The sequence below is a fragment of the Plodia interpunctella genome, chromosome 16 (assembly GCF_027563975.2).
Source record: "Plodia interpunctella isolate USDA-ARS_2022_Savannah chromosome 16, ilPloInte3.2, whole genome shotgun sequence".
Classification (NCBI taxonomy): domain Eukaryota; kingdom Metazoa; phylum Arthropoda; class Insecta; order Lepidoptera; family Pyralidae; genus Plodia; species Plodia interpunctella.
The window spans coordinates 911707-1055885 of NC_071309.1; the positions used below are offsets into that span (position 1 = coordinate 911707).

Genomic DNA, 144179 nt, shown 5'->3' on the forward strand with positions numbered 1-144179 from the left:
GTCTTCAGTCCAGTGCAACAGGAATGCGGGCCAGATTAATTGTACCTAAAAGCAACAACTTTGTCCAGTGGTCAGGCATAAGGCGATCCCATGCTATGCTCGTAAGAGATAATTGACCGAGCGAGCGGAGTGAGCGAGGTCTTACATATTCTACCTCGGGCAAAAATAAATTTCATGTATACCTGTTTGTAACTCGATAACTTTCGAACCGTTGTTGGTCCGATTTTGATGAAATTTAAAAGGTATGTAGGTTATGCCTATGGAATTTTTAAGTTCGTGGGGCATCAAAATCGTTTCAGTCGTTTTTGAAATATTCACAAATTTGTAAAAAATTATTGTGTTCGCGAGGTCTAGTACTAGCTAACAACTAGTAGGGAACTAGCCAGGCAAAATGTATCGGATGCGTTTGTCATACGAACTTTCACCCCCTATTTCCGGTTTCTGGGGTTGTAAAATCGGTAATTTATTTCTATTTCTAAATAAAAAGGCGCGAAATACGAGTTAAATCAAACATATTGTTTGAACTATCCATCCTAACTAATATTATAAATGCGAAAGTAAGTTTGTTACCTCTTCACGCTTTACCTGCTCAACCAATCTTCATGAAATTTTGTATACATATAGTTTGAAGTACGGAGAAGGACATAAGATACTTTTTGTCCGGAAATGCCCACGGGAGCGAAGCCCAGGGGTGCAGCTAGTATATATATTTACACAAACCACAACATATTCAGCGGTCTAGCTGTGATGGTGGACGAACAGTTTTTCACATTTATAAATTAGCACGTGTAGATTTAATTTATACTCACCTACTAGCTAGGTTGTGGTCCAGTACACTTCTGTGTAAAGAAAAATAAATACATGACTCGTGCTGAACACCCCTGCACTATGGTTCGGTCACAGACCATAACACACTGTTTTATGTCGATTGATTTAATAGGGCTCGTTTTAGGGTTCTCTATCAAGTGTGGGAAAACGATTATTAGTAGCTTAAAGCCTGTGAATTTAATCTATATAAGTACTTATGAATACTACCAGGGACGAGGGCGAAGCTGCGGCCGCAACAGGTTGAAAAGAATATTATTCAATATTTTTTTATCTTTTATTCGGAGTAATTAGAGTTTCTTATTTGGGATTAAACTAGTTAATGATCATTTGCCTTACCTTGTCCCATCATCTGGGGTCGGCGCAAAATGTCTGTTCCCTCCACAATTCTATATCTTTTGCCATATTTGGATCCACCCCCAGCAGCCTCACATCCTCCCTGACACAATCATCCATCTCTTCCTAGGCCTTCCTCGTCCTCTATATCCGTGTACCTTCCTACTTAAAGCTTTCCTCAGTAAATGATTCTCTTCTCTCCTCATCACGTGTCCAAACCAACCGAGTCTATTACCTATAATTTTATCATTTATAGGCGCAACTTTCAAACTTCCTCAAATATAAATATTCCTTACCCTGTCCATTCTTGTAACCCCGCACATCCAGCGTAACATCCGCATTTCAGTAGAGTGAAGTCTCTTTTCGTCCTGCACTTTGGTGGCCCAACATTCCGATCCATACATAATTACGGGTATCACAACAGCTTTATAAATTTATCCCTTCATTTTTAATTTAAGACATATATGCTGGACAATTTAATCAATTTAATTGCAACAATGAATTAGAAATTGCATTTCATTATATTTATTTATTATCCGCGTAGGCAGGCAGGTGACGTATATGTACAGTCTGCCACAGAGAAATCTGACCTCCTAAGAGATGGTGTTCAAATCGCGGGGGGGGGGGGGGGGGTGTCAGATTTCTCTGTGGCAGACTGTACCTACCAAATCACTCAGATTAGGTATTCAAAATTCTATGGTGCCACTCGTAAGACAATAAGATTCACAACTCAGGGGTTCGCGACTTTCGACTCGCATCTCGAGCCTCATATACCTTTACCCTTGTTAGAATCTGTTATGACTGTTAACTTTCTTTTCTCGGTGCACAATGTAATATTGTATTCTACTACGTACTAGCTACTATACTAGGACAATAATAAACAGAACCCTCATATTCTGGCTATATGCGGACTTTCCAGTTAAGAGTTTATATAGCTACGGTAGAAACCGCTATATCGTACCTATTTAGTTACTGAGTTCATGATTATTCTCCTAGATGCTCGCTCGACTAGATTGCATTGTAATTGCCCATAGTATTTTTTTTTACATATACCTGTGCCAATATTACTCGTTGCCATGAGAGAATCTTATTGCATTCATTGCGTGACAAAAAATATGTCCGTGCATGGAGTCCCCTCGTCGGGAGCCGTTCCTGGGCGCACCATCGGGTCATGCTTATCATAATAATGCATTGTCACCGAAACGAAATTCGAATCCTACTCGTGCCAGTTTGTATACCAATCTGACTCATGTATAGTACTTAGTTTTCATCGACTACCACTTGCTTCCGGTGAAGGAAAACATCGTGAGGAAACCTGCACACTGGTTGGTTATTAACTTGTGAAATGGAGAAGGCAAAGGCAAACCACTCCGTTAATGATGCCAAGAACGTTGTTGTGCGTTTCATTCCACGTAATGACCCTCAGCCATGTGGAATACTATGAAGAAGAAGAAAAAAGAAACAACAGTGATTTCTGTTAGAATTTTTATATTGATATCTATAATAAAAAATCAAGTAAGTATATATGATAACGAGATCCTAGCAGACTTATTGCATTTCATTGAACTAAGTACAATTTAAATATGAAATTAAAATAATAGATGTATGAAAAAAAATATTACAATTTTATTTTTTAATATTTCTTTCTAAAAGAAAAAAAAAAACATTTGATTGTGGCCAGTTAAATAAAACAAAAACATTTGCTTTTTCTCAATCGTTTTCACATAAGAACCTTCTTTATAGAAATTAAAAAATCATAGAGCACTGTGGTTGACTTACACTTATTTTAATTTAAAAAAGGATTATTTTTTTAAACTAGCAGCTAGCAGCTTCTGTGTGTAAGGTCGTGCAAATTATGTCACTTTTGGCGCCATAATTAACCATATGATTTAGTTTCAAAGATTTGTCAATGTTAAGTAAATTAAATGGAAATTATTACTTATCATTATAATCATATTTATTAGTATCAGTTCAAATTTATTGAATATGAGGGCGCTACTGGGCTTTGCACGGCCGAATTATACTTTGGAGCTAGCACGAGTTTTTACAAAAACGAACAGCGCAATCGTGAGGGAATCTATTTATTTTTTCCATAATACATTTTTACATTGTCGATATGATTACTTTCTAGCAAATATTCGTGCTAGCCCCACCGATAAACTATTAATATTATGACAAAATATCACTTGACATGCAAATAACTATATAAAAATGTTTTACAAAGTAGTATAACCATGTCAAAACTATTCTATGATACAATAAATTTGATCCGTTATTGCTTATATTACCGTGAACGACCAAAGATTTCCTTCGTTCTCATTCAATTATGTATAATCATTTCATATTTGTAAAAACTTGAAATGACGCAAAAAAATCGGTATTCCAAACATAATACGGCGTCTCTCGGCTCCGTACAGTTTCCAGTTGATTAGGGACGAGAGAACGCTACGTTATATCATACGTTCTCCAATGCACTGCATTGTGTCGCCAACCCTGGCGTTTTATCTCACTCACACAAACATGGCATGGCAAACTAAAGACAATAAGCTATAGCGTAGCCAACAGTCTGTAGCTTTATAAGAAATTACTATAAACAATTTATAATTTGACTTGAAAAAATTCCTGTAAAGGTCTCATTTCTAAAGAAATGATTTGATTAAATCATGCAATTTAGCCATACAACTCAAAGCAAAAGACAGGCGCATTATAAAATCGTATACACGATGAGGGACAGAAGATAAGCGCTCTATCCCGTTTTTTCCCGCGTGTTTCTAATACGCGTTTTTATTGTATGAGCGAAGCGAAACGATAGATATGATATGGCAATGTCTTTAGTTGTATATTTACGTGTATAACAACACGTTTGTTTCATACATGCCGCCAGCAGGTGGCAGTGTGAGGCGCGTCATATAACCATATAGCATAAATTTATATGGCTATTATTAAAACAATAAATAATTCTGGACGTTACTTCTATAATACACTATTTAAATAAAATACTCGTATGTATTTACCGAAAAACTGTACACAGAAAATGCGAATTGTGATCGATAATATGAATACGAATAGAATTATTGCATTATTTTAAGAACTATGAGAATACATAAAATCTTCCTGGCGTGTGGGCCCGCCCCACAATAGGACCAGTCCAAATCCTCCCACGGCAAAAAGCGACTAAGGAACATGTCTTAACAGCTGAGGTAACAATTGCGTCCTCGAAGAGGGTTGACGTCAGGCAGGCAGCCGGTTGTAAAAGCATAGCCAAATCTTCAGAATTTAAAGGTTGATTGATTACGCGAAAGCCAAGGGGTTTTGGTATGTCACAGGTCCGAATGTAACCTGGAACACGCGAGGACGAGGGAGAAAGAATACATAAAATTTTATATCAACACATTACAGTGGTTCATTGTATATATGTTTCGTAAATTAGACGCATTAGTATATGAAACAAAAAACAAATTTAATATAATATCTAAATACATTAAAAACACACCATTATACATTACAAGTTGTAGAACAGTTAAATATTATTAATATGATTTAAAGTCAGTTATACAAAGTGTTAGGTTAAACGCAAGTTATCCATGATATAAGAGATTTAGCATCATGAATCCAAAAAGAAGGGCGCAACAAACTTCACCGCAACCAAGGACATTATAATTAATTATTAAGTATTATAGATGTTTATTACACAATGTAGTCACAATTGACTAAATCAAAAACGGTAGCCGCAAAAACTTGTCAACTGTGACCACATTTTTTTATAGAAAACTATAATACGCTTTCTAAGAAAATTCTTTATCTAATGTGGCATAATCTGTTAAAATATCTTTTTTTTCTGTAAGAAATAATGTCATGGTTGCGCTAGTACGCGGGGACTGAGCGGCTTGAGTGATAACGGTGTTTAAACTAACAACCTATATTTTTAAGTATTTAAATAACAATTTGTTTATTGCTAAAACACACATACAAATACAATTGAATTAAATAGAATGTCATATCGGTTTTAAAGACAAAGTTTTTTTGACTAAGTACATAATGAACTTACGTGACAAAGTAATGGTAAGCCCTTCTGGCATGATAGGGACCAACACTGTTCAAATGAGTTTCTATCGGCATTTCTTCTCAGCAGTGGTCGTTCCGAAATGCCAGTAGTTTGTAGCTTGTGAGAAATAACTATTTAATATTAAAAATGACGTGAAAAAATGCCTGTGAAGGTCTAATTTCTGAATAAATAATTTGAATTTGAATAAAGGCACTCATGAAACTGTTTCTTTCACAAGCTACCCAGTTTCAATATGTGACTGAATCCTGTTATCTGTGACTAAAACAATATGTATAAATGCAATTACATAAAGAAACACAATAATCAAGCGTCACTTTAATTTTATTCATAAGAACATTTGGTATTTTTGTTCTCATTAAAATATAATTAAAACGCTTTTTGACTACAACATTTGTGACGTCACTTGTGCCCAATATCATACAAGCCTTATGTCATTTTGTTTTTGACACATGAAAAAAGTGTTTGATTTGACTTGATGGCAGCTAACCCTGATCGGTTGTGACTCTTCTGCTGCTGTAGTATTGAGAATTCTATTATTAGTGAATATGGAGTTATAGTATTATTATATGGACCACTAGCAGCAATAAAAAAACATTTACCATTCTATATATTACAGTCACTTATTAACGACAAATACATATTAACTAAATTGAACTTTACAAAAGTACAAACTATACATATTTAATTAACTAAAAGGCTAACATTGATCAATTTTCACATTTTTATATGAATAAATTTTTTACACTTCTTAAAGGAAATTAATATAACATTGATTTTCGTTTTGACAATAGTATAAGCTTAGTAAACCAACACACAAACGTACCAATTTAAAATTTTTATAAATAGCATAAATTTGAAGTTTTAATTTGGAAAATAATCTACAATTTATCACTATCACATCCAGTTATAATGTATTGAATACTAAAACATATATATATACAGAATCTATATATGTATGTCAATTATTGCAATTTTTCTCCTACATTTATGATATACAATTTTATAATTTGTACATTTAGTAAAATTTTGAAAAAATGGTCAATATATGCAATGCATGGTTTGGGTATATCCGCAAGTGCTATAATAATGTTGTCTGAATCTAACCCTGTTATACTTAAAAAAAGATAAAGTCCACTTTAAGTTAAAGTATGTTTTGTGACATCACACTTTGACATTGACAGAACGAGACAAAACATACTTAAAGTATTAGTAAATATATTTTTTTAATAACAGGGTGACTCTGAAAGCAATCTCTTTTCCGATAAATTATTTACATATTCGGAGTCGGAAAATAACGGTCTAGATATTTTTGTTAATTTTCTTAGTTTCACTATGGAGGTCGACACAATGTGTCATATTTTTCAGCTTCTCATCCGATGCCGGCAGAAGTGTTTCAACATACGGTCTGTATATAAAGACTAGAAAACGGATTTTTACGAGCGAACTAAATATTTTGCCATTGCAATATCAAATAGAATGGTCAAGATTGGTTGATAAGCTCCCAGTATTTTCTGTTTATAGACAGACTGTACATGTATACATGGGGTTTTCTAAGTGTATATATCCAGATAAACGTCAACGAGTTGACTGCTAGGGTGCAGATATTGTGGAAGGTCAGTTTTAAAAATTAATTTGACGTTCTGGTTATATACCGCGCATATGCGAACAACACAAACGTTACTCCATGCGGTATTGAAGTTTCACAGCAAAGTTGTGATTGGATTAAATATATTTGTATATTATATATCCAATCGCAAATATCCAGTAATTGTATTATGTGCTCGACGATATTTCCACTCACTTATATTAAAGTTCATGAAACTTATATTTTGACTAAGCATTTTGCACACAATTGTCTAAATATCTACTCTATGCGTTTATAATTCCACTCATTAATAAAAAACCGATAATTAAACTAGGTACCTATATACTATCCGGCGTCAACATAGAGCTATAGGTAAGGAGCCAGAACACTCAAAAACTTTATGATCCAAAGTATTGTATTGCTAGCTCATTCATCGGTAGCTGACCCTCTCCTTGCGCGTTGAAAGATATAATTACACGGTTAGTACACCTTAGTATATACCTCGCAATGCATAAGAAAGAGAGGTCAGCCTTACTGATGAACGAGATAGCAATCTATGTACCTTGCAACAAAAAGTTGTAAGGAGTGCTGGCTTCAGGCTTATCTATAGCTTCATGTGCGACAACTGCAAACTAGTAATATTTCCACTCACTTATCAAAGTTCCTGTAACTCAATTTGACTACTTGTACCTGCCATTTTTATTGTATACATTGTGGTTTCACTCACTTAAAAAAGTTCCTGTAACATGAAATTGGACTATTGTGGGAATCTACTCAGGCTGGGGGTATCGGCGACAACGGACGATTGTCGTTACGTTCCCGCGCTTCACCACCAGGCTTGAGTAGGTCGGACCCTTGAAAAGAGACACTTGTTTTTATTTGCAAATGGTTTTCCTTCTATGCAGAAAACGAGAGAGAAAGGTAGGTTATTAATCTGATTTTCTCAAAACTGAGGGAATTAATGAAGTAACAATGTGAGAAGCTAAGATAATTAATGAAGTAACAATATGAGGGGCTGAGAATTAATTAAGTAACAATATGAGGGGCTGAGAGAATTAATGAAGTAACAATATGAAGAGGTGAATGAATGAATGAAGTTACAATGTGTAGAGCTGAGCGAATTACTGAACTAGTTACCCTTTTGAAGAGTCGAATGAACGAATGAAGTAACAATGTGAGGAGCTGAGCGAACTATATAACTAGTTACGAGTTGAATGAATGGATGAAGTAACAATGTGAGGAGCTGAGCAAACTAAAGAACTAGTTAGTCTCTTCTAATAAAATGTATCATTGTAAATTTCTTCACTACAACATAATTTTTAAAGCAATATTGTAATGAATATTGTATTTAAGTATAGCTTTTAGTGCTAAACGCGTCGCTGAGTAATGTATTTCTTCTGTTACTTCAAATTGTGTTTATGATATATGTATGTTTTTATATTGTGTTTATTACTATGTATGATACGATGAACATGTAAAAATCGTAATGTAAATTGAAAATGTTCTGGACGCTGCGACACAAGCATCGCTTAGTGCAGAGTAAAATGATTCTGTCAATTATTGTACTTTTTTTCTTTGGTGAATAAAGTTATTATTATTATATTATTATAGTTAGGAGTCGAATGAATGTAGTAACAATGTGAGAACTGAGCGAACTAAAGAACTAGTTACGAGTTGAATGAATGGATGAAGTAACAATGTGAGGAGCTGCGTGTAGTTACCTAGAGCAACGCGCGCGCTGCGCTGCTGTCGGGCCTGGAGACGCGGGCGAGGCGCGCGCTGGTCGCGCGACGTCAGCGCGGCGGCGGCGCGGCCGGCGCGCCCCAGCGCAGGCACGACGCGTCCACGCATCGCGCGCGTCCGGCGCGCCGCGACACCTCCTCCAACACCTCCTATACGATAGAATAATGGAAATGTGTCCCTTTCTTTCATCCAGAATATATATCCAAAATATAACTTTGCAATAATTTTTGTATTTGTACTTTATGTTGATATTGTATTGGGTAATATTAATATCTAATAATGAATGATAGAAGAGAGAGGTTTTCTAACGCAAACATATTTTTGCTTAAAAAAAATCTAATAAGTATAAATAACGATATAATGTTTTGTGAAATAAATCATTTTAATTTAATTTAATAGGAAGCGGTGGTGCTGTAATGGTTAAGACGCCCGCCTGTGGATCGACAGGTCTCAGGTTCATATCCTATTCACGCCATATGAGTTGGTTTGGTAGACCAATCTGACTTATAAAATAGTAGTTATTGACCACCACTTGCTTCCGGTGAAGGAAAACATCGTGAGGAAACCTGCACACTGATTGACAGTTTAGTTAGTACACTATAGTGTATACCTAAAGTCTACCTGCCACAAGGTAGTACAGTGGTAAAGTGCTTGCGTCTGAACCGAGAGGTCCCGGGTTTGATCCCCGGTCGGGTCATGATGGAAAATGATATTTTTCTGATTGGCCCGGGTCTTGGATGTTTATCTATACATATATGTATGTTATAAAATATAGTATCGTTGAGTTAGTATCCCATAACACAAGTGTCGTCGTAATATATTTATTTATATATATTGTATACCGTGTGGAACAGCTAGCATTAGTATAAAAAAACTCTGAAACAAGATGAACAAACCTGTTTCTTGAGCACAATATGCTTGCCCTTCCAATACTTCATCAAGCCCCGTTCTTGTAGCGTGGACACGATGTCTGAGGACGCGATAGCGAGGTCTTTGCTCAAGTCCCTGATGCAGAGAGTGGAGCCGGGAGCAGAACACAGTCTCCGGAGCAATGCCTCCTTCCAATACGACCTGGACGATCGAATTATTTATTTACATATTTGCATTTTATGGAGAAGGCAATGGCAAACCACTCCATTAATAATGCCAAGTTGTTGTGTGTGTTTCATTCCACGTAATAACCACGACCCTCAGCCATGAGGAATACGACTATGATGAATATATTTGCATGTCAATATAAAAAATGAGAAGAGGGCGTGAATAGACTCATATAGAGCTGACAGGTAATATTTTTACTAAAACTACTAAAAGTCATGTTTTAATCCCCGACGTAAAAAGAGGGGTGTTATAAGTTTAACGTGACTGTCTGTGTATCTGTCTGTGTCATCGTAGCTCCCAAACGGATGAACCGATTTTCGTTTAGTTTTTATTTGAGTCATAGACAATTTTATAAGCCATGTTTCACGAAAATCGGTTCAGCCGTCCAAAAGTTGTACCGAAATGAATAGTGAAAGTCGGGGGTCTTGATTTGCCTAACAAATAAACTTGTATACTTATCATTCGTCTACCCTTATCCCACTTTATGAGGTCGGTACAGCAATTCAGAATCCCTCACTTCTCCCTGTCTGATGTTAACCGATCTGTTATTTCCTTTATTTTGAATATTAAACAAGCCTGTGGCTCGAAAGGTCTCGAATCCCACTCGTGCCACATGAGTTTGTATACCATTCTGTCCCATGTATAGTAGTTTTTATCGACCATCACTTGATTCTGGTGAGGGAAAACATCGTGAGGAAACCTGCACACTGGTTGATTATTAACTTGTGTGTGAAATGGAGAAGGCAATGGCAAACCACTCCATTACTAATGCCAATAAAGCTGTTGTGTGTGTTTAATTTTACGTAATGACCACGACCCTCAGCCATGAGGAATACGACTATGAAGAAGAATTATTAAATGAGACCTGTAGGATATGAGACCCAAGTCCGAGAGCGGAGTTTCCGGGGAGCCGACCTTGCCCTCCACTTTCGTGAGGAGGTAACCTGTGAAAAATACATAAAAATCTTAATTATATGGCGATGTTGGCGGCAAGTAAAGGACGAAGTTATAGTAGACAAATAGTCACAAATGTTAATTTCATAATTATAATAATAGCTTTTGCCCGCTACATCGTCCGCGTAGACCTGGGAATCATCTGGGGGGCTACCATGAAACGTAAAACACTTTTCGTAGTGTCCGCACGTTCTCTCATTTTTTACACGATGCGTACACGATATGGGAAAAGATACAACGTGTGGACGTTAGTATCGTGCTACACGTTCGCATGTTCATTTTTGGCATACCTATTCAATAAGCATAATTATAGTTTAGGCTAATATATTTTACCATAATTTTGATTTGCATAAAGCTATAGTGTAGCAGTAGGTTAGGGTGCGGCGGAGTGGCCCTTGGGCCACCCATAAGCCGCCAATATGCTTTAGAATATTATGCTTAAATATTGTTATGCTTATGGTAGGTACCTATGCGTAAAAAATTGTGCCTACAACATTATGCCGAATTAATATTGTGCGTAATTATATTATGATAAGTAAAAGTATCCCATGTTAAATTATGACATAAAAATAGGGAACCAGCAATCTATGAACTAAATATAAAATAAAACATCAAACAAATATTTACAAGACTAAAATGTTTATGAAATTGTGTGAAGTTCCTTTTCGAGCGTAAACATGTGGACAAATTCAGATGAATGCACAATTTAAATCGGTACACTGGTCGGATACGATCTAGATTTATACAAAGGGATTTTGTCCTGGAATTCTCACGGGAGGGGAGCCCCGGACGCAGCTACGCATTTATACCGAAATAGGTTTATAATCATGTGTCTAGACTGATCAACGAATCAATCGAGACGCCTGTAATGTCTGTGTGTACTATTAGATAACTGAAATCTCAATATAGTTCGAATACCTATCTTAAATAATAAAACAAAGTCTTCTACCGTGACTGTCTGTCTGTACACGATAAACTCAAAAATAACTGCAGTCTAGAGGCTATGTAATGCGCTTTAAGTAAACTCGACGAAGAGACCTGTAAAATGTTCAATTTTGTCGTGTGTCCAATTTAATATTCACAATTTCACAGAGGTATCTCCACAGTTTTAGTATACCTGTTGCGTTTGGAAAAAAGTGTTCCGTAAATTTCACAATAAACGGACACAAAAACTATGTTTAAACTACCGGTTTTACACAAAAAATAAAATAAAACATAATACTTACCTATCCGTATGTGGCGAAAACAAATAACTAATTCGGTTTTATTATATCGGCACGGCACAGTATACATACACACATGAAAACTTTCGTATGTATGATATATTTGTTAATAAACGAACGGTTGTAAAAGTATAAGGTGAAAAACTTAACACGATAAAAAAAAGTTGAGTTATCACGTGACGTGACAAGGAAACAGGCCGCGTATCCGTGCGCGACTTTCATTTAGAACATTCAGAGAAACAGACCGACCGAAACGAGACTTTTTCTATCAGTTTCTGTCCGCATATTCTCGTAGTATCTCATTGGGTACATCTTAACTAATATTATAAATTGCGAAAGTAAGTTTGTTTGTTACCTCTTCACGCTCTATCTACTCAACCAATCTTCTTGAAATTTTGACATGTATTTTGGAGTGTAGAGAAGGACTGTACCCGTGGGAAATTCAAGCGGGCGAAACCGCGGGAAATGGCTAGTAGATAAATAAATGGACAACACTCAATATATTAACAGTATCGTGTCCGATGGACACACAGAACGGGCACAACACACGCAGAACCACTGACAAATAATGAGTACAAATATTTCAGAGGTCATCATGAAAATATGCCTCATAAACTGTAATAAAGAATTAGAGGCTGGTCGTAAAATTCGAATCTACAAAAGGTATTGTCAGGTTTTTTTTTTTTCACGGTTTCACGGAACTCACAGCGTCATAGCTCCGAATGGTACCGGCATTATGGATTATGTAAGGATGAGAGAGACAGGTGAAAATCATAGTCATATCTTCCAAATTTAAAGGCAATTTTTTCTACGCTAGCGGGGCGTCCGTAACTGAGAACACGCGAAGAAGAACGCCGAGAGATAGATGACAATCCGGATGTTTTAAATAAGTCCAGTCTTGGACGGCCCGTTGACTATCACTGGACATTTGACAGACCGGAACTGATGGGTTTTTTACATCGCACACAACAATTCTTGCCTGGCCGTTAATTTGGATTAATTAGTGTTTTGAACGCAATTTATTGCAATTATCAATCAATAATTTGTGTATTCGATTTTTTTATCACAACTAACAACTTTCATTGACAAATTAGAAATTAGTTTATTAATTATATTTTTTAACTAGATGTTGCCCGGGGCTTCGCTTTCGTGGGAATTTTGAGATAAAACTTAGTCTACAGCAATATTGAATTATGCACCTTTCTAATGGTGAAAAGTTATTAAAATCGGTTCGGTAGTTTCGGAGATTACTCGCCTCAAATATACAAACTCATAAACTCATAAGCGCTTACCTCTTTATAATAATAGTATCGATTAAAATAGAGACACATAGCGTTGTCGAGTTGAGCCAATAAACAATTACTTTAAAATAAATACCAAAATACACACAATAGTGACTAACATTCATCATTGTTAGTAGCAATATTGTCATCCAACGAACTATCAAAACAAAGCTTCTCATTTAATCCAACTTGATATTACAAATGCGATAGTTTGTTTATCTGGATTTTTTTCATACATCGTGAGTATTCTTCTTTCCTTCTTTCTGCGTTTTTGAAGCATCTCACTTCCATGTCAATTGTTTATTTTGTGGTAAAAATCTGGCTGGATGGAAAAATGGTTCCCTTCTTCTCTCTTAATACTAGTATTTGTAAGACAAAAACATAATCTCAAGACTTGAGAACTTTTTCGGAATTGTATATCTATTAATAAATATATCAAACAAATCACACAGATTGAGCTAGCCCCAAAGTAAGTTCGAGAATTGTTATGGGATATTAACTAAACGATACTATATTTTATAACAAATACATATATAGATAAACATCCAAGACCCGGGCCAATCAGAAAAAGATCATTTTCCATCATGACCCGACCGGGGCTCGAACCCGGGACCTCTCGGTTCAGTGGCAAGAACTTTACCACTGCGCCACCGATCGTATGGTCGTTAGATATCTATTGTCTCGATACTGCGCGATCGACGGTTATAATTTCTCGCAAAATATTATCTTATGTTTGACGTGCCATGGATAAAGGTACTTATGTAATGGTAGATTTTTAAATATTGCGTGAAAATAATTCAGATCAAAAATAAAAACATACAAAAAAAAAACTGACCATTACTTTACCCGTCACTGACCACAAATAAATAAATTATCTTTGTTATTTTCTTATTCTATTCAATAACTAATTTTTAGTTCTTACGACTATGAACGATGTGCGATCTCAAGTCATATAAAAATGACCATAACGGCTCGCCATGAAAATTCCCTATGGAGCGTTACCAAGGCGCGCAACTAGTCACAATAAACTCTCATTACAATCGACTTGAAACAACAATTAAGCGCGGGCTAATAAAATTCGCGGCGTCTCGATTTGGCCCGCCCCTACCCCCATAGTCTAGACGGTCAGACCGATCCATATTGCATCGATCGAGGTCGACGACCCCGTCGCGACGCGCCCCCACGCCAAAACAAACCCCTTCTCACGTGATGACCACTCACACCTAGGTGCACGAATTGGGGTAGGCATGGTTTCTTTTATAAATCATTTTACAGGTAATTAGGTTATGTTTAGTTTTTCTTTAGTTTTTGCTTGAATGCACAAAGGATAGTGTTATGTTTTTCGCGTTCATTTTTAAACTCCTTAAGAAAATTAGTCCTATGAAGTCAACAACAGAACTCCTTAAGAAAATTATCTCCCTGCTCACTACACTTGAGTTATTTAATCGTGAAAACTTTACTGATGTGTGTTATACATTATTGTTATTATTTGTATGTCAAGCCATTTTGTATGTTACCCAAATAAAATTAATATTTATTTATTCATTTTGAAGCAGATTCTCATCAGCCGATATTACGCCGACGACCGTGCGAAGAGGAGACGAAAAAGTAGGAAAGCGGACCCGACGCTCAAGCTGAGGAGGGAACCGGGAACACGCTCAGATGAGAGAGAGAGAGAGAGAGAGAGTGTGTGTGTTTACTCACTGAAGTCTATGAGCAGTCTCCCGTAGCCCTGTCTCTGGTATGGCGGCAGGGTCAGTATGCAGGACACGTTGTAATTCAGGAACGAGTTCTTTTCCTGTAGACAATACATACGTATGTAAAAAATTAATTGAAAAAATAAAACTGCTGTCACGACTCGAGGGGAAGAAAAAGAAAAGATTTAAACTAACGTGAGAAATATACGTTTTTCATGAAAATAAATATACGCTCTTCATGAAAGCAAGTGTTGCACACGAGTGATTATCGATAGAAAAGTCGACTATAGTTGCAAAATCGAAATCAATCATTTATTCAGAAATTGACATACACAGGCACTTTTTCACGTCATATTATAATTTAAATAATACAAACTACTAGCATTTCGCTACGACCACTGCTGATAAGATATGCCGAAAGAAGTTATTAACAGATCAAATTTTTAGACTGTGTTATTTTAGTGTTTTTTGCACCATACAATTCCAATTCTGTGTTTTTTCCTAATAGTTAGCGATTTCCTTTTCACTTGAAAAGTTAAATAAATCAATATTTATTTATTCAAAGATTACTATAAAACACTGCGAGCTATGTAAAACATTTACAAAAAATTTTTCGCTGGTATATAATTTATCGAAGCGAAACCGTCCAATTGTCAAAAGATAGACGAAACGCACCTCACACGCTTAACTCGTAAAGAATCTAAATAAATTTGACATTGAAAAAAGTTTAAAGAAAATTAAATAATATTCCTTGGGCCCTCATATATATCTGTAAAGGAGCTTAAGTTATTTACTTAAGAGGGGGAGGTTTTTAACGATTCTGGATGTGGGGGGAGGTCATTGACCCGCCATCCGTCTGGGCTGTGCACACCTAAGTTGTAAAGTTCCACCGAAATTTGTATTACTTGTGTCGAGCGTCTGGGAAGGAGACATGCGGTGGCTTCCTTGTTCGGGTACCTATGGGAAAGGAAATTATATTTAAGCAGCTTTAAGATACGGCTTTTCTTCTAAAGGGATGCCATAGGTGTCGACGGGATTTTAAAAAATAACTTTTTAAGGTCCTGTATATAAAGTAATGTAAATGAAAGCTGCTCCACTGACAAGAACAACGTTATTAAATCCTTGATGATGATCCAAAGCGTAAACTCTATCACTAAGACTCCGGTATCTGTCTGATTGTCATCAAGCTGTGTCTCATGAACCGTGATATTTAAGACAGTTTGTTATATATTTTCACAGATGATGTATTTCTGTTGGCGCTAAAACAAAAAATACTAAAAAAAGAGAATAAAATAAATATTTAAGGGCAAAGAATCACGTTTGTTGTGTGGGAGCCCGCTTCGTGTGCGAGCCCAACTCACACTTAGCCGGTTTTATTTTACACAGCCTGCGGACAAAGGTCTCCACTTATATCTTCTAAAAACTTTGACAATTTTAGCTAGAAAATATTTGGATTGACCAGCTTCATCAATGACAAATGAAGTTTATTAGTTTGATAAATGATTTTTCAAAGCAAGCAACATCAAACTACGATCTGTTCGTTCCGGACTGTAGGTTCCACTGCTAATTTCCACTATTGGGTCTAGTTTAAAAAAAAAAATAAAAATATATCACAAAGAATGCGGTTGTCTTTTAATGATTTTTGTCAAAAATACATACAATGTATGTTCCTAGGTATGCCCCTTAGTTGCCTTGTAGGGCACCCACGGGAGGATATGGTGTGGTCCTGTTGTAGGGCGGAACCACACGGCAAAATTGGGGTTTTGCCAGTAGTCTAGGCAAATTTATTATCTACAAACACGGACAGACGGGAAAGCGAAAAGTTTTGCACCGTAACGCATCCAGGACGGATCGGTCGTTGACCCCACTGTCTCGACGAAACCATCCGTCTGGCTCTATGTGTCTGTCTGTCTATATCTACTGTTTGTCTAAAGGGAGTGCACAATGCGAAAATATGCTATTAAGCGCCCCTTGCCTTTGAGAGGATTATATTAGTACGTGAAGGGATATTTGGTGTTGATATGTAAAAGAGTTGGTAAATTTTTTACAGTATTTTCTTGTTTCATACAAAAGATCAAGAATTGATATAAGTTAATATGTTAAGGGTGTTTAAAATTAAGACACTGAAAAAAAATTAGGATGACTTGTTATTTGATAATTTACCGTATATTTATTACAATTAGATACATAATATATTATCGGGATTTAGCACAAACGTATGTTTAAATAGTAATTTGATTAGGTAAACGTTTAAAAAACTTAAAAGCCAATGTTGTTGCGATAGTAAATTTCGCGCGAACGAAGTCTCGGTCAAAGTAAGACAGTAAATACATTTATTGTATGAAAATAATACATTTATTATTCAAATTTAGGATTAATATTTCCATCCGTTAGGACTAGACAATTAATTACATTCACATTCACACCTTTTTTAAAACCGCTCAAAGCACTTTAATCTACTACGGCGTAGCTCCTACATCGTAGTCGCTACGCCGTAGCGCTTCAGGTCGTCTACGTCACGAGTCCAGTGCTACGAGCTACGATACTACGCTCGCTGTTGATACAATCAATAGCGTAATAAAGTTTTAACGAGTTTGTGATGTTTTTTGTCTATATTCATATAGCAATGAAATGAAATTTAAACTTCTATTCTAATTTGTCATTTGTGTCAATAGGATAGGACCTGCCGGACTTATTTGAAAAAGAAAATTTTTGTATCATATTACTATATACAATCTTCGACCTTATTCCACCGATATCCAAAATTCTTTTATACTATTCTTGAGTGACATGGGATATTTTTATATTTTCCTATATAGGTACCACGGGAGCAAAGAGGTGCCGACAATTGTCATAGCAAAGATTCGAAACGTTAACCTCTTTGAGAATGCAGTTGAGAATTATGTCCCTCAACTGAGAGGATTGCGGGAGGACATAATAGAGAAATAACAATTATATAATTCAGTGTCACAGATTTAGATATATGTACTTTACGTGTAAGCGGTAGCGTGGGGTTCCGCCCTAAAATAGGACCATTCGATATCGTCTCGTGGATGTCGTAAACGGACAAATACCTCTAGGAAGCTGATAGGCAATAAAAAACAGCATTCCCAAGGAGTCGGTTGTAAAATCAGTGCTGAGTCTTCGAAATTTTAATTGTATATGTGTAAATAAGAGAGAGAGAGAGAGAAAGAGAAAGAGAGAGAAAGAGAGAGAGAGAGAGAGACTGTATATATAAGCGATTATGTATAAAATAAATTACAATACTTATACATAGTCCTCTGCCGTATTGTTTTTTTTTACACGAGCGAAGCCGGGACGGGTAGCTAGTAAATTATAATATGTAATATTTATAAAATACGAGCCGCTGGAGTATGTACAATTTTCATATATTAAATTGTATTTTCTATTGCGCCTTCAATCCTGGCGGTCACAGGGTTAAACAGAAGAAGTCAAAGGTCGAACACGCGCAGACAATGAACTTTTGACATCCTGAGGGTCTGTCATTTGAAGGATGAAGGTAGGTAAAAGTTCATTGGAATTTTACATTATGATTCTTTAATTTGAAATGCTATTGGGCTTAGATTGAAAAAAAAATATACATAAGAAAAAATATTTAATCTGTTCATTATTCTTTAAAGTCGCATCGAAACCGATGAGGAGGAATATGTACCTATTTGTTGGTTTACACAAGACGTGCCAGGGAAAGGGATATACAGGTATTTTATATGCTATGTTACGCGTCATGATTGTGGCTAACTTCAACAAGATTGCTTAACCAGATAAAGTGTAAAAAGCAGCAGAAACAAACAAACTTAATTTCGCTTTTATTGTTTCTAACATTCCACTTGGGGCGAAAATACATTTTTTGTATGTACTTATGTTTGTAACGAGATAACATTCTAACCGTTGGTCCAATTTTGATGAAATTAAAAGGTACCTATGCCAATAGAATTTTTAAGTTCGTCGGGCATCAAAATAGGTTCAGTCGTTTTTGAAATATTCACAATTTTGTAAAAATTTATTCTGTTTGCGAGATCTAAGTTCGCGGCGAACTACTAGTATAGGACAGGATTATAAATGCGAAAGTTTGTGTGTATGTACGTTTGTCACTCTTTTACGCAAATTCTATTGGACCGATTGTAATAAAATTTGGTACACGAGTAGAATATAACTTGGAATAACATATAGGGTAATTTTTATACCGAAATTCCCATGGGAGCGAAGCGCAGTTAGTCATATATAAATAGTTACTTGTATGCGGCCTGGTCTATAGATAGATCTCTCTCTTTTTAACCTTTTAGGAATGCCATTGTTGCCTATCGGCCCTATATGATGTGCCTAACAGGTTGTGTCCCTTAGTCACTGAAGGGTTATATTGGCTAAAGGCAGACGAACACATAGGCTTGTGTACTAACACTACCTCCCTGATGTATTATATTTTATAATTATCTGAGGATTGTCCAGTCACATCGTAAAACATCCATCCACGGGATAACAAGGAGTGGTCCTATTCTAGGGGTTGACGACCTCGGTCGCAGTGGTAAAGTGCTTGCCTCTGAACCGAGAGGTCCCGGGTTCGATCCCCGGTCGGGTCATGATGGAAAACGATATTTTTTTAATTTGCCCGGGTCTTGGATGTTTATCTAGTATGTGTATATTGAAATATATCGTTGAGTTAGTATCCCATAACACATGTCTCGAACTTACTTCAGGGGCTAGCTCAATCTGTGTGATTTGTCCTAATATATTATTATTAGCTTTAGGGCGGAACCACGCGCATTTAAGATAGATATGTAAATATATTAGCACCCCCTAAAATCTGTAGACACCGGCGACGTATCGAGCGGGGTCGTCGACCCGCCAGCTGACGCCCGCTCAATGGCAGCGTAGTAACGTAGTAGAGGGGTGCAGTTGCAGACAGGGTGGTAGGGGGTGGAACCGGGCGCTGGTTTTCGATATATTTCATGTATTTCATTATGTATCTTACAGTTAAAATTTTGAAAATATATACAGGGTCACTATTGTCTTTATTGCTTACGGGGTGGTCAGAGCCAAAAGTTGAGAGAATCGGAGATCAAGTTTAGATGTATGAAGGCTTATAGGTGGAATGGAAATTATGTAACCTATGCGTTATTCCAGGTTATATTCTACCCGTGACGCAAGTATGGAGAAAGACAAGGTTATTTTTCATCCGGGAAAAATAACTGTTCACGTGGCAAGTTAACGCGCGCGAAGCCGCGGGCAACAGCTATTGGTAAATATGTTTTACGTTGACTGAGGGTAAGAAAGAAAGCGCGATGTATTTTATGCGTACAAAATTTATGCACGTGCTGTCGTGTAAACTTCTAGTGGATATTGATAACACTCGTGTGATATCGCGGTCCAGTTCGCCGAATCTGGCGAATTCGGTATACATTGCTGGTTTTTCTATTATGATAAATAAAATCACTCATACAAACTACGCAATGTTCATGCATTCGCGTTGGCATTAGTCCGATAGTCCGAGTGGCGATGGTGTAAAGCCGGCATCAGATTTTATTCATAGCATATCTAAAATTTCAACCTGGTGGTGGCGTCGTGGGCCGGGTCGTGAGGTTCCCTCAATCAATGAGCTACGCGATGGCTGACCCATGCGTCAACTCGTGAACGCTGCCAGAGGGAACGGGTCATCTCGTTTCTCATACATTTTTGTGTAAGTTAATTGTGTTTCACATCTATATTTATATATATTTTTAATCAGCCTCGGATAACAATCATAACCTGTTTTGATATACTTTTGACTATGTACATTATGTATATAGTTTTATATATTATTAGAAAAAATATTGTAAGAAACAATAATGGTGAACCCTTCTGGCATGATAGGGACCAACACTGTTCAAATGAGTTTCTATCGGCATTTCTTCTCAGCAGTGGTCGTTCCGGAATGCCAGTATTTTGTAGCTTGTGAGAAATAACTATTTAATATAAAACATGACGTGAAAAAGTGCCTGTGAAGGTCTAATTTCGGAATAAATTATTTGAATTTGAATTTTTCCTTCACGACTACTACTGCCATCTATTGGCGAATAGTCGCATCTAGTAAACAAAAGCAGTGTGCAGGTTCTACAATGTTTTCTTTCACCCGGAGCAAGCGGTGGCCTACGAAGAGTACTATAAATAATAATAAATATATACGGACAAATCACACAGATTGAGCTAGCCCCAAAGTAAGTTCTAGACTTGTGTCATGGGATACTAACTCAACGATACTATATTTTATAACATATACATATATAGATAAACATCCAAGACCCAGGCCAATCAGAAAAATATCATTTTCCATCATGACCCGACCGGGGATCGAACGCAGGAACTCTCGGTTCAGTGGCAAGAACTTTACCACTGCGCCACCGAGGTCGTCAATATACATGAGTCAGATTGGTATAATTCATCGGTTTATAACCCGGTTCATGTTTACGAACGACGTGGCCGTACCAGAGCAAACGGCATTACTGGTGTTTGTTTGCTGTCACGTACAGTCAACAGCACATCTAGTTACGGTGCATAAACCTCTATGGCGCGGTAATAGCGGCGAGTTTGCAGTGAATTTGGGTAGGTTGATGTGCTGTTGACAGTACATGAAGACTGACTCGAATTTGCAAGTTTTATGGAACACACGGGAATTGTGGCAGTTTTGGGAACGATTTCGGGCAATGTCAAAAATGACCTAGAAAATAAGTTGCGTGAATGGGAATTATGGTAATTCCCGGGAAATTTGGGAAATAAGACCAATTTCTTCAAAAATGAACAGCTGTCAGTGTCAGTCAGATAGTAGACGCGGGTATTTTGGTAAAAGCGGGAAATATATTGAGATATATCACAAGAGTCCAGGCAACGAAAAATAGACTAATGGGAATTTTAGGAAAGTCGGGAAAATACCAAATACGGACCTTACTGAAGTACCCGACGATGTGGCACCTTTCTTCGTCAGCGTAGATCGTTAGGTAAAATAGCAAAATCAAAATCAATCATTTATTTAGAAATTAGGCCTTCACAGGCACTTTTTACGTCATATTCTAAATTAAATGATGTTTACCAAAGCTACAAACTACTAGTGACGGCTTAATAGGAATTGTACACGGAAATGAAGTTGATAGAGACAGTTTTAGACTTCATGTATGTGCAACGTGAGTATCTCACGGGAATTATGCTAGTTTTGGAAAAGATTCCGGGACATTTCAAAAATGCTTTTTAGCACAATAATGAAGTTAAGTGGGAATTGTGGGGAAATCGGGAAATAAAGGAAAGTTAGTAATGTACTGACCTTACTGAAGTACCCAACGACGTGGCACCCCTCTTCATCAGCGCAGGTCATCACGTAAAAGAGGAATGGCTCTACATCATAGTACAAAGTCTTGTGGTCTAAGAAGAATTTCGCAAGAAGACACAGCTGCTGGCAGTACTGCTTGTGCTTCCGGCCGTCTACTTGCCACACGCTCAGGTTGTCTTTTCTATACACCTACAGAGAGAATAAAATATATAATTATTATTCGTAGCAATAGGTACAAATTGCACGCCAGCTGAATCAAGTCGAAGTATTTTTGTTAGTTTAGAAGTTTTAATAACAATAATAACATCAAGTGTTATTATTACACATTTCCCGATTTTCCCATATCTTGTTTTGACATATCGTATTTCATCCGCGTCTCTTTTTAGTCAAGTGGGAAAATTGGGAAATGTGGTTAAGAATTGGCAATAGCATACGATACATACATAACTATAATTCGATCACATTATCGAGGTCCAGAGGTCTGAGGTCCTTCCTGGACTTTGATTTGATTTTTGAGTGTCGAAAATTCTTAAGAGTCCCTTTAACTTTTCACCTCCTTGCGGAGATCCCTTAGCTTCAGTACAGTCAGCAGTGCCCTAGTTGACACAAGTCGTGATATTTTCATTGTTTGTTTTGTACCAGTGTACCAGTGTGGTTCGAAGCTGGTGGTTTGAGACAGAACTCTCACCTCGTCCCCTGGCGGGTGTTTCCACACACACTTGGCGCGATGCCTGGCGTGCCCAGAAGCTGACTGCTGGTGGTTGAGACAGAACTCGCACACGAACAGTCGTGGCACCCTCGCGGCATTTCCCGGGTACGGGGACTGGTACCACACTTCCATCATGTATTTACCCATCACTACGTATCTGTTGATGTGAAAAGCATATTTTACCAATTTCAATAACTATGATGTTGGTGATCCAGTCTCCTAATGTATAATAGTGTCTTTATTAGTGTTCGCCGCCGTAATAAAAGCTTAAGTTTAAGCTCTCAATGGTCTACGAAGCGGACTTAAATATAATAAACGTTTGCAAAAAAACGGATCGCAAAGTGTTTCTAATTGAGGCTAGATGAAAAAACAAAGAGCTAGTAAATTAAAATATACGAACGTCATCACTATGTATTTTATAAAATAAATTCCGGGAACTTTACTTATCGGGCCACGTCTGTCTGTATGTTCCCGATAAACTCAAAAATCTTCATGCCGTTTTCATCAAAAGCCATAGTGATTAATGACGATGGTTTTGGTGAATAGGGTTAGTGTTTATCAAAGTTTATTTTTTTAAATATATAGTAAAACCGCAGACGAAGCTGCGGAAAATAGCCTGTACTTGAATAAATGAAATAATTACTCCAACCTGGTTCCCTTATCACTTGGCAGATCGCCCAATTCGTCTTCAACTTTTACGGCAGCTAAGGCCTGGGCTTCGCGGAACAATCGTAAGTCGTAATCCGGGGCGAAACCATCCAACAATGGTTCCCTCTCTTCTGTAACTTCTTCTGTGGAAGCCGCGAGCTTGTCGCGGAGTTCCTGGCTGCCTTTCCATTTTGAGCGCATGTCCTGGATAATGATAAAGAAGATACGATAGGTATCATGCTCGTGATATTTGTAGCTACAAACTAACATATAAATACAAAAATAAATAGTGAACAACTTACATAGAAATATGTTTAAGGACACTTTCCCAATATCCCCAAGGAGTACATATGTATTTTTTTTTAATTTGAAGCAAATCTGGCATATTCCTCATAAAATGTTATATGTCAAAAACAAAAATAGTGGTATTTTGTGAAGTCTTCATCTATTTTATTATTATCAGCAAGCGGGGAAATAGTTCCTTAATGACGTATATCAGCACTTGCCTTAACTTTGAGCTGGTAGGCGCGCTGGTCGATGGTGGGCATCGCGCGCGGACGCAGCTGCAGCGCCGCGAGCGCGCGCCGGCGCGTGCCCGCCGCCGCCGCGCGCTCCTCCGCCGCGGCCGCGCACTGCGCGCGCGTCACGTTGTGATACACCGGGCACGCCGCCCACGTGAAGTGCCGGGCCGCTTTGCCGCCTGCACGGGCCGGTACTATATTTCTATACTAATATTACAATCGCAAAGGTCTGTCTGTCTCTCTTTCACAGCTGAAACGCTAAATTTCTTCTCGGCAGTTTGTAACTTTTTGAGAAATTCCATGTAATTTAAAAATTGACTTGAATAATTGAAATCGATGCATTTATTCAAAAATTAAGCTTTCACAGGCGCTGTAAGAACTGAGAGATGCTGACATAGCGAGCCGTTGCCAACGCGCCTTAAGACGAGTTTGGACTTAAATGCAGTACTGTATCTTTTGGAACATTAAATGATACAGATACAGTATCATGTCTTAATATTTTGTGACAACCTTGACTGAATAGTCAAGGTTTCCCGATTCTTATAGAGGTGCTCTATAAATCACGGCACAAGGCAATCTCTGTGCATCTCAATTTTCATGATTCCCAATATTCCCACAATTCCCACTTGCCTAAATGTCCTGATGAATCGCATCCCCGCACAGGACACCGCCTTTCCTGTGGTTCCGTTGGTTCTGGTTCGGGAGGCGAGCGGGGCACACATCGGGCTTTCATTGCTTTTTTATTGTCCTTGCTGCAAATCATTGTAAAAATTGGTAGTAGATCATCAAGATTGTGAATTGAAGTATTTTGAGCGAGACGTTAATATCCTAGATATCTTGGATAGTTACGTCGACGGTGAACTGATTTATGTTAAATTCTATATTTCACTTGGATTGTGAATTCAAGAAATTCTTAGATATGGAGATTTTACTTTATACTCTAAAGTTTAAAATCTAATTTTAAGTGTTTAACGTATTACACAGTTTAAGGTGTTTTGTAGGCAACTAGCTGCAACCCGGGCTTCGCTCCCGTGGGAATTTCGGGATTAAAAGCACCTTTTGCGTTATTCCAGGTTAAATTCTACCTGTGTACCAAATTTGATAACAATCTGTTCAGTAGAGTTGGCGTGAAAGAGTAACAAATATGCATAGACATACATACATCCTCACAAACTTTCGTATTTGTAATATTAGTAGGTTGCAGCATATATGTTTACTATATACCTACTATGCAAAAAATATATTTTAAAAATGTATTAAATACTAGATGTTGCCCGGGGCTTCGCTGGGAATTTTGACATAAAATATAGCCTATAGCAATCTTGGATAATGTACCTTTCTGATGGTGAAAGAATTTCTAAAATCGGTTCGGTAGTTTCGGAGATTACCCGCCTCAAACATACATAGACACAAATTTACTTACCTCTTTGTAATAATAGTATAGATTTGCCGTTAAAATGTTTATCAGATTGGCAAAAATATATTTTTGTAATAGTTTATCCTTACATATTATAAAACAAAGTCCTCTACCGCATCTGTCTGTCTGTTCGCGATAAACTCAAAAACTACTGCACGGATTTTCATGCGGTTTTCACCAATAGATAGTCTTGTTCCTGTGGAAGGTATGTATAATTTATGTTTGAACCCGAGCGAAGCCTGCGGGCTGTTAGCGTATGAATGAATGTGAGAGTGACCTCTTGTCGCGGTGGTCGGAGTCTCCGGCGGCGCCGCGCGCCAGCGACCGCGTGAGCTTGCGGCACGACGCCTCCTCTTGTTTCTACAAACATTCCTTTATGTATTTCCCAACATTATAACTCAACCACTACTGTTCCGCACTCAATAACACAAGTCTCGAACTTCTTTTGGGCTAGCTCAATCTGTGTGATTTGTCCTAATATATTTATTTATTTAATAGGGGTGCATTTTACGTATTTTTATTATTTTAAGAGGAGTCGTGTCCATTGGACGGCTCAATGTGTCCGTTTATGATGATGACTGAAAACCAATGTTTGCTCCTTGAGCAATTCCCAACACTGAGTTGTCGCCAATATGTATCACTGCGGCACACATTTACGTCAAGGAAACAGATGTGTCTCTCTATCTAGCATGTTCCAACTTTTAATTATTTGTTCGTGTCTCAGTTGATGCAAATAAACTTTCTATCATTACAGATTCGCATCATTATTCAGATACATAACATCTGCAATAAAACCTTTGTGAATTCACCCAAAGAACATTGTCCTAAGAACTGTAAAAAGTTACCTTTGAAGAAGCGGGCGGTTTAGTTTTGCCAGTCTTCGCCGGTTCTTTCTTAGGCGTCGGTTCGCTGTTGCTATCAGAGGAGACGGACTCGACTGATGATTGACTCGAAGAACATGACGTTGTGCTTTTCCCCTCGACAGGTTTCTTTGGTGGCGGTCCACTGGATCTATTACCACTTCTCCGTTTGTTCCCATCTTTCGAGACGGATTCTTCAACATCTACAGCGGTAACTGGGGATGTATCTTTCTCATCACTAGATTTCTGAGAGCTTCTCTTTGGTCTTGGAGATCCTTTCGGACTTTTGGAAGATTTGCTTTCAGACTCTGATTCTGAGCTGTTGTCCGGTGAAAATATACTTTTCTTTTTTGAGCTAGAAGCGTCATTTTTTGCTTTTGCTGCAGGTTTGGGTGCTGGCTTCGCAGTTTTTCCTCCAGTTGCCGGTCTTGCTGATGATTTGCCTTTAGCCAATACAGCGACAGCGGATTTAGGTTTTGCAGAGCACCGTCGTCGTGGTGGCTGTTGTTTGGGGCTAGCAGGTTTAGGGGTTTCATCTTCACTTGATGATGATACTTTGACTTTAGACGGTCTCCTTGGTTTAGGTTCCTCCTTTTTCTTCGTTTCCTCAGGTGCAGGTTTAGCTGGAGATTTAGGTGGTTGGGCTGGGGCAGTGGTCGCTGGGGTATCGGAGGTGGATGATTCGGAGTCAGAGCTGGTTGATCCGGATCCAGAACTAGTTGAAGAGCTCACACTACTGCTAGAGTCTGATGAAGATCCTGAGCTACTGTCAGTGCTGCTGTTCAGTACCTGAAAATTTAAGGAAAAGTGATTAATAAACATAAGTGAAATGTCTTTATAATGTAAATAGACTTAGAACTTTGAATGCTACCCGATATAGACACATCAGACACAAACGCTGTGTCTATTGTTCATAAATACCAGTTTTAAATTATTTAGATGTGAGACTCACTTTTCTGCATTGAAAGCAAGCATCGAAAGATAAAGATAATAAAATTGATCTTACACAAACATAAATTTACAGTATATTTACATGTTTAACGGGCTGTGAATTTGCAAATAGCCAAGTCTTAGGATTGAAGTTGACACACCTGTAGAAAATTCACACTGTATGAAAAATACAAAAATTTAGATTATGATTTTTGGCTTTTTTAAATGGGGCTGGTGTAGTGTGTGACGTCACATATCCTCAATAAATGCTATTATATTAGAACAATAATCTAGTTCACTCACACTTTACATCTACTGAAGAAAGAGAGAAGGAGTGATGTTCTCTATGATAAAGGTGTTAAGTAGATTTATAAGGGATTGGGAGAGTAAGAGGGTTAAACAAACTTACTTTTAAGTTGGTCATGGTGAAAGTTAAATGAAATGGTTCCCTTTCGATTACTATTCTTCAGTGGATTACCATTGAATGATATATTAAAGGCAAACTATTGATTTGCGCATTATAATCTGAAAAGTTCAGTTAATAATATGGCACGGTACTGATATCCTCTAAAATACTTCAAGAGTTGCAAATTCTAACTAAACAACACCTTGTTGTCCATTCAAACGATGTTCAACAACAAAACAACAACACCACCTTTTAAGTGGCATTGACAATGACAGGTTGTCATTGACTGACAAAACAAAATAATCCCAATAAACATTTTGGCTGACCGAAATATCGTTCTATTCTATCTCATTTGGCTATTTTAACTCATTATCTTTGTCTTTTTCAAAGTCAAAAGCTTAAAACTGCCCTCTCAAGCATGTAATATTTTTTAATATCAAAACTGTAACGAATAATCGAAATTTTAATAAAATTAAATTTACGTAACTGTTTTTTTTTAATCTAAGAGTTTATAGTTATTTCGAAATCATAATCACCGCCCCACCGCGCCTGTCCGCAAAATTTGACATACAACGTGATTTTGACGTTTCGGCATGAACATATTGTAAGATGAAGAACAAAGGTACAAAAGACTTGGCTGTATGGGCTAGTACCCTTTGCCTCCTCAATAAAACGAGGGAATAAACAAAAAAAAAAAGAAGAACAAAGATGAAGAAGTTCATGTAAATACGTAAATCAGGAGTTAAATATGTCGAAAATAAGACAAATCATTAAAACATCATATTGCCGTTACTACAGTGCTCAACAATCAAAGAAGAAACTGCCAATAATATCATGTAAACGGCCAGAATTCAATCACTACGAGGGCCAAACGTACAGTAAGTTCGAAGGGGTAAAACTTGCTTCCAAGGGTTGGTTACACAACAAATCCAAAGGGGATTACTTTGTTATTTACGGGGATGCCAGTAAAAAAACTGAAAAAGATGTTTACAAGAAAAGTTTCGAAGAAATCGGTGTTGAAAAAGAGTTGATTGAGGTTATGTCTAATAATGGGATTTCCTTACCCACTAAAATACAAGCCAAAGCGATACCAGCTATATTAAAGGGTTATAATACCGTATTGACAGCCGAGACTGGTTGCGGCAAGACGTTGGCGTATTTGCTCCCCATTTTTCAGCACATACGGCTATGGAAGCAAAATGTGCCTGAAGATTTCAATAGCCCATTGGCTGTTGTTATAACTCCAAGCAGAGAACTAGGTATGTTATAATACTATTATCATCATGCCCAGCAATGTGTCATAGAGGGCTCCAGTCTGTGACCTAGTGTGTGCTAGGCATATTGTCATCAAAATGAATTCATATGTATGTGTTAGTGCTTAAATTAGTGCTTGAAATGCATCAAGGATTAACTAACAGAGCCCCAAATGATAATTCAACTGTAACTTCCTTGAAGAAAAAAACATTGAGGTACTTGATAGGTAAGCTTTTCTGATATTACCATACAGCTCATTTTAATCTCAATATTTCAGCCACACAAATTGGAGAAATAGCGCAGAACATAGCCCAAGAACTGAACCTGAATGTGACAACCCTTGTTGGCGGGAAAACCAAGCAGAAGATGTTAAACCCGCCCATAGAATACTGTGACATGCTTGTGACTACCATCGGAGCTTATAGCAAACTGGTTACAACTGGTATTTACAAGATCAACAATGTCCACCATGTAGTTCTGGACGAAGCTGACACGCTCTTGGATGACAGCTTCATAGACAAGCTGGCCAATTTGTTGAAGAAATTTCCTGTAAGTATACAGTATACTTCATCATCATATGTGCAACAGTGAATATCGTGTGGCTGAGAAGGAGATGATGAACACAACAAATAGTTAACCTATAAATGTTAACTATTTGTTATAGTTAACATTTAGCTAGGTATATCTTAGATGTAGCTAGCTTTTACTAGAAAGCAAGTGTGAGTTTATTGATGTACATATATTTGTTTATTATATGATTCATGTTTTGTCAGGACTATTTATTTTGTGCCAAATGTACAGGGCCACAAAAAAATTCTGATTCAACAATTATTACAATTGTTAAGATGACACAATTACAAATCATCGAAATCACAAAATATATGAAAAACTTGTTCATCAAAAGCCACATCTATATACACTTGTCAAGTATTACAAAATGTATTTTGTGTGATAAAATTTCACTACTATAAAGCAAAGTCTCCATATGTGTCTGTCGGTCTCTAAGGTTTCTTCAGTTAAACCACTCAATGGATTTTGATGCAGTTTTCACTTATTTAGACAATTTATTCCCGAATTTTTATAGATCTCTTGTGAGCCGAGCCTGATCGCTAATAAAAAAATGCAAGAGAGAGAGAGAGAGAGCAAGAATGACTTCTTCATATAATCAATTGTAATAATTTTGCCAGCAGAAACTACTTCAGGTAATCAATTCCAATAATTTTGTAGCTTCAGTACAAAGTGGATATCCAGAGAGTGCCTCAAGGCTGTCAGCTGTCGCTGGTGAGCGCGACGATGCCGCACGAGTTGCCGGACGCCGTCAGCTCCTTCGTGGACCCCGGCTCCTTGAAGACCGTCACCACTTCCAACCTTCACAGGATCTTACCGCATGTGCCTCAAAAGTTAGTGTACCATCTATACCTCTTAAATTAAAAAAAATATATATATTAGGACAAATTACACAGATTGTGCTAGCTCCAAAGTAAGTTCGAGACTTGTGTTATGGGATACTAACTAAACGATAATATATTTTTATAACAAATACATATATAGATAAACATCCAAGACCTATCTATACCAACAAACAAACACATCCACACTCATATTATTAACACACTAAGGCAAGTTGAATGAAATGAGGAAGATTGTAGTCTATTAGTCATGTGCACTCAAGGATGTTTAGCTTCCAAAACCTCCTGATCTGTAAAGGAAGGATGTATTCCAGAATCCTAAAGTTTCTGTTAAAACAGGATACTGATATAATAATTGCGAAAATCTGTCTTTCTGTCAAAATATTTACATTTTTGATTAAATTCGGAAAAAAAACATCGTAAGAAACAATAATGGTAAGCCCTTCTGGCATTATAGGGACCAACACTGTGCAAATGAGTTTCCTTTGGCATTTCTTCTCAGCAGTGGTCGTTCCGAAACGCTAGTAGTTTGTAGCTTGTGAGAAATAACTATTTATTATAAAAATTGACGTGAAAAAGTGCCTGTGAAAGTCTAATTTCTGAATAAATGATTTGATTTTAATACATTGAACCAATTGACCCAAGATGAAATATATTAATTTTACCCGCAAGCTGTATCTAAAGCAAAATTTTTACCAATACCTGTTTCAGATTCCTACGTATCGGTAAAGCTCAGAAACCCGTTGAACTGCTGAGACTAGCCCAAGCCAATGTGAACCTTAATCAACCAGTAATGATATTCTCAAACAAGACTGCCACCAGCAACTTTGTGTCAATGTTCCTGAACGAAAATAATATCGAATGCATCAACATTAATGGGCAGATGCCTGTACTGCAGAAACTGGGGAGATTTGAGCAGTTCAAAAGTGGGAGAATCAATGTTGTGTCGTGTACGGATATCGCTTCAAGAGGACTAGATACACTTAGAGTGAGTATTATTGGACTAAGTTTTCCAACATTTGCGCGTTTTACTGGTTCTTCCTCAAACAGCTATGAACGCCTGATGTTGCGTGGTCCCGCGCCCTGGACGCTGCAACACTAGGGGTGTCACAAGCGCGTTGCCCTGAAGAAATCTTTTCACGCCCTTTTTGAAGGATTCATATGGTAGTCTCTATGAATAATTATATGTCTTAAATATAAATAAATATTTAGGGACAAAGACAAACCACACAAAGTACGAAACTTGTGTTATGGGATACTAACCCGTCGAAACCATATTCTATAATATATACATACCTTATAAACATCCACAGTCCAGGTCAATATGAAAAGATCTTTTTCAATCTTGATCTGACATTCCATCGATTTCAGTTTAGCAGTCTGGCATGGTACCACAGAGGTCGTTAAAAATGCTTACCTTTATACTTAACACTAGCTGTTTACTCGCGGCTTCTCCCGCTGAAATGCCCTCGGAAACAGTATTTTTATCGCAATTGGGATAGTTGAAATTAAATATACATAGTGCATTTAAAATACACAGCGCCATCTAGTGTTTTTATTGCAAACTTCATTAGCATTTAGCGCCACCTATAATAGAATACAGGTTTTTCGCAAATCCCACGGTAACAATAGTATTTTTCGAGATGGAAGGTGCCCTATGTCCTTCTCCATACATGCGAAATTTCAATAAGACTGTAAATAACGCGTAAAGAGGTGATAACAAACAAACAAGCTTTAGCATTTGTAATATTAGTTGGGATTTGTTCCAGACACAACATATAATAAATTATGATTTTCCTCTGTACACTGCGGACTACATTCACCGTTGTGGGCGTACGGGCCGGCTGGGCTCCCCCCCGAACTGTTCCGTCACCAACTTCATCGCTTGGCCGCGGGAGGTGGAACTTGTGCAACGGATAGAAACCTCTGTGAGGAAACAATTGGAGCTGCCGAGCGTCAACGCGAACATAAAGAGAATTATCGAAGAAAGGATCGCTAAGTCCGTCGAGAGAGCTTTAGTTGGATAGATAATATATTGTGTAGATTGTTATTTGTGTTTTATTTTGTGTTTTGTTGAAGTGAAAACTTCTTTAGCGGCGTTGTGCACTTATTTTGATGGGTAAAAAATGTTATACTCGCGGCAAGACACGTGGTCAGTGGGCGAAGTGCGGGTTTACATTTCACTTCGAATCGATTCGAAGTGATACGCAGCGAACCAATCACATTGCGCCATTGTGACGTAACGACTATCACAATGCAATATGATTGGTTCGCTGCGTCTTCTTCGAATCAGAAAAAGTGATATGCAAACCCGCATGCACCTACCGAAATTTGTAAGACGTCAAAAATGCACAACGTTAATATTCAAGTTTTCACTTCTGTCGGCACTTTTTGTCTACCTTCGTGGCGTAGTGATAACCACGTCCGTCAGTTATCTGGAGGTCCTGGGTACGATTCCCAGCTTAGGTAATGTAGTGATGATGACACACGATGCAGAATTTATCTGGTGATGGGAAACAATTTTATTCGTTGGAAAGAATAGAGGAAGACAGGATTTTAAATAAAATGACCATGTACTTTTATCGTATATCACACGAATCTATTTACCGTTAGGAATTTGACAGGAGTCCACTTTTATACATAGGTATGTATATAAAATTTGAACACTTTCTAGAAGCACTCATGTGCGAGAGACATGAGTTTGTCTAGGTTGATATGACTTGCGGCACTATGCAGGCTATTACAATCGGGTATATTTATTTAATATAAACGTTATAAACAATGTAGAACTTGATATGAAATCATAGTATTAGTGAAATCACGTAATTAATAAAATTTATCAATTAAAGTGGTATTCTGCTTGTGCTATCTGAAAGGACACATCTCATGTTTTTTTTTTTTCGAAATTGTATAATATTTATACATAGGTACCTATTTTAAATAGACTTTCTATGCTTATTCCGAATTATGTACATACATACGATTAGGTTGATTGATAGGATTGACGACCTCGGTGGCGCAGTGGTAAGGTTCTAGCCACTGAACCGAGAGGTCCCGGGTTCGATCCCCGGTCGGGTCATGATGGAAAATGATCTTTTTCTGATTGGCCCGGGTCTTGGATGTTTATCTATATATGTATTTGTTATAAAATATAGTATCGTTGAGTTTAGTATCCCATAACACAAGTCTCGAACTTTGGGGCTAGCTCAATCTGTGTGATTTGTCCTAATATATTTATTTATTTATTTATTTATTTATTAGGTAACTTTTCTGATAACATATCAGACGCGTCTTCAAATATGGGGTCTTTTCAAACTGTCGTGTCTGTATTTTTTTATTAGCCAATTCAAATATCCGATTTTGTCACAGATTTAAAAACATTTTGTGTACACCCAGCAGTACATCAACCTTCGCAAAATCATAACAAATTCGCGCTATTTCCGTTGCAGAGTTTTATGCGGGTTAAGTTGAGGTGCCGTTGACTGTACATTTATATATTAGGCATACACATTTTTACTGCCTCTCGGTCTCATTGCTCCGTTCCGTCGACCTAACGCGTTGCCGCTACATTGGTTTTCACACTGGTGCTTCGACATACACCGAAACTCCATACAATTTCTACAGAGGACGACAGAGCAATGATGCCGGGCCTTTATAAGAATAAATTAATGTTATAGTGGCGCACGTCATTTCAACTTGTACAGGCTTTAATACAATTATGTCTAAAAATATACTAAATATATAATCTTGTTACCATATAATGTGTTACAGGAAATAGGTATCGAAAATGTGGTCCAAATGTAAGTACAATCAACTGCATGAGAATTATGCATTGGTGGATATCCTGTAGACTGTACCATAGAGGTGTAGAATTTTGTAAGTATATTATATATACTCACAGTTACAAATATAAGTGTGTGTTTACTCGTATTTTTTATAGTATACAAATGTGGGTTGTTTGCGACTTGCGTTATTACAATATATCTCAAAATAATATGAGAAATTTTCATATGATATGTGGTTATGGGAATGACTACATATATTTTGACCTTTATCAGGCGAGTTATTATAAAATTATCCAAATCGACTAGACAATGAAATGTTTTTCATTCTAGTTTTGGCACAAATTGAAGATTATATTGAGATTTTATTTAAATAAAATAGATTTAATAATCAAGTCTTATGTGTATATAAATGCGCTTTCAGTTCGCTAATTCGATATTTACTTGACTAGATTCAGTTTGGCACACATAAATATATTTATAGATATCTAGGTATACGTACCTATATTAAACTAAAATATCACAAAAATACTAAATATGATATGTAAACAACACAAGCATACCGTTTGTGTAGCCACTGCTCTTGTAAACAGATTAAAATTGCGAGAAAATAAGTGTTAGCAAATGTTGATATTACTTAAGCTGCATTTTCGCGCGATGCGAAGTGTCATACTATGAATGAGCTTGCAGCGTAAATAAAAAACAAATAATAATATTTCTTGCGCGATACAAGTTTTTGTAATTCCTTTTGTCATGTACAATTATTATTTTTCAGTTAGCACATTTTTGATCTTTAACAAAAAGATTTTAAATTAATTTAATGTTTTTTTTTTAAGTTAAGTACTTCGAAAGGTAAAACGATCATACGATCATATTTCCAGATTTCTGTGATCATAAGAAAAGGCGGCCATTGGAATTTTTATACAGCTAAAACTTTTAAATAATAGTTTACATTTACATTAATTTTTGAAGTACATACCTCAATTTATAGTAATTTTAAAGACCATACTTAGCCTATACTCTTATAGCTATCTGTACTCGAAATCTGTTTATAAATAGGCCATCAATTACCACAATTTTTGATAAAGAGATTGATTGCATAGACAATATTGATATCAATATAATTATCTATAATTTAATGTAAATTATAGATAATTATATTGATATCAATATTGTGGTTAACTTTATTCTTCAATAAACTGTTGCGTGAATGTGTAATACCCGATGAATGGAGTAACAGTTTCTTGGTACCTATTTTTAAGTGGAAAGGTGACGTTCAAGACTGCAATGGGTATCGAGGAATAAAATTAAGTTGAAGGTATGGGAGTAAATTATAGAAAAGAGGTTAAGGAATAAAACGGACGTTATTCAAAACCAGTTTGGGTTTATGTCGGGCAGGGGACGATAGATGCTATATTTACGGTACGACAACTAGTCGAGAAATACAGAAGTGCACATAAAAACCTGGCCTACCTGGCCTGAAAAGGCCTCCGATAGGGTACCTAAAGAAGTATTGTGGTGGGCTATGAAGCGAAAAGGAGTGCCAGTTCAGTACATCCAGTTGGTTCGCGCAATGTACCAGAAACCTGTCACGAAGGTAAAATCTGTCGCCGGAGTAACCGAGGGGTTTGGTGTCACTGTTGGCCTGCATCAGGGATCTGCTTTAAGCCCATACCTCTTCTTGTTAGTCATGGATGCTTTGACATCGGCACTACAAGGAGAGGTTCCCTGGTGTATGTCATTTGCAGATGATATACTTATAGAGGAAGAAGGTACACTTTTACAGAACAGATTCAATATGTGGCAGCAAGTTTTGGAATCTGTTGGCTTGAAAATCAGCAGAACAAAAACAGAGTGTCTGTTCTGTGATTTTGGGGATGATTCAAATAAAGTAGCTCTCACTATTGCTAGTAGCCTCTTACCCGTTTGCTCTTATTTTAAGTATTTAGGCTCGTTACTCCAGAGTGACGGAGAAGTGGATAAGGAGGTAAAGCGACGAATCAACTCGGGATGGCAGAAGTGGAGAGCAGTGACCGGCACTATATGTGACCCAATCTTGCCGATAAACTTGAAGGGTAAGATTTATAAAGCTGTTGTGAGACCTGTAATTATGTATGGATCGGAATGTTGGGCCACCAAAGTGCAGGACGAAAAGAGACTTCACTCTACCGAAATGCGGATGTTACGCTGGATGTGCGGGGTTACAAGAATGGACAGGGTAAGGAATATTTATATCTGAGGAAGTTTGAAAGTTGCGCCTATAAAAGATAAAATTAGATGTAATAGACTCTGTTGGTTTGGACACGTGATGGAAGGAAAGCTTTAAGTAGGAAGGTACATGGATATAGAGGACGAGGAAGGCCTAGATGAAGAGATGCCCTAGAGAAGAGATGGATGATTGTGTCAGGGAGGATATGAGGTTGCTGGGGGTGGATCCAAATATGGCAAAAGATAGAGAATTGTGGAGGGAACAGACATTTTTCGCCGACTCCAGATGATGGGACAAGGTAAGGCAAATGATGATTGATATCTATATTGTTCGCACAAGAAAGAGAAACCGTGTTAGAAATACACGCGGAGGAATGAGACAGAGCAGTAATATGTTTTTCTCCCTCATCGTGTCTGCTTTATGTGGCTTTTTCACTGTCTTTGAAATCTGTTTTAAAATATAATATTGCTTTTATATTAAATTAGAATAGCACTTAGTGCCTCGTAGAAGGCCCAGGCCGTGCGTCTTCAGTACTTTTCCACCTACTTTCTAGTGCATTTTTACCTTGACTACAAACATTTTGATGACTGTGCCTTCTATACTCGTCTAGACTCTTCCCTGATATACAAAACACGCTATCGGCACTCGTTTTCCTCCTAGTGTCAATAGTTGTCAGGCTTGTTGTAGACGGAGTAAGTCTGTGGGGGAATCTCGGCGATCCTTTGATTTTCTCGCAAGAATTCTGATGCGACCTAGCCCTTTTATGAGGTGTGGGTAACACGAAATTTACCTTCGTTTCTGGTTCAGCTACATATTTGTTGCCACCAGTGCTGACACGCCTATCTGGCTCATAATTTGAGCAAGACGGCTCGTCGTCTATGACACGAATGATTGGCCCGCTTTTCGCGTACGATTCCCTACGTAATCTCAATTCTGGATTAGGAACATTCAGAGTGTTGCATGAGACAACCATTGAGCGTTTCCTTATCCCTGGGACTAGACCGGCAATCATGCCTACGTGTAGTTTCAAAGCGTTGGCGATACTCGAACCAGATGGGTCAGCTATACTCATAGTTGACGCTTTTCTGCTCGAAGGTCGACTGCCGAAGAAGCTCTTGATTCGGTTTAGTAAACCGTGGTTTTCTGGTCGAGTTAAGCAGAGGTTGTAAAGGTCTATGGCTGGTTGTGATTTGCGATAGGACAGTTTCGGTTGCGAGCTGAAGCTGACGGAGTTCCTGAAAATTTAAATTCCTCGTTTGATGTGCCATTCAGTCATCTGTTATTGGCTAATATACAAATTGATACATATCAATTGTGTATGAAAGTTTTTATAGACCACCACTTGCTGTAAAAGTCATGTGAGAGGCCTTTTGGGCGAATAAAATCTGATAGCAGTGTTACTTTAAGTATATCACATTAATATATATAAGTATATAACATTATAAATAGGACCGTATATTCTCCCATGGATATCGAATGAGGCGACGACTCTGCTGGCTATAGGCACTCCGGTCACGAGAACACTTGAAGTTGAGAAAGGGAGAAAGAGCAGGACAAAGACTGAATGAGTTCTTATATCGGAGGACAATTTGGGTCGCTGAGCTGTCGAAGCAAGGAATAGACAGTTTGATACCTGGGGCGGCAGGCCTCGGCTGAGGGCCAGCTGGCGCGCGGTATGACGGGCGGCAACACGGACAGCAGAAGCATGGGCAGGCCCCCGCTCACGCTGGTGGTTCGGTGCGACGAGTCAGATCGGCGACCTTCTTCTTCCACCGTGTTTAGTTCCGTCTGTAATATAGAGATCATACGTTAGTTAACATCTGTGACGTTCCACGAGAAAAGCCTTATGAAAAACTTATATGACACCTTATGCGCATCTTAATCCTAGGATGCGATGGACGGGCATAAGCTAGTCTTTAATAAGAATGAGCGAATGGAACGTCCTAAGGGACTTCTCTCCATAAGGTATCTTTTCTTGTGCCACGTCACGTGTGAAGATTATGAATGCTAGGAGAAATTCTAGGAGTATACTTGACGATGAGATAATGACTTTACAATTACCAATTTTTCTGAAATATTGTTTGTGAAGACGTATTGTTTTGACGACCTCGGTGGCGCAGTGGTAAAGTTCTTGCCACTGAACCGAGAGGTCCCGGGTTCGACCCCCGGTCGGGTCATGATGGAAAACGATCTTTTTCTGATTGGTCCGGGTCTTAGATGTTTATCTATATATGTATTTGTTATAAAATATAGTACCGTTGAGTTAGTATCCCATAACACAAGTTTCGAACTTACTTTGGGGCTAGCTCAATCTGTGTGATTTGTCCTAATATGTTTTTTTGTTTATATGTTTATTGTTTGGGGAGTCGACGATACCGTTTAGTTCAGGAGAAAGCTTTTTCGGTAGTCGGTATTTTGTGAATTGAAATTTAGGAATACAAATTGACACTTTGAAGGATGAATATATACTTACACGTCTGTGCAAGGCTATGGACAGCGATGAACTGCTGTTCGATTCTAACGGTTCTGCTAGCAATTTTTCCAGTCTTCCTATCTCCTTATCCAGGGCTATTACTTCTTTCTTGTACACCTTGTTCTGAATCTCTATCCTGAAGCGCAGTTCTTGTGTTTCGTCGGTCACGAATCTCCTTGTCTTACATTCCATTCGCAGCCCTAAACTTTGTATCACTGGATCGTCTTCAGCTGGAAATAAGGTTATTAGGTAATATAACAAAATTCAATTGATAAGTAATTACGAGGAAATACAGGAACACATTAAGAATGGCGCTTCTTCTCCATTTACGCCTTGGAGGTGGATATTATCATAAGTAAATTTTACTTCACTGATTTGTCATACGTTATACCTACCAGTCCTACATTAAGGGGAAAAAAGGTGAAACTTACTTTTGCTCCTCAAGGCCATAATCTTGGGCAAGAACACCAAGCACAAAGTCGACGTGGTCGTGATGAGAATCAAAGTGGTGATAGAAATATAAGCCAAGGTAGGTCGATCCGCCAACAACGTGCCAATAACCACTACACTGGCGCTGGTGATCACCACAGAATAGACGCTGATACCGATGTATTTGGAGTCGTTTAAGGCAGAAATCTTGACGTGGCGAGTCTCCCAGGCCATGTAGACCCCAACGACAAGAAGAAGGCCATTGTAAGCGTACAGTGCTGATAGCCAGACGGTCGTGTTTTGCGATTTACATACTTCTACCTGTGAAGAAAAACAATGCATCAGTTATATCTCAAGAACGAAGGCCTTTAAATCACCATTACTGATTTGTGGCTCTAAGATGTGGTCCCAAGAGAAGTTACAATGCTTAGCTTAGCCTAGGCTATGCTTGTTTCTCTTTGTGAACGCAATAGAAACGGTGAACTCTGTAGAAGTAGATAGAATATACTAGATAGGGTCATTACTCATTTGTACTATGGTCTATCCAATAATAAATAATTTGGATAACAACCTGTGGCTGATAGACAACACTGCGATCAGTGTCACTAATCTCGGCAGTGAGGTTCCTGAGCTGCCTCTCCATGGGGTCGACCACAGCCCACAGCGTGATGATAAGGCCGTCGATGAACTGCAGCGCGCAGACCAGGGATATGAGGGGCGTGTCTTGGAGGAGCTTCGTCTTGCAGACGCCGCTTCGGTTGCTGAAAATTGTAAAGTATTTGTAACGCAGTGTTGTCAAAAACTGCCGAAAAACATAACTTGACCAGGTAATTTTAAATAGACTTCTTGCGTCTTAATTCACTACGGTCTAGACACGTGTTCTCGTGAATAAAAATAGTAAAATGAAGGCAATTTACCAAGTCGACAAGTTGGTCACGTTACTAAAGCTTTTGGCTGTTTCTTTTGGTCTCCACCCTTCTTCTCCGTTATGGATGGAAAAGATGGTTGATTTTTATTATTATAAATAATCGATCAATAGATCGATTATTTCATGGTTATTTATTATTGAAGACATACAGCAAAGGGCGTAGAAACTTGAAATTTTGTACATAAGGTTTCAAGGGGGATTGGGGCAGCATTAAGAGATTTACTCGAAATTGATAATTTTTTTTGTGCCGACTAAGTCGCGAGCAAGAAGTAGTAGTAGATACCTTATTAAAACTTCTCGTATCAGGGTTCTAATAAGTTGAAAAATAAATGTCTTTGACGTATTTTCATTAGGCGCATGTGCTAATAAAACCAATTATCCGTATACCTGTTTATCTAAAAATTCACCTTATAAATATCCTGTGAACTCTGTAAGTCTTGGCGAACATGGAGCCGAAAGCCAGAGAGAAACCAGCGGACAGAATATACACGCGGCCCTGAAAGAATTCGGTTCGTTAAAACTTTTCAAAAATAACAAATTCGACGTAAAAAGCAAACAATTTATGGAATTTTCCCGTCCTTTTTCCTATATGAAAAATTCGTAAATTGTTTAATAAGTAAACAGGGAAGTACATACTATAGGTATTATGTTGGTAGCTCTTGAAGCAATTTGGTAATGATACCTGTAACCTACCATAGATTTTACCTCTAAAATCTATAGAAAATACTCCATTGATAAGAACTTCAGAATTAAATTGATCTATGGTGATGACCTGAAGCGGATTTCATTTGGTAGGGCCCGACCCATGCAACGGCGGTTACGACATACTATTTAATTGATTTAGAATATAAAACGTTACATACCTTTATATTAGAATAGAAAACTTTTAATTGCAATTAGAATTTGACAAATAAGAAGAAGAATTATTATTATACTCCATGGAATTAGTATTAGACGAATTACTTATTAAATCCATGTTATACTTACAGTGCACATGACAGAAAACGGAACGTGTGACGGAAGAGTTGCGCTGTCAACACCCAATAGAGCAACAGCTGTGTACACCAGCACACAGCCTGTTAGTGTCATGTTGTTCAGCCGAGGGGAGGATAGCTTGATCGACCTAACGTGGAAACAGTAATATATACAATAATATAATATAAGGCCATAACGAAGTATTGCACATAAATATTATAAATGGTCATAAACAATATCGTTCCAATTGTCTTGCGTTCGTGTTCGTTAACTGTATGCGCATTTTGACATAGATTTCTTTAAAAACCAAGTTTCATCATACAGATCTGCTCATGAAATTTGTACGGTGTAAAAAAAAACCAATAAATGTGGTGGCTTCTTGTATTCATAGTTGTCAGCTACCTTCTACCTTCCTCCAGTCATTGGACCAAGACAAAGAATATATTCAGAAATATGAAGTTCACAAAAATCTGTTCACGTCTTTATTTTTATTATTTCTTAATGCTACAAACTAAGAGCAGTGTTTCCTGTAATATTTATATCCTTATCCTTACACATTATAAAACAAAGTCCTTTACCACGTCTGTCTGTCTGTTCGCGAAAAACTCAAAAACTACCTCATAGATTTTCATACGGTTTTCACCAATAGATAGAATGATTCCTGAGGTAAGTTGGAGGTATAATTTATTATGTTTTTACCCGAGCGAAGCCGGGACAGGCGCTGGTGTGTACATAAACCTTACTCCTTTGTCTCAGTGAGCCCAAAGGCTATTGGCTTCCGAAGACATAACCTACAAATAAAAACTTTCATCAGATCTTACCGTCGTTTGCTATAATGCAAGTTGAAGGCTAAGAACGCCAACGATAAAGCAACTCCTGTAGCCGCCATCACGGCCACAGCGAGCCTAGCCGGCGGCCACACAGACACCAGTCTAGAGACTAAGACTCTCCTAGCAGCAGGCACTCCGCCTGCCCACTGCGCGCGTGAACATTCCGGACAGGGCAGTTCGCGACCGTTTGTGTAAAGGGCCACTAGTTTTGGACGACCACCTTCAACAATATTAAATCAATGCTGTAGTCGCTCATGTCTTTTGTGTAGTCTAAAGAGAATATAACGTTGTTCAAAGTTAGAGACAAGAGGAAAGATCTTTGACAACGTCAGCTACTTAAAACTTGTTTTCTTGTAGGCACATCAAGTGCTTGTAATCTGTTTTGGATGCTATTAAATTATAAATAAAAAATATAATATAGGAGAGGGAAAAGAAAGCTTGACACAAGTAGGTATTTCCATAATCAATACATTAGGATTTTACCTTGAATTTGGTAAAATGCAGAGGTTCCAATGCGATCGGCGCCGTTGAATGATATGGGACCCTGTAAAAATACAATTTTTTTTTTTTTCAATTATTGGGCGACTTGCTTGAGACCTATTCTTGACGACCTTACCTATAGCAGATCAACCTTACACGTTTATAGAAAGTGCTACATCTTGTCTGCATGTCTTCAGACAGAACGGAATTTTAGCATTTGAATTCTAATTGTCTAATAAATAATATCATTTGGACAAATCACACAGATCGAGTTAGTATAATAAATTCGAGACTTGTGTTATGGGGTACCTACTAACTCAACGATACAATATTTTATAACATATACATATATAGATAAACATCCAAGACCCAGGTTAATCTGAAATATATCATTTTCAATTTTAAACTGACCGGGGGGCTGGAACCTGAAATTTCCAGTTTAGCAGTCACAAAACACTCACCGAAACGCCCAAGAAGCTCAAATTTCCCAGCTGGTACAGTATAACTTCAGCCATGTCCTTTCTATCGTAGTCGAAATACTGCAATCCCATCTCCCAACCCCCTTTATGTAACGTACTATTATCTTCAGTCACATCCTCACTCCTCCAGATGCTCTCGGCCTTGCTCAAGGCCAGCGCTATGGCCCACACTGCATCGTATGTCTGAGGGGCATATGTTGACACCGCTACTCCTGCCGTCTTCATTTCACGATGGAACATTTCATTCGTCTAAAAGTAAAAGTTGTAAATTGCTATTGTAATTCGTCTAAATTGCTGGCAACAACTGGATAGGGATGGCCCAGTACAGAGATTTGTTGGCAGAGACGGAAGGAGGCCTATACCCAGCAGTGGGTCACCGAGGGCTGCAGATGATGATGAATTAATATAATACTAATGTTTGTTGTCTTGTTAACAATTCACGCTTTATCTACTTAACAAATCTTCTTGAAGTCGTCATTACCGCCATTGTTATGAAGGCATCAAAATGGCATACTTACTGAATAATTAATTCCCTTTCTTTAAATACGCATAGTTAATGCAGTTAGTAGTATTTTAAATTAATGCAGGTTACCAAAAGTTGATTTTGTAATAAGAATGAAAACCAATTTAATATTGTTTTATTTGCATCTATGGTAGATTTTTATTACACTAAACTTAATCCAGTAATATAATCCAATCAGCAATATTACTGAACTTGATCCGTTTTATAATTATATTCCTAGTAACATAGTAATAAATAGCATTCTTATAACTATGTTCTGGCATAAAATTATATCACTAGGGATATAACTAAGTACCTATATATTACCGCTTTTTATCTTGCGACACATACCTACATGAAGTACCTACCGCCCGCGTGAATGTCCCATGGAAGCAGTTAATTTTCTAGGACGTAAGGTAATATGGGTGTTTTCTTCCTGGAAAATTGAACTGGCCTCCGTGAACCGTGAGAAATTTACGCGCTAAAAGTTAGTAATTAATGTTTTTGTTTTTAATATGAATCTAAAATGCTAAATGACTTTTGAGTTCTATTCGTATGAATTGAAATTCATTATATTATGCGTGTGAACTTTTTTATCCCGAGTCAGATAGTGTATCTACTACTTCAAAGATATAAAACTACACTCAGTTGAGTGTGGGCGTCTCATCATTACTCGCTTCCTCATATCGAAGGCTGTCGAACTTCAAAGGTTCGGAGCGTTTGTGCGTGCCCTTACGAGCGAAATTCCCGAGCTCATGCCCTGATTTCTTCTATATATGACTTACGTGTTTCGTCCCAGTCTGAAATTATTATTTAGCGTTTGCATTTCCCATGGGAGCATTTATTTTTTTGGGATAATTGATATTAAATTATCAGATAACCTAGATCCTTATCCTACCTATGTCTTTGTTCGAAGTTCAAAAGTTCAAACACATACGATTGATTGAAATCGACCAAAATGCGCTACAGAATAAGGACACTATCAGTGTGTAGGTATTGTGACTTTGTGACGGTACTTGGCGGAGAATCAATATGGCGGTAGTAGTATGGAAAGATTATATCGGGCAGAAGTCGTAGCTTGCTGAGTCAGTCGCCCAGACACCACGGATGGTTGTAACGAGGTCCGAAACGTCCGGGAAATATGTGCGCGTTTAATACCTGTTATTGAGTATATAATATAGAAACAGATTATTCTAGGGATCAACCTAAATACAAAGTGGAACAAATCAATGCCAGGCATACAGCTTTCAAGTAATGTAGGATGTTCCATTTGTTGACATTCTCCAATGGCGCGATACACATGAGAATTTATTTACTAAGATAAATATCGTGTCGAGAGGTGCTCCATATCTTCAGGTTTGAGGGGTAAATATTAGGAGTGATTTTCAGTGCATTGTAAGGAGAAATAAAATAAAAAGAAATTAAACGACGTACTTGATGTTATTGTTTTAACTAGGGGCCCGTCCCGGGTTCGCCCGGGTTAAACCATAATAAACAAGGGAACGTCTCAGCTTCTATCACTCGTGTTATAAAACGTGAAATAAAACTACTCGAAGACCTTGAATACTCTTTATGAAAGTTTTGACTAACAGACAACGAATAAGTTATCTGAAAAAACCCTAAATCTAGGTACACACTGTATAAAATAAATCTACGAGACGGTAGCAAAACGGCCAAGCCACATTAGTTAGGGCGCATATATCAAGAATTTTGACTCTACATGAGATCTGATCACTTTTTCATACATTTTTACTAAACTTGTTTGTGAAGTTTGTGAAACAAACGAAACTCGTCTTGGCAACATTTTTACATGAAAATGTTTTTGGTGGGATTTCATTTATTTTTGTAAGTTGGTAAAATCTATGCAACCAGGTGTTTTACTGTTGCATTTCTTTGGTCCCACATTTTTTTTGTCTTCTTAACTTTTTTTTTTAATTTTTTTATATAATTTTTTCATTTTTTTATTGACCTTGTAGCGACGGACGTCGTCACTATTACCGTATAAACTTTCACTTCCTTTTAAGGAGTTAGGGGATGATTTTTGAAAAAATATCACACACGTATTTTTTTATTTGTTACAAGAAGTTTTTTTTACTAATTTTAAGATCTAGCACAAGAAATAGTGCTAGTCTCATACAAACTTCCACCAAGGGGTTTCCACTTTACCAAGGGGTTGGGTTAGGTTGTGTTTTTTTATTGTCTCTGTACTAATATCAGCTTACATACCAAATTTCAGCTTTCTAAGACTTCAGGAAGTACCTAACAATTTTGATGATCAGTGAATCAGTCAGTGAGTCAGTGACGAATTATGGGTTTTTGGACGACGTTTTACGATATTCAAACTTTGCATGTTTAATTAATGTATTCATGGTATTTTATATCTTGAAAATTTTGACTATCTGGAGTTATCCAAACCAAAGTTACGACTTCAGAAATACGACGAAACGTTTCGAGAAAAGGTAGGTAGTGCCTTTGCACTTCCCTTGGCTCGTCTTGGCGGGGGCACTCCCGTGCCCCCAGATTAATTAATTTCTTGCTAACTGAATTTGTGATTTTGACCCTTATGACTTTATCAAACCACAACAATTCCATGTTACTTCATTCTCGTTTCCAAAGCAACAAAATCTGGGTGTTCATTCTTTAATGTTAAGTCAAAATCGTGTCACAATGGTTTTTCGATAGTAACTAGTATATAACTGGGAAAACTATAGATTTCGCTATATCTTTTGTTTCGCTCATACAAGAAAAAGAATTACACTAGAAAAAAACGGGACAGAGTGCCAATATCTTGACTCTCACCGTTTGCCAAATTTTACAAGCCACTATGTATGAGAGTATGAGATACTAAACTATTAGCCGGGTAGTTGTATGGAAATTTTCTATCTCATTTGGGTATAATTCTTATCCTTTTTTTTATTATTTTATTATTATTTTTTTAATAGCTTTTTAACTAGTTTTAACATTTTTATTTCTTTTAGTTGTAGAAAAAAGTTATTTGTGTACATAAATAAATATATATTTGGGTACACTAGCTAAAACTAGCTAAAGACTACTTTAGTTTTATTCGACTAAATACATTTTTGATATTCATGCAGGCGAAGACGTGGGCAAATCTAGATATTACTTATACATAAGATCTACTATTGAAAAGCCATTGTGACACGATTACTACTTGACGTTATCGACGCCCCGGGCCTATTCAGTAAGTATCTATACTGAATCTCAGTAAACAGAAGGTAGACTTATATTTTATTCATTCGATCCTAATTCTCTCCTGGAGGTAAAGGTCTGCGGATGTTATAATACGTATTTTATAGCTTGGAATATATTTTTATTACGATTACTAGCACTAGAGGCTTCTCAGGGCATAATATTGGGAAAAGTATAGTAGAGAGATCCATACTATTATTATGTACAGCAGGGTTACTGGTATCTAACGCATAACCTTCCAAAGGCGCATAAGGTACATAGAGACTAACATCTTTTGTTCTACGACTTTTGTCTAAACGTAATAAATACAAAATTTTTCCTTTTTTTAGTTTTAATGTCGTTTCTATAAACATTAACTCTATGTTTGATTCCGCTACATAACGCAACTAGAGTTAAATTGTGTAGAATCGCAAAGTAGACTGTATTTTTTTTATATGAAAAAAAAAAACGAATCACGAATAGTCGTAGAATAAAAGTGGCTTGTTTTGATGTACCCAAGTAGTCTTTAGGAGGTTTTGCGTTTGATACCCGTAACCCTTTGTACTACGAGAGGTATGTCCCGGCGTCGCTCAGAAAAAGCACACATAAAAAAAAAAACTTTTTTTTTATGGCTTTTTCTGAGCGATTTTTCGTTTATCTCTGAGCGAAATTTTATCAAAATAAAATTTTGCTCAACCATTTGGTCCGGTAACTATAAAAGCATAACCTATGTTACAACTGAATGTTGCTTAATTGAGAGATTAAGAATGTGAATACTTTTCATAATCCAATTAGGAATCCACAGCGAGCTACGACTAAATGAATATTAATCAGTGTTTGATAGTTTGATACATGCCGGGACATGGCTGTGGGCTGATTTGATTACTGGCATTACAATTAGGGATTTAACCGTGTCAGGCATGTGGTTTTCACTCTAATAGATCCTCCTGACCATCCTCCCGCGCATGTCGTACAAGGTAACTAAGGGACAAAAAGACTTGACAGCGGATAAGCAATGTAATTATACTCTGTTCTAAATTTTCAGCCATAATATCTTCAAAATTGCATGTAAGATATATTTGATCGAGCCTTCTAAAAACTTCTGTTTTTCTTCTGCTTTTGTTCTGTTTGGTCTTGGTAAATATATGGTCTACTAGCTGCGCCCCACGGCTTCGCTCCCGTGGGAATTTCGGGATAAAAGTACCCTATGTGTTAATCCAGGTTATATTGTATCCGTGTACCAAATTTCACAACAATCGGTGTAGAAATTTTGCGTGAAAGAGTATCAAATTACTCTTTCACGCATTTATAATATTACTAGAATATAGTAGTAGTAGAGAGAACTTCAAAAAGGGTGTGAAAATATTTATTCAGGGCCGGTATGGCGCGTGTGTCACCCCTGGACTTGCAGCGTCCATAAGCTGCGGTAATCACTGTCCATCTGGTGAGCTGCAAGCCTATGTGATTGCTAAGTAGTATTAAAAACCATTCATATGTATGTATATTTTTTGTAATTTTGTGCAATAAAGTTTCAAATAAAACCTACGCTAGCGAAACCTGGTACACAGAAGCTTTGCTATATTTAAGGTTATGCACTAACCAATCCAGAATAAGAAGTGACGTCACCAAGCCCTCTATAGGTGGTCACGGTAACCAAACTCTCAAGAGCCTTCGCCAGTTGAGCCCTGGTGCACGGTGGGTTCCCTCTCACCCTGGGAGGCGCTCCAGCCACAAGCCAAGCGTACTCCGCACCGAACATGCCTAGTCTGAAGGCCTGGAAATATAGATATTATTGAACAAATGAGCGCCAAGGTGGGCTTATCGCAAAAGCAATTTCTTCAAGCCATTGGGTGGTTGGTGAAAGAAACGATATTCTTTATATAATTTTTATCTTACACTTCATTTTGTATACTTTTAATATTTTAGGGTTTGAGTAGACTGTACTCATGTATCCTAAAAGATTAAACGGTACTGTTTTTCTCAAGATATGGATAATTTATTGAAACGTATCGGTAGTTGACTATTGAGCACGAAACTAGTTACAGTGGTAGAAGAATAGAAATAATAAAATAAGTTAAATACATAATGTCTCAAAAATATTGGTTTAAAAATTTTGCAACATGGGTAGGGGCGGCCACATCAACGGCACGGCAGAGGCGATCTGCGCCCATGGCCTCGTGTGGTGCCAGGCGCCACTTCGGCTACGCCTTGTCGCTCGTCTTCGGTGAGACTACGCATTTTATATTTTATATTTTATTATATTTATATATTTAAAGTTATAAGAATTATAAATATACATATATATATATTTAAAATCAATAAAGTGGTGAATATGAATGTTGGCGCTGTCTCCTTGTGCTTGCAACACTAGGTGTTTATCAACCAATCTTGACAATTCCTTTTTGATATTGCAATGGCATACTATAATGTAGTTCGTTAAAAATCGAATCTATCTGATAGACTGTACGTATATGGCTTCTTTATCATGTCAATACGCATATAATTTTAATAAAAATGGTACCTACAATAATTCTACCGAACGCTCATTTATAGACGGACAAGGATACCCGGTGAAAGAGTCGCTGCTGTTTGACATAATTAAATGATTCAGAATGACTTGAAAGTTTTCGATAAAGTTAGGTATAAATTAAAAGATAAAAAAAAACTAATTAAATGAAGTATGTAAATGAAATAATTTTATTTCCTTTGATCACCGGGCCGGCCAGTAATGCGTTCGTGCGGATACGTGTAAATTTACAATTTATCAAACTTGTCGAGAGAACTCTCACTAACACGCACAAATCGCGCTCTCTAGAATGTACGTGAATGCTTGTCAAAGTGGATTTATATTCATTAGGGCGCTATGTACCCGGACACTGGTGTCACCATCACATTTTTTCAATTTCTTTCATATTTTAGCGAAAAATAAAAACATATTTTCTATCATCAAAATCCATTTAGTCAACTGTTACCATATTGTACTATTATCTTTACTATATAAAAAACTATGGTACTTTCCACTACAATTCTTCTTCAATCTGTTAACATATTATTTAATTTTTTGCGAATAAATAAAATAAATTGATAATATGACATATGACAGTGGCGCTAGTTTACGGATTCAAAGCGCACTCGGGCATAAACTCACCTCGCAAAATATCTTTGGAATCATTTCCTGGGAGAAACTGCCTATTATTATTCGAGTGTCCAATTCCTGCGAAATAAGGAGACAGTTTTATAACTCCGTTCCCATGGTTGGTGCTATTAGTATAAGTCCCGTTAAACCGGCAGTGCAGATCGAATGCCTAATGCTCAGGGTTTAAATCCTGTATTTTGTTTGTTTAACTATCAGTATAGATAATATATATAATCGAATTATAACTAAGTACGCGTCTATTCACACCGCATTCGACACAAATCCACACAATAAACAAGCACCGCTAACCGGATCGCATCGTGCATTAGGTTTGCACTTGCCTTAAAGCCAGACAATTTTATTTATTGAATAAGAGGCAGCATTTTGCAGCTGATGTAGCGTTCGTATCAGGCAGCAATCAAAGTTCAAGTCAATTCACTTAATAAAGTCACTTCACTTTAATTTGCACTTAACGTCAGACGCGGATCCAGCGTTGTGGGCACGACGGGCATGCCCACAACCTTAATTGACTTCGTACGCCACAAAACAAAATTGAAAACCGATAATAATTTACACTAACTTTGAAAATCATAATTTGACGCAACTCTTATCTCAATATTGTTATATATTGGAATAGTTTGTTGCGTACATACTCAATGGCACAAAAGAAGATAATCCAGGTTAGCTCTTCTGAATATACACGTGATTCTGGCTATAAATTAAACTTTTTGCGCATAAGAAATCTTTGGTACCCTTTTGGAGACTGGATCCGCGCCTGGATACCGCTGAGTTCAGAAACAGAACAAAATCAATATCTGCCCAATTAAGCGTGATTTATGATTAATATGACTAAACAATTAAAACTTTTGAATTAATTAAGAGATTCAGTGAATCGTATTACGTAGTGATAGTTTCATAGCTTTCTCTAACGCAAAATTACAAATTCGCCTCTATTACTATGGAATAAATGTTCATGTATAGTTTAAGATCCCACTATAAAATGACCTTAACCGAGCTGGTTGATGGATGAAAAGTATTTTATATCCAACTAGCTTTTGTCCACAGCTTCGCCTGCGTTAATTTTCTGGGATGAAAGATACCCTAGATTCAGATTTATTTATTGCAAGTTACAAGTTTGGAGTGGTTATATAAATGGATAAGTACAAGTGGCGCCCCGCAAGGGCACAGCGAACACTAGCGAAGCTAGTTAGTTTTCGTTTACTTACAAATTACATGTTTTATATTCCCTAAGTTCTTCTCCATACTTCAAACTGCACGTGTGCAAAATGTCAAATAAATTTGATACATAAATTTATATTTAAAAAATGGTAAGACCTTCTGGTATGATAGGGACCAACACTGTTTGAATGAGTTTCTTTCGGCATTTCATCTCAGCAGTGGTCGTTACGAAATGCTAGTAGTTTGTAGCTTTGGTAAACATCATTTAATTTACATATGACGTGAAAAAGTGCCTGTGAAGGCCTAATTTCTGAATAAATGATTTGATTTTGATTTCAAATAGATTAGTTGAGTAGACAGAGTGTGGATAGGTAACAAACAAACTTACTTTTGCATTTATAATATTAGTTAGGATTAAATATGTCAATAAATATATTTCAAATGTACGCGTTGACTTTGTCATTTGACGATTATTCTGTATAGCAACACAACAATGCTTATCCACGAATTTCTCAGTTGATTAAAGTAGCTTTGTTTCAAATTTAATTACTTCCTAAACAAGGTAAAACAAGAAATACCGCAGTCTCAATTTACATAAAACGATCGTTTATGTATGTCTTGGCCAAGATCTGAGAATAATTAGATAGGTAGAGAAGACAGGCTTGATTTATTACATCCAGAATTTTAATAATTCATTTTTTCGTAATTGTATTTTTTTATGTATGTCACATTTTTCTTCGAAGAAAATCCACATCCATACTAATATGTCATTTATTTATTTATATTCTACCTTATGTATAAAAAAATGAAAATGAAACATTATAATCATTAAAACAAAAACTAAAACCAAAATATGCTAAATTAAACTTACCTAAATTTATATAAGTATATATATTTTCCTTTCATCAGCACTTGATCACAATCATAATATGTTTCAGTATACCTTTTGACCATGTACTTTATTGTGTATATTACTGATAAAAAATTATATATAAATTTATATTAAAAAAATGGTAAGCCCTTCTGGCATAATAGGGACCAACACTGTTTGAATGAGTTTCTTTCGGCATTTCTTCTCAGCAGTGGTCGTTCCAAAATGCTAGTAGTTTGTAGCTTTGGTAAACATCATTTAATTTAGAATATGACGTGAAAAAGTGCCTGTGAAGGCCTAATTTCTGAATAAATGATTTGATTTTATTTGATTTGACACTAATTTCAAGAAGTAAAGATAAGACGATGTTGAAATGAATGAAATTATTAGAAATACCTACGAAAATTTAGCCCAAATATACTAATACTGCCTATTTGGCTTTTTATCTGTATATCCATCTATCACACTAAACCGCCGCTGGGCCGATTTTGATGAAATTCAGAATGGATATAGTAATGACCCGCTGCGTGCAAACGTTAATGCGGTTTGCCTGCTGGTAAGCAAACACTGCAGCCATGGGCAACGGCAATAAGTATGAATTAGTATGAAATATTTTAGTAAATATTTCGTCGTGAAAAGCTCCATACATATATCGAATAGTATGAGAAAGAAAATTGAACCAGTTTTTTTTTCTATTGTATTTATTAGACGCGAATCTCTGTTCAGACGTTCTGACAGACATCAACAAAATTGAAATACCTACCTACCTATCAAATGTTTATTTTTCGCATGTGTAGCATTGACAGGCTGAATATAAAATATTATCTGTGTTGACGTAAAAAATACCCGCACTACTGAATGCATTTTACACATATTTGTGTGCATTTTGGCGTGGTCCCAGGTTCGAGAGCCACTTGCCACGTGAGCCACATGTGTTACACCAATCTGACTTATGAATTTTTTATCCGACTGCAAAGGAACCGTGTAAAATCAAATGTTTTTCGTACGTATCATGTGTGTATGTAATATTCTTTATAACCTTCCAAAAAATTACATAATTGAGATATATCGTTACATTCGTCTTAGCTGTCCGAGTATTTTAAGATTGGTGATGTTAATTATTAAAATTGTACGATTGGACTTGGTGAAAAATTTTACTTCGAATACTACAATACAGGTATCAAATTAATGGGCTCAACGCAAGGATACTACTTGTGCAGGCCGATTTTTTGTTTTGCTTGTTTAAATAGTTTTCATTGACCACTTGCTTCCGTTGAAAGAAAACGTTTTTCAATCAAGTCGATAGATAATTTATCATCTACTGTTTGAAACGGAGAACGCGGCAAACCTTAATAATAATATTGCCAAGGAAACCGTGTGTTTCATTCCACTTTAAGGGAGGAAAGTGTGCGTTTTTATGTCATGCTTGACCTGATTCTATTATGGATTGGTTTCTGAGGGAACTCTTCAACGGCAAAACGGTCTTTAAATTTTATGTGTGCTTTTAATGCGCGCACATAAATCAGATTCAGTAATAGAATCCTGAAGTTGAAACTTTTGTAATGTATCTAAAGAAGATCACAGGCTTCATTCCCGTTTTAAGTCGGCTGGTTATTAGTCTCTACTACTTAATAATGATTTGTCGAGTCGACATGCTAATAATAAGGCATACCTATATCTGAAAATTTTCAAATTACATTCCACTCTAATGGTGGCTACACTATGTAGTTATGAGCGAATAATGAATATGCTGGCGAAGCCGCAGGCAAAAGCTAGCATCAACTGAAATGTCTTTTTTATTTTATTGTGGCTTAATTTTTTGTGGCTTAATTTTTTTGTGGCTTATTTTTTTGTGGCTTCATTTCTTTGTGGCTTATTTTTAATGGCTTCATTTTTTGTGGCTTTATTTTATTTGTGGCTTTATTTCATTTATGGCTTAATAATTTAGAGGCGACACTTCCTGAAGCTGCGTACCTTTAGTTGCAGCAGTTGTTGTTTGAAGTCAGTCTCAGCGAAGGTGATGGAAGCAGCGCACGTGATGTTCGCAGCTTCCAATTGCGTCACCAGCTCGTTCACAGCCAGCGAATACACTTCCTCGTTTTGTGAGAAAGCGGTCACCGTGTCCCAGCCGAACCGTCTAATGAATGAAATAATTAAATTGTTTATTTCAGACTGTGCACATATATAAACAATACGAAGTCCGTATTATGACGACCTCGGTGGCGCAGTGGTAAGGTTCTTGCCACTGAACCGAGAGGTCCCGGGTTCGATCCCCGGTCGGGTCATGATGGAAAATGATCTTTTCCTGATTGATCCGGATCTTGGATGTTTATCTATATATGTATTTGTTATAAAATATAGTATCGTTGAGTTGGTATCCCATAACACAAGTCTCGAACTTACTTTGGGGCTAGCTCAATCTGTGTTATATATATTATAAAGTCTGTGTTATATATCTATATATATATAAAGTTTGGTTAGCGGAAACTTTTTGTTTATAACAATCTGGACGTAAAAGCAAAAAGTGTTTTTTAATTTTATGGGTCGTAAACTCAAGTCCGTAACCCCATAGACTTTGGTATGGTTTAAAATTCAAAAAGTTGCAATATTGCTGTAGAGATAAGAAAAAATTATGTATAAGATAATACTACAGTTCTTTCATTTACTATTTAAGTTATCAGCGATACTAAAATACCTATCTCAAGAGGCACAAATGGTAAAGTTTTCTCACAAAAAAAAAATGCTTACATTAAATTAAAATAAATATTTATTATTCTCACTTCCTCTTAGGAAATTAAATGTAATTTTTTCTGCCGTTTTTTGGCAAATTAGTCTATTTTGTGTGTTTTCCAGGGATACACGAGATTAAGTGACATATTGTGGACAACATATTACTATTTTTTTGCTTACACACATTAGGGGCCCCTGTAGCCTTGATACGGTTAATACGGAGGTAGCTAGACCCAACGATAGAAATATTCAATTACTAACCATATTATAAAAACATCACTCTTCTGGTGTGTAGTCGGGTAAAACAGAGTTAAACGATCCAGAGTTCAACAAATGTGCTGAATCAAAACTTTGCCTCGTCGATGTTTGGTCAATACCTATTCATTGTGTTTCACATCGCTAAAATTCAAGTGTTGAAATCAGACGAAATATTCTGATTTATTTTTGGGCTTTGTACCTACCATAAGGGAAAAGGAATCATTATTATTAATTTATTATAGAATTCGTTTATTTGTTTACTTTATTGCACGAAAGCAAGTGAATTAAAATGAATACAAGAAATATACGTAGGTACTCGTTTATACGCCGGACTTTGTTAGATAATGATCCTAATTACCAATGCCAATGTGACAGGTTAGCCTTTTGCATTACATATGTACCTTATTGTTATTTTTGTATTTTTATGCACAATGCCGACTCCACACTATCGCCGAACGCCGACGCGAAAACATGAACATTGCGTTATTTTGTATGACTGCTTTTGTTTGCCGCAATGAAAAACTAGCAATGTATGCAGAAGCTGTAGGGGAACTTTTCCACGATATTGTGGTATTGGCATGGTTTAAACATTTATCTGGGTGACTAAAATGTAAAATTTTACATTTTCGACGTTAAATCAATACGAACCATCTGCTCTGGGTTAGGTACGTTATTGTATTTCGCTGTTTGTGGATGCAGATGAACAGTATCAAAGCGCGCCTTTTCACAATGGAAAAATTATATTTTCCGACGGCTTTTTGTCAGTTTATCAATTTTCAACGTTTGTTGTCGACCAGCCCTAATGGAACTCGGCTGGAAATAACAGTCGTGTAAGCGACACAAAGGTGGAAACAGGTCGGGAATGAGCCATATTCTAATCTGGTGTTCCGTAGAATGAGTTTCGTTGAGTAGTCCTGAAGAACATTCCTTGCCAAAGTGTACAAACTGACCAACCAAACACGATCAAGGATGATTTACCTGGAATGTCGTACAGTCAACAGCACATCAATTTAGCCTGCATAAACCTCTATGGCGGCGCGTTTGCACTTAATTTGGGTAGTTTTATGTGCAGTTGACTGTACGATGCGTCTAAGGGAAACATAGCTTAGCAGATCTTAGGCAGCAATAGTATTCACAATGTGGGTTGACGCCAGACAGAAAGTCGGTTTTAAAATCACGGCTGAATGTTCAAAATTTTAAGGTCTTACGAAGCGTTAAAAATAGGCTTCGTAGCGTCACATCTCCCAATGCAACGGGTTCTCTCTTATCTGAGCGTTATCCCGGTTTCTTCGTAACCCATTGAGGGTCGGAGTCCAGGGACAGCTTTCCTACTTTTTCGACTCTTCGATGCAATGCAATGTACGCAGGCGATCTCCGTGGCCTAATGGTCATCAAGCCGGACTACTACACTGGAGGTCCCGGGTTCGATGCCCGGTCAGGTTAACATGGAAAATGATCTTTTTCAGATTGACCTGGGTCTTGGATGTTTATATATATATGTATATTATGTTATAGAATATAATATTATATTCTATGACATAATATACATATATATATACTTTGAGTTAGTATCCCATAACACCAGTTTCGAACTTACTTTGGGGCTTACCTCAGTCTCTGTGATTTGTTCCTACTTAAATATTTATATTTATTTAATGCTCCAGGAACGTGTGAAGATGTGGTGGTGTCAGTCGTACCTGATGAATGCGATGCGAGCCAGGTGGTGCGAGGAGTCGGGAGCCACGGTGCGGGAGAACAGCGGGAACTGGGAGCGATCGCTCAGCGCTGGGGTGGTGGACCCGAACGACACCTAGTGGACAGACAGACGACACGATCATTTATGATAGAATAGTTATTCAATAAAAATAGGCATGTAGGAAACCGGATTCGGGACTCAGCCGCGGTAGCGGTAACCGGGATGGGAGACAGAGAGGTTATTCAATATATTTACACAAAAAAAATATATATGTAACAAGTTACAAACAGTGTAATTTTCATAAATTAGTACCTAGTAATAGATAGAGAGAAGCGGTGGTGGTGTAATGGTTAAGACGCCCGTCTGTGAACCAAACGGTCCCAAGTTCTACTCATGTGTTTGTTTACCGATCTGACTCATGTATAGTAGTTTTCATTCCACAGTGAAGGAAAACATCGTGAGGAAACCTGCACCTATTGATTATTAACTTGCGTGTGAAATGGAGAAGGCAATGGCAAACTACGCCATACATAGTGTCAAGAAAGTCGTTGTGGGCGTTTTATTCCACGTAATGGCCACGACCCAGCTCAGCCATGAAGCAGTACGATCACAATGAAGAATAGAGTAGGCCCATATTTCGATATTTCAATTCCCGTCAACATCGCAAATGAAATATGCACATCAGAATAATTGATGGTACTTCCGTCGGTGCCTCGATAAATGAATCCAGTTGGTTCCCTCCGATGTAGCGAGATTTTATCCCGTTTAAGTCCACCTCTCCACAACAAGCACTACGCCTATAGGCATAGTACAGGCTTTATAGCACAGAATTTGGAATCATAAAGTAGTATCGATTCGACAGTGAGAAGTGAACTCTAAACCAGCACTTCGCCTTCCTGTTCAGACAGATACAGGGCGACAAAAACTCTCAAACACATCTTTTATATTGTCTTATTGTTATTCCAAATTCTATGCACACAGGCTCTCGCATCGATGCCCTAATTTTTTAACAAGGGTTTTCAACGTTTCCTTTTTGTGTTTCCAGGCCACTGATATAAGAACATTCTTCAATGTAACGTTCCAGACCTAATTTGCCTATATATTTGTATATCTATGTCCGTCTATACACTAGTAAGTTCTAACTTAAGTTTTATGCATGGATTTAGTAAGTACTTCGTAGTAGGTAGATACTAATTCCGTACGTTTTATGTCCGAATTTACAGGCTGTCAGATTTTGTATGACGTTACGATAAATTACTAACAAAAGTGTTGTAAACGTACTTAACATTTGCAAAAGTTGCTCTCCGTGAGCAACTTTGGAGGTTTGAGCCGTATTATTTTCAAAGTTATTTCACCATTTAAGACCCGCAGCTAAACCACGTAATACTGTGTATTCGGTGAAAAAAAAAATCATTTTATTTCACGTGGTGCATTAATATTATATATGTAAAACTGGTCTTAAATTATTCGAGGATTTAATTTTTTTCGGACGCCATCTTGGTTTCTCGAAAGAATTTTTGTTTTTGTTGCTAAAAAAATTATTAAAAAATCTATTAAAAATATCATCGTCATCGCCTTGGCCATAAAAATTCTACTGTTGGTCAAAAATTCTACAATGACTATATTCCTCTTTAAATATATATATATATATATCTAACAGTATATTGCGTTCAGCGTCTTCACACGAATCAAACCACCGGTAATACGGTTGTTAAACGTGTCACTTTTACGTTGTTAATTTAAAATCTTTAGATACGAATCTTTTTGAATCACATTTCCTGCTTGTTTACTTCCTAGACATGGATAAACGTGGTATATTAATTCTTGCGTTGGAAGAAATGTCTTTAGGACAGACTGTGATCTGTGATATTAATATCACATCTGTTATTAGGTGAAACTTGCTTTAGGAATATTGTTATCAGTGATCGGATAATCGGATGTAGGTACCTATATTTACCTAAACTTCATTTTAAGCTAGGATATTATGGAAGCGGCTTCTTAAAACATTTTGTATTATCCGTTTGAGATAAATATTTTGAAAAATTCAGAGGACGTTATTGATTTTAGTACAATAAAAATATATTCGTTACAAAAAAAAAATACTTCCAGTATTTACAGTACGCGGAATAATATTTTGCTATCAAAAATCAAGCTACAGCCTGTTCCAGCCTGATTTTTCTTCCAGCCTTCAAAATATTAATTCCGCTTGCAAAATTATTTAACAACAGATTTTGCTGCAAACCGCTCGTTCAGTGTTTATTCCAGTATTGAAATTCGTATAATACCTACTTTAATATAATACATGACGCTTATCCGTTGATGGGTTTATTACCAGTATTTTCCCAGACACTTCCTTCCAAAAGTCAGGCGCAAACACAACTTCGAGAAGGGTTCGCGCCGTACTGTTTGAAAAGAACTTGCGCGTAAATCCTTATCTGACATCAAAAGTCGAATTCGAGCAATGAATTAAATATATAAATATAAAATAAACGAATTGTGACGCAACTACAACCACACTGCAATGTGATTGGTTCGCTGCCTCTCACTTCGAATAGTTTCGATGGTGAGAAGTGAAACGCAAACCCGCACTAACCCCTTTGTTCATCTCATTATGAAGCCGCAAGATGACAATAAGTAGATATTACATACTTACTCGGCATATTGCCGGCTCCACACTATCGTGGACAAGATCTCCGAACTTGGCAAATTAGAATACTTTGGCGGATTGGATTTGGATTTCATGGACACTTCAAAGATCGTAAAAATTTGCCATAAAATTTGGTTATGATTTTACAACCGTCCTTACGTCAACCCTTGTTAGGAATGCTTTTGTTGCCTAACAGCCATTAAGGCTTTGTGTCCCTTAGTCGTCTCGTATGACATCCATGTGAAGATATTAAGTGGTCCTATTCTAACCACACGCCACCCGATCGAGAGGCCACTTATTGTATTTGCAAAGGATCGAGACACAATGCAAAAATAAATAATATCCAATAGCCGGTAAAAATTTATGCTGGCTATACATACATTATCGCGAAACAGTTCTCCGAACTTGTAAGATTCGGCATATATTGCTTGTTTGTCATTACGATGAATAAATGATCTCATACAAACTACGCAATTGTTATGCATTCGCGTAGGCTTGTGTATAAACGACCCAATTCTCTCTAGAGCCATATTAGTATTTACTTGTAAGTTAATATATCTGAAGCCAGCCAGAATCTGGTGCAGCGTGAACATGACCCAGATAAAGATGGTAGTTTTCATTTCAACATGTGATTAATTGGCGGCATGCCTAGCTATCAGAGACACAGGAAATGGTCTAGTACCATATGTGTATAACCATGGTATAACAAGTATTTGACCTCGGTTTTGAAACTGTTACGTCCGTAGTTTGATATTTTAGATACTGAGTTGACTTGCTGATTCAATGCTAATGGTTAGCAAGTACTAGTGTTTCAGCCACCTTCGCACCGCGGCGATTAATAATGTTTTTTGGACAATCTTCACTGTTCAGACAACCGGAGGCCTCCTTGAGGATTTGGTAAAGCTGCCGTTTTGAGGAAAGGTGGGTCGTACTCAGTTTCCTTTGGAGAATTGTTGAACTTGGGCAAAAGCGACTCATATATATATTACATAAATGTAATATTACATAATATATATTACATAAATGTAACTTAACCTATTTTCGAAGAGTATTTTTTTCTTTATATATATTCAAGTTTCGGTCAGCATTCTTTTAGTTATTAAATATTTTATATATTTATTTAAACAGTTATAGTTACCAAGTTCTTTTAACACCGAATACGAGAAATTAGAAGTGAAATATAAAATTGGAAATATCTTTTTTTGATCGCGTAAACTTGAAGTCCCAGGTTCGAATCCTACTCGTGCCGTGTGAGTTTGTACACCACCGTCACCGTTTGTTTCGTCGACCACCACTTGCTTCCAGTGAAGGAAAACATTGTGAGGAAACCTGCACAATAACCTCAACTTTTATTGTATACTTGTGTGTGAAATGGAGAAGGTAATGGCAAACTACTCCATTAATAGTGTCAAGAAAGTCGTTGTGTGTTTTTTCATTCCACGTAACAACCACGACCCTCAACCATGAAGAATACGTACCCAGCTACTTACTTTATTTTTATTATGTATAGGTTAGTTATAGCGAATTACTAATCACATTAACTAAGGGGCCAGAAACGAGACTCTCATTGCATCTGACAGAATTTCACCGTAATCGCGTCTCACCGCACCAATCTGCGACTGACGGGCGTCGCGCGTCGTGCTTCTGGATATGTCAGGGGATTAGGGGGTCTGTCCATTAATCACGTGATGTTTTTGAAGTGAAAACTTCTTTAGCTTAGTTTTGCACTTTTTGTGGTGGGTAAAAAATTTTAAACTCGCGTCAGGTGACGTGACCTGATCGAAAATTCCTAAGACGTCAAAATGCCCAATGTTCATTCAAGTTTTCGCTTCTGCCAGCACTCTCAGAGTGAAACCAGTGGTTTTAGCATTCTTTTCTCCGTGTACAGTGCGTGGAAGGAGCGGTGATCTTGTATGGCTTTTGGTGAGACTGTGTGATACCTGCACGATGTTCCAGTAAGGCACGATCTTGGCGATACTCTCGGTGACGTCGGAGCATGCTGTGCCCAGCAGGGCTACCACTCTGGAAGCTCGTTCCGTGTACAGCGCGTGGAAGAACCGGTCCACGCCCACTCCTGCATCGCACTGGACAGAGAAGGAAGTGTACTCTAAACTACATTTAAACTCTCGCTCCTTCACGTATTCGTAGTTGTATTAGGGACTGTGTGTGTGTAAGCGGGAATATTATAAAACTTGAGGTCCATCCCGGCTTCGATCGGGTAAAATCATAAAAAAAATATGTAGCCTGTAGCGTCACTCCGAATGGTTTCGTCTACGAGTATCTCAGTGTCAAATTTCATCAACATCGGCCCAGTGGATTTTGAGTTTATTCATTACAAACAAAAATACAAATCTTTTCTCTTTATAATATCATGGACAAAGTAATCTGCCGCGTCTTTCTGTCTGTTTGCGATACACTAAAAAACGACTACACTGATTTTTATGTGGTTTTCACCAATATTTCTGAGGAAGGTCTAGTTGTACGTATAATTTATTATGATTTTACCCGATCGAAGCCGGGGCTGGCCACCAGTAAACCATAATATATTCAAGATTCGACAGCACCAAGATTTAAGCCTTAGTAGTTGATTAGTAATAATAGCATTGCTCAGAGAGTCGGTTGAAATCAGGCAAGCGGCAAAAAAAAATCAGTAAAATTATAGTGAAATATTGTTATTTAAAAATATGTATTACTTAATTACTCTGGGGCTTTGAGACCAGGAACACTCGAGGATGAGAGAGAAGTAGATATACTAAGCAAGAGAGACAAGATAAGCCTCAGTAGTATCAAATAGTTCATCAACTCGCATGTCCCGAGTGTCCAAATATCTGTACTCGGGCTGACTTGATGGCAGCTCCCGATGAAGTCATCGAACTGCCTCGGTTCTGGCAAGAATATTTTTAGGTAGCACCCAATAGAGCGTTGATTTGTCATCGACACGCAAACAAGAAGAAGTATAGGGTGGCCAAATAACAGGTATATACTTTAGTTTTCTAATTTTATTCCATGAAATATAAAATATATCAAGTATTCCTTGCTAAATATAGTATTTAGGGCCGGCAGTTAAACATGGAAAACAATGTCAGACAAATGTCCACCTCTAGCAGCACCGCAGATGCGAACACTTTTCATCGCGTTTTTCATCACATTTTCATACATTTCCTGCGTTATCTCAGTGACTGTGTCTCGAATATTTTGTTTTAATTGCTGAAGGTTCATTGGCCTGTTAGCATAGACACGTTCCCTTAGATAGCCTCCACAAAAAAAGTCAGGAGCTGTCAAATCAGGCGATCGTTCCTCGAAAACATTCTTTTTATTGTTTCGTAAAACATTTAAATAATTAAACATTTAAATAATTAACCGTCGTAAAACGCTCCATAATAAATTTGCCGTATCTACACAAAGTAATTTCCATGCTACAACTGTCATATTCATCGCCAAAACAAAATGGCGGCAAAAAAAGTTGTATACCTCCAAGTTGGCCTGTATTATCAAATACGTACCTCAGTATCATTAGTAATGAGTTGCAGCGTGTATCCTTGCAGCAGGTCTCTCTCGTTCACGTGTCGGACTGCAAGACGCGCCGCAGCAAGCTCGGACGCACCATCAACTCGAGGAGACCTTCCGACTGACAGTTCAAAAAGTCCGAGGATGGATACCACTCGTTTTGAAGTTGTTTTTGACAGGTCTGTAATAGAAAATATCTCTTTGTTACCATTTTTCTTTGCGGGTCTACACTGGAAGAAATTTCTATGGAAATACAAGTTTTATATTTACACTATAGCTTTTGCCCACAACTTCGTATGTGAGTAAAAATCCGTTTCCCGTGGGAATTTTTGGAAATCCCTTCTAAGTGTCCCCTACCCTGTCCTAGGTACATTATTATTTTTTGATATATTATTAGAAAAAATTGTAAGAAACAATAATGGTAAGCCTTTCTGGCATGATAGGGACCAACACTGTTTAAATGAGTTTCTTTCGGCATTTCTTCTCAGTAGTGGTCGTTCCGAAATGTCAGCTTGTGATAAATAACTAATATAAGAATTGTCATGAAAAAGTGCCTGTGAAGGTTTTATATCTGAATAAATGATTTGAATTTCAATTTTAGGAACCTACACACCAAATTTCAGTTTTCTACGCCCAGTAAATTGGCTTATTCAAAAATTGCAAAATACTGCCAGTGCATTCTCAAATGACATGTAACTTTCTAAAAGAACAATTTTTTAATAACACAGTTTGTCACAAAGTAAATCATCCTATATATACTCGAGCTGTTGCCAGAGAGAAACTGTGCACGTCTATAGCCAACAATACGTACGGGCAGAGGACAGCGCGATATCTCCTTCCGAGATTAGTTAACGCACTACCCACCTCTGTAAAAAATGACTTAACTCCTAAAAATATTAAAAATAAACTTAAGTCCTACTTTATCGAACAATTGTGTTACTACATGGTACTTGTTTTTTGTTTAAAATGGTCTACGTACGTGGTTCCTATATGTTAGAATCTAACACATTGTCACTATAGTGATTTGTTTACACTTGCTTTTGACAACCATTTAATGTTCAAACATTAACGGTTGTCAAGTTGATTGTAGTAATTTATCTTTTGATTATTGTTATATAGTATCCTAAAATACTAAACATGATTTACAAATAAACTGTTTAATTTAAATATTTACATTTTAAGATATTAGGTATTTTTGAATTTGATTTGATAGTGACAATCACTCAATTGTTTTCGTTTTCATTTTCTATAAAATAGTTTTTTTAATTAATTGAAGTAATATATACCTTTATTTTTATACCACAAAATATGTATTTACAAACTTGATTTAATTGAAAGATGTTTGAATTCAAAATATGATAAAATACCGGTAATATTGTTGCCCCACCACCGTCGCAAGCATAAAAGCGAGCGTTGATGTAATTTTTGATTCATTCTCGAACAGATTGTGAAAGTGAAATAAACTCCGATTGTTATGAAATTGCTGCCGTTTTATTTGGATTTTTAAATAATTCCTGGCTAAGTCTGGTTGTGTTATCATATATTACTGTTAAGTGATTAATACAAAATATTTTATACTACTGCTGACGTTGATGCTCACTGTGGACAAACCTCTGTGGTTTTTGTCAGTGTTCTTATATTATGTACTATATATATTTGTTCTTTATATGTGAAATAAATATATAAAAAAAAAGTAGTTTCGGCTGTACGTTGTCTGTCAGTCAGTCACTAAGTAACGCAATAGTTTTATATATATAGATTGTGTATGTACCTACATAAAAAATTAGAAAGTACTTTAAAAAAATTAAAACTAAAAACTTATGTTTGTGGAAGTGTGGAAGAAACGTCCACGCAAAATAAGAGTCCTTTCTAAAAGAACACAAGGGAACCAGAAATCGATGAGGTTCTTTCGTATTATCTGGCATGATATTGATATCATCGTCATGTTAAGCACACAAGCTTGGCGCTTACTGTGGGCTGTTGAGTATTGTCCATTTATTTACTATGTCGTGTTAACGTGGCAGTAATAAATAAATGTTCCATTTTTCTACTTTCCTTTCCACTTTACTAGCAATAATTGGATTGCCGACGCCATTCTGAATCCGATTTTCGTTGCAAACGAGCAACCGACATGGCTCTTGTATTGTGTGCTGGTTCTCTGTTTATTGAATAGTGTCTGCTGCAAATATAACTCCTATTTACCTATGTGATTTCATTTTGTGTGTGCCCTCAGAATCTAACTTCAAATTCGCTCGCTCGTTCAGGTAAAAACATAATAAATTATACACAAAAACCTTCCTCAGGAATCATTCTATCTATTGGTGAAAACTGCATGAAAATCCGTGCAGTCGTTTTTGAGTTTATAGCGAACAGACAGACAGACGCCGCAGAGGGCTTTGTTTTATAATAAGGACGCATTGACAAAAAATTTCGTCGACCTGTCCCGGCTTCGCTCGGGTAAAAGCACAATTAATTATACACAAAAAGCTTCCTCAAGTTCACACCATTTATTGGTGAGAACCGCATGAAAATTCGTGCATGAGTAGTAGTAGTTTTTGAGTTTATAGCGGACAGACTGACGCGGTAGAGGGTTTTTAATATGTAAGCTTTGTTTTATAATATGTAAAGACGTTATTACTCTTGCACTCTTCTAGCTGATTATCAGCTAATGTGAAATGGAGAAGACAAATAATATTAACAAGAAAACGTGTGTTACATTTCACATTATGACTAAAATAGGTTCCGGCTCTGTATGCAGTTATATGCACTCGCAATTTATTCATTTACGCATATAACTTAGTTAACTTTTGAAACCGAGTTTTCAATAGAAATATGCGTGTTGGGGAATGAAATGTCGATGACAAATTATGTTTGCCTGTTCGGTTTGATCTCCGACTCGCGTGCATAGCCACGTAACAGGGTTAAACTAGATTAAACTATGCTTGTTTAAAGTTTTATACTAAAATAGGCAGGAATTGAATAAATTTATTGAAATGTGCCAGTGCTGGAGAAATTATTAAAAGGCGGACTTTAGGCTCCGATTTTCTATAATTATAACTAAGGAAGAAACCGAGATAAAACAGTGCTCAGATGTGAAAGAGATGACAATCCACACACATTAAGTTAGCCCCTAAGTAAGTCCGAGACTTGTGTTATGAAAAACTAACTCAACGTTACTCGCTAACTAAGTATATTCTATAACATACTAGTTGCGCCCCGAGGCCTCGCTCCCGTGGGAATTTTGGGATAAAAAGTATCCTACTCGTATGTCTTATTCCAGGTTATATTCTACCCGTGTAACAAATTTTATAACAATCCGTTCAAATTCAAAATTCAATTCATTCAGAAATTACACCTTCACAGGCACTTTCACGTAAATTTTTACATTAAATAGTTATTTCTCACAAGCTACAAACTACTGGCATTTCGGAACGATCACTGCTGAGAAGAAATGCCGATAGAAACTCATTTGAACAGTGTTGGTCCCTATCACGCCAGAAGGGCTCACCATTATTGTTTCTTACAATTTTTTTTCTAATAATTTATCATAGTACATTTTTGCGTCAAAGAGTAACAAGCATACATCCTCACACACTTTCGCATTTACAATATTAGTAGGATATATATATAAATAAAATACCCCCCAGGTCAAACTGAAAAAGATAATTTGATCTCACCTCACCGGCGATCGAACCCAAGATCGAACCCACCAGATTAGCAGTCCGGCGTGACGGCCACTAGTCAATGGAGGTCGTCAAAAAAGGAAGAGGTATTTTGCAGTGATGGCCAGAAAATGCGGATGCTGATTCATTGCCCGTTTTCTAATCCCTCGGAAATTTTGAATGTCGTCATGACAAATACCTTATAATTTTGTTAATCCTGGTCACATCCTACCCGTGTGTCATATCTACCCCGGTGCGTGTAACAAACAAAAAAAGACCCTCTGTTTTAAAGCAACAAAAGTCCAACCTTTAGTATTTATAATTTATCAGAAAGATAACAAATAACATGAAAATGTTAATGTATGCTGCCCACATTCTCGTCTCGTTCGTTCAATGTTTATTTTTTACACGACTGCGAAAAAAACAATGTTATGTTTTGTGTAAAAATGTAACTTTATATATTCATGTGGGCTCCCACATTTATTGATTCAAACTTTATTTAAAATGCTGGACTTAATCTCTAAATAGTATAAAACAAAGTGGTACACGCAACTTCGCGCAAAGTGTATAGATTTCATAGCGATACGTTGCTTAGAACCAGTGGATTTGATAATAATATAGGTGGGAAAATCTGGTCCATTCTAATGTTGTAAACAGGCTTTTGTATGGTATCACGATAAAACCATCAGATTGTAATTTAGACTCTAATCTCTATATAGATAAAAGTCGCATAACAAGCCTCCATATTAATTTTTCTTTAATATCTCCTACGTACAGACCTACGTATTAAAATATATTTATATGTAAAAGTAAGCTGTAAAAGCACGAACTACGGCAAATCCTATGATATTCCAGTAAAACCTAAGTTACCAACTCTTAATGGTAAAATTCCGAACAATTTTGCGATTCGAACTTTTACCACCATTCACTTGGTAAATCTTAGGATTTACATCAAAGGCACGGTAAATGTTGAAAAAAATATGTCATATCGTATTCGGCGTATTGTCTCGTACTCTAGTCATACCTTACCTTTAAACGAATAGACCTTTAAAAGTTAAAAACATTTACCTATAAATTAAAATACCTACTTACCACATTAATATAATTTAAAATAGGTAAAGATTTGACTAAATACTTACTTAAGTAATTACTCTCATAATTATGACACCTACATAAAATATGTAAGGTTTTGACTGAATAATATTAGAATAAATGATTAAAAAGAATTACTCATTGTTTTATTCCCACAACCAACATTTACCAGACGTCAGTGGCAAAACAAAATACACAATACTAAATTCTAATGGCAAAAGCCCGAAAAATAAATCGTATTTTTTTTGTAAATCCTTACATTTACCAACCCATGAAGGTAAATCCTAAGATTTTCTGAAACAACCTAAGATTTACCTATATATTATGAGAGAGTTGTACTTACTTCCATCCTCTTTCGGAATACTAACTTTTCAATTTGTATCTTTAATCCTTACTTTGTTAAATTGAAAATATCTATTATACAAATTAGCTTTTTAGAAAGGCCCTTTTATTACGGCTTAAAGGGGATAAAACGGTTTATTGGATTTATGCGAGGAGATGAGACAATAAAATTTCGTCCAATCCTCCCTGACACTTGGGACATGGAAAAATGATTTTTACTGGGGAATTTTATCACCCGAGATATGGAAGTGACACAGTTCTATCGTCTGTATATATATATATATATATATATATATATAAACACTAGCGACTCATCACGGCTTCGCTCGTGAATCCATTATAAATTATACACCAAAAGCTTTTCACTTGAATCAGTCTTTCTATAAAAAATTCGCAATAAAGTCCGTTACGTAGTTTAAAGACAAACAGAGGAAGCGACCTATGTTTTATAACTATGTACTGATACTTACTGGACGGATAGTTATGATCGGGAATAGAAAAAATTGCAAACAGAAAGTAATAAAATGTATTGTTATTATTATTTAGAGTATTTTACCATGTGTTTAACACATTTTTACATGATCATATCAAATATTAAAACAGTAATATTCCAATAGAAGTAAACCATGTTAAAGTAGTCGACTTGTATCACGACGACCGCTTCTTTTGTGTCTTGGAACTACTGACCACGTAATTATTCCTTGCTTCTTAGAAATGTGAAGTACTCTTTGAGGTTCAGGTCAGGGCCGTATGGAGGATGGTCCAGAAACTCCATGATTTTCTGCTCCAAAAAAAATGGTTGCCTGTAAAGTCGGTTTTACGGGCGAAGATTTTACGTGACAACGTCTTTTTCTCGGTAGAATATTTATTGATATGAATATAATTAAATTGCACAATAGGAACAAGGAATTGAATGAAAATAAGAATTGCACAAATTTTAACTATAGAAATATATTTTGTTTACTAAAACATTGTACATGTAAACTTAAACTTAACTAATTCCTGCGCGCGCGGCAGACCGATCATAGTTGAGTGGGAGAGAGACGCAAGGCATTCGGCGGGCCTCTCTCTCGTTCGGTGACTCATCGTAACGTTACCGGGCGTTACACTTTTTCATAAGTGACTCCCAGCCGCAACCTAATTTAAGACGTTGTCACGTCAAAAGATATTGTCTTCCGAGCGGCATTGGAGCTCGTATTGTCATGATAGAGAATTATTCAACGTAATTAAGTTGTCACTACGGAGTTGTTTTAAAATGAAATTCTTGCTGAAAAACAAACTGTTATATACCAGTCAGACGTAACTATATTGTGATCCTTTATGGGAATTATGGCAACGTTCGTTTTTGAAACAAAAAAAGCTGCTATATATTCACTTCGAGACGCGGTACAAACAACAACTTTTGTTGGTCTGACCTCACCTTCAAAGATCCGAACAGGCGATTGTTGTTTTATTCCGGTAGTATACGCCAAGATCCAGTATTCTAGTATAAATGTATGGCATTTGAGTTGCAACCGTCGAACCGCTGAAAAATAAGCCGGTACTATTTGACTCGAGCCGATTTGTGCTCTGAAATTACGAGGCAATCAGCGGGAAATTAATTTTCTCCCAGCCATAATTCTTGATGCAAAATTGCATTACTGGCTGTCATACATATGCTAAATGTTGCCTGAATCTACTCGTGTGTCACGTGTCTATCTTACTTTATCAGTTGGCGTATAGCAATTGAATTTTCTTGCATATTATATAATATATATATATAGCATTTCTATACAACATATCCTTACATAAAATCCATGCATGGATTTGCACCAGTTTTCACCAATAGTCGCTAGTTATTCTTATTAACGATGGACTAATTTCAGTATCAACATTTTCGGTATCTGAATGGTAAATGCTAAACAATCATGATAGACATTAGACATGATAGCCAATATTTGACGATGGCACTGCGCAACAGATATTGCTATCTCACTTTATTGTTCTGCGAGAGTAGAGTGCAGTATTATCTATTCTGTTGCTGCTTTTGATTCTCACATAGTGACTAGTTATACAGACATGTTTGTCAAATCATTCGCGTTTGGTTAGTAAGTTATCTAAAAACCATGCGTGTGAGTGATTTCATAATATTATTTAATATATAAAAAAAATGGTACCTACATAATTAGAAATAATTTTTAGTAATAATTTTATTATTTTCTACTAAATAAGTGAAATATGTTATGTAAATTAGACAACATATTTTTTAGTAAAAATTTTAATTTAGTGTTTTTTTTCCAGATTTATGCAAATTTGTGTGTGTTAGTGTCGTGTTTAGCAGCGATTAGTGATGCGGCTAATGTATTGTACGTGATACCTTTTTCGGCAATGTCCCATTATATAAATTTGAGACCTATTGGTCTCGAACTAGCAAGGAGAGGTCATAACGTGACTGTGGTCACAACTCATAAGGAAGTTGACCATCCTCCGTCATATCATGAAGTTATTGTGGACAATAAGTCTTTCTGGGATCTTTTAGGTAAGACAATAATATATAAAATACATTTATTTCATGTTACATGATCCATATTCACACAAAAAGATTAATTGACAAGTAAAAATGACAATATTATATCAATAAATTTTCTCATGGTTCTCTAAAGGCATTAAATATTTTTTTTAGAAAACAATTTCCTAAATATATAGTGGAATGTTAAGTTAGAAAGTATTTTGAACGCAAGAAACATAGAACGTGCATATAGTATAGATGAACAAAAATAAAAAAAATATATAAGAAAGTTTTTTACAAATTGTTTACAACAACTAAGAACAGTGTGGCATGGTACGAAACTCTCTGTGGCTGAATCGGACGCATTTGGCCGGTAATTAGAAATTAAATAAATCAATATTTGTTTTTTTTTTGTGTTCAAGTGTTTTTATTGCTAAAACAGGTGTCAGATCTTTTACTCAAGCCGTCTAAAGGTATTAGTAATGGTATAAGTAATCGCTGTCTGTCTGCTAACTGTCAACCAATGCGCAGGTTTCCTCACGACGTTTTGCTACACCGGTATATTTGTGTTGTTTCAGAGTGAATCTATAGAATGGAATTATTTTGAAAGTTTTATTTTTGTCTTACTAATTTAACTATTATTTTACTGTCAGGTGATGAAAGACCAAATGTTTTTACCATGGTTGATCTATCGACTGAAGAATACTATAACGTTATATGGAAAGGAGGGCTAGCTTATACAGAATTAACACTAAACTCTTCAAACGTCCAGAAATTTTTACGCGAAGATCACAAATTTGACTTGGTGATTTCTGAACAGTTTTTCCATGAAGCAACATACGTTTTGGCTCATAAATATAATGCACCATTAGCGTTAGTTACTACATTTGGCAATTGCATGAGACATAATATTGTTACAAGAAACCCAGTGCAACTTTCAAATATACTATTGGAAATGTTGATGGTCAGACAGCCCGCAACATTTTGGGGAAGATTCAAAAACTTATACTATTCGTTATACGAATATGTTTGGTGGAAATACTGGTATTTGGGTGAACAAGAAAAATTGGTCAAGAAGTACATTCCTGATCTGAAAGAGCCAGTGCCAAGTCTTTTTGAATTGCAAAGAGACACAGCTCTGATGTTGTATAACAGTCATTTTAGTTTTGATGATGCGGTTGCATACGCGCCAAATATAATCGAGATAGGTGGAGTGCATTTGTCAAAAAGTGATGGAAAGTTACCTAATGTAAGTAAGTCTAAGTATTCTTTCTAAAATTCAACTATATTTTCTTCTATTGTACCGACCGTATTAGGGAATTAAAATCGAAAGCCGCGTTTTGCTGGATTGTGGGCTTGGTGGAATAAAATTTTAGAAATATTGATTGGTTGTTATTCCATCACTAACTAGATCTTTCACCCTGTCTACAATCTTCTCCAAATGTCCCAAAGGTAAATTTTAATTTTTTTTACCGAGATATAGAATCTTGATTTATTTGATAAGTTATAGAAATTAGGGAGTAAATACTTTTATGATAGGACTATTATTTGCACCCCGTCTATCATGATAGATACTTCCAGTTTACCTATTGTATTATCAAATGTATTTTGAATATCATCAACTATAAAATAAATTAATATACTTTCCTACTAGAGTTAATTAGTTTTAATTTTTTAGGATCTTAAGGAGATTTTGGATGGCGCCAAACATGGCGTTGTGTACGTAAATTTCGGCTCCAATGTGAAGAGTTCGGAGTTACCCTTGGATAAGAAGAATGCATTTATTAAAGTTTTCAGAGAGCTTAAACAAACAGTTATTTGGAAGTGGGAAGACGAGAAACTTGAGAATATGCCAAAGAATTTGATTATAAGAAAATGGTTGCCACAGAAAGAAATTTTATGTAAGTACTTATAATATTGTAAATGATCCCACACGCACATGATCAGATGGTGTATTTGCAGGAGTTTAATTATTATACGATAAAGAAAAAGCATTGTTTGCGTTATTTTCTACTGTTTTGTTATCGTCTTCTCAATACCTTCCAGCAAATAATATTATCCAGCCATCGTAGTTTGTAGCTTTGGTAAACATCATTTAATTTATAATATGACGTGAAAAAGTGCCTGTGAAGGCCTAATTTCTGAATAAATGATTTGATTTTGATTTCGTATTCTGCAATCTGCATTGTTTTAATCATAAAACTAAAGTTATTATAAGTTCAGTTTTATTTTAGTTATAATTAATGTTTTCTTCTCCTATTTCTTTTTATTTTTTTGTTTATAAAAGGAGTAAGTAATCTTTAGATTTTTAAAACTGTAATAGTATGTATAGTAAAAGTATAAAACTTTCGGACCTCATCTAGAAAATACGAATTCCAAATTCATGATGAGAAAATTTTACTTATACTATCCCTACTCGCGAACTTTTAAGAATTACGAAGATTCGACTACCCATGTCTCTATTCGGATATCAGAACTTTTACTGAGTTTGGCGTACTTTGTTCTTATACTTTATTTGATGTGCTATTTTTGCCCGTGAATTCACAAGTGCGTATAAACATGCAGATCTTTTCCCGTTCCTGAATAATTTTTGAGATATTCTATCTTAGTGCTCTCTTATACTAGCCAAGGACTTCTACTATTTACTTAGAATACAAAATTTCTGCTTTCAATCTAAGTGGATTCCCACTTAGAAGAAGCAATATTCTGTTTTCCCTTTGCTCTCAGCTCCAGCTTTGAAGACTAAAGGGTATTGATTGATGTCTATTAAAATTTTGTTGACAGCTCACCCAAATATCAAGGTATTCATATCGCACGGCGGCTTGCTCGGAACTCAAGAGGCCATTTTCCATGGAATACCTATTATTGGTGTTCCTGTTTATGGAGATCAATATAACAATTTGCTACAAACGGAAGAAATGGGATTTGGACAAATTTTGGAGTTCAAAGACATTAATGAAGATAATCTACGTAAAAAGCTAAATAATATACTGAATGATGATAATTATGGAGCTAAGGCAAGGGAGGTGTCGGCTAGGTTTAGAGATAGACCGATGAGCGCACTTGACACAGCTGTGTTTTGGATCGAATATGTTATTAGGAACAAAGGTGCTCCGTATATGAAAAATTCTGCACTAAAGCTAGATTGGGTTGCAAGTAACATGATCGATGTTTACGCTTTTATTGTTATAGTAATTTTAGCCATTATATTTGCTTTTATCAAAATTGCGAGCATTTTAATAAAATTACTTGTTAATGTTCAAGGAAAGAAGGTTAATGCTGATAGAAGAAAAGTAAAACAAAAGCGAAATTAACAATATGTTAGTAGAATTGTTTAGTAGAATTTTCCAATGATTAAATTTTTTTTTCCAATCTGTTTGTGTTTTTGAATGTTACATTTCGTCAATGTGACATTTTAAATATTTAAGCGTTTCAAATCTCTTCCTACGCGATTTATTTCCATCAGATGAAATATGCCCCGCTGATAATTTAATTGAATTGACGTCATCAGAAGTCTTGTTTGCCGGGAAGCCATTTCCAAGTTTAGGTACGAAGGCCGTTGTTATTCAAAACTAGCCTCCCGTCCTGGCTTCGCTCGGGTAAAAACATAATAAATTTTACACCTATTGGTGAAAACCCCATGACAATTCGTGCAATGCGAACAGACAGACAGATGCGGCCGAAGACTTTATTTTATAGCATGTAAGTATAAGTATGACTTTATTTATAATACAAAATATCGTCCGTAACTTAGTTTTTGAAAAAAAATATCTACTGGTGATCACATATATTTGTTTGTCTTTGTGTCCATAGGATTCACAATACAAGTTTAGTGCTTAGTGTGTGCTGTCGATTGTTAAAATTTACAGCTATGCCCCTATAGTAACACAGCCAACATTCTAATAAACATGGATTTTAAATTTATATTAATTTAAATGAGTGTATTTTATTTACTGTTTTTATAATTTTAAAACTAGCTTTTACCCGCGGCTTCGCCCGCGTGTATGTTCGTTTTTATCGCGTACTCTGTAAGACTGGTAAACATATATGATTCAAATTCGCATTTTTTCTCATCTTTAGTTCAATTTTCTGTTTCCCGCTGCATATTTCGTACTGCAAACTTGTCCAATCCCGCTTCCTGCTATGTAATGTAAAGTAGATATCCCGTACTGTTTCCTATATATTGTGCCATCATGTTTTTGGCAATGTGTCCCGTCCTGTTTCCCGCTCCGACTCCCACTCCCGCTTTCTGCAACGCGTGCCGTCCCATTTTCCAAGACGTTTTACGTTCCGGTTTTTTATTAACCACAAACATAAATTTAACATTTTTTGTATTTACTATTACTGTTATTTACTACAAAAAGTAAGTGTGCCAATTTTCAGTTTTTTATCTTGATAATTGTATCCCCCTTATGAAGGGGTTGAGGGTTAATTTTTAGAAAAATCTGAAACACGTATTCATTACTTTGTTGTAAATAACCAAAATCCAAAATTTTAAATCACTAACTTCAATGGTGTAGAACTTTCATATTTACAGTTTTTCACCCCTTTCACCCCCTTCGGAGTAGAATTTCCAAAAATCCTCTCTTAGTGCTCACCTACACTCACCTACATGCCAAATTTCAGCTTCCCGCCCAGCAGTTTCGGATGTACATTGTCTGTCAGTCAGTCAGTCAGTCACTCAGTAACAGAAGAGTTTTATACTGATATATTGATACATACTGCGCCCATTAAATCTATATCAGACTTTAATCGATAAAACAATTTGTTTATATTCTGTTTACACCTTTCTACAAAATTTTAAAGTAAATCGGCTCCGTGGATTGTTATTTTAATTTTCCTACAGGACCCCCCTCATTTTCCGGGATGAAATGTCTATAAGATGTTAACCCGGGATTCTAAGGCATTTTTGATTCATAATTAGTTTTTCAATTATCCTACGGGAACCTGACCATTTTTTGGGATGAAATGTATCTTAAGATGTTAACCTTATATATATATATATATATATAAGGTACCTACATACCAAATTTCAAGCAAATCGGTCCAGTAGATTTCGAGTGATGCGCGTTCAGACAGACAGACAGACAGACAAAAATTTCCAAAAATATATTTGCGTCATCTATCTAACGTATCGTAACTAAGTATATTCCATGAAAAAATATCCAATGTACAAATTTGGCCTTTCTTCAATTTTATTATATGTATTGATATATACTACATATATTATAAACAACTGAACAATTTAATTAAAGTAGTATGTAAATTACGACGAAATTAGATACAGAACCAAAAAAAACTAATCTAAAAAATCGTTTCAATCATTCGGAAATCTTTCCGAAAATCTTTCAAGGAAAAGTCTCACTGAATTATCTAATTCAGTGAGACTTTTCCTTGAGTGTACCTTCTACCTGTTAGTGTCTTATTCTGTGGCCAGGCAAAGGGCACAGGTGAAAGGACGTGGGTTTATCAGCCGCGTGACCTGTCTGATTAAGGTCAATAATTAACTCACAGACGATTGTTTCGAAGGTTTTGTTTTATTGTTAACATTTCTATATGTTCATTATTATTTAGAATTAATGCTGTTAGGATTTTTTTTATTATTTATTTATTTAACTTTGTTGCACAAAATTACACAAAATAAATTATATACAAAAGGTGGACTTAACGCCATATGTCATTCTCTACTAGTCAACTATTAGACCAAAAGAAAAAAAAACTCAATTTGTCAAATACTCAAAAAAGGAAAAAAAAAGAATATAAATATATTAGGACAAATCACACAGATTGAGCTAGCCCCAAAGTAAGTTCGAGACTTGTGTTATGCGATACTAACTCAACGATACTATATTTTATAATATATACATATATAGATAAACATCCAAGACCAGGGCCAATCAGAAAAAGATCATTTTCATCATCATGACGCGACCGGGGATCGAACCCGGGACCTCTCGGTTCAGAGGTAAGCACTTTACCACTGCGCCACCGAGGTCGTCAAACGTCAAAATAGGTATTACATCTTTCTCCCTAGCCTTCCAAACTACCTTTGTCATCTTGATCAGTTCCGCCTTAGAATAGGACCACTCCATATCCTCACGTGGATGTCGTACGAGGCGACTAAAGGACACACAGCCTAGGCAGCTGATAGGCAACAATAACATTCCTAAGGAGCGTTGACGTCAGGCAGGCGGCCGGTTGTAAAATCACAGCCACTTTTTACGCTGACCCCGGGCTTCGCGGCTATACAAGCCCGAATGCAATGCAAGAGATGAGAGAGAGAGAGAGAGAGAGAGAGAGAGAGAGAGAGAGAGAGAGAGAGAGAGAGAGAGATTGAATTGATTGAAAAGAATCAACTTTAATTTAGTAAAAAAAGCTGTCGTCATGCTTCTGTTTGAAAGTATAGTAAAGAGAAACTCACTTTTTTGCGTATGTAGTTACAAATAGCAGAAGAAAATACAAGAGAATTTTCAATTATTCGTTATTACAAAAGTCTAAAAATTTTTGTTCGTCTGGTTCGTAAAACACACCGAAACAATAATTAAATACCCAACTGTTTAAATTGAGAAGGGACGAAAGAATTCATTTGTTTTTGTTTTCTTTGAATTCAACACTGGCACAGATCTGCAAATTATATACAAAACTAAGGCCCGCGGATTCGCCCGCTTAAATTTCCCTTCTAAACAAAAAAATCCAAGTAAATCTCAGTAATTTTATGTCATACTAGCGTTTTGCCTCTCATAACTTATTACTATTGATATCTCTGGTGCTACGTAACGTATTTCGATGAAATCTATACCAGATTTTAAATTAGACCATCCGCCATGCAACTCTGAAAACTGCATCAAATTTCTTACATTAAATTTTGCGTGATGCGCGAACAAACATACAGACAGTAACAAAAAAATGGCTTCTATTAATCTAGGTACATAAGTGAAGTTTTCCAATTGCCTAGAGCGTCCCATTCCTGTAAGCTGAAAGCTACGTATACAAAGTTTAAATTAATTCCAAATTAAATTTAAAAGTTGTTGAGATACGATGCAACGTGCTTTACAATTTTTTTTTATTTATTAGCAAAAATTAAAAATCCTCGTTTCAAATTATTCTACACTAGATAAAGGAATTTATTGTATGTTTTATAGTTTTCCATTATACAATGGAGAACTATATTACATATACTAAGCTGGAAACGGTGACCCCAAAAATCTTCAAAATCAAAATAAAATATTTTATTCAGAAATTAGACCTTCACAGGCACTTTTTCACGTAAATTTTTATATCAAATAGTTATTTCTCACAAGCTACAAACTACTGGTATTTCAGAACGACCACTGCTGAGAAGAAATGCCGAAAGAAACTCATTTGAACAGTGTTGGTCCCTATCATGCCAGAAGGGCTTACCATTATTGTTTCTTACAATGTTTTTTTTTCTAATAATATATAAAAGTACATAATGTACATAGTCAAAAAGTATGTCAAAACAGGTTATGATTGTGATCCGAGTGCCGATTAAAAATATATATACACCTTTAGATGTGAAACACAATTAACTTACTCAAAAATATATGATAAACGAGATGCTTCATGGTAAATTTCGTCATATCTTTGAAAGTGTTGTCATTATTACAGTAATTTTTGCACTTGTGTTTCTAATAATATAACGGCCTAAGAAAAAAACTAAAAGAAAAGAAACCCTATTCTATGTTAAGAATAGAAGGTTTATGGAAGCTTAAGACATATTGCGCCGACCCAGTTAATGGAGTTATAACAAATGATGTTGGAAATTATCTACTTATCTCTCTTATCTAAGCGTGTTTCAAGTTGCATTCCGGGCTGGGACGCCATAAAGCCCGGAGTCAGCGTAATTATAATAAGATAGATAAATTGTTTATTCAATTGTTACAGACACAAAACAGAATAAAAAAAACAGTAGATCCCAAAAGCACAATACGAACATTCGTGAGCTGCAGCGGTCAAAATGGTCATTACTCAGCGATACTTTTTGCACTAGCGAGAGTACAAAAACGCTGATTTTCAATTATAACCTTGGAAATAGGTGCGGGCACTAAAAATAGAAAAGACAGCAATAATTTTACAGATAAAGATCAATATATTGTATAATGTGTATTAATACGGAAAAGATAACAAATGATAATAACATACTTAGTGTTAAATGTAGACACGTACTTAAAGTGTAATAAATAAATAATATAAATATATACAAATAAAATTGGCATAGAAATTGTCATCACCACAAAGTGTCAGCCAGGCAACGAAGCTCACGAGAAGAAACCCAACCGGTATCGCTACGGAATACCGAAAAGGTTTTTTTTATTGAGAAAAGATTTAAGGATTTAATAAACCAAACTTTTGAACGTTTGGCTGTGTTTTACTGCAGCCTGCCTGATGTTAACCCTCTTTGAGAATCCAATTTTTGCCTACCAGCTGCAAAGGTACTTATGTCCCTTACTTGCCTTGTACCACATCCACGTGAGGATATGGAGTGGTCCTATTCTAAGGCGGAACTGATCAAGATGACAAAGTTAGTTTGGAAGGCTAGGGAGAAAGATGTAATACCTATTTTGACGTTTGACGACCTCGGTGGCGCAGTGGTAAAGTGCTTGCCTCTGAACCGAGAGGTCCCGGGTTCGATCCCCGGTCGGGTCATGATGGAAAATGATCTTTTTCTGATTGGCTTGGGTCTTGGATGTTTATCTATATATGTATATATATTTATATTTATTCATTTTTCCTTTTATTTTTTCCACACGTCTAACTAAATGTAACCCACATGGAATTCCAGCTATTTTGTTTCTTTTATTATTATTTTTTGTATATTTCGAAAAAAAAACAAGATCGATATAAAAATAGGCGTTAAATGAACAATTGTTTTTGCCCGTGATTTAAGCCGCGTGGAAATAAATCTAAATCAATTTTCATATTTAGGAATAACGCTACGGGAAGTTTCGTCCAATATAACTTTGCATCAATATTGACTCCGAAATAACTATAAAATTTCTTTTTAATCGCATTTTACTATGACTATACATACTTAATACCAATGACTTAGTTTTTGATGTCAAAGACAATTCACTCCAATTAAAGCAAATTAATAATGAACCTCTTCGTTTGAGGGTAGTATTTAACACCAATTTAATATTTAACTCTATTAAAAGCACCCTCAGTCGCTCCGAATTCAATTTGCGATGTAAAATGGCGTACAGTGTGAGGTGTTGCTACTATACAATTTGTGTTATCTACATAATTATACATTAAGAGTATAATTACTTTTGTTCCCGTAGGAGTTATGGGAGTCTGGATATTCATTCAGGAACCTGATTAAATTTGTTCATTCATATTACATACCGGTACATGATTTTACACGGCAACGAAGCGTGGTCAGTGCTTGAGCGATACATGAGAGAGTTGCGCATCACGCAGACAATAATCACCAATGTGCCAAAAACAGTGCGAAGTGAGAAGATGACTGAGAAAGGGAGCATTGGGCTCCGACATTTTGTAGCTGAGGATGAAATCAGGAATACACTGATGACAGTAAGAGAGAATCTCATTAAATTAGAAATCTGTTTTGGAAATAGGTACAATGCTGAAGTGTTCGTATGAGTGTCATTTTGTGGTACTATTGGTTTTAAAAAATTTGGAAAACTAACAAGAATGCCAGAATAATAATGAATGATAAGTAATATAATAATAAATGATATAAGATTAACATACTCACCATTAACTGAAGTTGATCGTGGAGTGTACAGTTTATAAATGGAGGGGATATCGGATGTCAGGTTAAAAGGATATTCTACAGATTCATTTATAAATGTCTTTTTTGTTTCATCTAAATATGCCAATATATCAAAATTTATTTCAGTAGTTAGATTATTCATATCTGAATCTTCATAAAGTATTTCACTGTTGCTATTTCTATTTATGGTTTTAGAGAAATCGTAAAATATTTTATTTCTCGTTGCATCGTCGACTCTTAACTTGGCCATAGAATTGCTGTGTTCGGTCTTAGCTTTCCTCTCAATTTCTCTATAAATTCTTGTATTATCTGAATTATTACTTTCTTGATGAATCTTTTCATGTATACTTTTTGAAGTGTCATTTTCTATGAAATCAAATGATTTGTTTTGGTGTGTGTCTTGGTTATGTTTTGACGAATTGCTTTTTCTACGAAACCTATTTAATAGAATTTGATAATTGTTATCAGCTACTGTAATATATTTAACATCGTCATTGATTTTTTCTTTAATCGTATCAGTAAAATCACTGATGCTAAATTTTTCGTGGTAGCTTCCGTTGAATGATTTGAAAGTCATTTGTGAGTTTGTGGGTAATGATAGCAGGTATACAAGGATGAGGAGTTTTAAGGATATCTTCAAGGTTTCCCAGAAGGAGGAGGGGAAGTTTAGGGGTTGAATGGGGTGCGAACGCCTCATGCCAGGTCGGCGTTACAGCCGACTACCCTGAGAACAAAAATAACATTATTACAACTTGAAAAGAACTTGACAGTTTACCTAAAATCAAACATCCGAACCAATTTTATTAGCGTATATTTTATGCATTTGTCTAGTAATTAAGTATTTTCCTTAGTTTACAGTACGTGCTGGGCAACTGTTAGTGCTATGTGTGTGTAGTTTTATAATAAACAAGCTTGTGCCCGCGACTTTGCCCGCGTGAGTTTCCCATGGACACATTTATTTTTCCGGGAAGAAAGGTATGCCGCTATATCCTTCTCCATACTTTAAACTACATGTATGCAAAATTTCATTAAGCCGATAAAGCGTGAAGACGTATCAAACAAACTTTCTTTCGCATATGTTATAAAATGCGAAAGTGAGACAAAGCGAAGCCGACGGTAGTGCTTAGGCACTTAGAGTGAGTAGCACCGTAAAATTTGACGTTTATTTTAATCGGCGCGCCGCTGACTTTTAGACAAAATGGCGTAATTTCTCGTTTTCCGGCGCACGTTAATTGTATGGTCAAAGTTGACGGTGCAACCCATCCTTAGACGTTACTTGAAAATGAAATATCAATGCAGTAAAATTCTCCATTTTGCGGCTATAACACGTATAAATGATGCAAATTTTAGAATACGCCAAGTGTGAACCCATTATAACTAATTGCCCATTAGGAGTAAGTATCCCATTACCCCAATCCTGAGGGATGGAGCGCATTTATCGAGATATCAACATTTTTCAAGGCTGTTTCAATTTCGTGGTCGTCTTCAAGTTTTATATTTTTGTTTTAAAATGTCTCTCCCGGTTTCTTCCACGTTTGTGATGCCGTGAAGCCTGCGGTGTAAAAAATAAACCTTTGAAGACCCTTGAAAATAAAGTTTGAAGAAACTCAGCTTCAGCTGTGATTTTACAACTCTTCGTCTGTCTATCCACAACCAGTTCCCTTGGGAATACTGTTGCGCATCGGCTGTCAATGCTTCTTATCCCTTAGTCGCCTTGTACGATATGCATGGGAGAACATATAGTCGACCGATCATCTCAGTCGACAGTTCAACCAACCTATTAGTAGTAAATGTTAGATATAGATGTAATTATATATAGATTTCAGGTAACAGGTATAATTATTCCCTAAAAACGTATAGAGAGAGTGCGTGTGCATATTACAGCTTGCATGCTTCTTTGTATGCTACACACATGCTGTATGTAAAATAGAAGCTTTTATACCATAATGGGAGGACATGGATTTAGTAAGTACTTGTATGGGTATAGCTCTTAGCTAATATGTAGAATACTAGCTGCACCCTGGGGCTTCGCTCCCGTGGGAATTTCGGGATAAAAAGTACCCTATGTGTTATTTCCAGGTTATTTTCTACCCGTGTAGATAACAAATTTTAAAACAATCGGTCTAGTAGATTATGCGTGAAGAGGTAACAAACAGACTTATTTTCGCATTTAGAAAATTAGTTGGACTTGTATTATCTTATCCTAAATTATAAATGCGAAAGTAAGTTTGTTTGTTACCTCTTCACGTTAAATCTATTCATCCAATTTTCTTGAACTTTTGTATACATACAATTTGAAGTCTGGAGAAGGACATAGGGTACATTTCATCTCGGAAAAATAACTGTCCCCGAGGGAAATTTACGCGGGCGAAGCCGCGGGCAAAAGCTAGTAGAGAGATAAATATTTCAGGTGGCAGGGAAAATGATTCTCCAAGAGTGGGTGTGACGTCGTTTAATGGGCTTGAGAGTACCCCAGGTTTAGTAAATTTGGTTCCGAGTCACTGGGCAAGACCAACGTCGGTTATATCCTTTGTGCCTTCGGTAATATGCTTGGTTTATCTTATAAGCACTTTCTCTGCAACCATATTGACACACCCGACTGGATATGGCCCTTATACTTTATTAACTAGCGGCCCGCCTCGGCTTCGCACTGGTTCAATAAATAAATATATAAGAACAAATCACACAGATATATATATATATATATATATATATATATATATATATATATATATATATATATATATATATATAATATATATATATATATATAAATATATTATATATATATATATATATATATATATATATAAATATATATATATATATATATATATATATAATATATATATATATATTAGGTAATACATCGCATACTTGAGTAAACAAAATGACACAACAAGCATATAAAATTAATTTGAGTTTATGGTTTCATATGGGAGAACTCGAGTACAAATGAACTCCAGTCATATTAAACAATGAAAGTAATAAAACACGACTTTAGTCACATACCGTTATAAATTTAAAGATATCAAACAGTTCAATAATTAATAAAAAAAAATGTATTTAATTTTTTTTACTATTGAACTATTCGAATGTATAAAACGGAACCTCGTCAATAGGTATTTTATTATCTTCACTGCTGGGGCACTGGACTTCCTTATTTAGATAGATATGGAGTATGGGCCATGACCCACCACGGTGGCCCATTGCGAATTAGCGGGGTTTAACCACTGCAAATTATAACCGGGGCCAACTTAACGCGTCCACCGATTTGACGCGTGATTAATATTTTTTTGATCACCCAACCAATTGCGATTTCGATCGTATGTACAATTTCGGGATAAAAATGCTTCTTTTATTTGCTATTCTAGGTTAAAACGAATATAAATAAATTCTTCAATTGAATAGTTTAAAAGTAATATCAACAATTACTTGTATTCAAACACTGAATTTTACTTCCCCTTTTTAACTATCTGTAATTTTAATAGTATAAAAATATAGTGTATAAAGAGTAAAATAAATATGTGGGAGAAAAATATTTTTTAATCGTTAATATGGTTTTTTTTTTAATTGAGACGGTTTCTTTATTTGAATTGTTATGACGCCTCACTCCCCCCCACTACGGTCGTTTGACGTGCGTCACTATAAAAACCCTGTACACTGCCCGACGAGACACAGTTTGGTTTCGTCTGCGTACCGTGTCAGGTAAATAATAATTCTCATATTTATGTTTATAATTAAATCTATGATTAAATTGTGTAAAATATGTGTATCACAACTTTAATCTTTTTTAAATTTGATTTATTTTAAGGTCAGTTTTTGGTGGGAAATAGGCAAGTATCTACACATTTTTTTTCCAAGTGCCTACACATATTTTTGTTATATTTAATAAAACAAACAAACAAATTACTATATTTAGCCAATTTTATTTCTCGCTCCCACAAATAAAAAATCAGGAGAATTTTCATTTACTCCAAATTTTTAAAGGGAAATTTTTCCTGCAGTGCTGGACGCGTTTAAATAAAAAAAATTTATTATACAGTTTTAGAATAGGTACTTCACATGGGTAAAAAATGGGGTAATCGAGACCCCGCTAGACATGGGTTGACTTTCCTAATTTCTTCACAAAACGTCCAGTTCGCGCTGGACTTTTTGGGAATAGATTGGGAAAATTGGGCATAAACTCACTTATAGTCCCCTTATCTTACCGTTGAACTGTCGCAAGGACGGCTAACATTTACCGAACTTAGCCTGTGATTGGAGATGTTGACTCCAATCACAGGCTATCGCTCTCCGTGGACACATTGACTTGAGCCCTTTGAATTTCAAGTAACCCACGATCGTAAGATTACACGGAGGAGACTTTGGTCTTGCAGTTTGTGCGAGTCTTTAGATTTTAGTGTCGGGGCGATAGAGCACCGCTCGGTATTTCGGTTAAATGTTTCAAATGAAGAATTTCTTTGACGTTGGATTTAAAGGTGCTCAACACAGCGTGTTACTGTTAATGTTAATGTTATTTATATACCTAACACTTGCCGTCTTTGACACTGGTTTTTCAAGAATGTTTAAGAATAGAGACCACACTTCGTCTTATAATATTTCGTAACACGCTGTGTGGGAACTGTGATTGATTTTTGCTCCCGTTCCTTGCTAGAGGCACATTAAGAGATGAAGAATGGGAACACACATAATGACCTTCTTGGCACGATTAATGGAGTTGTTTGCCATTTCCAACTATAGTGCAAGTTTCCTCACGATGTTTTCCTTCACCGGAAGCATGTGGTGGTCGATGAATACTACATATGAGTAAGATTGGTATACAAACTCATGTGGCACGACTAGGTTTCGAGCCTGGGACCTTTCGGTTCACAGGCGTCTTAACCATTACACCACCACCGCTTCAACTTTCTTCAACATAACAAACATAACAACATAAAATATAAAACGGTCATTAATAAAAGTTAATTTCCGCTCGTCTTGAAGTTTTGTTCTTTTCCTGTCATCGTCGGCAACTTGTTTCCGGTGAAGGAATATTGCGAGAAAACTTGCTTGCTTAGTGTTTTAGTAATTCTTATTTTTTTGTTTTAGAATAAGGATGGAAGCTTACTATGCACTTTAATATAAATGTCAATATTTTTTTGTAATAACCTTAAATAATAACGATTTAAATAGTCTTCTTTTGTAGTCTTTCCAACATTCATACAAACTTTCACCCCCTTTATAGCCTTTTGGGGACATGGTTACCAAATTTCATCAGAATCGGTCCAGCTGTTTTACCATGAAAGCGAAATAGACAGGCGTTCACACATATAATAATTACTAGCTGCGCTTCAGGGCTTCGCTTTCGTGGGATTTTCGGGATAAAAGGTGCCCTATGTGTTACTCCAGGTTATATTATATCCGTGCAACAAATGCCATAGCAATCCGTCAAGAAGATTTTGCGTGAAAGAGTAACATACATACTCACAAACTTACTAACTACACGGGTAGAATATAGCCTGGAATAACACATGGTACATGGTTTATCCCGAATTTTCCATCGGAGCGAAGCCCCGGGGCGCAGCTAGTACTTTATAATAATGTTGATGATACGTAACAAGTTTGAAAGAAGTCAATTTCGATCTGACCGTAGCCCGTCTGCTATGGACACTTATTGGTGTTCAACCCAGGGGATAACAGCCTATTACGATGTTCACTAGATCCAATCTCAAAGATAATCTTATCGGGCTAAACTGTGTTAGGACCAAGTTTTAAATTGGTTTTGTTTGCTCTTATTTCATAACTAGGTAAATGTGTCCACGATTATAAGAAATATTTGGTGCAACGTTCACCAGTTCACAGCCATAGACACAGATTGTCTAATTACCGCTCCACACTATAAACTAAAACAGTTTGCCAAACTTTGGCGGATTCTGCATACATTGCTGGGTTTTCGTTGCGGTAAATAAAAGCTCGCGTACAATCTATGCAATGTTCATGCATTAGCCTCGGGATTTCTCTGAGTTCGGCGATAAATAAATAAATACATATACGAGGACAAATCACACATATTGAGCTAGCATAAGTAAGTTCGAGACTTTTTGAGTATTTTATGCTATATATATATATTAAACATCCAAAACCCGGGTCAATCAGAAAAAGATCATTTTCCATCATTACCCGACCGGGGATCGAACCCGGAACCTCTCGGTTCAGTGGCAAGAACTTTACCACTGCGCCACCGAGGTCGTCGGCGGTAGAGTGGAAGCCTACATATTTTTTCCTGTATCATGGGCGTGCGGGTGTTCGCGGGCTGGCGTGTAAATTTATTACCTAGTAACTAAGAGGCGCGTCCCGGCTTCACTCGGGTAAAAACATAATAAAGTATGTCCCCTTTCCCCTAAACCTTCCTCAGGACGGGAATAATAAATATTTTTGAGTTTATCGCGAAAAGACCGACAAACGCGGCTGAGTACTTTGATTTATGTTAAGTAAGGAAAAGGGTTTTCGTAACGTATTAACGACGTTTTTCGTAAGGTTTTCTGAAGTAAACAAGGAAAGCTTATAGTTTCGTCATGTCTGTCCGTCCGTCGTGTCGTCGGCTTAGCAGCTTGCAGAAATAAACAACTTAAAGAAGCGGATGAAGTAAAGAAAAAATATGGAAATGAATTGTTAATATTTATTTATATTGAAAGAAGTTGTTACTAAAATTGAATTTAAGTTTTTGTATTACTAACACTGTGGGCTATGTCTGAAATAAACGCGTTTTATTTTACTATTTGTATAAATAGTAGTCGGGAATTCCCTGACCATTTCATACTACGAGTATATTCTTTTACTACTTCATAAAAGTGAAAGTTCTAAGCACGGATTTTGAAGGCCCTTTGAGAAACTTCGTACCAGGTTCTTGAATACTTGTTTGATTTGTATTTGATATTTATTGACTTCCTTTGACTTATTCAAGTACAGTCGACAGCGTATCAAGTTGCACGAGTATCTATGCCGCGGTAACACCGAAGAATTTGCAATGAATGTGTATTAGTTTGATGTGATGTCGACTGTAAAGTAAAAAAATACACTTACATATTTTAAAAACAATGCCGCGTCTTAGTGTTAAATTGAAAAACGCTAAGCAAGCAGGTAATGAACCACGAAAATATTGTTCTTAAATATCTAATGTTTTTTGCGTCTAATATACGACATGCCAAGTTGGTAGGTTATAAATAAAAATTAATTTGTATTTATCACTACATACAGTACGGATTGTCATGCGGTTTTCACCAATAGCTAATGTAATTCCTGAGGAAGGCTTAAATGTAATAATTTAATAATGTTTTTACGAAAAGGAAAGATTTGTATTTCTGCTCGTATTTAATAACCTCAATTCCTGAACGTTTCATCTATCTCTGTCCCGATTTTGATGAAAGTTGGTGTCCCTCTGGACCGATTGTGATGTATGTTGGCACAGAGATAGACGAAACGTTCAGGTGTAACATAGGTTACTTTTTTATTGTTTAACCCGAGCGTAGCTAGTATAAATATATAGGAATATTTTTGCCGAAACTTGAAGTTAGAACCGAATGCTCAAGTTGGAGGTCATACTCATTTTAGGTCACTGAGCCTGTGTATAGGTTATATCATTTACGCCAAATTCCATCCAGTATTTTTTACGTTTTGTCGCGAACAAACATAGCTCAATTACAGTTTTATTAGATGTATATTATAATTTTATTATATACATATATTAGGACAAATCACACAGATTGAGCTAGCCCCACAGTAAGTTCGGGACTTGTGTTATGGGATACTAATTCAACGATACTATATTTTATAATATATACATATATAGATAAACATCCAAGACCAGAGCCAATCAGAAAAAGATCATTTTCCATCATGACCCGACCGGGGATCGAATCCGGGACCTCTCGGTTCAGAGGCAAGCACTTTATCAGAGCGCACTTTGCACTGCGCACTTATAACAAATACATAAACCTATAAAAATATCTTTTTCCATCATGACCCGACCGGGGATTGTACCCGGGACCTCTAAAAAGGTTGTCAATAAGACTTCCTTTGGAAAGGCGTACCATTTATAAATTAGTAGCTATAATTTGTGGCTTCCAAGAGCAGTCTTCTTCGTACTTTTCATCTCTCCTTTCATTTCCTTTTAATTTTCCTTCAGCTTGGGCCTAAATAAACATTATGTTTATATTTAAACTAGCTGCGCCCTGAGGCTTTGTACCTTTTGGAATTTCGGGACAAAATGTACCCTATTTGTTATTCCGTAATATTTTACCCGTGTACCAAATTTCATAACAATCGGTCCAGTAGATTTTGTTCGAAAGAGTAATAAACCAAACTTTTGCGTTTATAATATTAGTACGATAGGATAGGTATAATTTGAGTTGAACTATCTCCACATTAAAAACCCTTCATTCAAATGAAAGCCATTTTGGCCGATGATGTAGCGAATGAATAACATAAATAAATAAATAGGCAATACTCAACGGCCCACACTACGCTTTTATCGAGGGTCTGATTGAGACAAACACGAAAACATGGACAACACACCCAGAACCGCATACAAATATTTGTGATCAAAGGTACAAATATTTGCCCGCGCTGGGAATCTAGCCTAGGACCTCTAGATAACGGGCGTGGTGACCACTACGCTACGGGGTCACATTGAGGTTATTATGTAAAATACCAATTTTTTCAACTTACCATATGTCAAAATAATTTAGTCACGTGGTCATACAATTTTACTCTCCGTCATAAAAAATCGATTACTGTAAAAAATTGCTCAAATCAACACGGGCCCGATTCAATTCGAGTGAAAAATCTAGTGAGTTATCATCCAGCTTTTGTAAGTTGTCCCCTAGTGGACATTGCCATTAGAATTTAAGCCTTGACACGGCGTAGGAGGATACAAATTACAGCGTAGAGCCAGGAAAAGATTTTCGGATCCTTTTCACTAAGAGGGAATTAATTTCGATGGGTTTTTCCAGGCCGGGTATAAAATCTTTTATACTTTGATTACTCCGTTTCATTCACGAATAAGGAGTTGGGTATAATGCTCCTATTTTCAAAATTATGTTTAAAAATAATCGTTATTATAAAGGTTAATCGACACTTCATACTTAATATTATAAATGCGAAAGTAGACTTTCAACTGTGGTATTTGATATGCATGTAGTTAAAGACCCCCGTACAAATATAGACTACGGTTTTTTTTCAAAAGTCAATCCCCAAGAGTTTAATAGGGAGTGAAAAATTTTGTATGAAAATAATATTGAAAAGTCGACCAACGACAAAAAAATGGTTATACAAATAGTAAGTAACATGGGCAAACACATTCATCGCGAAAAAATATAATTATGTTGTCAGAAGAAAGTCTATGCTATATATATAGTCTATGGTTCATTAGATTCAGAGGAAATTACCCGTAAAAGACGGGTTTTCTTTCATGACCTTGTATCCATAGAATTTATAAAACTTGTATCATAAAAAAAATATTTAATTTTTTAAAAATTAAACAAACCGTTTTTTTTTTAATTTTATCTATAAGTATATTTGTTGCCAGTATTCAAGGTCTAACCTAAAATCTAAAGTTTATACCTGGTTCACCTAAAAATAGTTGCTGGGAATGGTTATTGGTTATTTAAAAATAAAATATCGTCTATTTTCAACCAGCCAGTTGTTGATTCTTCAATTAGGTAAATAAAGAAAAACTCGAAACTTAAAAAAACCTTTTCTATTGACAGCCAATGATGTGTTTCATTGGTGCTACTTTCTTTATTAGTACTAGCAGTTTACCCGCGACTTCGTCTGAATAGACTTACTTCTGACAGCATAATTATATGCGATTAATGTGTTTAACCATGTCAGATTACATACAATTTATATGATTTTTATTGTGTGCTTACCAATAAAATAGTGTTTGGTTGACTTTTCAACATTATTTTCATACAAAATTTCACTCCCCATCAAAGACTTTTGAAAAAAAAGGTAGCCTTCATTTAAATTTGAGTCTTTAATTACATGCATTAAAAAAAAATAAGACTTCAGAATAAAGACGTGTTCACATCTCTCTTCTCGTCTATTATGTAGCGGAGGCCGGGTTTTAGACAATGCCAGCTAAATAGGGATATCCCCAAATGCCCACGGGAGTGGTACAGTCACCCACACATCAAGTTACGCTTCATGGAACTATCTGTGATGGTAGTACGGGTGATTCTGCAATGATTTTGAGTAGACTGATGTGCGGATGACTGTATTGTATTGACTTAGCGTTGTTTGCGATACGGAACTAAGTATGTATAAGGTAGTGTGTATTTGTGTTCTAAATATAATAAAATTTGTCAGTCTTGCCCGCGGCCTCACTCGTAAGAGATAAGACAAACATAAGTAAAAGGGAGATAGACATATTTTCTCGCGGACTGCAGAAATTCACAGAAGTCGCCTATATATGGAGAAAATACTCGTAATAGTGATCACAGTGTGAATATTATAGACAAGATACGATCGTGATTAGAAGCCATGTGTTAGGTTATGTATAGCCATCGACATATAGATACTGTAAGGATGTTATGATTGTCTGTAAATTAAATAACAACAGATAAATTATACTTCCATACACTAGTATGGAATATTCATTTTATAAATGTGTAATTTTACTAATATTACAAATGTGATTGTGTATTTGTCGTTCTTTTATTTTAAAACTGAGGTAATTTTTGGTGTGCTTTCTAGTTGGAGAACTGGAGAGTGATGTCCGGTTCTTTGCCATATGGTTGGACTTTGACAGCTAAGTAAAATAGCTAAATGAAAAGCTGAAAACATAACATTCCTTTTTTTTGAGCAGTCGTGTGCAAACACAGCGTTCATGGCTCTATACTTAAAACGATTTCCACTTTTATACACAACAAATGGAACCGTCAGTAACAGTGTTTGCAGTTTTAGGGTTCTGTACAGCAAAGGGTCTTAAACAATCATTTAAAATACTTGAAAGTTCCGCGGAACAATCTATAGATAATTGATGGCCATGTTGCTTTTTGAGAAACTTCTTTTTCTTTTTTTTTTCTTTTTTTTTACTTCGCATTTATTACTAATTAGGATAAAGTCCTCTGCTGCATCTGTCTGTTCTCAATAAACTCATACAATGTTCACTAATATGTAGGGGATTCCTGAGGAATGTTCAATTTTATAATTTATTATGTTTTAACTCAAGCAAAGACGGGCCGCTAGTCGACTATAAAAAAACTTGAACATCTTCACCGGCGCGTACAAAAACAGCAATCAAGAATCGAGATAAATACTCGTAAACGACAGAAGAAAAATAATTAGGCCCGGACATCGTTAAGGAGATCGGTGAAGGGTAATCGGAAGGGTTCATTGAAGGGTTATTTGGGAAAATAGAAGTGGTCGGAATTGCGTTAGCCTGCCGATCGGAATGTAGTGTTGATCTACCATCCTATTTAGCAGATTATTTAACCAAGAAAAAAATAATTACTATTTCAGAGTCGATCTTCTATAAGATTTTAAATGTTTCAAGTGTTGTGTCACGGCTACAGAGTTCTATGGAAACATACGACACTCTACACCTTAACTATGATTGAGAAGTTAATATTAAGCCACGTAATTCCGTCAAAGTTGAATGCAAAAAGAACCAATTATATAAACAAGCGAAGTAACAAAATAACTAGCTGATTTAAGTTCAGCCGAGTCTCGTTCCTCCGAATCTCCAATTAAAAGTTGAAACTTCATGTCAACCGGGAATTGTACCGGTAAAGTCAACTGTACATCAAAATATTACAAAGCAACCGGACAAAATTTTGGTATCACACTAACATTTATTCGGTACAACTAATTTTAAATTTTCGCGTTTCATTATTAATTGTGTTACAACAAGGTACGTGAGCGTTGAATACCCGTATTAAGCAATTAATTTATTTGGTAGCCTCTTCGAAGAATTACACCATTATAATATCGTCAATGTACTAAACACAAATAACAATACACGTGGTCATATATGGAAAAAGCCCCATACTAATCGTACCTCCTTATGACATAATCGGTAGGAAATACGCTGAATAGTAACAAGATTTCATTTATATAAAGTATCGGATGTTTTTCGCAGTTGTATAGTGGATAGTCTAACTTGAAATCTAGTATAGGTTTCATCGCGATACGTTGCTTATTGACAATAATAATTTAGTAAAAAGACGCGGGCGAAGCCGCGGGCAAAATATAATGCTAGCTAGTAAAACAACACATTTGTAATGTTAGCAGCGATAGGAAGTTAAACGAATTGATATTTTGTCAGTCTTTCATGCAAAACCATTGGAGGATTTCGACGAAATTCGGTACATTTGAATAACACTTTTTTTGAAGAACTGAATTTCCATTAAGGATCTGTATGATTTATGAATAAATTAAACCGTTTGAGAACGACGTGACCTCTTATTCCCCAAGATTAAGGCGGCTTTAATTAGTTTTAATTAATGTCAAATTAGTTCCGTGATGTAAAGTAATATTCACTACATGTTAATGTAGGTTTTAGGTCATTAAATATATTGAGAAAATAGCTTCGTTTTATATAGTTGTCAGTAAGAAAAAACTGTATGTAATGACATCATATGACAATTTGGTTTTGCATGAGTGTGTGATTGTTTTTATTTTACCTAAGCCAGTCGGGACTGGCCGCTAGTAAGATGATAAAAACTATACAATTATAACTATATCGTCTAAATTTAAATTAAAATATATTAAACTAAAATATTTTAAATTTAAATAAGGTTAATTTCCTTCTTCGTGAAACCGCGATAATTTAAATTCAGCTGACACACAATTTAATGTCAATCTGGCAGAAAGCCCTCAGCATATCGAGGGCAGAAAAATCCATGACTAAGAAATTTTAGAGGGTACTTTGTGTTCGCTTTATTTGAAGCTACCGGCCTTGCTACTGAGAGCTCTCTAAGTAAAGCCCTGCTTCCAGGGCCGTTGACATATTTTGTACCCTAATACGAGGAGAAATAACCCAACCATTATTAAAAAAGTGCTGGTTTTTCGCAAATCATTTATTCACGACGATTTTTTTCATGAATAAGGCCATGATCTTAAAAATTAGACAACTTTAGGATAGAAACAGATTTTTTAAATACAAAACTAAATCCATACTATTTAGTAAAATTTATCTTGATACCTTAATTCATCTTATAACTACTTGGGATATTAGCTTTAAAATTCAGTTTTCAGACGCTTCAGATCCACTTCTAAATCTCGACCATACCACCTAATAGTTAGCTTGTAACTTTGGATCCTAAGGATAAACTTTTCTCTTGAGATCTGTCCCTAGTATATTGTGCTTAATAATTGAATTATTTGTTTCAATTACTATGTTTATATCCTTCTAAAACGGCATTACTCAGTAAAAGTATTTTATGTATGGCACTTAAAGTTTATACCAATATTCCACAACAATAAAAAATAAAAACTCTGAATTTAAATTTATTTAAAAAGCACCCCAGGTTCTTACTGATTGATAAATGTTATTGTAATTTGAACGATTTTTTTTTAATGATAGACTCAAGATAAAAAAATATTTAATTTAGTTACTTTTATTTATTAGATTTTGTTTTGTGGGATGATAGCATGCTCTCCATTTAAATTTGCATACCCGTGGACGGTGAAATATGTAGGATTAAGTTTTTCTTTTAACACCACATTGTAAAAAAAAATAAACTTTTGCAAATAAATAATCTTTGTCTTTAATGACAGTAAATACCTACCTACCTAATTGTTTCTAAGCAAACAATGAACAAGCAAATTAATGAACTTTTAAATTGGTTAGGTTCTTGTTTCATAACTAGGTAAGACCACATGGATGTGATTGCATGAAATAAACTTACTGATAGATTTAGTAATTTAGAAACACTCTATGTGCCTCACAATTATTTAGTAAAAAATATCGATACTATTTTAGAAACAGAATTTTCACGGTTAGGATATTTCATAATATAATATACTTACGTATTTTTTTACATATTTTATTTATGAACTAACATAAACTGTATATTTTGAGCGGAATAACTGAATTAACCTTTACTTTATTAACTTTTAAACATATTCTAACGATTAATTGACTAGACTAGACCAGCACCAGTAAACTCGACGTTAACTTTAAACTACGCACCGCCGCCATCACTTAGACCAAATGGCGCACCTTCAATTTTTACACCCTAAGTATTCCGAGACACAATTCGCATCGCCTCGCTTTTCTTGCACTAAATGTTCGACTTTAGCCTGAAGCCAGGCAACTAAGGTATACTTATATTCAGCGAAAATCATACAAGCTAATATGAGCTTCAATGAATCGTAATAGGGTTGAGTTTGGGAGCAAGAAGTTTTATTTATGAACTGCGGATTAACAATGTAGGTAAACGTCGGCTGTAGGCATATACTTTTTTTATCGATATTACCGGTGCCTTTGTTGCAGAACCGGAGAAATAAATGTAAGAACCAATAGTAATTGGCAACGTTTAATATTTGATAAGGTCTTTTATGAAAATATAATCCCAATCATTCTTAAAGGAAATATTATATTCGTTTCAGTTACGAGTAATAATTACGGAGAAATAAGTACAATTATGTACCAATACAATTACAATCGAAATCTACCTACGGACTATATCGACCCTAATTCTTATGAGAATTTCACGATGAAAGTAACTTGGGCGAGTGTACTATTCTAGGTGTTTTCGTTTTGATTCCAAGAGTATGTTTATTTTTTAAAGTTTATTGAACATGCTTAATAAACAAATGGAGATATTAATAATAAATTAATTAAATAATTTTATTTCAAGTAACAACATAAATCTTACAAACAACAACATAAACAACATGGAAAATTCGTTTTGTATATTCTACCTGTATATCTTTTATATAAAACAAATTATTAAGTTGTGCGTAACAGAATATTACCTGTCGATATTTCACAACAACATTTTCGCAAGTGCTTATTTTGAAACTCATTAAACACTTTTGGTAGGTAACTTTTATTATATGTATACGTCAAGATATACATTTATATATTTATTGATTTTATTAGTCGGCAAACCATGCCGTCACGACATTGGGATATCTCTAGTACCTATTTATAAATATTTGTAAAAATTTGATATCAGTTTCGTCATTCGTTTTTTGTTGATAAAACAAAAATATTTGTGCAATAGCATGATTCACCGTTCGTAAATAATTAGATACATTGATAAATAGATAACGAATATTGAGATAACGACACGATATGATAATATATTATCGAGAACGAAGAACAAGTCTAAAACAAATCAGTTTGAGTTAGAATCAACATGGGAATACACTGCCAAATTAACTTGTTTAAGCCATCGGATGGCGCGTATTTGACAGGCAGCACAGTTTCAGGAATCATCAAATATGGCGTCGATCAGGAAACTATTTTTGATAAAATAACCGTTTCGCTAAAAGGAAGTGGAAATTTAATACTTCACGATAAACGCAGAAGAAGTAACAATCAAAATTATACTACACATAGACGTACGGAAGACTATGTCGATATAGACAATGTCATTGTCAATGAAAAACAAATTCCGCATGACATTGGAATGTATGAAACAAGATTCGATTTCAAGCTTCCAGATAATATACCTTCTTCATTGGATTACTATCACAGGGACGTAAAATACAGAGTGAAATGCAAAATCGTATACTACATAAGGATAAAATTTGAAAGACCAGGATTTTTACAATTCGCCAACCGATTCAGAAAGGAATTAACGGTTATCTCGAGGATAAAGCCAACATTATTGAATGAGCCCATTATGTACGGGCAACAAAAGAAACTTTTTCAATTATTCTCGAGGAAAAATAGCACTGTTAATATTAAGGCAAGTGTTGAGACTCCAGTCATACGTCCAGGTGGAAAGATCAATCTCGACTACGAAGTTGCTAATGGTACGAATTTGACCGTGAAAGGAGTCGAGATCAAATTAGTGGAACTTTACACTTTCACAACTGTTGGTGGAAGAAAAATTAAAATTATGAGTGATATCGATGGTACGGACATGAAAACAAGTTCTATTAAAAGTGATGAGAAACAAAATCTTAATATTGTTATTGTAGTACCTTCAGATGCTGATAAAACTACGTTTGGACATTCTAATATTGTATCTAGAGATTATTTTGTGAAATTAACCACTGAAATGCCGTTTCCTCATATTGATGCTATTCTTGAGATACCTATGGAAATTGGCGATGTGATTCAAGAAGTTCAGGTTCAACCTTGTCCTTGCGATGACTTCGAGATCGGTGAAACCCCTCCAGATTACGATAATCCACCTCCTTCGTACTGGGAAGCCATGGGAGAGGATGACGGGACCAAAGATGATGAGTTTCGTGAAAAATCTTAGCCTCAGTTAATTGAGATTTTTTTTTCAGAAATTTGACTTCACAGCCACTTTTTCAGGTTAAATTGATCGAACTTGTGAATAATGTAGCAAATTTAATCTTATACCCATTAAAACGTAGCTAGTGCATTTTATACACAGTTGTGTAACTTTTCACCACAGTGAACGTTCGTAAACGTATTTTGGAACTTTTAAGTAGAATTGTGGTTTGCTCATATAATTTAATTGTGGGATTTTTTTTTATTTTCGGACGTTTGTATTGTTTAATTAATAGAAAAGTGTATTTATTTCGATTTGTAATATATTGCAATTGTATTCATACAAAACTGAGATTAATTGAATGTTGTATTCAATAGAAAAGAGATATCGGCTTCATAAAAATGCTTTCACAGCTAAACTGCTGGGCCGATTTTGATGAAATTTGGAATATAGTTAATGACCGAGGTCAAAAATTGCATGAAAACTTTCCTAATTATAAGACGTTGTAAGCCAACAACCAAGTCAACTGTCTAAAAGTGTTATACAAAATCAACCAACTAATATTGAAATCTGTCAAAATATGTTAAATAATAAATCAACTACCTACCACATATCCTTGATATTTTTCTAAAATATTTCACTTGTCTTGTTTCAAATATTTCACTGTCCTATAAAATACTTATGTCATCACTACATAGTATAAAACAAAGTCGCTTTTCGCTGTCTGTCCCTATGTACGCCTAGATCTTTAAAACTAAGCAACGGATTTTGACACAGGCTTTTTAATAGTTAAGAGTGATTGTGAAGAAGAAGGTTTATAAGCACCCGTGCGAAGCCGGGGCGGGTCGCTAGTCCATAATAAGGAATCTTCACATCAAGTTCTATACAGAACTTTGTACGCCAATAGAAGCGATTATGAAATTAATTTGTGTAAATTGATATACGATCGACTGTACGTCACATATTGTGTTCAATTTGAATAATTTTGCATAAACACAGACGTTGCCATAAAATCTTTTGAATTTTGACTTATAAAAATCACAATCTCGGCACGTAAAATACTTGGGTTTAATTGAATTTATTAACCGTAACGGTCCGGTTATTCTGTTCTAAGCACTAAAGTTTTAATAGAAACTAGATGAAATCTCGTCGTCAATTTCAAACTTCGTAGGAAATTGATCTCATAGAAATATTAATGATTAATAATGTTTTAATAGCCGAAGAGATATTGAAAATATTTCAATTAAGTACAAAGTGAGTGGGTGAAGCTTTAGATTTGAGTGGTTTTCGATTCTTAAACATTCAATTCGTTACGCAAAAGTATTCGAAAAGCAAATGTTTTTTTATTAAACGAAAATACTTTGCTAAAAATTAAAATGTTGTTTTCACAAAATTTGTTATGCAAAACTTTTTATTTTGGGGCAAAAACTAAATCTGTAGCATGTATAGTTTTTGAGATACACAGGTGGGCCCTCAGACCACACTGTGAGGACTGAGGGCCCTTCGTAAAACATCGTAACTCGCTTATTTGCCTTTCACAGAATCTAATTCCAACTTTCACAATTTTCTTTTGAAATGTTCACTAAATCCCAAGCATGATTTCATAGAATTTCAAGAAGTGGGCACATTATCCTTCTACAATTCTAAATACTCCAAACTACATGTCTATGCAAAATTTCAGGAAGTTTAGTTGAGTCACGGGGGGTTAAATAGATGGAGCGTGAAGAGGTGACAAACAAACTTACTTTCGCATTTATAATATTAGTTAGGACTTCGATATTTCTTATTCATATTATAGATAAAGAAGATCTCAGAAGGCGCACTGAAGCGTTAGAGATGTGGACTTGTAGGCGTATGCTCTCTATTAGCTGGACCGAGAAAGTGACCAATGACAGAGTTTTACAGCGAATTTGCCAAGAACGCACACTCATGTCCACTGTAAAACGTCGTAAAGTCTCGTATTTGGGTCATGTTCTTAGCATGAACAATACAACCTCTTAAAACTAATAATCTTGGCTGAGGAACATCCGAGAATGGACCGGGATAGCGAGCGCCAGTTGCGCTCGCTATCCCGGCTGTTCCGCCGAGCTAAGGACAAGAAGGACTTCACCATGCTAATCGCTGACTTTCAGCCCATAGAAGAAGATTCATATTATGACACGAGCATTCGAACGTGAAAGTGTTTTTCGAAGCAACGTTGTTTTTCGAAGAACTCGAACCCATGAGACAGTAGAAAGAAAAATTATTCGCAACGGCGAGCATCGGATTCGCAACAGCGGCACTCGAAACCACGTAAGTACGAAATATATAAAAAGGTAGCACGTTACCATATCGTATACGCTATGTGTAAACAACGAGGGCACTTGTGCACGCAATGACGTGCCACGTGTTTTATGTTTCATGGTAGCCCTTCAGTAAGTAACGGGACCCGCGGTACCCCAGCTAATGTCGCGCGTAAAAGCGCGATTTTTTTCTTTTCTTTTTATGTTATGTGATTCGAGAGTATAGTTTTACATACCCTCAAATTCCGTCATTCTAATTTGATATCTGAAACAAATACCAATTCAAAATTAACTAGACTATAAAGATAGATAGATAGATAGATAGATAGATAGATCATTTATTCCTTAGAACATGGTGATACAAAGATGTTAAAGGCATAAGGTACAGCATATTCTGCCTATTTGGCGTAGAAATATTAAATTAACATGAAATAGGAAATTACGTACATTTTAAAGTTAAACATAAAAAAAAAAACATTAAATAAATACATGACTATTCAAAAAATAAGTATATTAGGTTGGGTTTCCAGCTCAGCTTCGTGGTAAAAAAATAATAAAGGAAAAATATATTTAAAAATTTATAGGTGGCTGTGGTTTTATCAAATCAGACATTATATACTTTTATATTTATTATTTAGAAAAAAAAACATTTTAAGAAACAATAATGGTAAGCCGATCTGGCATGATAGGGACCAACACTGTCCAAATGAGTTTCTTTCGGCATTTCTTCTCAGCAGTGGTCGTTCCGAAATGCCAGTAGTTTTTAGCCTGTGAGAAATAACTATAAATATAAAAATTGACGAGAAAAAGTGCCTGTGAAGGTCTAATTTCTCAATAAATGATTTGAATTTGTGATATACTTAATTTTCGTACAATACATATATATTACAACCTAACAAAAAACCCGGGTGTTTACACACACATTCTGTAAACATATTTGACCGAAATAAAGTTTATATTATGTGCAATAAATCGTCCATCATGATAAATTACCTACGGTGAGGCCCTCAGGGTCTTACGATATGATTTTACGCGACTGGCCGTAAAGAGGTGTCATGTATTTAATTTTCTGTACGTTTCAATATTTTTAGTACAATTGTGGAAAAATTGTAATGCTAATGCTTTGAATGTATTTTGTCTATATATATTTTTCTATCTATACTATTATTATAAACAGGTAAGCGTTTGTGAATTTGTATGATTGAGGCGGGTAATCTCCGAAACTACTGAACCGATTTCAAAAATTCTTTCACAATTAGAAAGGTACATTATCCAAGATTACTATTGGCTATACTTTATCTCAAAATTTCAACGGGAACGAAGCCTCGGGCAACATATAGTATAAGAATAAATGCGAAAATAAATTTGTTTGTCACCTTTTCAAGCTTTATCTGCACAACCAATTTTCTTGTTAATTTGCATATATTGTTTGAAGTACGGAGAAGGTCATACACCCCGAAAAATAAATGTTCCCGAGGAAAATTGACGCGGGCGAAGCCTAAAATATTGTGGTGTAATGGTTAAGACGCCCGCCTGTGGATCGAAAGGTCCCAGGTTCGAATCCTACTCAAACAACATGAGTTTATACCAATCTGACTTAAGTATAATAGTTTTCATAGACCACCACTTGCTTCCAGTGAAGGTAAACATCGTGAGGAAACCTGCACACTGGTCGATTATTAACTTGTGTTTGAAACGGAGAAGGCAACGGCAAACCACTACATTAATAGTGCCAAAAAAGTTGTTGGGCTTGTTTCATTCCACATAATGACCACGACCTTCAGCCATGAGGAATACGACTTTGAAGAAGATTCAGTTTAACTCACTCATTCGTCAAAAGATGGCGGATTAAGTCAAGTCCCAAGACCCTCGTAAGGTATATAACTTAAGTTGATGAATCGTTTTGACAGTTGAGATGTGTTTGACAGTTGAGACTTGGATGCCCATAAAATGTGAGTTATGTTTTCAAGGACCAAACATTTAATGTAGCACGTGTGAGTTATTTATTTTCCCAAATTAACTGTTCGCATTTGCTATACAAATGGATTGAGGTCTGAAAAAAATATTCTGAGTATGACTATGTACGATGTCTGTATCTAATACTGCTGACTTCCAAAGCGCAGGTGAAGAAGAAGCGACGCAACAAACTTCTCCGCAGTCAAAGATGTCAATAACAAAGGTAGGTCTTATGTAAAGTATGAAATTTAATATATTGACATTGATACAATGTTATCTTTCGCTTATAGTTCCCTTTCCAGACCAAGTTTCTATATTGAAAGGCCTCCCGATAACAAAAAAATGCTTTTGTTAATAACTAAAATTGAGAATTATAGAAAACAGGTAATACAAACCATTATATTATCCAGATGTGTACATCGTCTTAATATGTTTAAGTAGTTATAAATACAGAAACACATTTCACAAGTTTATGAAAGAAGTACTCATAATTATTTGTGAAAAACTGAACGGAATATCACAATTTAAAAAAACCTTTAGGTTGTCACGTTGCAACAACTTTTAGAACATTTATTAAAATATATTAACGCTTCTAAGATGATCGAAAGACCGCTACAAAACAACTCGATTCAAAACATCGAAATTCGAATCTCGTCCGCGAAAACACAAACGTGCGTTCCCGTCGACGACTGAACCAAGACTGGAGTGGAACCAAATCCAATAGGATCGTTCTACCTAATTCAGGTATCGGAAAATGCTTCTGGCATTCAGTATTTTTTTTGTGCAAATAAAAAGCGCCTTATTAGACACAATTCTTACATTCGCGCACTTGCAACATTGTCGATATAAATTCCTTGGGGCTACGTTTTGTCCATGGTAAATTTTTGTGACAAGGTAATTTTGTAAATTGTCTTCAATTTGCCCTTCGCCCTGGTTCGCTCGTATTATTTATAGGGAAAACTTTTTAAGATGAGAGTTGCCGTAAATACTCTCTTTACCTAAGATTTTAATTACTTATGTATTTTCTGTAATTAGTTGAAAGCAAATGTAAATTTGTAATTTAGAAGTAAAAATACAGTGACATATACATACATATACGTTATAGTTGCGATGCGATTAGAATTATAATGATAGATCTTTAATTTAATCAATCCATAATTTTATCATGAGTTTAGTTCGTTTTAAATCTTTGATCTTTCTGATCGGTTTAAATCTTTGTCGAGCGTTTAGATACATGCAATGGTACTAAGGTGAAACTAAAGGCAATAATTTTTGTTATTTTTCTGTAAATAGAGATACGAAACATTGGGAATGTGAAATGAATTTTAAAAATCAAATTTATTTCGCCAAATTTTCTTATAATGCAATAAAATTTCTTGATCGAATTAATTATTTTCCTTTTACAAAGGGCTAAAAAACAGATCTACCTTCTATAATTAAAAGCAAAGACGGCCCAAACGTGATTAAAATAAACTTAATTGCTTTCAAAGGTAATCATTATTCAGATTCCTGTTTTTGTAATGAATCAATTTTAGATTTTCGCGAAAATTGTCACGACAAAATTATATTAAATGAAAATTCTATATCCAGCAGGGCTTGTGCCTGAGATTTTTGAAGTGAAAACTTCTTTAGTCGCGTTGTGCACATTTGTAATGGGTAAAAAATATTGAACTCGCGTCAGAACAATTCGTAAGACGTCAAAAATGCACATTTTTTTTTGTGTTTATTGTGTTTACCCATGTTATATTATTAATTTTTAGATTATATTTTTGTGTGATAGCCAATTAAGTCGCCTTTGCTCGTCTTTTCAACATGATTCGAAAATAATTAGTCTATATTTAAAGGGGAAGGGGTTCTTTAACTATCACCGCATTTCATCAAAATCGGTGCAGCGGTTTAGCCATGAAAGAGCACAGACAGGGATACAGACTTTTGACAACATCGGTGGCGCAGTGGTAAGGTTCTTGCCACTGAACCGAGAGGTCCCGGGTTCGATCCCCGGTCGGGTCATGATGGAAAACGATCTTTTTCTGATTGGCCCGGGTCTTGGATGTTTATTTATATATGTATTTATTATAAAATATAGTATCGTTGAGTTAGTATCCCATAACACAAGTCTCGAACTTACTTTGGGACTAGCTCAATCTGTGTGATTTGTCCCAATATATTTATTTATTATTATTATTTATTAGACTTTCAAATTTATAATATTATAGTAGTATGGAAGTATGGATTTTATAGTTCTTTATGTTTTAGCCGAAGATAGAGAGAGATAGACATCGTTAAAGATATGATATCTTTCATTTCTTCTGACGACCTTCGTGGCTTAATGGTCATCGTGCCGGACTGCTACAGTGGAGGTCCCGGGTTCGAATCCCGGTCAGGTCAACATGAAAAATGATATCTTTCAGATTGAACTGGGTCTTGGATGTTTATCTATATATGTATATGTTATAGAATATAGTATCGTTGAGTTAGTATCCCATAACACAAGTTTCGAACTTACTTTGGGGCTAGCTCAATCTGTGTCATTTGTCTCTATTTATTTATTTATTTTTAAACTACTTAAAAAAATATACCTTATAAATTTAAACAATTAATTAATTAAATCAATTTAAATAAAATAATAAATCAGTTGAATTTGAAATAATTCAAATTGACTTTATCGAAATTTTAAGTTTATTCCACATTCACAGGTTTCGACTTCAAGTTGTTGTCGTGTCTTTGTGATACACGTTCTCCAAGGTGTAACGGTCGATTGACCTTGGTAACCACGTGATAAAAAAGAGTGCAATGTTAGTACAGTCGCAGTTTGAATAATGTTATCAGTCATAGGTCAATGAAACGAGATAGAAGCGGCGCTGTTATTAATAGCTAGACTTTGCCCGTGACTTCGCCCGCGAGTATTCCCCATTTAAGCAAAGAATCAAAGTAAAACCCTTATTAATTTTATTGCATATTATTATTGTCAATATATCGGGTTCTGAGCGACGTATCCGATACCAGAGTTTAAGTTAGATTATCCACTACATAACTCTGGAAACCGCTCGAATTTCTAATTTAATAAATTGTTTTAAAAAATGTTTTGGCTTGTATTAGTCTCACAAAGAGTTTCTCTATACTTATTTTTCTATAATACTATGTACAGACATAGCCCACTAACCGTTTAATTATATGTACGTACAGATTACATATTAATAATTACATAACGATAATTTTCCTCATTATGTATTACTTGTAAGAGAGAGAAGCACGTAAACAATGAATTTTAAACCTTTGTTGATATTTACATTGGTTTTAATGGTAAATGGTGCTGATGACAAAAGTGTTGATTATATGGACAGTGTGATCAGTATGTTGATGACCGGAGATTCTGTTGACTACGACGAGGATAACAATAATGGTACTGTTTTGCTTTTATTCTTAACAATATTTTGCCCGCGACTTCGCCTGCGTTCAATACGTGTTCATTAAATTATTATTTTCAACATTTCGGGTTCTAAGCAACACGTCGCGATGAAACCTATAGATATAAGATATTTTCAAGTTAGGCTATCTGTTATACAATGGGAAAATCGCATCAAATTCCATCCAGTATTTTTTACGTTTTGTCGCGAACAAACATAGCTAAATTACAGTTTTATTATATATATATATATATATATATCGGGTCATGATGGAAAATGATCTTTTTCTGATTGGCCCGGGCCTTGGATGTTTATCTATATAATATGTATTTGTTATAAAATATAGTATCGTTGAGTTCGCTTATATATATATATTTATATTATTATTTATATATATAAATATATTAGGACAAATCACATAGATTGAACTAGCTCCAAAGTAAGTTCGAGACTTGTGTTATGGGATACTATTTCAACGACACTATATTTTATAACAAATACATTTATAGATAAACATCCAAGATCCGAGATCATTTTCCATCATGACTCGACCGGGGATCGAACCCGGGACCTCTCGGTTCAGAGGCAAGCACTTTACCACTGCGCCACCGCGGTCGTCATCGTTATCCGATAACAAAATCTAAATATGTTTATTCATATTTAAATTTTATTATAATGACAATGTCACTACCTACACAGTATAAAACAAAATCGCTTCCCACTGCCTGTCTGTATATATGCTTAGATCTTTTAAACCACGCAACAATATTAAAAACTTATCTGTACATTACAATTTTGAATGCTTGCGTTTCAAAAGTTCTTAATTCAAAATTACAAGCCACCTACGTCTATTTCTCATCTGAGTTTTCTCGGTTACTTCTTCAGCCGTTGAGCGTTGGAGCCCAGTCAGTTTTCAATCTTTTTCGTCTCCACTTCGAATGGTCGTCAGCATTCCTAGTTCTCAGACCTTAAAACATATCACGGTTTCATTTTAAAAAGTCGAACTGACACAGCGGTTATTTGTAATGAATTTGAATTTGTAATCAGATTATTACAGAAGCGGAAACGGAACCGACGCTGATTGGAGGCGTCTGGCAATGTGGCAGCTGCGCGCTGATTGGTGATCACAGCCTTATATACAGCGAGCACAACACAGCGGAGAGCTACCTTGATGATTTACCAATCGAGATACAGGTGTGGTAATAATTATATATTTTAATATGTCTTTTTTCACTTCTAGTCAGTTAAGCGAGTTCGTCGTATTCCAAATTCAATTTAATATTTTTTTAATTTATCTGGTAAAAGGGCACATAATGGCTCTAAGTGAATATAATATTTTTCTAAATTTCTGCTGGCCAGAAGTGAAATTTTTCATAAATTTAATTATAACTTTTATTTTATATGAAAAATTTAAATTTGACCAGTTTTTCTAACATTGTAAACTGTCGATTTTCCATTATTAAAAAAAAAAAGTTGATTCACAATATTAATTAGGCACCTATGTTTTTTTATTTATCTAACTATTATGAGCCATCAAATCGAAAAATTAATACTTAATTGAATATTAAAAAACCTAGTATCACTTCACAAGTCTACATCGTCATTTCTGAAATTGTTTGAATGAATACACACACAATCACACTCTTCATGGAGACTGAACAGTTTGACAATTTGACACGTTCGTTCAGGTTTAGCCTGTGTTCGACGTCGTATTAATTGCATCGTCTATGCCAGACTATGGTTATAGGCACATCAAAGGATTCACATTCAACAGCTGTCGGAAGTAAATTGAGTGAAGAGTGGGCGAAGTGCGGTTTATCATTTCACTTTTCACCATCGAACCGATTCGAAATGAGAACACAGCGAACCGAATAGTCACGCATACGAAATCGCGGGACAAAAATTGAACAAATACGATACAAAATTAACTTTGCATTTCTTCTCAGCAGTGGTCTTACCGAAATGCCAGTAGTTTGTAGCTTGTGAGAAATAACTATAAATATAAAAATTGACAATCTCTGAATAAATGATTTGAATTTGAACTTGTTTCATTTGTCAGATCGGCATAGCGGCTCCGAACATGCGCTGTGTGACATTGACCACAGATTTGAGCTCGAGTGTCGTCAGAACCGTGGCCGGAGCGTGTAGCAGCGGCGTCGTCACCTTATCTGTGTCGCCGCCGCAGAAGTTTATTGTTAGAGCGTATTCTTAAATGTTTCTGTAATGTATTAAAAAAAAAATCAAAAATATTCAAAATTTCTTTATTTTTTCTCCACAATCTAAACATAATACAAACTTATAGTTACATGGTTTAACTTATTTTAAGATTGTGAGAGACTGGTGTCTGAACTAAGCAGAGCTTGTATCTCAGTACACCAGCCCCTCCCCACGAGTTGTATACAGCATAAAAGTAAACTAATATAGTTTGCCAGTTGCCAGGAATTGGTTTCCCTTTACAGAACAAATAAAATAAATAAATATACATGGACAAATCATGCAATTCTGTAATTACACATGTGGTGACTATATAAAATATGTATATTTATCTATCACTAAGTCTTTCTCTCTCTATCTCTATCTTTATCTCTCTCTATCTTTAAGTACATTAATTTTCATATCCATTCTAATATTATAAATGAGTAAATCTCTCTGTATATCTGTCTGTCTGTCACGGCTAAACCGCTTGACAAATTTTGATGAAATTTGGTAAGCATATAGTTAAAGACCTCTACTCAATCATAGGTAACTTTTTTTTCTAAAAATCGACCCCCAAATGACTATAATGGGGGGTGAAAGTTTGAATGAAAATCGTCTGTTCCGCTTTCGCAGATAAATTCACGCGGGCGAAGCCGCGGGCAAGAGCTAGTATATTTATAATTTTCAAATTTTTTGTTATATAAATGTATTATCACAAATACAAATCGCTAATAATAAATTAGCGATTCACATACATGTAATTGTACGTAACTTTTTATAATTTAATCAGATTGCCGGTCCATTTTGTTATATTGACAGTGAGCCTAGTGCTAACATATTATGTACAATATGAATCGCAATTGAAAATTAAACTGTACTAGTAGACTATCTAAAAACAAAGGGAATTTATTGCAATCATCCTCTATCAAAATTACCTACATAGCCTTTGATAACAATATAATTAATTTAAATATAATATTTTTTTCGATTTATCTCCGTTAGAATATGTCATCTCTCTGCCAGAAAGTATACTTGTAAGAAGTTATTGTTATTCTGGGTTCCGACGCTCAATGGCTGAGGAATTAACCGGGAAAACGTTCAATTGAGATAGTTAATTTTATTCTAACGTTGTCCCCGAATCTATTTTGGCTGTCAATAAAATTACCGACATCTTTTTACTCACAGAATCAGAAATATGGAATGAATCCACATATGAAGTGTATGTACAGTCAACAGCATATCAACCTATCCAAATTCATTGCAAACTCACCGCTATTACCACGCCATAGAGGTTCATGGAGGGTAAATTGATGTTCAGTTGATTGTATATTTGAAATCTCCTTAAATAAGCGGTACGTATGGAAATCATATGATATCTCCGTGGAGACGCGACGTGGGACCGGCGTAATACGATTAACGTTTGTTTGAGGGACCATGACCCTATTACAAGTCATAAATATGCAATATCAGGACCAGAAGCGGTTGGTGGTGTAATGGGTAAGACGCCCGCCTGTGGATCGAAAGGTCCTAGGTTTGAATCCTACTCGTGCCACATGAGTTTGTATACCAATCTGACTCATTTATATCAATATGACTTTTCATTGACCCACTTGCTTCCGGTGAAGGAAAACATCTGCACACTGATTGACAGTTTAAGTTTAATGATGTTTATGCGGCTACATGCCACTAGGTGTTGATTGGTAGTCGTAAAAGTAATATCGGATGCCTTTAGGCGACTTGAACAAAATCTGACTACAGTGTTAGCAATAACACATTCGAAAGGAAGAATATTACTTCGAAACCACGTCCTTGAAAGGGTTAGAAAAGGATGAAACGCGTGACAATTCAGAAAAGTTTAGTTTGCACCGGAAAAAACCGGTTTCCATTTGCATACAGCCCCCACAATAATCCGTGTAGTGGCACGGTTGAAACAAAAGAGACTTTCTATTGTAGCGCTTTGTATTTTTAGAACTCTTTTGTCTATGATGTACCTAATGTTCTGCGTTGCTTTTGTGCACGATAAATTTTCCTATTGAGAAATTACCATTATATATTTACTACCTTTTGCCCGCGTCTTCGCCTGCGTTAATTTTCCGATATGAAAGGTACCCTATGACCTTTTACATATTTCAAACTATGTGTATGCTAAATTTCAAGAAGATTAGGTAGAGCGTGAAGAGGTAACAAACAAATAAATAAACATACTTTTTTTGGCATTTACAATATTGACGACACTAGACTCATTATCAAAACTGCAGTGAAGCATTGATTGGGCGCTTTTGGTCTGAACTTGACAGACCATTAATGATGACACTGAAATTTGAATAATAATAAAGCAGAAGTGTCATAGATGCCCAATTAACACCATAGCACCCGGTTCCTTCCTCAGCCATTGAGCTCAGGGTCCACTTTCCTACTTTTAATAATGCTAACTATTCTATGATTAATACCTAATATGCGAAAATAAGTTTGTTATCACTGCTGCGCTTGACCAATCTTCATGGAATTTTGCATACGAGTAGTTTGAAGTCTGGAAAAGAACATAGGGTACTTTTCGTCTTAGCTTTATGGCACTTCTAATTGTTTTATTATTCCGAATTATGCGTATGAAGCGTATAGACATTGTGACCATAAATTGCATGTAAAATCAATCTTGCTTCATGTACAGTCAACAACACATCAAGTTACCCTGCATGAAGCTCTATGGCGCGGTAATAGCGACGAGTTTGCAATGAAATTGGGTAAGAGTTGACTGTACATCCCACTGCATGTCAGGTCAGTCTGCCCGGTCTCTAAAGCTCAAGTGATACAATACGTAAACATAAGTAACTATCTGTTTATCCGCGACTTGGTCAGCGTAGAATAATTACTTCTGACAGCATAATTACATTTTATTTGATTAACTTGTTTACCCATGTCAGATGTCCAATTTCTAGGACCAATGTTTTTGTGTGATAGTGGTTTTGTGTGATAAAGTTTTATACAAACTTTCACCGCCAATTATAGTTTTTTGGGGGTAGGTTTTTGAAATGTTTGGACGGTGGTTTATCAAAATCGGTCCAGCGGTTTAGGCGTGAAAGCGGAAAAGCGGAGAGACAGTTTTGCTGCTTTTACTTTCGCATTTATAATGTTAATATGGATATGTAGGTGAACGTCTAGTAATATTCACATTAAGTATGATAATGAAAGTTTTATTTTTATTTACTTACTTGAACTTCACTTCACTTCACTTCACTTCACTTCACTTCGCTTCGCTTCGCTTCGCTTCGCTTCGCTTCGCTTCGCTTCGCTTAGCTACACTTCACTTCACTTCACTTCACTTCACTTCACTTCACTTTTTAATTTTATGGCTCCATCGTTTGGCCAAACGATGATTTTGCCAATATCAAGGTTATTACTAAGAATTATAATCTGTTAAAAATTCTACAGCGGCAATTGACCGGTGTCCAAGAGCAGGGGAAACCTAAAACAACACAACATATGAAGTTAGTATTAACCTAGCTAGTATTAGTACCCTTTTTATAACTATGGTGAGTATACCTTTAACCAATTGAGATGAGGCGACAAAACAGAAATAGGGAATAAGGGAAGAGATTATAAATAAATATCATTGTTTTTAATAAATTTTGCTAAAACAGATACAAATGGAGTGAAAACAAGGGTAAGAAGGAAAGTGACATTGACAGGACGAGGAATATTGCAGGGAAGTAATTCGTAAAGGGAGACTGACAGCTTTGGACAATCAAAGAAAATATGCTATACTTGAACTTCCATTTACAATGCTTTTAACATAAATATATTTTGTTTTTCTGGACATTGATTAAATATTAATGACCACTGACAGTTAAAGAAGATGGCCGCTGGACTAGTGAGCCCAGAGTCGCCGATCTACCATTTTTCGAGAATGTCCACCTCGGCTAATGGTTTTTAGCCACCTAAGTCTAATTATTTATTTCACGGAAGCAATGCTTTTATCTTATTGTTATTATTTAGTTTTAGTCTAGCATGTTACTTTACTTTTATAGGCATGCCTCGTCGTGCAGTCGTCAGAAAACAACGGATTTTTTTTATACACTTTGACACTGACGTGCCTTGACGTAGATCGCAACTCCCTTAGCCGCCCTCAGAAATATCCATACAATAACTGCGTTGTTCTATCAGTATTTTTATCAATCTACGGTCTCATAACCTTGGAGATGGAAATAAACTTTTTATTTATCTATCTATTATTTCTAAGTTCTTCTAAAAGGTGAAGGAGAACGGAGCAGAATATGTATCTACATAAATCAGTAGATAGCAATGCAATTAAAACTCCAATAGGAACAAATTCGTATGTCAGTTTAATTTCAGTAGCGCCCTCTATCACGTTCGGATGGAATTAACATTTTCAGGTTTTTTTGCAAAAGCATTGGACCAAGTTGCTGAAAATGTAATATTACCTTGTTCGCGATAGATGGCGGTTTTCAGCGAGACAGACAGTTTAAATCCGAAAGTGGAGATGGTGTTAGAAAAGATTTCTGTTGTCTAGGCCATTTTTTTTCAATTTTAACCCCCGACTAGAGAAGGAAGGGAGTTATAAGTTTAACGTGTCCGTGTATCTGTATGTCTGTTTCAAACGGCTGAATCGATTTTGGTCTAGTTTTTTTTTTAACTAAAAGAGGATTTAATTGAGCATATTGGTAGCTATATTTTGAAAATGTGCGTTCAGTTGTTTGAAAACTGTTAGTTATTTTCTAGTAGATGTCTGCACTTAAAAAATAAAATAAATAAAACTCTTGTTTGGCCAGAGAGAACCAAAATCAAATGACATTAACAAATTATATTTATTTAGGTACGTAACATGCCCTGTGAATAGGGTTCCCAGATCAAAGTATCAAAAATCCGGAGAAAATTCCTGACATGTGATGAACATTTCGGGACTTTCTCATCAATTTTCCATTAATGTCGTTATGCGTCGTGCAATGCAAGTGAATAAATAAACCAAATCGTTCGAATTTAAGATTCGGAAGTGTTAAACAATATTTTCTGGGAGCATTAAATATCAGATATTGTTATAAAATGGCCAGAAAATAATGTTATTGTTAGTTTAAAAAGTTATAATTTTGTTAACCTCTGATTTGTAACTAAAAATATTTAATAAATGATTTACATTTTTTCATTTCTTATTTGAATCGTCGCTTAATTGATGAAATTCCGGACGGTTTAAGATTCCCGTACAAAGGCCAATATTTCCGGACTTGTCCGGAGAATTCCGGACGTATGACAACCCTACCTTTGAAGGGCTTTTCATTGAATGGCAGTACTACAGTAGGAGGAGAGGTATCTCTATATGTTTTTACACGTGTCATGGGTACAGTCAACTGAAAATTCGCAGCATCATAGAATTTGGAATAAAAACTAACTGCAAAATTGCATTATTTATCTTTTGTATGACCGCGCTAATGCCTTGGAAAATTGTTGAATTTTAGTTTCTTTCAAATTTATATATATAACTCTTTGCGTATTTGATGAATTGAAGTGACATTATTGAATATATTAAAACCTGTTTCCGGAGAAATCTTTTCAAAATTAATGACATCATTATACATAAAGGCAGCTGGTGATCAAACATAAAATCATTATTTTTGTAGGCAGGTGTAGTATAAAGCTATGTATCATGTGGAAGAAACTACGGTTCTCAACTAGGGTGATTAACGCCCTCGACTACGTCTCGTGCTTAACATACCACCTTCGCTGAAATCCGTCACTTTCCTACCTCGGTGAACAATGTACTATTAGTACTAAACATTGTTTGAAAAATGGCTTTACACTTTTTTATGAATGAGGACTATGAGGATAGATTATAGGGAAATTGTAGAGGCTGACGTGATGTCGACTGTACTTGTTCAGGGACGGGTGTGTCGCCTACAAACTATGTTAAAGAATGTTTTGAGGCCTGCGGTTCTAAGTTATTTAATAAAATATGAGGAGCCTTAACTTTTCTGCGTACAAGGCGCATGTCTACAGGAATCTACTTTGAAAGAATACCATAGCGAGACATGTCCAGTGTCCAGTATCAAATTTATTTTCATTTGACATTATCTGGACAGGAACATTCGTCTTTTCAAGACATGGTCTTCAGAGTCGCGTGGCTAGAAAGAACGATAGAAGGTGGAAAACTGTTACCGAGTGGTACTCCAGAACTGGAAAACGGAGCGTAGGACATCCGGCGGTTAGATGGGTCGACGATGTAAAGGAAATTGCTGGATGGGGATGGCCCAGGACAGAGATGGTTGGCGGAGACGGAAGGAGGCCTATGCCCAGCAGTGGGTCACGGAGGGCTGCAGGTGATGATGATGATGATGCACTTTCCCTTGCCCCTACAGTAAATTTCTGTAAGTAGTTTATACTGTCTAAAATGTTAATATTACGTTAATTTATCCAAGACTGGACATCCGAATAAATATAGAAGAAAAGAGTGCAATCTTTCAGTTATGCCTAGATCCTCTTTAGATCGCTGAACCAGCGAAGTAAGTAGGTTAATTTGTAAATATTTTGAATGTTATATTTTAAAAGTTTTTTTTTTTACGAAAATGTCATTTTTGCCACAAGCTTTTATTGTCGTCAGAGAGATCTTGATCCTCTCTTTGTCGACCTCGGTGGCGCAGTGGTAAAGTGCTTGCCTCTGAACCGAGAGGTCCCGGGTTCGATCCCCGGTCGGGTCATGATGGAAAATGATCTTTTTCTGATTGGCTTGGGTCTTGGATGTTTATCTATATATGTATTTGTTATAGAATATAGTATCGTTGAGTTAGTATCCCATGACACAAGTCTCGAACTTACTTTGGGGCTAGCTCTTATCTTATGGCATTGAACGCCTGACAAAAAGCCCGTATCAGTGTGTAAACGGTTGAGGAGTTTGGAGCTGATCTGGGCCGCACCATCAGGTCATGTTTATCATAATAATACATTGTCATGGAAACTGAAGCGACGTGGGTAATTTCAACTCTGCAGGTCAACTGGAGGTAGGAGAAATCTACCTTGCAAGATTTCATTATCTGTAATGAAATCTTATTTAGTTTCATCTGTCCCGTTGTCTGCAACGGGACACATGAAACTAAATAAAAATGCTTCCTTTCATATTTGTGTCAGCATAGAGCGATTCAAAGGCTTAGGTACATTACGTAATAACTGTTGAAAATGGGGTTAAAACAGCGAGATCTCAAAGGGTAATGCATTCTCGTCAATGCAAATATGTACTTGTAAGGGCTGTACAGTCAGTCAGTTAACAGCATCTCAAATTACCCTATAGATGGCTTTTGTAACGACACAGAGTTGCAATGTATACGCAACTCTGTGTGTTGTGTTGTTCAAAAGATAAGAATAGATATTTTATGTCACAATTGAATGTCGAATGTTAGTGTAATTTGAATAGCCTCCAAGTTAGAGAAGCTATTTCAAAATAGACGCCCAAGAACGCGGCGTGTAGCGTTTCATTAGAGTCCGACATAAAGAATCTTTTTGAATAAAGAATCTTTTTTTTTAATTAAACATTTATAAAATTAACATTGTACCAGCACTTTACTTATTTATGAAATAGGATAATTAAATTGATTACTGTGTATGGTATACAATTTAATAAACACTAATGACGGAGTTCAGAACGCACGTGAAATTCACCCCCAAGTGGACGTATAAAAATCAATGGCTAACACGGGGCTCGGAAATCAGTTAGCAAATCTACATAGCTGCTTAAACCGAAACATTTGTCATGGCCACCCTCCTGTCTGGAATAAATTACCTGAGATAGCCCCGAGCTGATCCGTGCGCGGCGGTTTCAAAGCGTCCAATTCGTCCGGAATGCTGTCCGATTTGTCTAAGGTTCTTTCGATTTTTGAGACTCTTCGGGATACTTAGGAAAGTGTAGTTACACCGTATTTAGTTGATAAACAGTTTAACTCATCCATAACTTATATTAATGTAATAATTTTTCTTTAATTTATGTGTGTATACTTTGACCTAGAACATTATAACTTGGTCACAGATTATATAATAATACTCCCATTATCTAGGTCAATGTAACAACATCGAAATGCAATATAGAAGAACAATGCAATATAGATTGTAATAATATTTGCTTATTTTTTATTTAAATATATATATATATTATGTATAATTTAATGGAAACCCGTCAATTGCCTACACTAAACACTAAGCTTGTATCGCGGGTCCGATGGACACAAACACAGAACCGTTTCTGTGGCCCGCAAAAACGGGGAATATATTATGTAAGTATATTATTTATTAGATGCTCTTTAACACACTACCTTCCTATCTCTATTTGGTCTTTTGGTTGAGTGATAGAGAATGCCATATTTTGTACAATAAACTTTTAAAACGTAACGTAACGTAAACGTAAACTTTTTAAAACGTCTAGCGGCGACTATAGCTAAGCATATAATAAATATCATTATTTTTCCCGATGTTTAAAAATCTGATCGTACGGTATGGTGTCCACGCAAGCTTCGATTAATAGCCCAAAGGACGATCGCTATAACCTCGGTCAATAGGGGATTCATTAAAAACCCGAGACAAAAAATCGAATCTCCAGCGGGTCACCCTATAATTACTATGAGTGTAGGTCACTTTGGAATTTCAATTAGAATTTTGCTAGTGTTAAATTTGACTTTTAGAGCTTGCACGTCAGTTGAAATTCTATTCTACACACTTCTACTGAGCTATTCTAGTTATACAATTGCAATGCCGCTAAAATTTAGATTAAAATCTGGTCAAGTAAATGCTAAATTTATCATCCATGTAGCTAAGAGTACGAAGGAGATGACATAACTTTGTCTTAGGCTATCCAGAATGAAATCATTCTAATTTACATCGAATTGGTTAGATTCCGATAGACACTGGATTATGTTATATTCCATGATTCGTATAAAATAAATAAATAGAACAAGATTTGCTCTTAAAAAGCTATAAATTATGGTTACCTAGCTCATGATACATTGTAGTCTCCCTTCATGGAAGCAGTTACACGCCTGGTTTGTTAGGTAATGTGGAGTGATACTCCTGTTGCTAACCAATAACACAAGTTAACTACGTTGCAGAAAACAAGTGAACCTCGCTTTTTATAAATGAGAACCATTTTTTGATTGCTGGCTGGTTTTTGAGACGTCTATTAATTATTATTAGTGTGTTGCGGTATGTAAATAAATATGTAAAACTATATGTTGCCCAGGCTTTCGCTCCCGTGGTAATTTTGAGATTAAATATAGCCTCTAGCAACTTTGGATAATGTAACCTTTCTAGTGGTGAAAGAATTTTTGAAATCGGTTCCGTAGTTTCGGAGATTACCCGCCTCAAACGTACAAGCTCACAAACGCTTCATAATAATAGTATTGATAAAATAAAAATTTAAAGTTCAGTTATTCTAATTGGAAAATCATAATTGTATGATGTTTCGTTTCAAAAAGTTGTAGAATAATAACAGTCAAATAGAAATGTCAAGTAAAATCCGAAGGCTTGTATTTGTTTGTTAAAAAATTAACGTCTTGGTTCGGACATTTTTATTTTTGGACTAAGTACATATTTTCGGATATTGTTATGAATTCAAAATTGGTATTAAAACCTAAGAATAAGTTGTTGTCTTATGTTTACTTATATCAATAAGTCTATCAACTGAGAACTTCCCCAAATAAAAGGGACAAATTTATAATCATCCAAGCTCCATAACTTTCTAGCTATGTGAAGATATTCATTGAATACCAAGAATACAGTTGGCACACTATCTTCTGTCTGAAGAAATGTAACTTTAAATAAGCAACAGAGAAACATTACAAATGCCATTTTATGCCCAGTTCCATAATCTATCCTTGTAGAATTACAAAACCTCTAAAAATAATAGATACTCTTTATTGATAAAAAATACAGCAGTTAACACTTCTATTTGCCTCGTAATATATGATGTCATATACTGTTGACGTATGTTCGTGCAGTCTAAGCCACAATCTTTTTATCAGCTATGCCATCTTCAGAGTATCCAGTCATCACACAGGACAAGAATGTCGATGCAGCATCTTTAAAGCATTCGCCGATTTTACCAGCAATATCTCTGTCGGAAGTTTCAGGAGCATTAAAACCTGTAAGAACATTTTTAACTCAATTTATATATTAGAACAAATCACACAGATTGAGCTAGCCCCAAAGTAAGTTCGAGACTTGTGTTATGGGATACTAACTCAACGATACTATATTTTATAACAAATACATAGATAGATAAACATCCAAGACCCGGGCCAATCAGAAAAATATAATTTTACATCACGACCCGACCGGGGATCGAGCCCGGGACCCCTCGGTCCAGAGGCACTTTACCACTGCGCCAACGAGGTCGTCAAAGCAGTGGTCACTGTAGCCTGTCTGTGGACGCAAACTGAACCGGTGGTGGTGTCACGCGCGAGTTGCCGACCAAAATTATTCCATTGATGCATTAGGCGTGGAGTGGAGTAGAGGAATGGAATCTGGAGATCCTTTTGAAGAACCATGTTGTTGTCTCTAGAGAAAACAACTAGTGAACTAGAACAGAAATTGACAGTTTGCGACTTTGCTATTCACATCTTCCACTCTTTGTTAATGCGTTTGTGTTTGTTGTTGTTGAAGAAGCTGTTAAGGGTTTTTATTCCTAACAATTTCCCGGTATTCTAGTGCGGGAGCTGCTTTGTCCATTGCAAATATCATATCAAGAACATATTTAATATACAGGGTTATCGGTATCAAACGCAAAACCTCCTAAAGGCTATTTGGGTACATCAAAACAAGCGACTTTTATTCTAAGACTTCTCGTGGTTCGTAGTTTAATTTGCGATTCTACACGTCTTAACTCTATGTAATAGGCAAGCAACATATGTAATAGACAGTACAGTAGCGTTATATGTAGCGGAATCGAGCATAGGGGTAACGTTTTATAGAAACGACATTAAAATTAAAAAAGGCAATTTTTTTAATTTATTAAATACATTTAGACAACAAAAGATGTTAGTCTTTATGTACCTACCTTATGCGCCTTTGGAAGGTTATATATGCATTAGATAACAGTAACCCTGTATTTGTGTATTTTTTACCTACCCTACATACTTGTGTATGTTTTAATAATAAACCTAAGGATTAATTTGTCATGGGTAAGTCGCATCGGTCTAAATAGTAACACTTATAAAAAGAAAACAAATCCTATCCCAACTAATATTATAAATGCGAAAGTTCGTTTGTTTGTTACCTTTTACGCTTTATAGCTTACACAATCTTGGTGAAATTTTGCATACATTATATTTGCACTACGGAGAAGGACATAGGGTACTTTTCATCCCGGGAAAATAAATATTCCCGTGTGAAATTCACTCGGGAGAAGGCATGGGAAAAAGCTATTTAGTAAATAAATCAACTTACCGTTTGAAAGCCACGAGGATTCTTTTCCGGTAATCAGACATTTAACCAAACTGGCAACCGCTTTTATACCGCATTCTACTAAAGATCCTGTCACGGTGGTCTCCTCAGCAGGTATGCCCCGGACACAGTCTGAGATTAGAGCTATAACGAATATTAAAGCAATGTACTTCATTTTATCGATTTTTTTAAACGTATTCTATTTGTTAGTGGCCAGAACCTGCTACCATTGTGACTTTTTAAAAGTTGCCAGTTCTTTTTATGCAAAACTTACAGAATAAAAGAATTCAGTTTGAATATCTGAAATTTTTTTAACAGTAAATTATTTTCATTAGGTATTGCATTTTTTTAAAATAACTTCCTAGTAGATATGAGTAGATAATATATTTAATTATTTTATATAACAAATTTTAGATAGAGTTACTCGTACATTAAAACTATTTTGACGTGACAACGTCTTAAATTAGGTTGCGGCTGGGAGTCACTTATGAAAAAGTGTAACGCCCGGTAACGTTACGATGAGTCACCGAACGAGAGAGAGGCCCGCCGAATGCCTTGCGTCTCTCTCCCACTCAACTATGATCGGTCTGCCGCGCGCGTAAAAAGGTAAAATCTTCGCCCGTAAAACCGACTTTACAGGCAACCATTTTTTTTCTTAGCTAGTTATTATAAATATATATTTTATAGATAACAATAGTAAGTTTAAACGATATTGTACGAATGAACAGAGTTTCATTCTCAAGCGCAAATATATCCAAGTTTTCATAAGTTTAAATGGGCTAAGCTTTATAAAATATGATTTTGTTGCAAACACAAAAAATAACCTTACTGTATAGTATGTACCGTGTTCTTATTGCATTCATCATCGGAATCAGTCAAGTTGGCAATGCAAAGGAACAGGGGAACTCCCCTGTTTCAAAGAGCAGTAATTTTGTAAACAATACAGGCATTTCGCAAAACAATAAACTCACACGTCCTTAGTCCTAATAGGTGTGAGGTTTGTATAGGTAATTCCCGTGTGTTTTTAAAAATGTGTTTCCATGATGACATGATTCGGGTTACTGCAATCTGGTTTATTTATACCTATTCCAGTTGTCAAAAGAAGTTTGAAATTCTAAAACTGATTCTTGAAGGCAAAATCCCTGGCAAAAGACCTCCATGTGACGAAAGTGGTTTGATGACATAAAGGATTGGACCGGACTTAGATACAACCAACTGAAAATAGCTGCCCCAAGCCGCGAGGGTTTCCGTATGCTTACCTCCAACCAAACTTCAATTCGAAGATGGCACTTCATGATGATGATAAGTAGTTCTTACATAAAGTAAATCTCAATATTAACATTATTTGAACCATTCAACAACTGTTCTACAACTTCATACTTTTATTTATTTGTAAAACATGTACGTGATTTGTGATCTTCAAGTGTCTGAATTATACTTCTATTTCGACGAATAAGAATTGTAATTATGAAGTCATGGGATTCGAGTGTGTCATGCTCACTCAAATGGTCAATCTGGTGGTGGCGTCGTGGGCCGGGTCGTGAGGTTTCCTCTATTATGGTTGAGCTACGCGATGGCTGTCTCATGCGTCAACTCGTGAACGGGTGCTGCCAGAGGGAACTGGTCATCTCGTTTCTCATATATTTTCATGTAAGTTAATTGTGTTTCACATCGATATGTTTAATTTTGTTAATTACAATTATAGGTCACAAATAACAAAATTTGTAAGTACCAAATTTGTAAGTAACATAGTAGCTATATATGAATACATAATATGTCAGTCATATTTTTACACATATTTTACCCAGCAAGGGTCGTTCAGGTAAATAGTGCGATACAGCCCTAACAATGTTATTATTGCACCGGCGTAAGCGCTGATGGAAAGAATATTTTATTCTACGTAGAATAGCAGGATAGTCTATTCTTGTATTGTCTTGTATTGTCTAGTCTTGTATTGAAAAACAACAACTGTACTACTATAGTTGTTGTTCTTCAATACAAGACAATATATATATACAAATCAATAGGCGGAGTCTTGTAATTACCATAGTTTTATATATCGAAGCATGTGTTACTTTAACCTATATTTCGATGTAAGACCCGACAGACAGACAGACGTGGCAGAGGTAACATTAATAATATGTATGTATTAAGGATATAATTGCCGTGCATAACAGGGTCCACTAACGTACCTACTTTTATTTTCTACTAAATGTTGTCGACTTTGTGGATTCAATAATATAATATAATATATAATATAATATTCTTTATTGGCTTGAAAATTACAATTTTAGAACCAAGGTTGGGCCTTTCTTTTAAGTTATATAAACCTGTGTTAGGAAGACCCGCTCTTAAATAATTAAATATGTGTTATTTGCAGACAATGTGCAATTACAAGTTTTAATGCTTAAAAATAATAGGAACAAACATGCAATTAACAAAAAGCAATTACACAATTTAAACTAAACATTATGGGTATTAATAAATATTGGTATTGAGTATAAGCTGCTATGGCCATTGTTTGTGTGCATTAGTCATGTAGTGGACCTATTCTAGGGCGGAACCACACAAAGCGAATGCAAAATACTGACAACACACGTTCACCATGTTAAGTGCAGAAGTATATAGTGGATTGGTTCTTATTTCAATGTGATAAAGTTGAAAATTGTATGTTGTTGTATCTAACGTTATTGAAATAGTTCTAATGCGATAAATAAACTTGAATTTGGAATATTCAAAGTAAAGATTTTTGTAGTAATATATTTATGGAATGCAAAAACACTAACGTATTTAAATTACCTACCAATTATATAATTTTAACGATGTTAGATAAGAAAATAAATTCACGTTTTCTATCAAATGTAATGTAATCTAATTTGTGTATAATTAAATATATAATATAAGCAAAATTATAATTCAAATATAATATGTATAATTTGTTTTTTGAAGTGTCATTGAAAAACTGTTTTTTTTTTATCCACAAATGTTTGTCACACTGAAATATGATATTAATAAATAATATTGATAAAGAATCTCATTAACAAAATATGATCTTAGTCGTTCTCAGTCTTGTGCCTTATGAAACCAGTTTCGACCCGCGACTTTTCTTAGGTATACCTAAGAAAAGACGATATATCGTCAACCCAAAAATATTGCGCGGCGGGGTTCTTCCCAAACAAAATTAAGGCTTTTAACAATTATTCGTGACGTTTTAAAATTAACACACGGAAGCAATAAAAAAATGAATTTTCCTATTCACTATCTGAAAAATGTATAAATTCCATCGCAAAACCGTTAATTGTTAACATTTTTGTTACAGACATACTTATAAAAAGGAAAGCAGTTTCAAATAAAACATAGAAAACAATAAGAACTTACTCTATAAACTTGTAAAAACTATTCAAAAATTAAGTTTCATAAATTACTTAAACATGAAGGTTGCCATACCCGTGCTTGTTCTGTGTCTGGTAGAGGCTATCTCAAGTTCGCCCGTTGAAGAAAAAAAAATTGGAGGAGACCCATTAAACTGTGTTATAAAAGCCATTGATGGCTTGAAAAAATGTCTTTCTGGCGAAAAATACGTCGCTGGTAAATACTATACTACTTTATAATCCTCTTACTGAGTGTGCTATTGCTAACATTGTCAGTCTTTATTCAAGTCTGACATGACTGAGCAGGTGTCGTATAAACTAAATTGTCAACCAGTGCGCAGGTGTCCTAACGATGTTTCCTTCACCTTAAAATGTACATTCGGCTGTGATTTTACAACCGGCCGCATGTCTGATATCAACTACCTTTGGAAATGCCGTTGTTGATGTCTGTATTAATGCATAAATATGGGTCATGGACCACCACACAGTCCTAATGTGGATTAGTGGCGTAAAATATATCGTTTATATATATAGTTTATACATTATTGTATATTACCGACTATATACAACTTGTGTATAGCGTAGTCGCATTAAAGTTAAGTCTGTAATGACACTTAGAAAATTCATTTATTAATTATGTCATTATCAATTAATTATGACGGCCTCCGTGGCATAGTTAGTCCGTCCCGTCCGCTGTCTGGAGGTCCTCGGTGTGATTCCCAGAGCGAGTAAATATCTGTACTTGTGATCCACCTATACTCAGTATCGGCGGTGGGTTGTGTTTCTGTGTTTTTATCAATCAGACCAGCGATACAAGCTTAATGATTCGTGTGGGCCGTTGAGTACTGTCCATTTATTTACTTCATAGTCGTATTCCTCGTGGATTGTAGTCATTGCGTGAATTGAAACACGCACAACCACTTTCTTGGCATTATTAATGGAGTGGTTTGCCATTGCCGCAGTTAATAATCGACCAGTGTGCAGGTTCCCTCACGATGTTTTCCTTCATCGGAACCAAGTGGTGGTCGATTAAAACTGTTATACATGAGTCAGATTAGTGTACAAACTCATGTGGCGCGAGTAGGAACCGAAACTAGTAATTTTCGTTCATCAGGCGTCTTTAACCATACACCACCATCAATTCAATTCAATTTATATTATTTTTTCTAATTCCAGAAAACATTGCCATTGGCCAAGTCCAAGTTAAAGCGTTCAATCAAGGAGGTGATATCGTGGAGTGCTTGAAGGCTGTAGCCAAAGATTTGGTGACCTGCCTGGTCTCTGGTGATAAAGACGCTATGGGAAAATTTTAAATTTGCGTGATCGCTTTACGCAATCTTTAGCAGTGTTGTTATGTTAAAACCAATGTAAAATTGCATAAAATATCTCATTTAGAAAGAAAGAAAAGAAAGAAAGAAAACATTTATTTGCCAAAATGGATTAAACCTACATGTTTTACCGAATATAGGTATGCAAATATAAACAAATAAAGAGGAGCATGCTATCCACTACAAATCCAAAACAAAAAAAGAATTATAATATATACTAGCACTAAATTCTATCCGAGTCTATCATTAAAGAAATCATTTGAAGTATAATAACATTTATCAATTATTAAAGACTTGAGGTGCTTTTTAAATAGATTTAAATTTAAGCTTTTATATTGATTTGGAATTATATTATTGTAAGTAATTTGAAACAATACAGCTAAAGAACTCCATTATACGATTCTTGAGTAGAAATTTTGTGCTTTTTGTCGACGTATATGTAAATTACAAAGAAAATATTATGTGTATTATTCATTTCACCTTTAGAATTTAGAAATAATAAGTGAATTTGAATCTTTAAATTTGTTTATTTAATTTTGATTCTTATTAACAAAATATATATCCCAACACCTTACTATTCACGCAGTGGCATAGGTCCATAAGAAGTGGCACGAAAATTGTGAGGTCTAAACCCAGCCGTCGGTTGATGTAGGCTGAAAATGATGATAACTTACTACTCGAGTGAGATACTCCTGTAGAAATATTTTTAATTTGTTCGACGACCTCGGTGGCGCAGTGGTAAAGCGCTTGCCTCTGAACTGAGACGTCCCGGGTTCGATCCCTGGTCAGGTCATGATGGAAAATGATCTTTTTCTGATTGGCCCGGGTCTTGGATGTTTATCTATATATGTATTTGTTATAAAATATAGTATCGTTGATTTAGTATCCCATAACACAAGTCTAGAACTTACTTTGGGGCTAGCTCAATCTGTGTGATTTGTCCTAATATATTTATTATTTATTTATTTATTCTTCAAATCGTACCTGATTGAAAAATATTGAGTTGTGCGATTTGAATCGGTGCGATACCAAATGGTGTAATGTTATAATACCATTTCATTCTACTTGTTGCCTAATAGAATGGTCTGCTGGCTGAAAATCTAATTGATTTTCCAACAGTTAAGTATCTTTTATAGGTAACTCAGTTATGGCCATAATTGCTAGACTATAGTGTGTCTAAGTGGAAAAATAATTTTAACAGCTAAGAACTTTAAGATGCCCCACCCTTGGGGTGGATTGCCGACGATATAATTACGTTAAAGTTAACGGCGCAACTCAACCTAAGTATATAGCATAGTTATCATTATCATTCAGATTTCTATAAATGAAAACACAGTTGTAGGACAATAACAAAAATGTATTTTTCAAATTCACTCGTAAAATATTCAGGAGCCTAGTTCCAGTGTGAGCTTTGAAACTCGCTCGAAAGCTCTGAAAGAAGCCGGCCGACCATTGTTTTGCCGCGTTCAAAAAGCTTTTATGTGCGTTTTTTACATTCAAAGCTCTTATGATACAAGTTTGTTCGAATGGACCTAGAATGCCTGTGGGATGCGATTTAAACACTTTGTTTTATTTTAGTTTTTTCCAAATTTCGTCTGTCTAAAAATACCTTTTGTAGGGTTCCGTGCCTAAAGTGTAAAACGAGACTCTATAACTAAGACTCCACTGTCCGTCCGTCTGTCTGTACATCTGTCACAAGGCCGTATCTCATAAACCGTGATAGTCAGACAGTTAACATTTTTCACGATGTGTATCTGTTGCCGCAACAACAAATACTAAAAAAAATATATCTTAAAAATCAAGATATTTCGTGCGCAAACCCGACTCTTACTTTGCCAGTTTTATTTCCGACCCAGTGAGAATTTGGAGAATTTTTTTCTTAGCCTACCTTAAATGTTTTCTTAAATATTTAAGATCTGTAATTTTTTCATTGTTTAAAAACGAGTGAAAATCAGATATTGGAATCTTAATATTGTTGCTTTTGAACGATTCTCTTGACACATAATATATATCGGTTTAAGGGCACTCTATCTTCGGCCTACCCCGCGGGACATGTGACGAGAGAATGAATATATAATGACATTTTTCACCACATTCAAATATGAGCTTTATTCTCTAAGCACGAAGTAAGCTTTCTGAATACAAAAGATGTTTGCGTGCACTGTCCCGGAAGATTAATTTTTGAGATCCAGAAAATCGTAACGAGTCTTGAGAGAGAAAAAACATGCTGAGACCATTCCGTCGTTATTGGTTAAAATGTTGGTTTTGACTACGGCGAGGGACAGTTAACTTTAACTGTAATTATTCATAAATAAGATTGGGTCGCACCAGTCAACTTTGACGCTAAATTTAACTTGCACAGAAAAATGTGAAGTACTCCGTTGTATTTAAACATCGGCGGCGGCGAGCCGGTTAAAATCAACGTCAAAGTTGATTAGTACAACGTTAGTTTAAAAATAATAATATTTTTGACATAAGCTTCTATTTTCTTATTGATTTTTGTTACGCAATGTGGTCTTTTCGCATTGTGTGTTATTTGTTTAGCAATGTGGTTTTTCGCGCGGCTTCGCGGGAATAACATAATTTACCAAATTTTAAGTTATACCATCCACTATATAACTGTGAAACCGCATCAAATTCCATCAAGTAGTTTTTGCGTGATGCGCGGTCAAACAAACGGACAGACAAAAATTCTAAAAAAAATTGTTCTGGCTTCTGTTAGTCCCATAAACACCACCCAGAATTATTTTTCTTTAATATCTTCCATGTACAGACAAATCCTGCATACAGTTTTATCCACACTGATATTATAATGAGAAAGATTTGCATTTTTGTTTGTAACGTATAATCTCAAAAAGTACTGGGCCGATTTTGATGACATTTGGCACAGAAATAAGTGAAACCTTCAGAAGTGACATATGCTACTTTTCATGGTTTTATCCGAGCGAAGCCGGGGCGTGCGACAAGTTATGTTAAAAGTTGGCATCGGTAAGAAGTAAGGCATGATTTAGTCAGAGCAAACTGTCTTAGCCGTGAAATGTAGCTGAAGTTTGCCTTCCTGTACGAGGGACGACTGCTAACGTGCATGTAAATGTTTTTGATATTTATACCGGCAAGTTTGGCTGCTGAGGCGGTTTGTGGGCTGTGGCGTCACAAGCGGAGGCGATTTTCACGACATTATCATCGCAACAAGTGTTTTTTTTTACAAAAATGTTTTATTGTCGTCAGAGGGATCTTATGGCATTTAACGCCTGACAAAAAAACCCTTATCCGTGTTGGAAACGATTGAAGAGTTTCCTCGTTTGAAGCCCATCCGGGCAGTACCATCTGGTCATGCTTATTATAATAATGCCAATGCATTATGCCAACCATGGCAATCTATGGAAACTGAAGCAACGTGGGAGATTTCAACTCTGTAGGTCAACTGGAAGTAGGAGAAATCTAACTTGCAAGATTTGACATTTCACAAATCGTCATCACCAGGGAACTGGGCATCTCGTTGAATGGAATGGAATGTTGTGTATCACATATCGATATATAGTAGTTTGTAGCTTGTGAGAAATAACTATAAATATAAAAATTGACGAGAAAAAGTGCCTGTGAAGGTCTAATTTCTGAATAAATGATTTGAATTTGAATTCGTTACAAATCTTTCATTGCTTGTTCGTATATTTGATGTGCACTAAAGAGAAACAGTGGTTCATTCGATCAAAAGTGCATTAGAACTGGCCGAACAAACCAAACATATGTTTGGTTTGTTCAGCCAGTTATCTAAAAGCCAAACGTTCTTTCGGTAAACAGTTATTTGACCAGATGACTTTCGATGTCCATTACGGGAATCTATTTAGTTTTACACTGTTTCACACTTTCAACTACGGTCAAATGCACGGACATTAGTTTGAATGTGTGGTGTGATGTCACGTACGTCACATTATTGTGGAGATAACATTATTATTTTGATTATTTAGATATTTCTATCACGTAGTATCATACTATCACGTAGTATTAAGTATATATAAGTATATGTGATAATGAATAAAGGCAGATAGAATCGGAATCTTATCCGAGAGGTTGTCCTCAAGCCTTGTGTTTTCTTACCATCGCTACCACCCCTACACGCCACACCACAAATGTATGAATTGATAACGACAAAGCTTGTGTCTTGAAAGCAAAGGCAAATGAATCATCGGAAAGATTATTTCTTAGTCGTCTTTCCGTGTCGGCTTAAAAATTAAAATGATACATGTAATTTATTTCCAACCTTTGTATTTGTAAATGTTTGGAGATTATTTTCTTTTAAAATTATTAATTAATGTTAGTAAGAATAAGTTATAGCACATCAAGGTCTCACTGTAACCCTTTTATTTTGAATATTTTTTTTAATCTTTACACATTTTCCTTATTATTCACGTTTGAATCAGCTGAAATGATAAATCCTGTGTTTCAATGATAATCCGCTTCTAGATTTCAATTCGTGACCAAACAGTAAACAAAATCGCTTCCTCTTATAAACAGAGTCAAAGAATAGTTTGCACGACTGCTGAGGGAATTCAAGTAAATCATACCTGTTTGAGAAGTTTTTCTACCGAATTAAGTATTTCCAGCGTGTTCCTAAACCCACTTGAGTCGAACAGTCAAGGTTCAAATCACTAGATCAATGTCTGATTTATGTGCAGATATTTTTTCGACCACTATTAGCTTTTGGCAAAGGAAAAAAATCTTCAGAAAACTGAACAATCAATCCTATGTAGGTTAAAGATCTTAAGGAGATTCGACATCAACTACGAACACTTGAAACTTTTGATTTCAGTTAGAAAAAAATACAATTTATTGTTGTTGAAACATTAATTTATTTAGTGACTTGAATTGCTTTTAACTTTTGATTTCGGTTACGAAAAATTAAAATTTTATTGAAGTTTTAAAAATAAATTAATTTAATGATTTGAATTGCTTTTGACGGTAAGCTCAGCATTTGTTTATAAGTATGCTTTTACTTCGAACAAATAACGTTAAATAAAATATAATAAATACAATATATGTTTTATTATATAAATGTAATTACAAATTAAAACAATATGTCAGTACTGACTAGCTTCCCACATCTAGTGGTCGTGTATATTCGTGACAGTTAACTTGTTTACTTAAATATCCTTTTGTCTTTTATTATTTGTCTATCGCACGTTCGCATAAATATTAGTTATTGTTATAAAAATGCAACATAAATTTAACCAGAAATGACTTTTCAAAATTAATAAGTCCCAACTACTTAGCTAAAGCCTTTATATATGAAATAAGCTCAATATAAACCGTGTCGCCTTTGAAACTTTATCAATTTTGATATCAAAATATACTTCGTTGACAGTAAACTGACACTTGAGAACTTTAACTTTAGATTGTGTACAAAAGCTAAGGCACTTATTCCAGCCGGCTAGGAAGCTAAGCTATCAAATATCTTCCCGTTCAAGACGACATTAACAAAGGATACCACGGTTCTCTCATATTTTAACATTACCAAAAAATACCGAAGTTGCCTAAGATTTATTTGAGTTATATATTACACAAAAGTAATATATATGTAAATACTAACAAAAGAAGACTTTTTTACAGCTTTAGCTATAGGCTGACAGGTGTCAAATGTGACCTATTAAATTGGTTCTACTAATGGATTTAGTAAAGGTACTCGGAATACCTACTTATTCCATGGTCCTACTTTAGTCGCGTTTGTCATTATTTATCCATATTGTAACGTTGTAAGTGGAAAATTGCTGTCAGAAATGAGAAAAACGGAAAATGTTGCTTTCCAATATAGTTTCCCGGCTGCCCTTTCGCCGTTAATTTTTAAGATTATTAGGGCCCTCAGTGGTCCAGTATAATTTATTTAAGACTTAACAAATTGTAGTATAAACAGTACATTTTATAAATTGTATGGTTATGAGCTACACTACAATTAAAAAAAAAAAACAGTGTACATAGACAGTTCAGACAAAAATACAAATATATGTATAAACCACATAACAACAACAAAGAAGTGAAAAGCAAAATTAAAAGGGAATAATATTGTACTAGACAAACGTGTTAACGTAATGAAATGCAGAATAAATTAAATAAATTAAACAAATCACAGATACAGTTCATGCTTAACGGCTCTGCGAAACTGGAACAAGTTCAAACGCAAAATGTCAAACTCAAAATGTCTGCGTCTGGCGAGAACGTCATTATATTGGCGACACGTGTTGACCATTGGGTTGTAATAAGACGTGTTATTTATATATACATTAAGGTGGAACGTATTGAAGTTGCGGTTATGAGGTCTATAACGAGTGTTAAACTTTAATAAGGATAGTAGTTTAGGAGAATGTAGTTTGTAGCTTGTGAGAAATAACTATAAATATAAAGATTGACGAGAAAAAGTGCCTGAGAAGGTCTAATTTCTGAATAAATGATTTGAATTTGAATTTTGAATTTGAATCAATAGTAAAACTTGCATTTGTACAGTTTTTTTCTGTGTAAGTAAAACAATGTTAAACTCATGGATATCCAATAAAAGATCAAGGGTGCTATTTTTGAATTTGTAAGACTCACTGACAAAATTGTCGATGAATGGAATTATCATTACCATTTTACGATTGGTGTATCACGCAACAGAAGAATGAAAGGAGGTTAGCAGTCCGTTTTATAACGAAATGCTTTCCTTATTTCATTATAATCAATCGATATATGTAATCAGATTAAGGCAGGTTCATTTCATTACTCCTCCCACTCATTCATTATATAGTGCACCGAGTTGCATCATCAAATTTGAGTTGAATTTAACCGGCGCGCCGCTGACGTGTAGCCAAGATGGCGTACTTTTTTCTGCGCACGTTAAAGTCAACGTCAAAGTTGACAGTGTAAGCCAGCCAATGACATTTTACCAGCTCATTTGAGATTGTCATATGTCAATGTCATAGAAAAATTATGATCCTGTTAATATCAAGATTTCTATTATAGCAAAAAAGAAACATTCGTTGACTAGGTACTTTTTTAGTATCAAAAATCACGTTTTTTTTTACTCCACTCCGCGTAGTCCTCGGCATCCCTAGTCGCCAGACCAATTGTAAAGTCATATTCCGCTTTAAACTAAAAAGTCACTGGCTTTGAAAATAGCACATCAGGAAACAAAGCTTTAGTCGGCCCCTTAAGCCCGGGGCTAAATGGATTTGCATGTTAAAAGGCGTATGTGTTGATTATGTTACAATTTGTTCGCGGAACTTTGCTGTAGACCCGGGAAGTTGCCTATTGAAAATTATTCAGCCATATAGCGTGGTTATTGAAAACTAGATGTTGCCCGGGGCTTCGCTCCCGTGGGAATTTTGAGATAAAATATAGCCTATAGCTATCTTGACTAATGTACCTTTCTAATTGTGAAAGAATTTTTTAAATCGGTTTGGCAGTTTCGGAGATTACCGGCCTCAAACATACAAACTCAGCTCGCTTACCTTTTTTAATAATTTTATTGAAAAATAGATGTTGCCCGGAGCTTCGCTCCCGTGGGAATTTTGAGGTAAAATATACCCTATAGCAATCTTGGATAATGTACCTTTCCAATGGTGATAGAATTTTTGTAAGCGGTTCGGTAGTTTCAGAGCTTACCCACCTCAAACATACAAACTCACAAACGCTTACCTCTTTATATAGATTTACTAAATTTTCCCCGACTGTACGAGTGACTGGTCAACTAGAGTATTATTTTATGGAAATACTAGATTTTGCCCGCGGCTTCGCCTTCGTAAATTTCCCACGATAGAACTTTAATTTTTCGGGATCGGGTAACCAATATCCTTCTCAATACTATGTAAAATTTCAAGAAGATTACTTGAGTAGATAGAGAGTGAGGAGGTAACAAACACACTAACTTTCGCATTTATAATATTAGTATTATAAGTTGGGATTATCAATTCGCCAGGGTAAAACAGGGTCATATTATATATATACCTATTTAAAAACCTTCCTCAGGAAAATTTTTGTTTTTTATTAGTTGTAATTTAATGTAACTTAGACATTATAAACATTTAAAAATATCAATCCACGTGGACATAAAGAAAAATAAAGTTGGGTGCTTATAAAAGAAAAGTATAAAACTGGCATATATTAACAAAATGAGGTATTTTTGAAAATTTACATGTGATAAATTGAAGATACGACAACAATAAGAATGTAAAAGACAAACTTGTGAAGGTCTTAAAAGGTTTTAACACCACTTATTTCAAGTGAAACAATTTAACATCTGAAGGCTTAGTTAGTATTTCCTTAACCGAAAGTTGGACGTGATTTATGATTGGAGTCAAAGAGCGAAATTGAATTCAAAGAATATACCAATTCACAGAACTGATAATGCAAACAATAGAAAAGCTCTTTTCCCGTTTTTGTTCTTGACTAATTTAATTTAATTTAATTTAATTTATTTATTTAAGGTACACCAACAGGTTACATGTTCACATTATCTGATACATTCAAAAGTACTTAATCTAGCATGCAAGATTAAGTACTACTTTTACAAGTATTTTTTAACCCCCGACGCAAAAAGAGGGACGTTATTAGTTTGACCGCTAAGTGTGTCTGTCTGACTGCTTGTCTGTCTGTCTTTCTGTCTGTCTGTGTGTGTGGCACCGTAGCTCGTCAACGGGTGAACCGATTTGATTGTGTTTTTTTTTTATTTGACAGATAATTTTTATGCGGTGGTTCTTAGATATGTTCGATAAAAGTTGTAGCGAAATGAATATTAAAAGACGGGTTTTTTTTAAATTTGTCTTACAAATAAATCTATTCCGGTGGAGTCTTGCAACTAAATTTTGAAGCAGATGTCTTCAACCGATTGACCTTCATTATTATGATAAGCATGATCTAATGGTGCACCCAGGAATGGCTCCAGATGTATGAACTCCTCAACGGTTTACTGCACGGACATGAACTAAGATCTTTCTAACAATACTAAAAGCTTGTGTCAAAATCGTCATTTTTGTAAAAAAAAATATTTTCGAATTAGACTAAACAAAATTATTTTCCTCGTCGGGAGTCGTCCCTGGGTACGCCATCTGGTCGCCCTTGTCATAAGAGTTCGTTGTCATTCAAACTAAACATTAATTTAATAAAATTTCAACTCAATTGCCCACCCACCCTGCTTGCTGTTAAACACAAAAATATTTATTTTGCACAGCAAATTTAGTAGGTATATAACACTTCTATGTTTTCATTAACAGTTCTGTGTACTAGCCCTAATTTATAGCTGTTCATTGGGCCAGAACTTAACTTTAAAATTAAAATGTGAACTTGTAATAAAATATATTACGAATTGTTACAATTTAACATCGAGTACAGTACGGAAGCGGTGGTGGTGTAATGGTTAAGACGCCCGCCTGTGGATCGAAAGGTCCAGGTTCGAATCCTACTCATATACCTATCTGACTCATGTATAGTAGTTTTCATGGTCCACCACTTGCTTCCGGTGAAGGAAAACATCGTGAGGAAACCTGCACACTGGTTGATTCTTGTTAACTTGTGTGCGAAATGGAGAAGGCAATGGCAAACCACTCCATTAATAATGCCAAGAAAGTTGTTGTGTGTTTTTCATTCCATGTAATAACCACGACCCTCAGCCATGAGGAATACGTCTATGAAGAAGAAGAGACAGTACGGAAAGGTTAAGTTTTTAATTGTGGAAAATCCAGGTTTGAATATTACTCGTCCTATAGTTTGTATACAAATCAGATTCCTGTATAGTTGTTTTAATAGACCAGCAATTGTGGTGAAGGAAAATATCGTAAGGAAACCTACACACTGGACTAATTAAGTTTATTAACGTGTATGCCACTTAGTGTCTTCTTATAAAACTTAGTTAAAAGAGGTTCGTAAAAGCCATGTCAGATGCCTTTAGACTTTCATTTGTCCTTGCCTTTTCGGTTGCATTCAGGGCTGTGGGGCAGCGAATGCAATACAATTTTGAAGATTGTTTTACAACCGGCAGCTTGTCTGAAGCCAACCCTCTTTGTGAATACCGTTGCATTCTAGCTGTCAAAGCGTTATGTCCCTAACACCCACGGAGGATTATTGAGTGGTCTTATTTTAGGGCGGGAAACATACACCAGAAAATAATGAATAATATCTAGTGTTAGCAATATACACTACTAGCTTTTGCCTGCGGCTTCGCCCGCGTAAATTTCCGACGGGAACGTTTTATTTTTCCAGAACGAAATACCTTTCGTCCCGGAAAAATAAAATGTTCCCGTCGTTGAATTACGGAGATGGATATAGGGTACCCCCTTCTCCGTAATTCAAACTACATGTATGCCAAATTTCAAGAAGATTGGCTCAGCAAATAATAAATAAATAAATATATTAGGACAAATCACACAGATTGAGCTAGCCCCAAAGTAAGTTCGAGACTTGTGTTATGGGATACTAACTCAACGATACTATATTTTATAACAAGTACATAGATAAACATCCAAGACCCGGGTCAATCAGAAAAAGATCATTTTCCATCATGACCCGACTGGGGATCGAACCCGGGACCTCTCGGTTCAGTGGCAAGAACTTTACCAACGCGCCACCGAGGTCGTCAATATAATGCGTGAAGACGTAACAAACAAACATACTTTCGCATTTATAATAATAGTTACGATAAGTAATATAAATGGTTTCAAAGATTACTTCCCAAGATAAGGTTATTTTACTCTATATTTTCAATTAGCTCGTTTTTTTTCCCGCCACTTGATCGCTAACCAGATCACCCGCGTAGGTGGCTCGCACTAATCCGTTCCACAGGTGATCTTAACGGGTGAGTTATACGGCCGGAATACTACGTTTGGAGCGTTGAGTAATGGAAACATTTGTTTTTACGGCGGTAAAGAAATATAAACGTCGTTTTTTGTATACATATTTCATCGTAATCGATTGTAAATCCTACCAATATTATAAATGCGAAAGTTTGTGAGGATGTCTGTATGTATGTATGTATGTATGTATGTATGTTTGTTTGTTTGTTTGTTCGTTATTCTTTCACGCAAAATCTACTAGATCGATTGTTATGAAATTTGGTACACGGGTTGAATATAACCTGGAATCGTCCCGTAGATAGTAGGCGTGTAAGAGTAACAAACATACACACACACATTCTCATATTAGGATAGGATTTTGTTTTAGATGACATTTACACATACTAAGTAATCATGTCGCCAAGATAAACTTCAAAACTATAATTATATAATATATACATAACAGTCTTTATCAAATTTTGCGACTTAAAGAGATTAAAAAAATATTCATCACGTAAAAAATAATGTATTAAATTAACAATTTTAACCCATGTATGATATTTTTCAAACTTGAGACTGCAGTAGCGACCAACAGCAATTAAACTTCGATTATATAAAAGGGATATACGCCAACCGGCATTGATTAAAAATAAAATAACAAAAGTTAATACAATTCCAAAATACAAATTTCTCATTGGGAATGCCGTTGTTCGCTTGCGAGTCACGTCTGTCCTTTTCGTTGCGTTGACTGAAATTAACACGTGCAAACGAGGCATCGCGTTGTCTAACTAAACCCGGCTTCGTCTTATCGTCGGCCATAATTGGCCTCTCACGCAAATACGGAATTATTTTTTTTATAAAATTCCTTTTTCAAAATACAAGTTCCCAATAATGGAAATTAGAAAACTAATTTAGCTGCGCCCTTTTATGCAGGGAAAACTTAAAATTTATTAGTATCTACTTAGCAAAAACATTGATCTAAAGAAGGTTTTGGTCGTATGTTTTTAAGTTGTAGAATTGAAACAAAAACAGTTACAGATAAAAATCTACTTATGTACTAAAATTGAAATTTGTGCAAGCAACGCCGCGGGCAGCAGCTAGTCCTGTAATATAGATAATAATTGTCTTCAAAGTAAAATATATATATATATGTATTTGACGACCTCGTTGGCGCAGTGGTAAAGTTCTTGCCACTGAACCGAGAGGTCCCGGGTTCGATCCCCGGTCGGGTCATGATGGAAAATGATCTTTTTCTGATTGGCCCGGGTCTTGGATGTTTATCTATATATGTATTTGTTATAAAATATAGTATCGTTGAGTTAGTATCCCATAACACAAGTCTCGAACTTACTTTGGGGCTAGCTCAATCTGTGTGATTTGTCCTAATATATTTATTTATATATCCGCTGGACAACACAATTTAGCTAACACGATCCAAAGTTAACTCGTTTGATAAAATAAACAAATTTATATATTAAATGACGTCTTTCCAACTGTTTTTATGGCCCATTACTTGCGAAGGGCCCGTAACTCTTACAAAGGTGTTACGACCTATTTGAATTGTTTATTATAAGGGCTGTTCAGTTTTATTATATCTATAAAATTTAGTATAATCACAAAGATCATATCTATATTCAACATCTGACCTGAAATTTACTCTTGTATAAAGCGGATTTTCCAGTGTAAGTAAGCTAAGCTATACTCAGCTCGCAAAGCTATATTTCACACAAGATAACCTCTTTGAAGTAGGTACTAACTTTTTCTCTCTCTCATTTGAGCGTTTTCCCCCTCAGCCGTTGAGCGAGGAACCCAGAGTCCTACTTTTTCGTCACGTACTCTGTCGTGTGTAGGGACCACCAACGTAACGTTTGACCATTATCAGTATATCAATATCACGCTTATAACATCCATAATCGCGGTTAAAATTGAAAATCACAACGAAGTGGAAAGAAAATTGCTAGCTACAAATGGACAAGAATGGCACAGGATAGAGGAAAGACAGACAGACTGGAGACATTTACCCAGAAGTGGGTCACGGAGGGTTGCAGATGATTAAGAAGTTTATTTAGAGCGAGGCCGCAGTGTTACATTGCTTTCCGTCAACGAAGCAACACAGTATTTTATTTTACTACAGTGCGGTGACGTAAGTCAATATCAAACCTATATAGGTTTGATATTGACTTACGCTTACGCTTACAACATAGCGCTATGTTGTGTACGCAGCGCAATGAAGTATAGACATCGCTTTTAGCGGTGGTCGTCCAGCTTTAATATAGTGCCGTAGTTTTAAGTATATAGTTTGCGGTTTAGTGCGCATTTATTAGGGTTTAGTGGATAGATAGTACAGAAAAATAATTATATTTACATAATAACACGAATAATAAACTTAGATTCTTGTTTGTTGACTTCTGAAATTGGATGGATTAGTCTTTATAGTATGACATTCTTCATAGCTCATGGCTGAGTCGTGGTCATTACGTGGAATGAAACACACACATCAACTTTCTTGGCATTATTAATGGAGTGGTTTGCCATTGCCTTCTCCATTTCACACACAAGTTAATAACAATCAACTAGTGTGCAGATTTCCTCACGATGTTTTCCTTCACCGGAAGCAAGTGGTGGTCTATGAAAACTACATGAGTTAGATTGGTATACAAACTTATGTGACACTAGTAGGATTCGAACCTGGGACCTTTCGATCCACAGGCGGGCGGTCTTAACCTTTATACCAACACCGCTTCCAGTATAGCCATTAGGTAAAAATTTTTTTATTGTAGATTTATTATATTAAGTATTTGTGTAGTTTTTACTATAGTTTTATCAAATTTTACTGATAAGGACGTCCTTATTACGTGATAATGTAATGTATTATTTATTTACTTCAGTTATGTAATGTTATATATTATAGTTTATATCATATAATGTTAAAATGCAACCCTACAATTATTGAAAAAAGAGAGAGATCAGTCAATCTTTTCAAGAATCAAGAACGGAAACGGAAATGTCTGGATATTAGTATAATTCTTAATATTTTCGCGGACACACGAGCAGTGGTAACTATTGAACATATTTTGTGTCTCGTCGAGCGTCCACGAAAGTTTTAACTTTGTTACCGTCTGGTCCTGGCGGAAGGAGTAAGCCAGCACTTCGTGGGCTGGCTTGATGTTGTCAAGGATGATATTCGTGCAAATTGACCAGTGTCGATGACCTTGCGAAGTTTAGGTGAAAAAGTAGGAAAGTGGACCCTTGGCTCCGACGTTCCATGGCGATGGAATCATCCGAGAAATCGCTCAGATGAAAGGGGGGAGACTAAAAAATATTATTTTTTGTTTTAATCATATTCATTACTTTTCAGAGCAGTTTCGGTTATCTGCTCGGTATTTTCTACGCGAATGATGTATTTTGTTATTAAGCAATGAATTTTTACGTTGGGAACAGATGTTTTATATGCTGTAATGAATTCATAACATCGAATATTATAAACTTACTGGAATTAACTAGGTACCTATGCCTAATGTATTCACAGCACATGTTAATATGCTGCTATGCTATTATATACAATTTGAATCTATACGATACAATAAGAAATTAATATTATATACATAGTACACAAAGTTGTTCTTTTTTTTTCACATCATCATCATCAATCATCAATCAATCATCATCATCAATACATATAATAAAATTGAAGAAAGGCCAAATTTGTACATTGGATATATTTTTTTAATTCTTCATGGAATATACTTAGTTACTGATATAGATGACGAAAATATAGTTTTGGAAATTTTTGTCCGTCTGTCTGTCTGTCTGTCTGAATTACTCGAAATCTACTGAACCGATTTGCTTGAAATTTGGTATGGTACCTTATATACCGGGTTAACATCTTAGATACATTTCATCCCGGTAAATGAGGGGGATCCTGTAGGAAAATTAAAATAACAATCCACGGAGCCGATTTACTTTAAATTTTTGTAGAATGGTGTAAACAGAATATAAACAAATTGTTTTTATCGATTAAAGTCTGATATAGATATAATGGGCGCAGTACGTATCAATATATCAGTATAAAACTCTTAACTGACTGAAATTTGGCATGTAGGTGAGTGTAGGTGAGCACTAAGCGAGGATTTTTGGAAATTCTACTCCGAAGGGGGTGAAAGGGGTGAAAAACTGTAAATATGAAAGTTCTACACCGTAGAAGTTAGTGACTTGAAAATTTGGATTTTGGTTGTTTATAACAAAGTAATAAATACGTGTTTCAGATTTTTTTGAAAATTTACCTTTAACCCCTTTATAAGGGGGGTGAACGATTGTATGAGATCTAATACAATTTTCAAGATAAAAAGCTGAAAATTACTTTTTGTAGTAAATAACAGTAATAGTAAATACAAAAATTGTTTAATTTACGTTTGTGGTTAATAAAAATCCGGGACGTAAAACGTCATGGAAAATGGGACGGCACGCGTTGCAGAAAGCGGGAGTGAAAAATGCGAATTTGAATCATATATGTTTACCAGTCTTACAGAGTACGCGATAAAAAAAATACTGATATTTTGCTATGAAATTCACGCGTGCGAAGCCGCGGGCAAAAGATAGTTTATAATATTAATTAGGATTTCTTCTGATTTTAACCACTAGGGTAATCTCTGTTTATTCAAGAACAGCCAATTAATTCTGGATGGAAATCTATGCAAAGGTGCTAGGGACAAATTATCAATGATGTATTCGTATGTGACTATACTTACGTAGCTATTGTCATTTACCTACATATTATAATGACAGTGAAAATACTCTATTCTCTGAAGATTTCCGGAGATTTCCTAATGATGACAATAAAAAAAAATATCAAAAATTGTCTAAAAAACTTTTAGGAAACTCCATAGAATATTTCCAGAACTCTTTAGCGCAATTTCACTTGAAACTCCCCCATTCAGTACAAAGCAGAAGGTTTTAAAAAAATCACGACATTTCACGAGCCATCGCGTCTTGTAATATTCAAAATATGATTCTTTAGCTTATTGAGATGTTAAAGTGAAACAGCGTCGCTGAAGTTGGGCAATTTGAAGTTATTACAGCGGAAAATGAGCTGAATGAGACCGAGACAGAGCGTAAAATACGTCCTATCTCGTCCACGGTTACGAGTCGACTAATTCTTTTATTGAACAATATGCTAGGATTGTGTTTTTGAAGGGAATTATTTTGGTGTAGAATTTGAGGGGATTTTGCGATACTTACACATACAGTTAACCGCAGATCTACCACGAAAGTTACAAACACGTACCACGTTACTAATTACAACATGCTATCTCTTTTTCCCATATCGTGTACGCATCGTGTAAAACAAAGAGAACGTGTGGACGCAATGACATGCTATATATTTTATGTTTCATTGTAACCCGTGAATGTGAATGTAAAAATGTGAATTTAATTATACATAAGGTCTCAAAATAGTCACAGAAGCTCCAAAGCCAGGCCATTATAATATTATTAGTTCGTCTCGTACTTATTGTTACCCGCGGCTTCACCCGCAGCAAAGTAAAATGTAAACTGTCCAAAAAATCCTAAAATTACCTCAATCGAATGTTCTTTACGAACATACCGACACACTTTCAAGTATAATATTAGTGTGTATATGTGGGATAAGAACGCACTTTATTTTGCTTGCTTTCAAACTAAAATAAAACTGAACCACTTTGTACTTTTAGGTATATTAGTTTCGTGTGTGTATCTAACTTCCCAGTCTTCCATTACTAGGCGTCCTAGCTGAGCAATAAATGCGACAAAGCTGCTCAATGCAGCGCGATATTATTAAATACGTGTATGCTACGCTACCGTTGTTTCGGGATAAAAAGTACGCTATAGGCTATTCTAGATTATATTCTACTAGCTGCATTCCGCGTAATTATTTAAAAGAGATACTTACTTTTTTATGCACAGTAGCTCCTTTTAATATATAAAGCACCATTGAATATCAAACTTTGACCAAATCTTACGGGAATTGCGTACTTTCGGGATAAAAAGTGCCCTAATTTTATTGCTAGGCTAATTAGCTATAAGGCGATTTTATAATAAAATAAATAAATAAATATATTAGGACAAATCACACAGATTGAGCTAGCCCCAAAGTAAGTTCGAGACTTGTGTTATGGAATACTAACTCAACGATACTATATTTTATAACAAATACGTATATAGATAAACATCCAAGACCCGGGCCAATCAGAAAAAGATCATTTTCGATCATGACCCGACCGGGGATCGAGCCCGGGACCTCTCGGTTCAGTGGCAAGAACCTTACCACTGCGTCACCGAGGTCGTCATCTCGATGTTTATCATTTGTCATACGAATTTGTGTTGAAGGATATAATCAATACTTTCGCATCAATAAATTTTAAAAGGTAGGAGTAGGACTCTCCTATAGCCTGTGTTGCAGTGTGTTGTTGCTGTAATATTTTATGTGCGATTGCTTAGCGCCGCACCGCGTTGTCCAGTGTTACATAGCTCAGTTAGAATGCCGGGCTACCATCTCTCAACGGCACAAACAAAACAGAAACTATCTCTAGTGTTTGTTCCAAGTTTACCCGCTTTGCACGTTGCCAATACACTTCTTGCTGGCTTTACAAAAATATGGCCGGTATTTAGGTAAATATTGTCTTATGATTTTCATCAAAATGTCTTGTTAATCAAAAGTTTTGTTTTAACAAGTTTATTTGTTAGACAAATTAAAAAACCCCCGACTTTCAATATTCACTTCGCTAAAACTTTGAACGTCTGAATCGGTTTTGACCAAACATATCTGGCCTGCCCACCGAGGTCTGACGATCTCGGTGGCGCAGTGGTAAAGCGCTTGCTCTGAATCTAGAGATCCCGGCTTCGATCCCCGGTCGGGTCATGATGGAAAATGATATTTTTCTGATTGGCCCGGGACTTGGATGTTTATCTATATATGTATATGTTATAAAATATAGTATCGTTGAGTTAGTATCCCATAACACAAGTCTCAAACTTACTTTGGGGCTAGCTCAATCTGTGTAATTTGTCCTAATATAGTTATTTATTTATCTAAGAACCACCGCGTAAAAATCAGTTATCAAATAAAAAAACCGCATTCAAACCACACAATAGCTAAGTTATTAACTTTCGAAAGTAGACTTCGAAATCGAGACCAGTGGGTTTAGTGCGGGTTTGCATTTCACTTCTCACCATCGAATCGATTCGAAGTGAGGCACAGAAAACCAATTACATTGCTGTGTGGTCGTCGTTGCGTCACAATGGCGCAATATGATTGGTTCGCTGAGTCTCACTTCGAATCGATTCGATGGTGAGAAACGAAAAGCAAACCCACACTGACCCCTCTTACAAAATGTAGATTTACTTAAGGATTCTCAAAATTACTTTTAAAATTTACCAAATACGTCTAAACTAAAGAGGATGTAACTTAATTAACTTACTTAAACTAAAGAGGTAAATGTATAGAACAATAACATGCATTTATTGTATACTAGCGGCCCGTCTCGATACTTCGCTCGTGTAAAAACACAATAAATTATACATCCAAACCTTCGCCAGGAATCACACTATCTATTGGTGAAAACATGAAAATCCGTGCAGTAGTTTTTGAGTTTATCGCGAACAGACAGACAGACGCGGCAGAGGATTTTGTTTTATAATATGAAAAGATAGGGATATCGGTGAGATATCATAATATTCAAATCCTAATTATAAGACGCAATCCACCCTTTTATAATCCAGGTCCCTTATCAGCCCATTCCAGGACAATGCAGGATGAAGGTATCCAGAATAAATTAGTAGGTATTAACGACTTTATTTACACATTTTACTGAACACCATAGACGGGGGAAAATGGCCGTCATTTCAAGCTGAAGGACCGCGGTGCCAGGCGTGCGCGGAGGCGATTTATAGAAAAAACTAGATTTTGCCCGCGGCTTCGCCCGCGTGAATTCCCATAGGAACAGTTTTTTTGGGATGAAAGGTATGTCCTCCACATTTTAAACTACATGTATGCAATATTTCAAGAAGATAGAGCGTGATGAGATAACAAACTTATTATCTCATTTATACTTATAATATTTGTTAGGATTAGGATACTTAGGATTGTAATCCCAATGGCTTACAAAGACTGCTATTTATTTATTTAACTTTATTACAAAAAATAAATAAGGGGATTTTTAAATCCGCTGATCCGTTGTCCGACATTTATTGCTTACCTAACCAATTATTATTTATATCATTGCAAGATTCGATAGCAGATTGTATAGATACATTCATAGGAATGATAGAGACAGATATATTATTTTCATACTATTTGTCTCGCGTCACCGAGGCCTACAAAAAATACATCTTAAATTTGGCAAAACATAGCTTGTTTTGCCAAATTTAAGTTGTATTTTTCGTAGGCCTTATTGAGAGACATGACAAGCGTTGCGTTGATATCCGTCGTAGGATCAATATAGGACAAAGCAAGAATTATATGGAGTTTCGACGTACGTTTACTACAAAACCTATATGAAACTACACACACACACACACACACACACACACACAAACACAGCGTATAGACAAAGTGATGCTACATCAAACCGGACTACAGCAGAGCGATTGGGCTCATAAACACTTCTTTACTTTATTTTACTTCAATAGTATTTTTACATTATCTTTGCTTCTTAAAGGCGAAAGCGGTTTAAGCGTTCCTTTTTTACATTAACCTAAAAACGCTTAATCCTATGACATGTACCAGCACCTCAGCGTAAGCAATACACACAAAATTGCGTAATAAAATAAATTAAAGTACATCCTCATTAGCGGGCCCGCTCCTCTAACATTCTCAAATTTATTACATTTAAAAAAGCCCTAATATTTTAGTTGGCAAATTACTTTTTGTCTGTCGGAGCTAATGAGGTTTTTCTTTAGGAAATAGTATATTTTGTCCATCGAAATGGATAATTCTTAAGACACACTGCCCGATTACACAGACTTCGGCTCCAAATTGTGGGTGTGTAAACCGTCACATACCGAAGCTGTGGTGGTGTAATGTTTAAGACGCCAGCCTGTGGATCGAAAGATCACAGGTTCGAATCCTACTCGTGCCACATGAGTTTGTATACAAATCTGACTCATATATAGTAGTTTTCATACTTGCTTCCGGTGAAGGAAAATATCGTGAGGAAACCTGCACACAGGTTGATTATTATTAACTTGTGTGTGAAATGGAGAAGGCAATAATTTTATTGGAAATACAACTTTTATTTTATTTATTCCTTCAAATTTTGACATTTTTAATAATGATGTAAATTCGTCCTCCTAATTTTTAATATATGTATAAGACCTGTATCTGTAAATTGACGTTCTTGGAGAAAAGGCTGCGGTGAAGTTTATTGCGCCGCTTCTTCTTCACCTGCGCTTTGGAAGCCGGCAGTAGACTTAGTTTAAGTAATTTTTTTGACGTCAATAAGTGATGTATATCATCCTAAATTGAACAAAAAATTTTGAATTTGAATATTATTATTGACCCACATTTGTCAAATCGTCTTTATAGAATAAATAAGTTTATTTGCGCCGCTTCTTCATCACCTGCGCTTTGGAAGTCGGCGGTAGACACTTACTGACGTCAAAAATTTACTTAAAAACAAGTACTTTTACGTGCGATCATCATGATAGTAATCGTCCTATGTTGAAGAATTTCGAAATTGAATTTGATATAATATATTTTTTGTGATATTGTCAGCCTCCGGGCCTCCAGACAATTCGACGTAAATAATTAAAAGACCATAAAAGAATCACAAATGTTTTCCTTAAAAATAGATACAGAGAGAAAAATTCCAAGCTTGTTCTTAAGATTTAATTAGTAAATTACGATTGAATATCAGATTTCATTAAGAAATTGCTATTTTTACACGGCAAAAATTTCAAATATATTCCAATTCTATATTTTTTCATATAATTACTCACGTCTTTCAGTTATATAATAGGCCATTAGTCGGCATTAGCTAGGCTCCGCCACATCACTTTATTGATCAATTTTATTTATTTAAAATCTTTGTCCTGTGACAAAATTTTATATAAGACATGCATATTCTTTTGATAAAAACTTGAAACGCCCAATCCGGGTACATTATATGTAGGATCAGGGGGAAGCTGAATCAAAAGCTGGGAAGTACACATCAGCTATGCGAATTTTGGGTTGATCGTTAGGGCGGATCTTATTCAATATTTCTGTCAATGCAGTGCGATGATCTTGAGACATTTGTGTTATCATTTCACACAGGGTATCCTTAAATGTGTTTGATAGAAGGGTCATCATATTACTCGTCGAGGTCGTGGACTGTTGGCGTTAATTCGTCGCCTCTTCTGATGTAGGATCAGGGGGAAGCTGATTATTAAAACGGCCATTATTCTCATATTGACAATTTAAAACTTCCAAATCACTCAATGATAATTAAAATCAAAATAATATAACACTTATATAAAACAAGAGATGTTAGCACAATGCCGTATGCGTATTGAATGAACCGAAGCACACGATGCTGACGAGTTTTATACTGTAGCGTCGTGGTGGGAGTTGTTGTGCAACAGCTGCGCCTCAGCTGCGACGAACACGTGCAAAGCACCGGCGCCGATATATATACCAACTAATATAAAACCAAAATAAATTGTAGTACCCACTAATGTGAAAAAGTGCATGTGAAGATCTAATTTATGAATAATTGATTTTGATTTGAATTTGTTAAACTGTATAAATGAAATGAAAAAGTAGGAAAGCAGACTCTGGGCTCCAACGCTTGATGGCTAAGAAAAAAATTGTTAAAACGCTCAGATAAGAGACTATTTCAAAACCATTATAAAGCTAAAAGCGGACGTTTTCTTAAACAAGGAAGATATCTCCTTGAAACTGTCGTGTATAAAAGCGACAAGAACAAAAGATCAATATTACCGGAGGATTCAACTTGCTAATAGTCCATTATGATCCAAAACAGATTAAAACTTCCAATGGAAAGTGAAGTCTATTATATTAAGCCTAGAAACTTTTAAGTGCCTCGGAATTCGTCTATACTTCGGCTTCTATACACTGC

At 35.8% G+C, this 144179-nt stretch overlaps 6 protein-coding genes and 2 long non-coding RNA genes across 11 annotated transcripts; 5 read left to right on the forward strand and 3 right to left on the reverse strand.

Moving 5' to 3' along the window:
• Window positions 1-4604: 4604 nt before the first annotated feature.
• On the reverse strand, window positions 4605-27870 carry chm (chameau). The gene is made up of 13 exons (XM_053756259.2): window positions 27620-27870; window positions 26266-27069; window positions 25698-25780; window positions 24634-24755; window positions 23989-24182; window positions 23484-23686; window positions 22814-22991; window positions 22120-22314; window positions 14818-14911; window positions 10519-10597; window positions 9452-9626; window positions 8534-8704; window positions 4605-7666 (listed from the first exon to the last, which is right to left on the reverse strand). Exons 1-12 carry the CDS (start codon window positions 27632-27634, stop codon window positions 8606-8608), a joined length of 2241 nt encoding a protein of 746 aa, XP_053612234.1. The 5' UTR covers window positions 27635-27870; the 3' UTR covers window positions 4605-7666; window positions 8534-8605.
• Window positions 27871-28296: 426 nt separating this feature from the next.
• On the forward strand, window positions 28297-32329 carry Dbp21E2 (DEAD box protein 21E2). Its single transcript, XM_053756262.2, has 5 exons — window positions 28297-28875; window positions 29148-29419; window positions 30098-30270; window positions 30991-31267; window positions 32049-32329. Exons 1-5 carry the CDS (start codon window positions 28365-28367, stop codon window positions 32304-32306), a joined length of 1491 nt encoding a protein of 496 aa, XP_053612237.1. The 5' UTR covers window positions 28297-28364; the 3' UTR covers window positions 32307-32329.
• A 3049-nt stretch (window positions 32330-35378) lies between these two features.
• GABA-B-R3 (metabotropic GABA-B receptor subtype 3) lies at window positions 35379-101257 on the reverse strand. Of its 3 annotated transcripts, XM_053756256.2 has the most exons (19): window positions 100960-101257; window positions 98845-98873; window positions 79903-80644; window positions 62576-62760; window positions 61013-61156; window positions 56427-56539; window positions 53716-53878; window positions 49704-49769; window positions 48156-48329; window positions 42847-43113; window positions 42389-42449; window positions 41897-42125; window positions 41088-41223; window positions 40508-40596; window positions 39744-39933; window positions 39175-39493; window positions 38744-38973; window positions 37904-38058; window positions 35379-37505 (listed from the first exon to the last, which is right to left on the reverse strand). In XM_053756256.2, exons 3-19 carry the CDS (start codon window positions 80615-80617, stop codon window positions 36764-36766), a joined length of 3978 nt encoding a protein of 1325 aa, XP_053612231.1. In that variant the 5' UTR covers window positions 80618-80644; window positions 98845-98873; window positions 100960-101257; the 3' UTR covers window positions 35379-36763. The 3 variants fall into 3 exon arrangements, with proteins under 3 accessions (XP_053612231.1, XP_053612232.1, XP_053612233.1); XM_053756257.2 differs by lacking the exon at window positions 98845-98873; XM_053756258.2 differs by lacking the exon at window positions 49704-49769.
• Window positions 69707-73537, forward strand: LOC128676245 (UDP-glycosyltransferase UGT5-like). 2 transcript variants are annotated; one of them, XM_053756260.1, is made up of 5 exons: window positions 69707-69786; window positions 69956-70193; window positions 70817-71412; window positions 71842-72064; window positions 72948-73537. In XM_053756260.1, the coding sequence occupies exons 1-5, from the start codon at window positions 69781-69783 to the stop codon at window positions 73475-73477; spliced, it is 1593 nt and encodes a 530-aa protein (XP_053612235.1). In that variant the 5' UTR covers window positions 69707-69780; the 3' UTR covers window positions 73478-73537. The 2 variants fall into 2 exon arrangements, with proteins under 2 accessions (XP_053612235.1, XP_053612236.1); XM_053756261.1 differs by having other exon boundaries at window positions 69740-69827.
• On the forward strand, window positions 95217-96350 carry LOC128676516 (uncharacterized). Its single transcript, XM_053756653.1, has one exon. The coding sequence runs from the start codon at window positions 95274-95276 to the stop codon at window positions 96348-96350; it is 1077 nt and encodes a 358-aa protein (XP_053612628.1). The 5' UTR covers window positions 95217-95273.
• A 2534-nt stretch (window positions 101258-103791) lies between the features above and the next one.
• Window positions 103792-106196, forward strand: LOC128676497 (uncharacterized). Its single transcript, XM_053756632.1, has 3 exons — window positions 103792-103967; window positions 105029-105165; window positions 106031-106196. The coding sequence occupies exons 1-3, from the start codon at window positions 103826-103828 to the stop codon at window positions 106181-106183; spliced, it is 432 nt and encodes a 143-aa protein (XP_053612607.1). The 5' UTR covers window positions 103792-103825; the 3' UTR covers window positions 106184-106196.
• A 9855-nt stretch (window positions 106197-116051) lies between these two features.
• LOC128676353 (uncharacterized) lies at window positions 116052-117736 on the reverse strand. The gene is made up of 2 exons (XR_010370119.1): window positions 117598-117736; window positions 116052-116294 (listed from the first exon to the last, which is right to left on the reverse strand). It is a non-coding gene; the product is annotated as an uncharacterized LOC128676353 (long non-coding RNA).
• A 3134-nt stretch (window positions 117737-120870) lies between these two features.
• Window positions 120871-122818, forward strand: LOC135309878 (uncharacterized). The gene is made up of 2 exons (XR_010370113.1): window positions 120871-121182; window positions 122142-122818. It is a non-coding gene; the product is annotated as an uncharacterized LOC135309878 (long non-coding RNA).
• The last annotated feature ends 21361 nt before the right edge of the window (window positions 122819-144179 follow it).

Bases quoted from the DNA above. Each gene is read 5' to 3' on its own strand.
- LOC128676516 (XM_053756653.1), top strand. From the start codon at position 95,274: ATGGGAATACACTGCCAAATTAACTTGTTTAAGCCATCGGATGGCGCG.
- Dbp21E2 (XM_053756262.2), top strand. From the start codon at position 28,365: ATGTCGAAAATAAGACAAATCATTAAAACATCATATTGCCGTTACTAC. The intron at 30,271-30,990 runs GTTAGTGTACCA...TACCTGTTTCAG, and splicing joins TTACCGCATGTGCCTCAAAA to ATTCCTACGTATCGGTAAAG. The intron at 31,268-32,048 runs GTGAGTATTATT...GATTTGTTCCAG, and splicing joins GAGGACTAGATACACTTAGA to ACACAACATATAATAAATTA.
- GABA-B-R3 (XM_053756257.2), bottom strand. From the start codon at position 80,617: ATGAGGCGTTCGCACCCCATTCAACCCCTAAACTTCCCCTCCTCCTTC. The intron at 56,540-61,012 runs GTATCACACAGT...TCTGTCCACTAG, and splicing joins CTTACTGGAACATCGTGCAG to GTGTCGTTCGGGTCCACCAC. The intron at 40,597-41,087 runs GTAAGTATAACA...GAATTCTTTCAG, and splicing joins CGTTTTCTGTCATGTGCACT to GGCCGCGTGTATATTCTGTC.
- LOC128676245 (XM_053756260.1), top strand. The intron at 71,413-71,841 runs GTAAGTAAGTCT...TTAATTTTTTAG, and splicing joins GTGATGGAAAGTTACCTAAT to GATCTTAAGGAGATTTTGGA. The intron at 72,065-72,947 runs GTAAGTACTTAT...TTTTGTTGACAG, and splicing joins GCCACAGAAAGAAATTTTAT to CTCACCCAAATATCAAGGTA.
- chm (XM_053756259.2), bottom strand. The intron at 24,756-25,697 runs GTCACTCTCACA...AATGATTTGCAG, and splicing joins TCCGACCACCGCGACAAGAG to CAAGGACAATAAAAAAGCAA. The intron at 9,627-10,518 runs GTCTCATTTAAT...TCGATCGTCCAG, and splicing joins TTGGGTCTCATATCCTACAG to GTCGTATTGGAAGGAGGCAT.
- LOC128676497 (XM_053756632.1), top strand. From the start codon at position 103,826: ATGAATTTTAAACCTTTGTTGATATTTACATTGGTTTTAATGGTAAAT. The intron at 103,968-105,028 runs GTACTGTTTTGC...AGATTATTACAG, and splicing joins CGACGAGGATAACAATAATG to AAGCGGAAACGGAACCGACG. The intron at 105,166-106,030 runs GTGTGGTAATAA...TTCATTTGTCAG, and splicing joins ATTTACCAATCGAGATACAG to ATCGGCATAGCGGCTCCGAA.